Raw genomic sequence first — 139,739 nt, forward strand, 5'->3', positions numbered from 1 at the left:
TCAAGTGTGGAGACCGATTCATTATTAACATACACACTTGAGCTGAAAGTGAAAAGAATCATTACCCTAGTGAACTGTTGACAATTCAAAATATTTTTGCCTTTTTACTATCAATGGAACAGATAGGGTAGGAAATGGATTTCTGTCATGACAACTCTCTCAGTATTTGGCATGGTAATAGTAATGACAGTGTTGATATGTTTGGTCTTGGCGTAATAGATCTGCTACGCTGCTGCTGCTTTTATTGCTACAGCTGCTGCAGAGTAGGTATTGCTAATACACACAACACGTTGCTGTGAGTAAGTAAGAAATGCTGCTGCTGTACAACATAATGTAGGAATTACCCGTAGCAGATCTATACAGGTGGAGCTGGGGAAGGTGGAGGGTTTCGAAAAGCGTGCTGCACTTCTAAGGCAAATGCTAACCAAGTATTTGAAGGTTGAGCACTCAAACTCATTAGCTACTGAAACAGCAGCAAACAATCAGCTGGTTGAGTTAAGGACCTATTAGCCTGCGCCATCTAGAGCTTCATGACAGAACTTTGTATTTAAACCAGTGTCACCCACATGAGCACCACTGGCCAATGTATCTGATGCTGACTCCTTTTATGCTTCCGGAATTCCTCCGTGGGGCTCGAGACCAGTGTGGCTCTCAGGTGACACTCATTAGCACTCATGCCACCGGACTCGCTCCATTCCCATGGCTCTCCGCCCCGCCTTGTTTACCACAATAACTTGTATTGCAATCTTTAAAAAAATCAAAAGAACCAAAAAGCAACATAAAAAACTATTTAAGTTAATTTAGGTGGATAAATGATACCCCTAAAAACTTTGAACAAGTCACAAACCATAAGTACTAGAAGTAAATCATGATCCTGGGATTTACAGGATTTACAGTGGATTAGAAGAGGACACTTCCCTGTTAGCTCCAGTTAGCACTGTTTTCATTGTGACCAGTGTTTGTCTTCCCTCTATTGTGATTATTTAATGCAACCCTAACCTGTATGACCTCTGTTTTGGACAGGCCATAGTAAGGCAGTGGGTGGCCGGAAACAGTTTGTGCCCTTACATGCTTTTGCTTGGTATCGGGCCAGGAGATGTGCAGCAGATGAAAGTGTCCCGGTGCAGCTGTGAATGCTATCATACCAGCCATCTGCAGACAGAATGCTGCATGCTGGAGCTGGAGAGGAGACAGCGGCTCAATGCTATCACCGAGGCCATCAGCCAATGGCAGCAAACAAGAGAGGCAGCCCTGCACGCGCTCAGTGGCGGCTAATTGAGTGTGACCGCGGGGACATGAGGCATTGTGCCGCACAGGTGAGCTAATACAGCCGCCCACACAGGGTAATGCAAAGACAATGCCCACACGCACGATCGCACACACTCATACATGCATGTACGCAAGACTCAAAATAGCGTATCGCACACACTCACACGGCATGTAAGCAAGACTCAAAGTAGCGTACAGTTCAAAATATCTCACATCAAATCTTAGCATGAATATAAATAAATGAATGGACTGTGAGTAAGGTCTGTATCTTGTAGCCCTCTTCTCTAGTTATCATATAAAAAATTTTCCCCTGGAAGATCTCCATGATTCCTCTGGCCGTCTTTATGTAACCTAGACTGAAAGTGGAAAGTTAAAGGGCCCCTATTATGGATTTTTGAAAATGACCTTTAACGTAGTGTGTAACATAGCTCTGAGTGAGTGAACACATCCTGCAAAGTTTTAAATCTGAAAGTGCACCATATATAAAGTTATTGTCTTTCAAAAGTAAGAGTTGACTCTGAGTCAATTAAATGAATTGTTTTTCAAGCGAGTCATAAGCGTTTCGTTGTGACGTCAAGACGAAACATTAGCATATTGCCTGCCCACTTATTGCACACGCAGACACCAGGGAAAACTTGAATCTCAAACCTGCAGCAGATTCCTGTGGATACTGGATGGCATCATTTCGAGAAGATGCTGTGCTCTACAAAGTGAAGGTAAAGCCAGTTTTTTTTCAACTGCCCAAGGACGAGCATGTGAAGAATCAGTGGTTAAAATTAATCTTTACCATATCAGCAGTATAATCCTAAACGTTTGCTGTGTTCCCTTTATTGTACTGAAGACTGCTTCTCAAATCTTGGAGTTCAAAGCAGGATTTGCAAACCGCTTGCGCTTGAGAGATGGTGTTCAAAATAGCTAATCTTAGTTTTGAGTTTTATATTGTGTAGGTCTCCTGCTAACTAGCTAACTCACGTTATCACGGTCTTACTGAAATACTTCTGCTGATCAGTTGTGGGCCACTATTACCTATAACTGTGTCTATTAATGCAAATGTCTGTCATTCTCACTACTTTGAGGAAAGATTAAGCATGGAGCAAGATTTGTTTTACCAACGTTTATGTTACATCATTCATTCACGCTAGAGCTTGCTAATGTATACATTGCATGTACTGTTATTGATACAGTTTCCATGTGTTCACTGCAATATATTAATACTCGGTAATAAATTAGTACAAGTAAAATAATCGGTTTGTTGATGGAGATGCACTTGTTAATTGCTGATGGTGAGGAATTACAGTTGCAACATCTCATAATGTACCTCAAACTGAGTAGTGTATCACTGAGAAACGTCCTGCTCGAGTCGTCCTTGCGATGGAGGTTCGGGAACTAGTTATTCCAGTGTTTCATCATCGGACTCGCGCTCGCATTGATATGGTAAAATAGACATCATCGTTCGTTACTGTCTTTAGTGTACGGTGTAGGAAGCTGCAGGACAGCTGATGTTATAGCAATGGGCGTTTTTGTTTTCGACGCACGCGCTGTACGTAAACTAATCACAACAGACTGAGCTGTCTGGCCAATCGGAGCAGAGCAGCTCGCGGAAAGGCGGGATTTAGAGAGATTGATCATTTGACGAGTCATTTGAGAATCAATAAAAATGCGGTGATGTGCAAATGTATATTATGAGGAAAGTAAACAGTTTTTTGACCTTTGATGCATGTAAACCTGTTGTAGGAGACTCCAAAACAACATTAGGAAACTTTAAAATAGCATAATAGGGGCACTATAATACCAACTGCTCAGACTGTTTAATGACTGACATAGCCCTGTGGGGTCAGAAATCAGCAGTGTTTCTCGTACATACTGGCCTGGAAACTAATTGATCACCACTATAGGGAAGAGAAAGAGATGAGGACAGAGAGCAGTGTGAGAAAATGTTATATTGATTCACATATGTTTCTCAACTTTTGTTGTTGTCTTGGGTGAGGACCTCCTGTGCCCAATCAGTAAGGCTCAAAGACATGCCCCTTTATCAACACCAAAGCTTTATCATTATTATTACTAAAATGTAAATACTGTATACTGAAAATAATGCTTATCTTTCACAAGTTTTGACAGTCATTGAAAACATTTTTAGATGTGCAAAAAGAGTCTTTCGTATGTTCACTTAATTCATACAAATGGCTAGCCTGGGTTTCACCATGCTGCCTTGAGCACAGCGCGATTTAATTCACGCTGCTAGGCAGCCTGGATACCATGGACCAGATTTTCGCCTCAGCGTCTCAATGAGAAAGAGGTCTGACGTTAGCCAGGCTAACAAATGGTAGTAAGGTAAAAAAAAATTCATACAAATCTTTGCTTTCCTCAATTAGGTGCTGAATATGTTAAGGCTGGGGTTTTCAGTCTTTTTCAGGCCAAAGTGCCCTTGGTGGATAGACAGACAGAGCAGGACACCCTTTACATATTTTATTAAACTAAGCATTACATTTACATTTCGAGCCTTGCCTATGATTGGGCCCTTTTTTAACGATCTAAGCGCATGGTCTAAAGCGCACGGCGCAAGTTCACTTAGGGCGTGTCCGAATCCACTTTTGCTAGTTTAATGAAGGGAAAAATGGTCGGCGCGCCCAGCGCATGGTCTAAAAGGATTGTCCCTATTCTCACAATGAGTAATGGGTATGTTTTGGGATTTACGTGTGTTAAACCAATCAGAGTCTCATCTCCCATTCCCTTTAAATGCCAGTTGCGCTCGTACCATGGCAGATTCGCTATTTACATGATGGAATTTTATAGTGGAAACACCGATTTTTATTTATTTTTTTTTTATTTTTTTTTGTGGTTCAGTCCCATTCGCCCTCTTCCCAGCATACAGTGGGACATGGGTAATTTATGTGGTTGCATTGTTTGACTATTTGCCAGTTTTATTTACAAAGTTATTTAGTAGCTGAGTTTACTTACCACTGTTGTGTTTCACATACCAAAAGTTGATGTCTGTGTGTGGCTTTTTTGTGTGTTAATGGGATATTGTCAGCATTTTAATAAAACAGGCAGGCACATTGTTCTTCGTTACACAACACTATTATATCATAATGATTCCTTGAAAATTATATACATAAAGGCTGCAGTTTGCGTACATCTTTTGTAAACTGATACAATTTAATGTTTCAGTTGGTTATTGTTATAATGATGGCAGATTATATGTCATGGCAACTTGCAATTTTAAGACAATCCCTTAAACTAATTAAGTAAATGAATTCAACTCAGTAAAATCCATGCATTTTTCTATGAACACCATTTGAATACTTTGTATCAGGGAGGGCCGCTGTTCTCTCAGCTTACTGGACTCGGGCTATTCTGAGCCCTGTTTACGAGCTCTGTGTCTTTTGCTCGGCATTCAATGCTGACCTTTAATACCATGAAGAGGCACAATGAGCACCAAGCCCATCATTATTTCCTATTTTTTACACAGACTTTCCTGACCAACAATCACTGAAGCCCACAGATTGTAAACGGCACCATCCGCCACAAGTGTCCACAGAATGTGGCCTCACGGGCAATATTTAAGACGGCTATAGATAGAGCCCCTCTAAAAAAACCTCCATTCCACAGTGGCTGGGTTAGCTGGAGGGGGAGATTAGAGACATGGCTGGCTCTTGGGGTTGGTCTGCTCTGTCAGATGTTAACCAGCGTAGGGTGATTGAGTTGGCGGAAGAAGTGTATTATGTGACAGCTTGCTGATGAATATTGAATAATGTGTGTTGCTACATTAGCGTGGGATTGTGTGGTAATGTGACAAGTGTACATATGTGTGGCACACATATACAAAAGAGGGTTCAAATATTTTCTGTGGGTGTGTGGATGTAAGGCAAGTTGACCACATGGCCTGGTGCTTGCCGCTAATCTCAGACTATTCAATATTATGCAATATGCATTAGTAATGGGGATTTTCCACCAAATCTTTCTGCAGGTTACATCGTCACACCAATAGGTAGCAACAAGTGACTCACTTTATGAGTGAGTCAGTGAATCATTCACTCAACTGATTCGTTCAAAACACTGATGCATTCAGGAACGAAACAAGTGACTGTAGTTATGAGTGAATGTTTGAATAATTTATTCAACCGATGAATCCTGATTCATTCAGGATTTAAACAAGTGGCTGCATCCGAAATCGCATACTTCCCTACCATATATTAGGTGAAAAACAGTATGTGACAAGAGTAGTATGTCTGAATTCACAGTACTCATTAAAAAGTACAATGAATTCAATGGACACTTTACTATCCCACGAGGCCACGGGAGAGGATTTGTCAATGGAAGTGAATCGACGTAATGCTGGTAAATGTAGTACGTCCGGATTAAACAACACTCGTTCATACTATAGAACGTACTTTTTTAGCAGTCACAAATAAGTACTTATTCAAAATAAGTAGCTACTTAAGAGAGTATGCGATTCCAGACAGAGCCTGTGACTATATGAGTGAAGCATTCACTGTTAACTTGACAGTTGGATAAAAGCAATTTCATACTTGCACTACGGATTTATTTTACCAGGGTGGCTCAGTGGGTAGCACTGTCGCCTCACAGCAAGAAGGTCCCCGGTTCGAGCCCCAGCTGAGCCAGGAGGCCTTTCTGTGTGGAGTTTGCATGTTCTCCCCGTGTCAGCGTGGGTTTCCTCTGGGTGCTCCAGTTTCCCCCACAGTCTAAAGACATGCAGGTAAGGCTGATTGGCTATGCCAAAATGTCATAGTGTGAGTGTGAATGTGAATGTGTCCCAGCACTCTCAGTAGGGCATCCGACATAAAACCTGTGCCAAATCATGTGTGAGTGAAGCGGACCCTGCAAATGAGCGGGAATAACGCTAAGACAGAGAGAGACTAAGGATTTATTTTACCAACGCTTATTATCTTTTACTCGTATTTGGTGCTTGGTGAGTTCTATTTTGTCCCTGATCATATTCTTCTACCACAAATGTATTCCCAATAAGGTGTTAATAGTAACCATTAACAGATTTCAAGCAACCCAAATGCTGCATGCCCTTATTGTGTGTTTGCACAGGGTGTCACACTTTAGTTCTTGGTATAAAGTTATTTTTGCAGTCAATCTTTACAAGTATCTGCTTACTTGGCTAAAGGAACATATTAAGTTTAATATCAGAGTGTGAAAGACACACTCTGATAGATAAAAGAATGACAGCCATCAGTCTGGCTTTAATAAGGTAAACAATAAAGGGACAATCAGTGACGGGGAGATGGGCTGCTCAGTCACGTCTGGTACTGTGGTTAATGTCTGAAGCGAGTTCAGCACTTGCCAATGTCACGTCTGAATGGGTCAATCATTCATGGATGATGTGTCACTGCATAAGGAGGATATTAGAGGGAGTGTATGGAAATGAGAGAATTACATGTTAATGGACAGCCCATTGTTTTGATACTATGTCCATAGCTTTGCTCGTTTGCAGGTGTGTTCGTTTGCAGATCTTTCATGTTTTCGGGTTATCATTTCTATTAATAATTTAAACTTGTTTTTATCTTTTTTATCTATTTACATTTTCATTTTAGTTCAAGTTTTAGTAATTTTGTTGTGCGTCTTTATTTCAATATTTATTTATTTGTCATTAACTAAGATGTCTCAAGAAATGTCTACAAAGTACTATGTTCTGAACTGTGTTAAATTTTGCAGCTCTGTCCTCATAAGAGTGCCCAACTGTCAGAAAGCATCAGCTATAGAGAAGTGGAGGTGATTCACCCCGGGACCCCCTCGGGCAGGCCTGCTCCGCACACCTGTCATCATGCCCTGGCTGCCTTTGGGGATAAGAGCGGAGGCTGTGATGGCATCTCAGAGGAAATCTGTGAAATGCATTCCTTTATCAGAGCCATTCACATACTCAGTACTCTTATCGATCTTAGCCTGGTTCAGGCTCATAAGCTAATACAGGAGATGTGCTTACATAAAAAGATGTTGAACTAGTCATATGTTTTCTGTGGGTCATGGGAGCTGAAGAATGTAGGCCTTGTGTCTGTGAAGAATGTGTGCCACTTGTGGCACAAAAAAGATTTGGAAAAATAAGTGTTTCCAAACTGTTTTCCCAAACATTCATACCATCTGCAGTCGAGACTATATAGAATTTAGCTAATTTCTAAAAAGGTAATTACAAAGTTAAAGATACTCTCTTCTTTTTTTCCCTACACTCAGATATAGTTTACTTGCAGTAGCTACTATATAGAGGTTATAGTTAGAATAGTTAAAAAAATTATTGATAAAACAAAATAAAACTCCAGAAGTTAGGTCAATTTAACAAAACCTTTTACACATATATAGCTCATCCCCATTTACTTTGTGGACTGTGTCAACTAATCTAATTGAAATATTATATGTTTTACAATGTTTTTTTTACCAATACATTCTGATCATTTCATTCTACATTCTGCAGATTCTGAAAAGTTGAAAAATCCCATCATCTGTGATGGCGTAGACAAGGAGTGGGCAGCGCTGGTTAACTCTCAGAGAGTGTGTGACCGTCTAATGTGTGAGCTGGTGTGTTTGTTCAGGTTTTTGATGGATGAAATCATTACATTTCCTCTCATGTTTTTTTCATGTTACAGAGGAGATTAGTTATTCTGGGATTTAGAGAAATGTGGCGCATTATACATTTTTAATTGCAGCAGCTGTTTGGCCTCTTATATTGAATATTGTGCTTGACGGGGATACTGATTAAATCAGACAAATCAAAGCCACTGCAACCCTTGTTATTTTTTTACCACAAATAGCTTTTTCTTTTTTTTTTTTTGCCACACGTATCTGACCCCTCCCAATGCATCTCCTGCACGGACTCCATAAACCAACCAAATCTAAATATCCCACTTGGTGAACAAGGTATCCCACCAGGTCTTTGCTTTTGAGGCCAGATATATAACTTTGCGAAACGCGGAATAAAAGTATTCCTGTGTTTGTCAGAAGCCATTTCTATTTTTGCTGTCAAGCTAATTAGGGGCACCAATCAAACGGAGACAGTTTTGATTTTCATGCTCGGTTGAGGTAATTGAATGTTTGTTCATGAGAGCTGATTGGGTTGTGCTCATGTGAATGTTGTTGTTTGGTGCATTAGTGTCGTCGTATGACACTCTGATACGGGCCAGTGACAGATGCCCTGCTTTTGCCCGATCTCCCTTGGGACATCATCACGACAGCTCACATTTCCTCCCATCCTCAATCTCTCACTCAAATGATGAGCAGGAACTCCACTGAGCTTCTCTGGCACTTATTCTAGTGTCAGAGATCTTTTCGTCAATCTTGATATGCGTGTTTAAATGGAAAGTTAACCCAAAAATTTAAATTCTGTCATAAATATTTTCCAAACCTGTACATAAAAAAATATATATTATTTTGGGTTCCACAGAACAAAGAAAGCCATATTGGTTTGGAACAACATGGGAGTGAGTAAATCAGTGTTATTTTATTTATTTTATATACTATTATAGTATTTAATATTTTAAATTAGCTTTAATTTTTATATTTTCAAGTTTTAGGTAGTTTTAAACAATAATTCCTTTAAGCATTCATTTTTAGGTTCAGTAATTTTAATACTTTAACTGAAAATTTTCAGTTAGCCGCAAGACACTAAGTGTGCGTTTTTCATTTAATATTTATATTTTATTTTATTTCAGCATTATTTCAGTTAACAACTTTTAGTATTTGTTGTTTTAGTGAACAATAATAAGACTGGGCAGAACTAAATCTTTTTGGTGAACCGTCTATTTAAACATGGAATTGAACAAATGGGTTATTTAATATAGTTTATATTTGATAAAACAATGCAGAATTATGTTGTGTACATTTTTAAATGTGACCAAAAAAAATCTGTTTTAGAGACATACATGGAGCAGAGAAAAGCCAAACAGTTTGAGAGGAAGCACTCTGGGTATTAGCGTGTTTATCAGTGTGTGTATTAATGTGCGGGAGTGAGATTAGGGGGGTGGGTAGCGAGCGTGCCAACGGGAGACCACAGGTGTGTGTTTGCGCTTCACCCCGCTGAATTCTGGGTAATAACAGGCATTGGTGCACCTGCGTCCTATGCCGCCCCCTCTCTCTCACCTCTAATGGCCCCTAATCACGCTGCCATCAGGCCCTAATACCCCAGCAGCAGTGCCCTGGCAGCTGCCCCCTCTCCCCTGGCAGAGAGCTGTCAATCTCAGTTCATCTGTTTTCTGTCCATCACCCTCCATTCTGTGTCTAATCGCTCAGTTCCCATCTAAAAGACACAACATCAAAACTCCATTAATCTCCTAGACTTGATGTGTATTTGATGTCATGCAATCCCGTAGTGTTGCAAACCATTGTTTTCCAGGATGTTTTTGTCACTTAATCAGGAAATACGAGTCCCTGGTACAATTTAAAAAGCATTAACGAGGGCTCATACAACAAACAGAATCAAAGTATTTGTCAAAAAGGCCACACACAGACCTGCTCACAGACACATTGATGTAAACACAAAGCAACACAGTGTAACCGCATACAGCCACGACCTCACAGCTCTCCGTCACATGGAGTGCGACATCTAAACCTTTCCCACAGAAACAATGATGCCTTTTATTGTGTCCGCTTAAATCCCTTGGCCACATGGGCCCCTTGAGTTTCCTCACACGCACTTTTCTGTGGTTTGATAATTACAAACAGACAGCACAGTTTTAGCAAGTTTGGATGGTGCTTTGGTGGGCCAATATTTATTCAGGGGTGCGTGCTTCGCTCATGCCCAAGTGATGCCCAGTTACCCAGAGGGCCTGACCTGATTATCATATCCACATGACAAACTGAAGAAGTTGCTATGATCCCTCCAAACAGTGTCCAAATGAGCATACTGTGAATACAAGTCAGAATGACATGTAAAGCGACCAACCACAGATACAAGCTTTTAGATTATACTTCAATAATAGGCTGCATCCGATAATAATCGCAAACTTCCTTACTATAAAGTAGGCGAAAAACAGTATGTGACTCATACAAGAGTAGGCAAAAAGTGCCTTCCAAAGAGAAGTGTGCATATGATGGACACTTTACTATCCCATGAGGCCACAGGAGAGGATTTATGAATGGCAGTGAAGCGACCATGATAATGATAGCATGGGGAATGGAGTACGTCCAGATTACATTCATACTACACACTCATACTATATAGAACATACATTTTTTAGCTGTCGTGAAGCAATTAATTATTCAAAATAAGACAGTTTGACTACTCGAGACAGTGTGTGATTTGCCCATAATTTAATTCATTTTTTCAAAAATCTTTTTATTATTATATTAATATTATTAATTTGATTGAATTCACCCCTTGAATTCACACCTCCCTGATGGTGTGAGCATGCACATATAGGCTATATTGTTTTAGTGGTTTGAGGGCTTTTTTTCCAGGGCTTGATTTTCATACTTGTCTGCCTTTTTGCTGTTTAAGATGGGCAGCATTCTTTCCACTGGGTGATTGTAGTATTTGTGGACTTTTATGAATGATCTCAAAGAGCAGGCACTGGTATTTGGTTTTTTGGGTCACATTTTATATTAGGTGTCCTTAACTACTTCATACTTACATGTACAATGTACTTATTGTGTTCATATTGTATTGCAAAACTGGTTTGGTATGGGTAGGTTTAAGAGTGGGTTAAGGGGTAAGGGTACTCAACAGTGTAATTATAGATTTAATTACAGAAATTAATTTCAGGTGTAATTACATGTAGCCTATTTTGAAAATATAAATACAATGCAAAAACAACACAATAAGTGCATTGTATCAAATGTTAGTACATAGTTAAAGGAGACTCTTAATATAAAGTGGGACCTTTTGTATGTATTTTCTGAAGACTTAAATGCCACTTACAAGGCTGCCCTTATATTCACTTGGCCAATATCCATACAGTTATGGAATAACTCTGTCTTATTGATATGCGATAAAGAGCATCACACAGATGGCCATTAAAATATTTACATCAGAGAGAAAGAAACAGAATGAAGGAGCAGAGAGAGAGATCCAGGTCGCAAAAGCTATCAGCTGAGACTAAAACTCATCAGCCAGAAAACAAACTGGGCCACACATCCCTCTCTGGGTGGTCTGGCTCCACTGCACTCATAGAATGAGCGCTGACTCTCTTCCAGCGGATGCAACTGCAAATCCTGCCAGGGACCACGGGTTTATTGCTACACCCCTCCAGCTCCTGACGCTCTCGCTGCGACCGAAAAATCCTCTGGCTAATGACATACAGGCCTGAACCTGGAGGGGGAGAAAGGGTTAAAGCAAGCCAATTGAGCGAATAATAAGTTCAATTTAGGAGATTGGAGGGCTGGTGTGGAATGAAAACCAGAGGACACCACTGCAAGCTGTTCTGGAGAGAAGGGAACCATGGGATGGAGGGAAGCCTGGCAGGTGGCCAGAGACAGGACGCTGAGTTTGGGGGTGGCTTTAGTTCTGCGGGGCTGCATGAGGTCAAGGGACTGATGGGGCCTCACGTAATTAAACCAATTCTTACTATTGCACAAAATAATAAATAACAAAAGTGGTCATATATGCTGAGGCAATTCAGTGGGGTTAACGCCAGTGGAAGTTTATCACTTGTATGCAAATGTGCATTTCATAACCCACAATAAGCCCAAGAGAGCACACAATGGAATGAATGCAAAGAAGCCTCCAGTAATCACGTTGTAAAATGCAATAAGGCGTGGAATTATTGATGCAGGAAACTTTTCCTCAGTGTAGTTCTTGTTTATTGTGTTGAAATGAAAGTCAGGTTTGTTTTCAGTTGGGACAAAATGGATATTTTGAATAATGTCTGATTCTAAGGAATTTACTTATGCAAGAATGATTTATAGAGACACTTCAGATAGACATTGAAGCAATATGCTAGAATATTTTTCATTACTCACTAGATTGCAGTATCAAGTGGTTTATTTATTCAAATTCTCCTAAATGGATAAGCACGAAACACTACATTGTCATTTCCAGTAACATTTTTCCTATTATGGTTTGTTTGATTGCTTTAATGTACAAGCGAAACTGTATTTTGTTTCTTTCCACTCATTTGTCTCCACTTCTAATCCCTCTACTAAATACAACATAGCATTGTGCATTAGTCACTACTTTCTTTTAACTTCTGTGACTGTAATGTGGACTAAGGGTAAAGCAATTTGAGCCATAGACTTGTAGACCACCCAGTTCAGTCAAGAGTTTGCAGGTAGAACAAACCCACACGCAATAGTTCTATAATTCCTTGAATGCACTTTATTTAAACAACAGCATTTGAAAAACAAAATCAAAGAACAAAACATTGTCATACAAACAAAGAAGCCAAATGATGCACATAAGTTAATTATCACTTAGTGATAATGACAATGCATTCGATTGACAAGGAAAGTACCAATTCAGGAGTTGCAATCCTGATTCACATTGTAGGCGTTTATGAGTACAAAAACGATGAAAACAATGATGAAAATTATGAGATCGTCTAATTTTGTCATCTCCGAAGCAAAGAACTGGAGCATTGTGCTTAGTTCAGAGGCACTGTGAGATAAACTAAAGCATTAGCAAGACGAGCAAGAGCATCCTTCCTCAGAAATCCATGGGATATTGAAAATTATTGAGATGCATTTTCTTCCTCTTTTGTATGTGATATTCTTGTGTACCTGAACATTTAATATCTAAGTCACACATTATAAATGCAAGGAAAATCAAAGTTAGGAACATTGTCCAAACCTTATTGCCTAAATAATGTGTGTAAATATTAGAAAGTGGCAATGAAGACCTTCAGCTTTTCCACCCAAAACTTTGAAAGTCAACCTAATGTTATAGTGGCATTGTAGATGAACAGATACCAAACAAATGACTAAAGCCTTTGTCTTAACTGCAACACTTCTCAGACATGCCAGGAGTCTGCTGCCTCTCAAGAAACGTCCCTCTCCACAAGACATGATCACCTCCACTTAACCTCGACACCACAGCATGAGAGACAACGATTACTTTCCCGCCTGGTGAACGAGAAAATGAGGGAACCGAGAGATGGTACAGAGAACTGAAAAGACAGAATGAAAATGAAAGACGTGGATAATTGGGCAGTGACCTTGACCTAGTACTCATCAGGGACTCTTGGAATCTTCTTTGTTTTCTCTTTGGCGTCACTCTCACCACTAACTCTGACAAAGATGAAGAGGAGGAGGTGATGGAGTAGAAGAAGTGCGTGGTTGTTCGCTCCCGCTGAGTGGTAAGCCACCCCCATGGTAGGTTAAACACCAGTCTAGGACACACAGACACATGCATGCACACGCTCTCATCATTTATGAGGGTAATTTGGGAGGTGTATATGGACGGACTCATCAGAAGTGCTTGTCTCCAGCTGATCTTGGCTCAGCAGGGTGGCGGGATTTGGAGAAGATGCTCGGAGTGTAACGAAAGAGGCGGTGCAGGCCTCCAAAAGTGACTGATGATTGACGGGCTTAAGTAAGGTGTAGATCAAGCAGGCAATCACTACCGTGTTATTAAAGACCTTTTGCAAAACCTGCAGTGAATATTGTGTATCTTGTCATTCAATGCAACATCCAGTATTCGTTCCATTTAAGGTTCAGAAGACAAAGCATGTTGACCACTTAGAGGGGAAGATAATACTTAAATGTAACAAACTTTAAAAAGTTAAAAAGTTATAGGGTGAAATAACCTACGAGTCGTGAACAAGAATAAAAAGTGGCTGATTTAAGAATTTAAGATTTTTAGGGGGATTACGATGACAGACAGGGAGGTACATACTGTAAGGTTTATAACCACTTATGATTGACCATAAAGATCCGATTTGGGCAAATGCAGACCTGGGAAAACTCAGGCAAACAGCAAGAGTGCAGTCAAAACAAGGAGACAATGCAGATGGGTAAATCGGTTAGGAAATGGCTAGAAGAATTCAATCTCTCTAGAGAGGTGAGTAGCAGAGAACCACAACACACTCTTGGGCTGTCAATGGTTGCCAGGTAAGCACACCAGGCTCTTATGCCACTAACACTTTCATGTGAATTATTGTTACTCCCTGATCTTATCAGCTAGCTCAAGTCTTTAAGGCCTTACTCTGTTCTTCACTTGAATATAAGTGAAAAATGTAGCATGTGAAATCATAAAAAGGTACAAATGATCAATGCACTGGATAACAACTTCTCAAGGTTATATACTTACAATACAACCCAACAGACATAACAGTGTGACGTTTATCCTTGTGATTGGGATGCCATCTTCTATAATTTCTGATAAAAATATGTTTATACCCATTTTTAACTAATGTTCTGCTGGAATGCATTACTCATAGGCATGTGCAGGTGTGGACACTGTGACTGTGTGAAAAGGGGCTTTCGCACCAGGTAGTTCAAGTAACTAGCAACCAGGGTGATTCCCCGAGAGCTATATGTTCCCATAGGGTCGTTGCATTCGCACTGCCAGTAGGAACTCGGAAGTGACGTAAACCACACTTGTTGTTGTGACTTTTTTTTTTTCACGGCGCGACGGACATTCATTTTGTAGGCGCTGAGAACGCCAGAGCCTGAGCACACAACACTCGCGTTCTCCATCTTCATTACTTTACGATCTGTATAACATTCCTGTCTAATACATTATAAGATAGAACTGTTATACAAAGAAAGTAAACGGTGTATGAAAAAGTATTAGTGTTTGCCATGTGGTTGATGTCCAATTCCGCTAGCTGAGTCCCCTCAAAGTCGTGTTGCATTTTCTCAGTGTAAAGATAGAGTTAGTTTGTGGAGTAAATATATAGCATATAATATTTGTGTGTACATAGATTTTTAAAATGGCAGGTGCTAGTGTTTTGCATGCGCTCGGCCAATCAACGTACAATTACGTCACTGGTAGTTCCTATTGTGCTGGGTTAGACCCTTCTCTGAAGTAGGAGCTAATTTAGTTCCCCCCCCAAAAGGCGTTCCTAGAACTAAAATCATTCCCAGTTCCTACGGTGTGAAAACGGCAAAAAGTGGGTACTTCCGCCATTAGTTTTAGAAACTATGAAAAGGTTCCTCCGGTGTGAAAGCCCCTAAAGAGTCAGGATGCTCAAAGTAATTGCAAGAACTACATCATCATTTTGCACATTAAAGATTCTAAATAAAACATTTCCATTTGAAATAGACAAAACATGGACATAGACCACAATTATCACTTGTTTAAAACAAAAACAGTTTAAGGGTTAGCATATGGTTAACAACAATATTTTGTCTATTATCTGTGAAAGAGCAAGTAGCAGCTGATTTTTTAAAAACAAATCAGAACCCTGGATCCAAATGTTTTGCCATGGTGTCATGGACGATTTGCAACAGGTGGCCATGTTGCCTCAAGTTACACAGATCAAATTTTCAATCAGAATGCAGAGTTCATGCTTGCTGAGTTCTGATTGGCTCAAAAGAAGGATTGTCATCTTATGCACAAAAAGATCATAGAAATTCCAACGATTCCTCTTAATTCTATTGTTTTAATATTTAACGCCTCATCTGCCAAGTGCTGTTCTCTTTGGAAAAGTACATAATGCTGATAGAATTGACAGTATATATCACATGATTCACTCAGTAACTGCTTCTAATTCTTTCCTCTGTGTTTTGGCAGTGTTTCTTTCTTTCACAATGTCTATCATCACCAAAACATCTGCTGCAAGCCAAGAGCTGATATTAGACCATGAAAATAGAACTAAAAATAACAGCAAGAACAACCATAATAACAATAATAACAATAACAACAATAATAATTGAGGGTGAAGATAGCAATAAATAGTGCTGTGGAGATGGGTGTGGCTAAGTGTGGTCAAATCAGGACATTGTGGGCAACAGTCAGTAAAAGAGAGAGCCGTGGGAGGTGACGGAAGAGAGAAGGACTACCGCACTTTCTCACAAGCGCATTTGCTTGAAATGGTTCATTTTTCTCCACTAGGTCAGAAGCAGATGCTGTTAGACTACTACCTCAACATTGTCCTTCTGTCAATAGCAGTCAGTCCTTTTCTGCCTATTACGTTTTATTCTCTCTGTCTCTGAGAGAGCAAAACTGTAATGAAACCAATGGTTTAAACATATCTGTATAAAGCAAACCTTACAGATTAGTGATGTTGTGCGCAGTCTGTGTTGGGTGTGCATAGGTGGTGGGGGTAAAGGAGTGATTTCTTGAACTGTGTGGGACTGCTTGGAATGGTCGTTGTGGCTGGTTGTGGGAGGGATGGCGCGGTCTTCAAAAGCGCCATTGCGCTAACTGTAGACCTTTCAGCACACCACATGTTTATAGTAGGGTTCCTGGGCTGGGCTGTTGTGTACACCCAAGAGCTCATCTGTACCTCCAACCCAACTGACTGCTTTAGCAGTCAAGCACGGCCCTCCGTTGGCGACCGACAATGCCCCATCATGGAGGGGAAGATGAGGACAGCCACAGCCGCCCACTAAGACTCCCTGATCGGGAAGGAGTAAAGTTGTTGGTGTCCTATAGGAGATCCATGGCTCATCTAAAGCTCTGTCCCTGCCATTTTAACCCTGTAGAGGTGAAGAGGGGTCATGGATAGTGGTGTCTTATAATAGATCCTCTGCTTTCGGATTAGAAATGAAATACTTGGTGAAAGACTGTCTTAGCATGCAAGTTTGAATGCTTGTGACAACATGGGGTTAAGGCAGCCATCTTGAAACCTGCCTTAATTTGACGATTTACATCTAGGAAATGAAAGCTTTCCAGCACGCCAAATACTTTCCTTGTAGTACACTGAAGAGATACTGTAGCTTCTGTACCATCACATCCCTGTAAGTAACAAGTGAGGTATGAGGCCAGGAGTAGCTCACAACAAATTTTTCTACATCAACACCTACATGCCTCCTTAATCAAAATGCAGATCTTGTTTGATTTGGTCCTAAGAGGACACTCTGTCTTTGTCAGTACATTTCTAATCTATCCGCAGCACTGTCCTCTCCTACAGAATAGTTGTAAATGCTCACTCCTTGCCTCTCCCCACCTACAGTATAGTCTTTGTGGAGGCTGTTTTATCTCTGATATTCTGCCTGATCTCGGGGACTTGAGGATGAACCACATGGGGGCAGGGAGCTGGGTCTGGCTGACCCCAGAGGCAGGCCTTTGTCTTTATTCTCATCTTGGCCAGAAGAAACAGCTGGAGTTGAGACAGAGTTTGCCCCTCCGGCCGGCATACTCTCATGCCCCCCGTAGATCTCCTCGTGTCCATCTTCACTGGACTCTGCATCCTCTGAACTGGAGAGCAGCTCCTCATCGCGGTATTCGGACACGTCTACACCGCCGCCCTCAGATCCAAGCTCCTTCAGTCGGCCATGATGCTTCACATGATAGCGCTGGTTCTGAAAAAACTTAACGATGGTGTGTTTGGGCAGATCCAATTGGGCTGAAAGGGTGTGAATCGCTTCCTGGTCAGGGTAGAGGCCCACATCTTGGATAAAGCTCTGTAAAATGCCTAGAGCCTCTAGAGAGATCTTGGTGCGGGAGCGAGGTTTCTTGGTAACGTTGCTAACCCCTCCACTGTTGCCTGAACCTGCATTAGCCTGAGGGTTCTCTTCGGCTCCAGAACTGGGAACCGGGTCCTCTCGGATTGGAGAGTGGTCCTTTAGCGGCTGCATGGGCTGTCTGTGAAGTGCCTAGTGAGAAAGATGAGAAGTTTTATTAGTAAACTTATAAGCAAGAGTCAGCAGTATGGAATAATTGAAAACTGCTTAAAAGTTCAAAGTGTCCTTTCAATGAATGTCTCTTGGAGTTAATGTCCTCTCTGCACTTAAGTATGTGATCAACTCTGGTAAAAAATCAAACCAGACTGCCCCAGGCTATGATTGTTTAACTTTTTATATTGTACACATAATTCCACAAGATTTTATATTTTGACATTGCATCGTGTTTTGAGGGCATCAAGGCAACTAACAGCATCTGAGCTGACACATCAACCGCATTTAATTCAACAGAGGAAGAAGCTAAACAAATACTCACCAAAACCAAAATAAATTACATCAAAAGAATCTGTTATGAAATGTGCTTTAAAACAACATTACATTTGATGTATAGTGACAAGTTGGTTTTCATGTCATTTTGACAGGGATACATCCCGTCCCTGTTAGCGTAGACAAGTGACTGCTAAATTTAACAGAAAAAGTAATGCAAACACCAAAACACAGACAGCCAGAAATGACACTTTTGACTTTGACATGAGATGTAAAATTGTTAGCATATGCTATATGATATTGTCTTGTACAAACACAGGGTAACTATTAGCATTTTCCAACAAGTTAGCAGGCTAACAGAGCTACACTATTGTTTTTACAGAGGTTCTGAGGCCCTCCATATGTTTCATATGTCAATGAATCTGCCATTTTCTTCTTGTGTGGGTGGCAAAATACGTAGGTATAGGGAGAGGCACGGAAGGGGGATTGGGGGAATAGAGTGCAAAACAGTGGTAAAATAGGATTAGGAGTAAATAGTATATATTTAGTACAGGAAAGAAAGAGGTAGGCTATCTGTGAGCTCTGATACAAGGGAAGGTGCAGTGTGTCACAGCTGAGCTATCAAATACTGTGGCGCTGTCCTGCTGAGTTTATGACCAGGGTGGGGTGCCCAGTGCCTCCACACTGGAATGCTAAGCTATAAATCTGCGGTGCATTAAAATTAAAGGACCTACATAAAGATAATAGTCATGCGCCTCTCTCTCTGTCTCTCTCCTGCTCTCTCTCTATTCCCTAAATAATAACAGGGTATTTTTTAAATAATATTGAGGGCAGGCCAGACCATGAAATTGCTCCGATTTCACTTGTGGGGGCTGTTTTGGGCTGGCGCTTTACAGGAAGTGTGTAGGTTTGTTCTTTTTTCTTCTCTATTTCTCCATAATGTATTACTTTCCATGTCTCAGAGAAACAAACAGAGGCCACAAGAAAGGATGAGAAAAAGAAATTTGAAGAAGTTTAAAGATGGTGAATAATTATATTGACCACAAGGCATAACAGCACAAAATACTCGTTAGCTTAGCTAAAGAGACCACACACACACACACACACACACACGCACATTGACAAACCCATTCATCCTGTATATGTTTGCTTGTTGTGTATATTATTTTATGAAATTCTGGGAACAAGTTAGTTAAGTTTCAAAGACACATGTACAGTACAATCCAAAATGCACAACACACACATTTAATAGCAACTTACATAGCATTGTTTTGGCATCCTAAGGGATATTTTCAAATTCAGAGATGGAGAGCGAGTCCTCTAAAATCCCATTCATAGTAAATCATCTAAGAGGCCTGTTCCTGTGCTCTAATGGTGGACGCTAATGAAGAGTTTTTCTGCCAGGCCAGAGGAGTAATTCCATTTTTAAAATCCTTAGCTATAAAGCCAACCTCCGATTACCTCCACCATCCAATTCATTCACCTACTCAGTTCTTGTAAATCTTCTCAACCACAGGAGTCACATTTGGACACAAGGCCATTTTATTTTCCTGAACTCTTTTTTCTTTCAATGTTCCATTTTTCCCCTGAACTCTTTTTTTTCAGTGTTCATCTCCATCGCTTCCTATCTCTCTAATTCCAAGGACTCTAAATTCATTGCATTAAGAAAAAGTATATTTTTTTCTTTAAACACAAATCAAGGCAAATTATAGTGAAGTATGAAAGAATTATAGAACATAAAAAATTCAGTTGATTCTTAATGAGGACTGGCCCTCATGGGGGCGGAGGCTGGATTAAGTGGGGCTGTGGTGCCACTGGAGATGCCATTAACAGGCAGATAAATATGTAATGATGAGAAAGACACTTTCCTGTTGGTTTGCTTGTGCATGACTTCACCTTCTCCAATTATCATGTGCATCATAATTTTTCTTTGCTACATTGCAATACCTCAGGAATGGGCGAGTGATATATGTGTGTGTCTGTGTGTGTGTCTTGATATATTTTAAGAATAAGTCGAGTTTAGGCAATCCACAAAAATAAAAGTAACAGGCAACAAGTAACTAAGTACAACACGATGATTAAACCTTATTTAGCAACACAGCACTCATTAATCACTCATCCTAGTATGAAAGCATTTTACTGCTTCAGAGTACAAAAAAACGTACATTTTATCAAAAAATTTATATTATTTTCTTTGTAAATGCAACATCTCACAAAGTGACTTTATATCTTGTAATTGTGACTAGTACTTATTTCAAACTTAATCTTGCTATTACCTTTTTTTACTTTTTCACACTGAGGAAGAAACAGGCTTCCATACCCTATTAAATTAAATCAATACTATATTATATTAAATAAAATAATTGATTTAACAAAAGCTGCAAGAATAAACTTGTTCACTGAGCTCTGAATAAGGCCTTAATATCTTTATTAGAGGGTCAGTGTTGTCCGTGAAAATGTTTGCCATGCTAAGTGTGTGTATAAGCAAGCAAGTATGTGCATTGCTCGCTCTTCTCCAACCCCTGCACTCAATTGGGGTCCCAATCCACATGGCAGGGTCTAGGGGGCACTCCAGTGCACATCGCAGCATCCAATTTAGCAAAAACAAAGGAGAAATTATTCATAAGAAATGTCCTGCCAAATGAGCAAAGAGAGGCACTTAAGACCACGCACACACACTGCAGAAACAGCGTGAAGACGATGTGGGACCGGGTCAGCCATCTAGATAGTGTTAGTGTGACTGAGTTTGTCCCTAAGGTGAGATAAGCTGCACCCAGGGGCTCACACGGACCCATCCTGGAATGGTTGAAACCTTTAAGCTACAGAAGAAAAATTCACCATGATTCATTTTTTAAAAATGGGATGCAACCCGGATCCCCTTGGGTGCTAGAGAGTCCGCAAAAAAGGTCAGACTTTTTTTAAAATAAAAATCAAAGACAAAAATTTCAAAGTGAATGACAACATTCTTTATAAAACTGATTTGGAACATTATTTATGTTTATTATTTATGCTCTGTAAAAGGTCTAAATATATTCTAAAAGGGTAGAGAAAAGATGCACTGTTCATTTTATACAAAGCAAATGTTTTTTTGTTTAAAAAAAAATCATATTATAATAATAAGCTTTTGCTTAACGACAATAAAAAATTCTGCAATACTGTTCTTTTCAAGGATATCCATGTACACACCAAGCATTGTCTTATGAGACAACACAAATTACCTGATTTATTTGGTCTGACATGTGAATGTAACAGGATCTCATGGTTTAAACCAGAGGAGGACTTGTGATGGATCTGAGTTATGTTTGATTATCTTATAAGGTTAAAATAAATACATTAGTGTAGTCTTTTGGTCACACTGAGGTGGTTCCTGTTAAATAAACTCTATACATGTATGTGTTGCATGTGTATTCATTCATTAACATGCTCATGCATAAGCAGCTGGGACACATGTGCTGACTGTGGTGGCAGGCAGGCTGGAGCCGAGGGGGCTGCTGGGGATCTAAAGAGGGTCCCTCATTACTACATCAACAAAAAAAACACCAACAACAGCAACATGCTCATGTATGGCATTTACGTGTTGACACAAAACAATATTGTCAAACCTGTCTAATTTTTAATTTCCTTTAGAAATAAAATAGTCTATACACAAAAGTGTCAACATGGCTCAGTGAGGTGTAATTTAGGAATTTATTTAAATGATCAATACATTAATATTACATCACATTAAAAAAATACTTTAAAAAGTGTGTGTATGTATATATATATATATATATATATATATATAAATTAAAGATAACTATGAATATTAATACAACAATGCTTTAGTAAATGCTGATTTTCCTTATTGTTTTTATGAAAAAAAGTTGTGCAATGGGCCAAAGTCATTATGGAGTTTCTAAAGAAACTTGAGTCATTACACGCGCGTGTGTGTATGTGATTTATGTCTGTGCGAGTGTTCCTTCTCTTCCCGTAATTATTAATATCAGGGCTGTGGTGGCACTGTCTGTCAGGGTGTGTCCTAATGGGGCATTTCCTTCTGCGCCCAAAACACATAAATGAGTATATTTACACACATACACATGCTGCCAGCAGACTGTTTATTCCACTAACATAAAAGAGAAAGCATGCGAGAGAGAAAGAGGCGCAATGGCCTAGCACAGTAACCGAGAGTCACTCTGTCTCCATTTGTTAGTACTTAATCTTAATACGGCTGCTTAACTTAAGTTAATAAATGTTAATAAACAGCAACCATTGTGAGAATTAAACCGCAATGCTTTACTGGCAGGGTGAGAAAGAAGTGTAGGTTAAAAGAAGGTGGAAAGCATTGATCCAAGTGTTTGTAGATTTATGTGTATGCGGTTTGTGTGTGCATGTATTTACATACAAGTATTAGTGTGTAGATGTGTGTGCATACTGTGAATGAATGTGTGTCTATGTTAATACTGGAAAAGTGTGTGTCCACAGTCTATATTATAATGACCCTGGCTGGCATAGGGGAAAGTCCATTTAATCAGTAGCGCGTTATTTGGAATTCTGTGTATGTGTATGTGTGTGATTAAAGAGGTTGGGGTGTGCTGGGTTATTAGATGTTGGCAGGAATGCTGCATGAATGATGCTGATATTAAAAATGAAGTGTCAAAGAAGTGTGCCTTCACACAATGAACACACATTCATATTATCTTAAAAGAATTACGCTTAAGATATTTATGTGGAATTCGCTTTCCCTCCACTTTTAACACTAAAGTCTTATACACTTAAGGGTCAAATAATACTTTTTTTTACTTTTAATATTAATCAAGGTTTCTTGCAGGGAAAAAACCCCCACCTTTTCTCTTAGAATTAAACAGGCCTTTTCAAGCCTTTTTTGGGGCAAAAAAATAACAGGCAATAGAGAGAACTTTAAAATAAAATAAAATGAAACAAAATTCTGAAAAGTTAGATAGTTAAAAAAAAATTTGTGAATAATAGACTGAATATCTGGTTTTGACATAAATGCAGGTGGTTTTGTTCATTTGATCTGCCTGTCATCAGAAATTTATAGAAGATCAAAATGAACATTTAATAAATGGTCTATCTGTACTGAGAGGAATCAAGGAACATTTCATTTCTCATAATATGGCATTTGCACTAAATGCCACATTCAACTGCTTTCTTTTGCCATACGTATTTGAAGTATGCAATCCGATGTTTCAAAAAACTCACCTGAGGGTCAGTGGGCAAGTGTAGTACAGTGTGCAGCCGTTCGCTGTGGTGATGGCGGGACTCTTCCTCGTACACTAGATCCCTGTCTGTCTGCGGAAGGCTCAGAAACCTCCGGATGGTACACAGGTTCTCCCACAGAGTCCTGTTCTCTGGGCTGGGACTCTCTTTCCAGCGAAGCAGCTCACATAGCCATCCCTAGAGAAAGGAAAAGGGTTCATTGCATATCTTGTTTAGCTGAGGGTATTTTTCCAACAATATCACTAAATAGTATCAATATATGCCTTGTCTACTTAGTGGGATAGGCTACCCACTAAAGCTCCGCTATAGGGACTTTCTTCTCTTTTTGGGCATTTATGTCACTTTAATACATAGGAATGATGGGCAGAATGTGAAACAACTCACCCATCATTCATGTTTTTTTTTTTTTTAATGACTGTAAAGTTTACTTAACAGTAAACAAGTACCACCACAAAGCATCACAAGTGCACTGAGAGAGCTGAGAGTGTGTGAAAGAGAGAGTGAAATGGTGAGAGATTAGGAAGATTTAATTATCTCTGCTAGACTGGTCCAGTCTTTGACACCAGCTGTTGTGTGCAGCCAACCTCTTCCAGCACACATTGTTAATGACCTGAGCATCTCTCTCTCTCTCTCCTTCTCCCTCAGCTCCTCCTGGCCAGCTGCAGCAGATGGGCGCGTTCAGCCGTGACCCCCCACCCGACCCCAGACCTGTGAGACCTAACCACATCTGTCACACACATTCATATATATACACACCACCAGAGCAGCACTTTGCTGACACATCTCATACACGCAAACATGCAAAGATGCCCCTGAAACATGCCTTTAGATGAGGTGGTCACACCTGCAAAGCCATGCCGCAATGACACAGAGTTCCTCAGTAAAGTGAGCAGCAGAGACCAAAGCTCTCTCAGGCTATTACATGGTAAGAATTAGGCGCAGCTGGGAGTGGGATCATATTTGACTAAATCAATTATCTCTCTTTGATCTAAATGAGACAGAGACAAACAAATGGTCCAATAGCTTTTGAAAAAAAGAATCTTTATCAACACTCTGAAATGAATGCCTTTTCCAGCTATATAATTAGCTGAAAGAATGATCATTGTTGTCCTTTGCACTCAGACAATGTGGCCATTCACTTTTTTTTTTCCTGTCAATGAAAAGTGAATTTAAAACAAATAAATTGGATATATGGATGGATAGACAGATACATATATATCCACTACTGTTCAAAAGAAATGTCCCCAAGGCTGCATTTATTTGATCAACAATTCAGTAAAATCAGTAATATTGTAAAATATTATTAAAATAAATTAAAAAAATTCTATTTTATTATTTGTTTAAATTAAATGTATTACTGTCTTCAAAAATCATTCTAATATGCTGATTTACTGCTCAAGAAACATTTCTTATTATTAGCAATGTTGAAAACAGTTGCACTGCTTAATATTTTCACAGAAACTGTAAATTTATTTTTATGTTTGACAGAGGAAAATAGAAATTTAAATTGCTCTTTTTATTTGCTCACCAAAGCAAATAAGAAGTGGGGTTTGCCAGGTGTTAATTTTGGACTCTGGTCAACTTTATGAATAAGCTTAATGCTTATAAAACATTAAAAAATAAATAAATAAAAACAAAAGTAGATTCCCATGATGTGCTTTTTATAACTGATACAATGACAGTTTACAACTAGAAAATATTTAAGATTTTAAAGGCTTCAAAAGCACTGACTATTGCACTTGTATGACATACAGTATACACATACTTCTAGTCACAATATTATGCATTCTTTATATAGCTATCTGGAAAAATGTGTCAATGTAAAAGGTATGAGAACAGTAATCAGATCAATCTATGGAACACTGCATGCACGTCTGTATGACAACATAAGTCACGATGACTCATTGGACAGAAGAGAAAAGCACTGAAAGAAAGAATGAGATCCTTTGGCAGGATCTGGAATGGTAAGCCAGAGATGAATAAATAGAAGGCATTTATCAGACTATCTGTTGATGTTGATGTTTTTGTTTATCAACTACAGAGACGCGCCAGAATCAGATATAAATTCCTGCACAGACGGACACCGTTACTTCCCCAACACTGACTGGGAAAAGACCATGTAAGCTAAGTGTAAGCTTAGTCTTTTCAAAATAAAACAAATCACATTGAAATCACTGGCTCAAATATCCTATCCCTCAATATTTTAAGCACATAAAAAGATATATTTTTAAATTATATGTATTTATTAATTATTTAATTATTTCCATAATAAAAGGGTCCCTCAAGAAGCTATATAAGTTAATATATCCATTTAAGCAGAAGCACCTGAAAGCACCTCATGTAACCAACCTCACTTTTACAGAGTACACTTAGATGAATTAAATTCATTAAATGTATTATTAACAGTTATCATATGAAGATACCAAGTTGATTCAATTCTCCAATACAATAAAATACAATGGAAACTTATGTATAAGATGTCCTTGAAAAGTAGAAGACAAAAGTTTTTTTTTTTTCTCTGTGTATTAGTTATTTGAAAATAGTTAACCGAAATTAGAACTACCGGTAGTTATTTAAAAAAAAATGTAAGTTCAGTTGAAGGTTTAGTTTTGCCATTATGTTATATGAAAGGATGGAAACGTGTCAGGATTATGAACAATAATGAGAAAATCTGGGTAAATAATTACTTAATAAGTTCTTACTTGGCTCTTATTGGCTGCCACCTTGGCAAAAAGTGCCTGAGACACTTTTGCCCGTTTCATCTCCTGCTGGATTTCATCGTAGACGGCTGAGGTGATGTTAACCAGCGGCTCCAGTTTCAGGGGAAGGTCAGGGTTAGGACCACAAGTCTTGGACTGTGAGGGTCCAGCGGTCAAAGTTAAAAGTAACAAAGAAGACAGATTGGTTAGATATACATTCATACTGTAATTGCTACAGAGGGTACAATATAAGAACATTCATGGATGATATTTCATACCCTTGTTTATACCTACAATATACTGAGATTTCAGCAGATAAATCATTAAAGCATCCATAAGTAAACTCTTTGTAGTACATGTTTGAAGTATGGTGTATTGATTTTAGAGTGGTGTGTTTTCTCATTCAATGTTTGAAGTTGCTCTGCAGGCACAGGCAAGTAATCTCACATTCCCCAGTAAAAACGATTGCAAGATAAACACATACAGACATAATAGTAATGATAATACACAAGCACATTCCCTAAGACCAAAGAATGAGAACTTTGTTCTCGTATCAGAAGGATTTTTATTATCAGCAGGGGTTCATTCACAATGGTCCTGAGGTTGAAAGCAGACACATTCATATGCTTCATACAAGCATTCTAGAAAGTCCACGCACCAGGTTCCAGGTCATTTAATATAAACATGCCATGACAGGAGCAAAGCCATGCTTTCCTGCATTTGTAATTTTAGAGGATCAAGGACAAGAGCTTGTGAGCCTGAAGTTTTAATGGGTGTGTGCACCCTGTAATCTCTAACAAACATTAAGTATAAACAGTATTCCATATAAACAGTATAAATTTGACCTTCTGTAGTAGCTTGACTTATTGAGCATTTATTTTCAAAATGGGAAAAGTGTCATGCCTATAACTGATCACTACAAATACAGATCATGGAGGTCTTGGATGAGGTACACTCTATGAGGAAATGAAGTGAGTGATGATGTAATCCTCACCGAGTTTGTGATTTTGGTCTTATTCTTCCAAATAGATGCCCACGCGTCAGGAGTTAACTGTTCATCGATGCTGCGCTCCCACACTTTCTGCATTGGGAGGTATGGTGTGACATTAGCAATAAGAAGGTAGCAATCAGATATTAGTTAGTTTGACCCTTAGAGGGCACTTTCTTGAGAGTCAGAGTGGTTGTTTTAGTGAATTATCCAAATTGTTATTCTCAGTATGTCAATATGTATTAATATTCAAAGACAAAATATAGTTTACATCATACTAAAATAATAGCTGCGGTAATAACACTGACTTAAGGAATACACTACAAGACTTTTGCCCAGATTTTTGCCAGACTAGTCGATGCTAGTTGCCAAAAATCAGAGCCACTCAGCATGACTTATGACTGATTTTGTGGCATCACACATGATAAGCACAGACTACATTTTTTAGCTCCAGACTATAATTCCATCCAGTTGAAGGATATAAAACTTGTTTGATATTTTGGGCTAATTTTAAAACATATTGTTTTCATTTGTCATGCATCTTCTAGCAAAAAAGTTTTTTGCGTGAGTTTGTTGTGTTCTGAACGACTGGAAGGTCTGGTAGTCCGTGAATGTTTAGTATATGAAGCCCAGTTTTTTTTATAACTATTTACAAAGTCGGCACGTGTGTGATGCCTAGTATTTTAAAATCTCTTCAGATTTTAAAAGTCGTGTAGTATATTCCAGCCTTTACTAAACTCAGTTCTTGCATAAAAAAAAATAAAAAAAACGTAGCTGTATAACAACCTGATACGGATTACAAAGAAAACAACAAAGTGTAAGCCAAACAAAACAAGTAAATAGACCACATGAATTCAGACAAGAAACAAAAGCAATCTCATAGGCCTACAGATAAACAATTCAGAATCAGACACAACAAAAGCTTTCAGGTATTTTTACACCCAGTCAATAATACACACACAAATGCAACAGGGGAGAGGGATTTGTAGGGGGCTGAACCTAGTCAAGTGTGAGAAAGCGGGGTACCTGAGAGAGGCGGACGCCCCCAGGGCTGGGGTTTGTGCTTGGGGGCAGACTCACAGGGGGGTTCATGCTGCGTTCTCGCTCTTCCTGGTAAATACGGTCTCTCTCGCTCTCATGTAAGTTCAGAAAGTTCTGCATCGCTTTGAGGTTCACCAGCAAGGACTGAGAGGCTGAGCGTGGGTCTTCCTCTTTTCGCAAGATCTCTGACAACAGGCCCTGGTGTACACACATAAACACATACGTAAACACAGAGGAAGCAATTTTTTTTCGCAACACATTTATGCAGTTACTTCACCTGCACCATGTAGGTCTCTACCCACACTTTGACTGACTGTGCACGATGTTGGATGTAATTGAACATAATTTAGACCTGCAGTGACTCTGTGAATTCACCAGGTGTGTTTTCCGCTGAGAGGGTGTATGAGAGGATCCAACCTCTGGATACCAGAGCAATCACGCAGAGCGACTCATAGATCTGAAACCTCCAACAGGACAACTTTGACACCTTGATTATCCTCTTGTATTTAGTTCAGTGCCAAATTAAACTTGATTAGTCCTGATTTGTACATCATTTAGTCTGTGTATGACCATTAAGATTAAAAGAGTGCATTTAAATCACTGCAATATTCATATGTTACACAAGCCAAATCATTATGAAAACATCATGAATATTCAATACATTGCCCGCCTAAGTGAATGGTATGTTCTGAAGAAGTTCTTTGCTATTATACTTGGTGTACCTTCTTTCTTGTACCTTGTTTCCTCAAGGTTTCTCTTTGAACTGTCTCTATTCTGTGAACAAAATGTGTACTATTTCAGCACCATGCTGTCTTTACTGTACCTGTGTACGGTTGAAGGCAACTCGAGCGAACACTGCCTGCGAGACACTGGCCCTTTTCAGCTCATCTCGCACCAGTTGGTAGATATCAGATGAGACTTCTGCAGCCGAGGGGTTGGACCCGGGCTCTCCAGGGCCACCAGACTTGCTAGGCCGCGGGATGGGTGGGTGATTGAGAAACTGCTGGTTAAGAGCCTGCGGGTGCTGATGCAGGAGGCGGCTGACGGCCAGCTGCTGGTTGATAAGATGGGCCATGGCTAACTGCTGTCTCACCAGCTGTGGACTGAGCTGGGGTGAGAGAAGCCCTCCGGGTGCCAAAAGAGGTTGCAAGGCGGCAGGCGGAGGTGGAGGAGGCACCTGTGCCCGTAGTGGAGGACTGTGATGGAGCTGCCCATGAGATGATGAAACTTGTGGCTGCCCTTGGGATGGAGGCTGAGACTGGGCTGAATTCGGAGGTTCTCCAGAGCCACCTTTCACAAGAGAGCTGGTGCTGTTCAACGGACCGAGCTGTGCTAGACCAGCCAGGTGAGGGGGCGGACGCTGGGCTAATACACAGAAGTCAGCAAGACCGTCCCTTTCAACTGTAGAGGGATGGATGTGTGTATCAGACACAAGATAAACTCTGTAGTGTTTTAATTGACAAATCAAATACAGGTCTTTTCCCGAACAAACATCAAAATGTAGATGCTTACCCTTGATTTCCGAGCTTCCTTGCCACAAATAATCCCCTAAAACAGACACAAGGAACGCATGGTAAATGACAAAAGCTTTCACTTACTTACTCAATCACGCTTACAATGAAACAACAACATACTTTCATGAGTAGAAAGTTTTACAACTTCGGCTTACAATCGTATGACTGACACGTGAGTCATCCAATAGGGTCTCGCCGCACTGGCACACACATCTGGCAATGCGGACTGAGTGTTTAGCTCTGGGAGGCAAAGAGCAGAACTAATGGAGGGGGCTCGGTGTAACTCAACACCACTTACTCTGTCAGCGTGCCGAGGATCGCTTTATTCTTTGTTGGCGCTTGCTCTCTCACTGCACTTGGGGTTTAGCCCCCACTTTGATCTGTCCTGCTGTGTAATTATTTCACTTTTTGAAGAGGCAACGAGAGGAGGAAAATTGTCACAGGCATTTGGATGCTAAGAGGCTTAAACAGCGGAGCTGTGGGGCGACTCCCAGTAGGACTTGCCGCTGGGAGACCCCCTGCAGCATTTTGGGGGAAGAAACAGTGGTTTCTATTAGGAAGTGAGGAGGCTTAGGTTACCCCATCCTGTGTAAGGAGTCATTAAGAGATAATGTATAAAACGTAGCACAAAGCTCAAGACTTGCTCATGACCCTGAACACCTTACCACGCTAGAAATGGGACATCTCATTAAAGAACAAAAACACATTCACTGTGTCTGAATACTTCCCGACTATAGTAGGCGAAGAACAATATGTTAAAAAGAGTAGTATGTCCGAATTCATAGTATTCATAAAACAAGAGTCGAAAAGTACGTGGATGACCTAATGCTTGACAAAGTACCTAGATGATAGGTGAGATTCTGAAGTGAACATCTAAGGGCCAGTTTACTACTCCATAAGGTCACAGGAGAGGAGTCGGGAGTTGCAGTGAAATGACGCAACTGATGCCGTAAGTCAATTGACAGTGACAACATGATGTATATAGTACGTCCGACTTCAAATACACATTCATACTATATAGAACATAGTTTTTTAATGGTTACAAAGTAAGTTCTTCATCAAATGTAATACCTACTCAGACATTCTGCGATTTTGGATGCGGCTATGCTTTCCTGATCAGTCTACTGTGCTGATATCAGGTTAGCATCTTAGCCTTTTTCCCCCCACTTGTTTTAAAATGGCACCATATAACAAAAAATATAACCAAAAATGTAATTAGCACAAGCCTTACCTTTAATTTTTTTGTACTTCTTGTACCAGCGGCCAAACTCTTGGCATTTTGCAGTTGAGACGTTAGCATAGTAGGAACTATTCACTATCGAGGAGATCATACTCTGGAAAAAGTCCAAGAAATGAGAGAGGTCAGTAAAAAGGAAGAAATAGGAGTAACGACAGAGGATAACGGAAATAAACACATATGGTCAAGATCTTAAAATTGCAATGATAAATGGCCTATGAAACACATTACTGCGGAAAGCCACCCAGGCAAGGCTGATCGCGAACGCCGCGACAAGCTTCAAGCCGCAGTGACACAAGTAGAGATGAAGAGCCACACACATATGCAAACAATTGATATGAGGATCAACACCCACACAGAGCTCCACTTAAACACATCATGCACAGATATCACATAAATCTCAAAGATTGCTTGCTTACTTGGAAATGAGCACAGCAAGAATCTCGGATGCACACCCACATAGACACACGCATACTCTCTCTCTCATGGTGAAGTAATTTCTGGGTTTTAGAAATGGCCCATGAATGCGGGGAATTTGAGTAAATTTTGAATTGATGAATGAAACACTCTAAGACAATTTAGGCAACATTAAGCATGTACTGATGATATAGATTGGAACAACTGCAATCACAGTGCAATATTGAGCCCAACATTTCCTTTTATGTTAAACTGCTAAGTTATTAGTTTTGGCATAGATGTACTGTACCAACAGTATATGTTTTACATATCATCTTAAATGACATGCTTTACATATCCTCTTAAAGCCAAATCTTTATCTGTTGGATTTGAAAAAAAAATGGGTAGCAACTGTACCTGTGAGAGTGGACATTCTTTGGCCAGGGTGCTCTGGTTCATCTCTTTGAGCAGTTCTTTGAGGGCGTTGCGTACCGTAGCGTGGTTCCACTGTTCTGATGGGAGGTCCTCCAGTTTTGCAAAGCTGTATACATAAAAAAATTATTACTCATCCCTCCATTACAGTAATCATCTTCAATTCCAAATCAATAAACCATGCAGCAGGCCAGGTCAACAATAATATTACCATGAAAATACAGGGAAACAAACCTGGATAGGACACAACTACACAATGCCTACAATCCTCTCTTTTGGAGTCTATGTTTATTTCCTCAGCATCCAGAAGTAAACTGCAATCAGGAGGCATGAAAGAGCTCAAAAGTGCAGATAAAAATTGACCCTGGCCTACAGTATCTCCTGTTCTAATATATGCACAGAGCTTTAGATGCTTGCTCAACTGTCTATTATTGACAAAAGAAAAATAATCCCCTAATTATCTGGACACTTAAAATGTTATAATATATATTGAAAAGGGAAACTTTTGTACGTGTTTCCTCAATGCACAGAATAAAATAACAAAATTATTAATAATACAATATATAGTATAACACCAATTAATATTAATATTTTGTAATCATTGGTAATTAATTAATTATATAATAAAATAAATTATTATATATAACAAACCAATATTTATCAGTTACATTATATAAAAATTATGATTTCACTTAACAGCACAAACACTGTGAGACTTTCCAGTCATCACAAGACCTTCAGGAGAAAACTACAAAAAATGTAAAAGTGCTTACACTTCACTTTTAAAATAAAATCAATTAAGGGTTTCAATTAGAAGGGTCTTATAACCTGATACCACAAGATATCCTGTTTAAATTCCACAAATATTTTTGTTTTTGTGCTGGCGATTTAAACCTAAATTTGGACCTGTAATTATTTATATATTTATATAATAATAATTTGTATTAAATATAATATATTTTAGAATACATTCAATATTAATTAAAAAAATATGTTTTAAATAATCTATATTATTTTTTTATTTGAAATAAATAAATAATATATATTATTTTTTTATTTAAAAAACATACAACCATTAAGGTTATTGATATGCAGAGGGTTCTCTGCTGAAGCAAGGGACTTTTGAAGTACCTTTATTTTTAACTCTTTCCCCGCCAGCGTTTTTGAAAAAAGTTGCTTTTCTAGCTTCATGCATTCTTTTGTTATCTACACTTGAATGTGGTTAAGTTTCACAAAAATGCAACGTTTTGAGCAAAAAGCTGAGAAAATCGTGGTTTTGTCAAAGACTACATCTGGATGGGATTCAGAAAGATGATCAAAACACAGATGGAGTAGATCGAGTCCATCAACACCCACAAAGCATTTCATGTTGATGATGGCGTTATTTTACATATGATATCACTAGTTGTTTCTGCTTCTTCTTTTCCTGTGTTTTGATCAGGAGATTCTGTAGTCTTTCAGAAGATGCCTTATAGCGCCCTCTACCTTATAACAGTGAAAACACGGAAAGCTGGTAATTTCCGTCTATGGCAGGGAAGCGTTGTCTTACAAATGACGGAAATTTCCGTCAATGGTGGGGAAAGGATTAAGAGTGCTCTGTGGTCTCGTACCTCTGTAGCTGGATGCGTAGCGTGACCATGTGGTAAACGTCCAGCAACATATCAGCAACCGTTGCCTCTGGAGCATCTGTCAGGTAATGGATGGGCAGGGGGTTCCAGCGGCCCACCTTAATGATGCCTGTAAGAAGGAAGCAGAGAGAGGGCAGGAGTCGATTAACCCCACTTGATCTCATTGTGCCACAAATTTGTGTAGCATATTTCCATGACATCATCAGAGATGGCCTCATGTCAATGATGGCTGTAATGAAATCTCAATAAGAGAATAAGTTAGGAGGGGCTCCACTCCACGGAGCAGGCAGCTCCAAAAAACCAGAACCAAAGCTGGCACATTACATCATCACACCAGCACCTACTTACAGCAAAAATCAACATTAGAGGGTCTACAAAACATGATGATTGAAAGACAGGGAACAAGGAGTGATTGAAAAGAGGGGATTAAGGTAGGTGGGAAACCTACATGATTTACTGCATATGGTGAAATATATGATTATACATAAGATTTTTAAGTGACAAGGAAGCATAGTGGGAAATTAGTCATATATTTATCATTTGCAAAATAATTTAGACTATCTGTGGGTTATTGCATCAAACATTTTTGGAAATCACACATTTCGGAGGACTTTGTTTCCTTATTTCTCGTTTTCTGCTGTGCTTCCTTTTGTGCTATAAAAGCAGACAGCAAGGAACAATAACACCAATGATAAGGCTTTATCTATTAAATACTTATCAGGTCAGGAAGAAGCATCTATCATGCATACTGAGGGCCACACAAATAACTACGGGCCCAAGGGGCGCCTGTGGATCTTTTATAACCGAGGAGTATATATAGGAAGCAGGAGCTCGTCTAGCGCATCGCAGCCTCTGACAATTACGTCCACCCCCAATCCCCCCCACCCCCCACCCTCCATTAATGGGCCGTCATAAACATAGGTCAATGATTGTATGATTAACCCAAATTGACTGTTATAAATGCCTCTTGTCGTGCAAAGGAAGAGACGAGCATTTATGGCTGAGGAGTAATCTGTAATCGGGGTGTCATTGTGAGACAAAGCCATATTTATGAACGATGCCATCTGATTGTTTTGTAAATACTCCAGGTAACTAAGGCCATCCCACAATGACCTGGGTGAAGGGACGTCAATTGCTTCCCATTTTAAAGGGATAGTTCGTGCAAGTATGAAAATTCTGTCAGCATTTACTCATGTTATTGGCAACCTATATGACTCTTTTTCTTCTGCAGAACACAAAAGCAGATATTTTGAAGTATGTTTCAACTACAGCTCATGCAGTGGAAGTGTAGTTCCAAACAACATTGGACCTCACTGACTGTTATTGTGTGGACAAAAAAAGAAGAAGACATTTTTAAAAATATCTTATTTTGTGTTCCAATTAAGAAAGAAAGCCATGGTTTGGAATAACATGAGGGTAAATGAGTAGATGATGATAGAATTTTTGGGTTAACTATCCCTTTAATGGTTAATGAGAAATGTTTTGATGTGTTTAAATATTATTAAACATAATACAAATGACAGTAAACTACCAGAAGTCAAGCAGTGATCATCTTTTTAGACTTTTTCACTTTTTTAATGTATTTTTAGGGCAATTTCAGTGCATTTACCTTCAAATTTTCTTCATTGACATAAATTATTGAAATTATACTGAAGCTGAGGTTAAAAGATCAGGGTGAGGATAAAACCTAAGCAGCAGTGGCATCTACTGAGGGTGCCATAATTTTTTTCCAAGAACCACACTGTGCTATTAAAAATGAATTAGCTGAATCTATTATGCCCTCCGCTCTATTTATTTCCAGATGTCGCAATCATTGTCAAGATGCGCTGTACATGTAAACTGGACCCTGTGCTCACTGCATTATTAACCGTTTTCCAAACACTGCACACGTCCGTAAACACTTTTCAACACGCACTGCTCGTGTGCATGTGCGGTCAATGTACATCCCTTGTGCGAATGTATATATTCAACACATCCGACAACAGGACGTGAACCTGACAAAAAACCAAGGGTGTGCAATGAATAGATATACAAAACACATCCACAAACACTCGCACAAAAGTATTTCCCATGGTCTTAAGAGGGACTGACTAAAGCTGTGAAAACTAAACAATGCTAATCACATTACTATCCACTAAATGAGACCCAGACGCTACCCAGCTTCCCTCTCTCGCTCTCTTACTCTTTCTTCTGTATTTTTTTTTTTTTGTGCTTTAGGCTGTTTGTGTCATCTGAAGAGCTCCAGCTGCTCAATCACACACAGACATGCCGATGGATCACTTACCTCCATCCAGACACTATATTGCCATGCCAGTGCTGCCACTAAAGCCTGATTGAATGAGTTCATTTTGGACAGAAACTGTTTTTGTAAATTAGCAAGGGCTCCATTGTTTCTCTCAGTTCAGTGTTTGTGTTTTGACTAGAGATAACAAGACATTCTGTGTGACCCATTCCACCGCTTTCTTCCCCTATTGGCTGATTGCTTCTTATGTGGGAGCTTATCAGTGTCAGAATCTAAACAGGGCCAATGACCTCTGTATAATATCAGTCTTTAAATGCAAGATAATTAAAGTGTACCTAAAGTATACTTGCAATAGTTCCACTTTAGCACAATCAGATATAGTTCAGCACTATTTCCGGATAACTAAAGTGCATTAAGTACAGAATTAGTTACAATTTAGCAGACTTTAAGTATATAAATTTAGTATAGCAAAAGTACAATTTCAGGGTATTTATATTAAGTACATAAATATGTAAATGTGTTTGAAGCATACTTAGCATAAAATAATGTGTTTCAAATACATTTTAGTATATTTATTTGTGACTAGGGTACATACAAATAAAAGTTTTTTGCAAAAAAAGAAAAGTGTGCAGTCAGTAAAATATTTGGGCAAGAAATATGGTACAAAATAAAAATTAATTGTGCATAAATAAAGTTAAATAAATTAAATTATATATCAATAAAAAATATTGGCAAAACTATTAATACATATTTAATCAATATAATTACTCACAGGCTCACAATAATAACTCATAATAATTCACAGACATTATAAAACAGATTTATCCAGATTTATCTTGCTTCTCATACAGTATTTCTCATCAGCAGTGCTTAAATTCCTTCCCCATATTATTCTTGAGAAAGTGTGACAAGCCTTATGCTTTAACAGATGCTGTTTCTGTCATCCAAAAGTGTTTTTTTTTACATGAAACGGTAAGCATACTGTAATTGCTGTAAGCGTATGCATTTGTTTCATAATATTTAATATATAATTAAATCCATTATTTCATGCATTCATCTATTAGAGGTAGCCTACAATGTAAAAATGTGTATTTGATGTAATGTTATGTAAATTTGTTTATGTCTTTTTAAATGTAAGGCGCGAGAATGCGTCACTTTAGCGGAAATGACAAAATATTGCGTCGCCCCTGATGGACTGATGATGAGCGGACGTCTAACGAGGCTCTGAAAGTTGATCTTAAGTTTAAAATAAGTGTTGTCTCAAATCAAAGGGGACAGTAAAGAGGATTTTGTAAAACTAAGGACTCAAGGACCTCTTTTCATGACAAGCTATTTTCAATGCTATTTGAAGAGTTCAATGATTATAGAGGGAAGGGTCTAGTTTCGTCAATTGCTTCCAGTTATGATTGGGGGCAAAGCTTTCTTGTGTCAGAATTTATAATGGATTTGTTAATTATAGATTATTTTGTACGTCTCCAAGTGTGTTGGGCCCTAGACACATGATGGGCCGTCCCTGCTGGTGACCCTTGTAACAGCAGTGAACTTCTATCCTCTGAGACACAATCTTCTCGTCTTTGTTCTAAAGGTATTTGTGGAGATGTATTCCCCAGACAGTGAATTAAAGAAGAGAGGCAAGTCAGACAGATGAAGACAATTTGTGTGATTGTGCCCCGCCCACCTTTAGATCTGTCCTCCTTCTTCAAGTCTGTGTTTATATTACTGGTTTTGCTATGATTTTTGAGGAACGCTGCTGTTTTGTCTTATTGTGCAATGCTGAATGAATGCCCACCGCAGACGTTTTGAGTATTCAAGACATATAAGACAGATGATTCAAACTTTGAAGCATCAAATAAGACTGAACTGAGGTGCTCTAAATGTACTTTAAAGGGATAGTTCACCTGAAGATTAAAATTAGCCATCCTAGGTGCATATGACATTCTTCTTTCAGACGAATACAATCGGAGTTACAAATGTCATATACACCTAGGATGACTTGAGGGTGAGTAAATCATGGGCTAATTTTCATTTTTGGGTGAACTATCCCTTTAAGTTATGCTCTAAATGTACTTTAAGTGATCCATTTCAATTGCTGTCGAACACTTCAAAAGCCCCGAACGTCAGTGACTTTACCCCATTCACATGTTCAATGTTGAACAGACAGCTCATTGCAACCAATCTGAAAAAAAAAAGAGCCCTGTTCCAATAAAAAGCAGTAAAATGTATGCCTATTTACAGTATGAGCTAGCATCATACAGAGACTGTGGTAATGTCATTAATGAATCATTTTTAACTTGGAAAGACTCTGTTCCTTGTCATTTTCCTCCTCCAGTACAAACCATTGTTCCCATTGCCACATTAAAATTCCTCCTCCCAGTGCTGGGCTTTCATGTGGTTGGCTGGTGGCTTGGCTAAAGCTTATGTGTATCCATCCATACACACTCACACACACAAACGCTACCTCACACACAGTCTGAAAATGTTCCCTAGCACACATACTCTTTTCGGCAGAGCTAGTTTGGATAGATGCAATGAACTCCTAATGCTTGCTGCTCTGAATGACTTGGCTCCATTGAAGGGACGCCCCACTCGTGAAAACCATCTCTATAGTGTCATTATCAATCATTAGTAATATACACAGGAAAAAATAAAACAGGAACGACAGGCCTAAGAAATACTTTCAGAATGTATTATGGTTTTGGTTTTACTATAATATCATAATATAAGCATCTTACATCTGTTATGATATCAGATTTTTGAAAAATGTCTTGGTGCTTTTTGTACATACAGTGAAAGTCAATGGGGTCCAATGTTGTTTGAAAGAAGAAAGAAAAATGCATACAGGTTTGGAAGGACATGAGGGTTTGAAAGTCTGTCTGGGAAAGACATGGTTGTCAAAAATTAGATAGAGAGGTAAAGACCCCTGGCAACAACAATGATGGAACTGACTTGTTTCTGATTGGCTGCCAGGTGTGTCAGATGGCAGATGGAAAGCTTACTCACTTTGGTCATAAATCTAAGTAAATCAAAGGATTCGTTGAAGACTGAGATAGATCATCACCCAAAAAATTCTCCTGTAATTTTCCATGGTAAAAAAGCATACAGGTTTCGGACAAAATGACACAAATTATGTCAGAACCTTCATTTTTGGGTGGCCTATCCCTATAAGTAAAGCATTTCTGCAAATGTCCACATTAAAAGTGGGAATAAGTTCATTATCATTACTCAAAGAAGTGACGGTTTGGCCTCTATCAGGCAACAGAGCGTATTTTCATCAAAATGCCCCAGTTCGACCTGTTGTGGCTGGATGTCAAACGTGGCAGCACAACAATGCGCTAGTGCTGTAATCCATCACCACTGTTAATTGTCTGAAGCCTTAAAGTACAGGTCTGTCCATACAATTCTATAAAAGTACTCAGACCCTTATAATTGAAATAAACAATATCTCCCAGTTAATTACTGGTCAGGCTAATTAAAGAAAGGCAGCGGTGCTGGGAGAGGAGCTTAAATATACCACTACGAGAGAGCTATGCAGGACACAATTCAAACAGGGAGAAAATAGATGGGACTCTGTGTAATTTTGGTTGTGAACCGCAGAGGAAAAAATGTATAATTTAAGCCAGAAATTATTCATTTAACATAAACGCTTGCTTTAAAAACAAAAAGTATTCATTTGAGAGGAGAGCTCTCCCTCTTTCCTTCTATCGCTCATTCTCTGCTCATTTTAGGTATAAACTGAAGTCAGTGCATCTTGCTAGTGCGCGAGCGAGCGTTCTTTTAGCCGTATCCCTCACCTTTTCTTTTATCTGGCCGCATCTGAACTGATGACTGTGAGGGTGTGTGGATTATATTGAGTCTAAATTGTTTGTTTTCCACTGCTGTCCTCTCCTCCTCCGTGTCCTTTTGATATTGTTTTGCGACCGTGCAGAGGTGACCTCTTGTGTTTCTGCGTTCAGAGGAGCAGAGCGTCTGGGACTTCCTTACAGATGTGGCGCCATTGTGTGGGCCAGACAGGACTATTCTGCCTTTCCAATCATAATGCCGCTTCCATCAATTTGCATACTTGTTTATTTTTATAGCACATTACGGTATTTTTGGAGGTTACACAAATGGCTTTAGGAGTCGCTGTGTGGGTAACATATTGATCCTGTTTTTGGCTCTTCAAAGGAATCTCTAAAGGGAGTGCTTTGAGTGAATTTAAAGACACGCTGTTGACCTGCGAGTGACTAATGTTTTTTTTTTCTTTCTGTTTTCGTTACTGTTTATATTTAGTTGTCACAAAAAGAGAAAGGATGCTTATTTAACATTATTTTGAATAACAAGCTGCAGTCGCACACAAACACAACCACGCAGCATTTAATTTTAAAAACTACAATCACTACAAAAACGTAGCAGACATTTCATCAGCCTGACTTAAACGATCATTTAATTAAAGGTTGAAACGTGGCCTTCAATTTTCGCTCTCTCTTTTCTGACAAAACTTTTAAAAATCCTTTCAATAAAATGCAGCACCATCAAATCACACAACAAACTTATTTCTAGTCAGACGTACAGAACGTGAACTGTGACTACAAAAAAACAAGTTCAAATAAATGCCAAATGCTCAACCTATGAAGTAAATCGTGATGTCTTTTGTTACCGTGGATCAACATGAAGTAATGACTGTTTTAAATTTTCTTCATACTTCACAGAATACAAGTAAACTCTCAATCTTCTGGGAGATGACAATCATGTGCACAACAATAAAGTAAAGCATTATATTGCTTCTTTGGCCCACATACTCATAAACATTCTCCATATACACACACAAACACACACAGAAAATAGACACTAAGCGAGTACAAAGACCTCGAGCAGACACAAACATGCATTCCCACAAAGTTACCACATACACACAAATACAGTTCACACGCATCTTTTTGTGACGTGAAAGTACCACATTCTTTGCCTCTACATTTCCTTTGTTCTTGTTTAATGAGATTTTCAGACTGTCTGTTATTCAGTTATGTTGAGCAAAAGCCCTTCCTCCTCATTGTTCTCAGACACATAAGCCCAAAACAGTATATTCTCCTGTCAACATCTCCACAGCCAGAGCTCCTCCCAGCACTACTTGCCACTCTAATAGCTCTGAACTGTAATGTAATGGCATACTAGAGTTTTACTCCCTGCATACTGTGCAGTGCATACTGTTCCATACGGTATACTGCCTAACATACTGCCTAAAATAGAATGTGAAAGAGTATGTATTATGGAATGATTACACATACAGGTAAAATGCATGTTTAATTCAGGCATCTAGTGATCATAAATAAATATAATTATTTAGCATTTTGGTATCACTTTTCTGTAAGTTCCATTTCATTCACATTAGTTAATGCATTAGGTATATAAAAAAAATTTTTTTTTTTTAAATGAACAAAACTTTTTACAGCATTTACTAATCTAGGTTCATTTAAATTTCTAAATAAACATAACATTATCATTTTATTTTTAATAAATTAACATGAGTTACTCTAATGTATTATGAATGAATGCCAGTTAACAACAAACTGTATATTTGTGAATTAATATTAAACTAGATTAATAAATATTGTAAAACAATATATAATTAAGATATAAATATATAATATATATATAATTAAGATATATTTTTGTTATGCCTATCTCATACATTATCTAGTGATGATGAATGAATTGTATTGTAAAGTGCTTCCTGAATGAAAAAGATAAAAGAATACTTTTAAAAAGTGCACGTATTACTGAAAGAATATAATTTAAATGTATCTAATTAAGTGCAAACTGAATGTAATGCTTTCGGACACATAACTACATGATAATTGCAATTAAATGAAAATGTGTTATAGTTTAAATTAATTAAATTCAAATTCAATTGTCGAATGTACTGACAAGCATTTATAGTAAACTAAAGTATACCTTAATGTCATTTCTATTGAATGAAATTTAGTACATTTAAAATATATTCATTTTCAAATAACACGCTACAGTTAAAATGATAATTAAGTACTTTACATTTGAAATGATTACAAAATGTACTGTTTTAAAAGTATACTTAAGTCACAGAAACAGCCATGAAAGCCAAGTTACAAACTTAAATGGCCTTTTATTTAATTAATATTACATTAACTTTTATATATATATATATATATATATATATATATATATCGATTAAATAGTAAATCAAGATAAAATGTTAAAATATCTGATATTGCTTCTGGTTTGTCACACTGAAAATGGAAGTACAATATCTTTTTCCTTCTTTTTTTTTTAATGAAATTGTAGATGTAAATTCAACAACTGTGTTGAACTGGGCACTTTTGAACTCACCATGTGCCTGGGCTGCAGAACTATGGGAGTAGCCAAGGGCGAGAAGTGCAGTCTCAACAAGCTGAGTGAAAAGGATGTCCTTCCTGACCAGCACAAACTCGGCATGTTCCTCCCGGCTCTCTCCATCTGATATCATCCCTCCATCCATCTGCTCCACCACGCAGAAGACTGGAATCATCAGACCTGCAAAACAGTTTTTAAATATTAAATATTTAAATATTCAAGTTTTTTTAAAATATATTCCATCCACTTCTCTATTTCTCGATCAAGTGTATATAGCATAATTTTGAATAGATGCCACGTGCTGTTCACGAGAAAAGTCTTTTCATTTGAAATCATTAATGATTAATAGGTTCATCATTGCATTTGAATAAGGTGGACAGGGTCAATCAGTTGTCCACCGGCCCATGCAAATACTCAACATGGACAAACCGTCCAGATTGTGTATCAAACCAACCATCAAACCAGCCACATTATACTCATTTAAAGCTATCATTTTTTATGATGCCTCCCTCCACTTTGTCAGGGCAGCTGAGCTGATATCTCCTCAAGTCAACGAACTGCGTGCTAACGGCAGGGTCACTTAATAAAATTAGTTGCATGAGCCTCCAACGGATATGCAAACGTTTCTGCCTTGTTCGAGGTTACGGCTCATTGCGCTGTAACTTAACACATTATTTTAGTAGTGTTGACTTTGTTAACATTTAAGTAAAAAACGTTTATGATTAACCTGTAAAATATGTTGGCAAGTGATTTGGTGGGTACAGAGTCCCGTCTTTTAATGGGATGTGGGGATGCATAGTCATTCACGGCTTGTTGAGAAATAGTACGCAGTACCTAATGATGCCTGAAAAACACACATCCAACCCAAGTTACCTGGTTAATCTAGGCCTAACCAATCTCCGTTGGTTTGTTCAATTTCCCTGAAGTGCTCAAAAGCCTTCAGACTATTAATTAATACCCCTCAGAAATTATAGGCTGAAAGCATTAGGCAAAATCCCAGTTGTACTAATAAGAGCAGAGCAGTACTAAACTCTCTCTCCTAATTTATACACACACACACACACACACACACACACACACACACACACACACACACACACACACACACACACACACACACACACACTTCCATACAAATACATATACATTTACGCATGGCTCCCAGAGCCCCTTGGTTTAATCAGTCAATTCCTATATTTCTATTTCCTTTCCATTAATCACCCTGGCTTCCAGTTCAGAATGCTCTTGTGGAGTGAATTACAGACCAGGGGCCGGTGCCAATTCAAGTAAGTGAATTTCCCCCAATAGGGAAATATAACTGTCAACACACAGCAGCTCCCAGCAGTCTCTCTCTCTCTCTCTCTCACTCTCTCTCTCTCTCTCTTTTTCTGCTAGCTCCCATGGGCTCATCTCTGTATACCCTGTATGAGTACAGTTTCATCACAAGATAACAGCATGTGTGCGAAGCCCGTGTCTGACTCATTTTTATGTGTGTGTGTGTGTGTATGTATGTATGTATGGGTATATGTTTAATTGTGCTGCAACACTCACTCTTAGTAAGTCTCAGTGTTTGATTGTCTGTTTTAATGAGCTTTAATACCAGAACATATTTTTTTTACTTCTGTAGGAATGTTAAAGTATGTCATTTGTTAGAGTTATAGACTTATAAGCATATCTGTGGACTATACCGTTACTATAATTACTGCGTAATTGCTTTAAACTGTATATAAAAATGTGACACTGCCATTGACTAAAGTAACAATATTAAATATTTTGAAATATAGCATTCTGCAAATGAACATTTTTAAATCAGCATTTTTGTTGGGTTCCCTGAAAGAATAGATAAACAGCCTATACAATTTTTATATTTTTATCAGCCAGATAAAAGCAAAATTGCATTAGATAATAATAATAATGCTAATCATAAAATATATATTGAATTAACCTCATTTTTAAGTTTATTGTTATAGTTTGTTTTTAAGTTCATTCCATTGGCAAATTGTTTTTTAATAATTTGCTAAAGAGGCAATACATAAGATTTATATTTTCTCTGAAAAACAGACAGAGATGTCTTGTGCAAATTTGCAAGTAAATTAACTTTGTTTGACATGCTTTAGCTGGACAACAAGACAAAAAAAAATAACAGATTAGGGATTTTTAGCAATCCAGGCATGTGTCTGAGTGATTTTGATTCCATGTCTGACTTGTGTGTGGCCCACTCTTTATTGTTCCATTGTGGTTTGGAGAAGACTGCTTCAAGACAACCTCTTATTAAAACTAACCATTCGGCCCATCTGCCAGGGCACAGGAAGAGAGAGCCCCACTACTTTCCTGCTCCACCTATTCCAAAAAATTCTTAAGAAAAGAATCTATTGCCATAGATATTTTGTCAAATCAAATCTGCTTCAGAGGTGTACTGCAAATGATACTCATACATACACAGAGTCGTGAACAAACACACAGTATGTGTTGCTTGGCCCCTGAGAAATATCTAATCTATATCTGATATGTGGCTTTATGATTGGCTGCACACATTGCTCGCTGTCAAGGTGAATTACAGCTTGACCTTGATGACATTTTGGCCCAATGCATAACATCAGGGATTACAAAGTGTGAGTGATGATAGAATATAACACTTGTGCTGTGGCTGTGTGTTGTTGGACACAGACGGCATGTTTCCTGAGAGGACAATATGTAACAGCTTTATTGTCAGAACCACTTTACCTTCATGTGTAACTGTATGTGGGTTTGTGGACATGATAATGAAGCAGTCACAACAGTATATATTGGTAGTGTATATATTTGTATATATATTTAAATTAATTTGTCAGACCAAAGGACTATTTAATTGACCTTTGTTTCATGAGTTTCTCTGAGCATTTTAGGAGAAAATAAAAGTAGAAACAAATGAGATAATTGTTAATAATTTGGCATTGATAATTTTTTCATTTTCTCTGAGAATCATGAAGCTTGATAATGCAAGTCCAATAATAAATATATCTAGAAAAAGAATTGCGATATCTGACTTGTCATTTATTTTTGGGAGAAAATCTAGATGAAAACCAAAATTAAAACAGTTCATGTCCATGTTATGTGTCAACTACCCGTGTGTAAAAACATATTTAAAGCCATTCAATAATCACAGCTATGACCAACTATGTGGCAATTCGTTAGGATCACTGTAATCAATATGACCCTCCTTCTGATACACACGCTACTGTTGCAATCAATAACTGGCCATGGGGAATAAATCAGCACTATATAGTGCTACTTAATTCACTGAGCTTATAGAGGCCACAACACTCCTGTGAGCTGAACGACAGTGGTGTATGGGATTAAATTGATCTGCATCGTGCACTATGGGCGGCTATTTTAATAATGTCCGATAAAATTGAAAACCAAGCTGAATGTGTAGCTAGATGTGCTGTTTGATGTTTATTCACCTAAAAAAAATTCTATAACAATTATATCACTAATAAAAAATATATATATTTGTTGAAGCGGTGGTGTAGTGGTTGGTTAGAATCTGTGTTCCAGGGCAGCACATTGTGCCATGGTGCAAGTGTGCGTGAAGCTGGTTTGAATTTGGCCTGAAACATGTCCTGTTCCCCTCTCTCTCACCATTATTTTCTCTCTTTCTCCACTTTACTACTATTTAAAGAGGAAAGACTAAAAAAAGGTAATATGATATAATAGAAATGGAGGGATAGAAAAGGTTGTGAATGTCTTACCGCTGAGAGGTCTCTGTGAGGCCCCATTGTGGCGACTGCGGTGACCTGTAGGACTGCCATTGAGTTCCAGACGGCCCATCTTTGGTGGGGGGCCACCGATATCAGGACTGCTGCTCCCACGTCGCTCGGGGCTCTCCCGCAAACGAGGGCTCTCTCCGCCGCAACGCTCCATCCCCCTCCACACTACAGAGGGAACACCAGCCAGAGGATAAGGACCTGAGACAGAGAGGGAAAGAGTGAGAGAACTAATGAAAACAGTATCAATGCATATGCTTTTTTTCTGAACATCATAAATTGTATATCCAATAACAAAAATGAGTAGGTGTTAGCTTAATGGTAAATGCATGGGTGATATACGTTTTTCTACAATACAGTCGCTTTGGTACATTTCTCAGATCACAACTGAAATTCTCATAACTACATGTTTAACCTCCACATCATCTAGTCACTTGTGCACATCATTCTTTTGAACAAATAGCAAATGCTTTGGTTCATTCATGTAATTGATTATGCACAATTGTCTGCTGTTTCCTACATTATCAATTGCTTTTGTCATGTTGATCAAAATATATTATTACTGTTTCCCTGTTGAAGTCTTACCCCTCAAAACATCTAGGCATTAGTTCCTTGCATAAGTCATTAAATGCAAAATACATTTCAAAGACTAGACTAAGATTACATTTCTTAGACTTCTGTTTTGTAATTGTGTCCTAAATTAACGAACTGTGGAGGTGAATTTTGAATTGACAAATGAAGGGAAATGTAAAGGGCTAGATCAACCAATGATCAACTAGTTCTCTAAAATAGCTCAGAGGTGCATCTCATGAAGCTTCATTTGGCAAGCATACACGTTTAGACAGAGCACAACACAAGTGTTACAAATTCTGACAATGGAAGAACTACAAGGAAACAAAAACGGGTCAACAGCCGGGAAGAAGAAGAGGAGTAAGGATGTGTAGTGGAAGGGTACGGAGGCAAAACAGTGGAAGAGCTAGAAGAGGCCAAGATGTTTCTGATGAAATAAGCACCATTATTTTGGACCAAGTTCTCAAATCATGACCTCACAATGGTTGAGGCGGGTCAAAAAGTACAGCTGAATGTTGGGAGAACAACTGTGTCCTCAATCATTCAAATGTTTGTAGACAGAACCGGAATGTAATCAGACAGTGTTAACTATACTGTAATACTGTATACTTACTGTAATGCTGTTGTATATTCAGTAAGTCTACTTGCATTTTACATTATAGAGTAAATATACTTTATTGAGACAAAATTTGTGTGTGTGTGTGTGATATATATATATAGTCCTCTTTTCCTTTGAATCGCAATGACATGACACTGTAATTTTTTGACAGACCAACAGTAAAAGTGTTATACTGTTATACTGTACACTGTTATACTGACAACACGACTAAGCATTTTGACTATCTTGTTTGTGAACAATGACACATGGACTTATTCTGATGGCACTGATATGTTCATTGACATAAAAACTTACTTTTGAGAGATTAACTAAGGATTTTGAGAAAGTCACAGGCTTTTGCAGGTAATCCATTGTGTGGTGCTGTTTGTACGAATTGTTTTGAGAAATGCACTTAAACTGGTTTGCAAATCTTAAGGATGATGCCAAATGTACCAAAGCGACGGAGAGATTTTTTTTATATAAAGACATACTAATAAATTACAGTATGTTCTGTGTTTTATTTCCCATTCATGGTCAAATAAAAAATATCACATATAAAAAATAAATAAATGGGTGTATTCTCTCAAATCTGGGCAGACTAAATCGTAAAACGTAAATATAAAATGTACTGTAAGAAATTAGGATTCACCCCCCCAAAAAATGTTTTGGTCCTCAGCATGACCATGATAATGATTCATCATTTTGATTCAATAAATCATTAATTGAGTCCAACCCTAAAAGGAATCAAATCAGAACTTGCTAAATAAATAAATTGAGATTCTGAAAAAGATCTTATTTGATTCTTAAAAGACTGCATACAAATGATGACTGAAATTCGATTAGCATTTTACTTTAAACAATTTTAACAAGAAAACTCACACATCGCTAACCTTTACACACAAACTGAACAGCTGCTTCTAACAGACAACAACACAAGGACATCCAACTCAGTGTCCCAAAATACAGGGAATAGTTTAAGAGGACGCTGGCATCTTATCAAGACTATCAGCAAACAGAGAAGCTGAGACCCAGTGTCTAGTTCTGCTTCAGCGTCTACGGGGAACGTAAACTGATGTGTGTGTATATTTTTATGTGTAGCCAAAATGTCAGACCTCTAGACAAATATACTATATGAAAGCAAAGATGCTCAAAACCTTTTTAGGAATTATTAAGTTACTTTAAGATGTTCAAATGATATCTGTATGTGTGTGTGTACGCAAACGTAGTATTTTTGAATGCACGTGGATGTCTGTCCACATTTGTCTGAGCCAGGGATTTCCGTGGGGACAATTTCCAGAGGTCTTTGTTTTACAGCCAAAGCTTTAATATTGGTAATGTCCATCAGAGTCAGTGCCAGGCTGTACTGAGTCCGTGCCAAATGTTAAAGACTAGAAACATACAGTACTCTCCACTTGAGCGCTTTCATTTGCATATCACTTATACAGAGGGACGATAGATAGATAGATAGATAGATAGATAGATAGATAGATAGATAGATAGATAGATAGATAGATAGATAGATAGATAGATAGATAGATAGATAGATAGATAGATAGATAGATAGATAGATAGATAGATAGATAGATAGACTGATAGATAGTCCACCTTCTCTGCTATTCTCCTCACAGTGGTTATGCAGAAAACATCAGTCTCTTCTCTGGACTTGACGAGAAAAACATCATTATGGAACATAAAAAAGTCCAATGAGAATTACAAGCTGGAGCTAAATTTTCAAAATGAATAATAAATTAAAAACATTAGCCTCTGCGTGATTAGAAACCTAACTCTGGTCCAGAAATCAAGTGTCTGAATTCTTTACAGTTTAATAAGCGGGTGGGAGGGAAAAACACTTTAAAAGCATTTGAATGGAAAGAAATGTGTTCGTGTGCTGCTGAGGGAAGAACTGATGGTCCACACTGTACTTTCACACTTACGCGCGCACACAACAAAGAGATTTACAGAGCCTTTGAGACAGTTTAATAAAGCTCAAGTGTGAACATACTCTACAACAATGGACATGCATGCTTATGAAAACACTTGCATATTATATACAAAATTAATAGCATCCATTAAACACAGCTTTCCAATTAAAACTGACATTCCCCCAGTGCATATGTAGTCATTACCTCTCATTTCTGTTGTACTCATCATGCCAAAGTTTTTTAAAATGGCAAATCTGAACTGCGCTGCATCTCAATAACAATATAACAGATACAACGCGCTGCTGTGTAAGATCACTGTGATCCACTTCAACTCTATGAGGCGAACAGATCTGCTTTTAATTAACAGCTCGTCTGTGGGCTTGCCCATTAGACTTGCAGTCCCAGGGGTAAAATAAAATCTCTTCACAAAGTGTCTCTAGATGTTTCAGAAACTTGCACAGAACCAAGCAAGAAATCTAAAGAATGAAACCGCAAACGGACACAATGTCCATTGTGCTTGATGTGTTCACTGCCTTAAATGACTGAGAGCTTTTCATCTGTTTGCCTACAAGCTGCTCTGTATTATCAACCCTCAAAGTCTTTTATCGGTCTTAGTTCATCTGGCACTGATGGGCTGTCTTTGTTCTTTTCCTCACTGGGCTTCACAGGTTCAAACCTGTCTGATTTTAATGAGTCTTCCGATCCCAATCAAGAGGTTGTCTGAATCTCTTCTCCAATCTCTATGCCAATCGCTCTCTCTCTCTCTCTCTCTCTCGCTATCTCTCTGATCCTCCTTCACCCCAGCACCAAATATTTGATGGGTAGATAAAACCAGCTCTAGTGTGTCTGCCGTCAATCACGTACGAAGATGACAATGGCTATGCAAAGATGGTGCTGTAAAAGTTTCTTCTGGTCAATACACACCAGCTGTGACAGATCAATACAAGCTTATTGAAGAGGCACACTAGTTATAATATACTATTTTGGATACTTATGCAAAAAAACTACTGTGATTCAAAGTTTTGGAATTCATTAACTCAAGCGCAAGGTGAAATAAATTGTGTGATTAAGATTGTAAAAGCCCTATAATTCAGCACTAAAAGATCTCATTCAGATTTTGCTGACCTAATGGTGAAATGGCTTCTTCAATGCTTTATCAGCAGAGAGTGTATTCCTCTATTTCATCAACAGACTAGAGATAAATTAGTTGTTTGTGTCTAAATTAAAATGAACTAAATTAAAATGAAATATTAGAAAACATACATTGGAGAGCTGTTAATAAATTAAATTTAAGTTTCGTATTCAGAGAAATTATGTTCTTAAGTTCTTAAAGTGATTGTTCACCCAAAGAATTTAAATTCGGTCACCACATGCTGATATTGAAAATATTTCGAATTCCCCCCTCCCCAAAATATATTTTTTCTGTTCCACAAATGAAAGTCATATAGGTTTGGAATAACATCAAGGTAAGTAAATGATGACTTTTTACATTTTAGAAGGGCTATTCCTTTAGTTTACAGTCATCATAAAAGTGTGATTGGTCTTAAGTGCTGTCCTTCCGATTGGTTGACATCAGTTAAAAAGAGTAATAAATGTCTAATCAGTACAAGGTATCAGGAATATTCAACAAAATTTATCAAGATAAAAAAAATGAAAGCAAGATCTTGATTCAACATTAAGAAATTGCTTACAGTAAGGTGATTAATAGCAAGACGCCTGTAAAATAAAGAAGTTATAGTATTTAAAATAGCATTACAAATATGCATTTTTTGTGTGCTAATAAAGAGTACATACTAACCAGCCCTCCTGACAAATGACACACAACATGCAGCACAACTGCACCTTACATTTCAATGTTGTACCAATAGGTATTCACAACCAGATACACGGTTCCATTTTTATTTGTAATGCTTGCAGCCACACATTACAAACATAACTAATGACTGTTATGTTTAGGGGTAGATGAGAGAAGCCAGACAAGGGAGTGGAACAGAACTCCGATCCCATGAGACTCAAATTTCCAAACTACGACGACCACACTGCAGAGACTCTCTCTTAAGCATGCGATACATACATTTTCTGCTCTTTCCCTCGCTAACCTTCCTCTGCCTTCCACATTGCACTTTTTTCTTTGGCAATAAGAGTGGCCTCTGCCAGTTGTACCACACGCAGGAAACTGAGGGCAGTAAACGACACACTACTGATCTGACTAAGCTCACACTGTCAGTCAAGTATACACAGAAGAGAAAGAGTGATATCGAGAAATCCTGAGAAAAAAGGCAGATGTTTGGGAAAAGAGAGAGAGAGAGAAATGCTGCCTACCAAGATTACAAAAAAAAAAAAGCAGTTTCACAATTAGGTATGGAAAAGGTTGTTTGACAAGAGTGTCCAATTTCTTGCTGCTTTCCAACTCAAAATAATAAAAGCCCTTTCCCCGACAGCAGTTAATAACAACTAATAGAGACAAGCATGCAAATGAGTAATGAGATAAAGCCGTTTGTTGTTACAGAACATGGTGGTATCGTGGTATCTCTGTGTTGACGACATGCTAAGGCGTTAACCTTATTTACCAGGGAATAGGGCTGTGATACTCATTTATTGCAGGGTTATTAAAGTATCGGCTCAGTCAGGGTACAGATAAAGCAGGTGAAGATGGTTGAGGGATTCGTATTGAAGGCCCCTCGGTGTCTCACAGGTGTGTGCGTTGGGAAGGGAAGAATAGATAGATAGCAGCTTATCACCCATGAATTTGATGGCAGATCAAACTGTAACCAAGACAGATGATTACACTGGAAACATACATAGTAAGACAAGCTTGATACTGGGACTTCCTTGGATATACACAAACACACACATACATATTTTATTCAGCAATAAGACCATGTCATGTTAGATAGAAGGGAATAAGTGTTATAATAATGAATTGATTAGTGTGAGAGTAAAGAAACAAATATAGCTGCCATAATGTGGATGAGTGTGCAAATAAACTGGACGTGTGCAGAAAATATGTCGATTTAGATACAATGAGAGGGCGCGACAGACCTTCCGGGGAGCACGTTTAGTTCGCTAATAAACATCTTATACAGTAAAATATAAAGAGTAAGCAGCAGTTTATTATGTTCTCCCTAAATCTCTTGCTCTGACTCGCACATAGACAAAAGCAGACAAACACAAGTGTACACAAACACTCAACACACACAAACCACAGAGCAGGCTCACTGCTCTGACACTTCCAGGGACCACACATTGACTCACAAAAATCGCACATGGTAGACTACAATGAGCAGGGCTATAAAACACACATGAACACACACATATTGAGTTGGTGACTGCGGTCTAGGTTTAGGTGTGTAGTGTTAAATGGTTTGATAATATATAAACATATATATAGGGGCTAGTTGTTACACAGTAAGTTGTTACAAGGATTATTTCTAGCTGTAAGGTTTTGAGTCAAAAAGTTATTTCTCTATAAGTGGTTTTGCAAGGTTTCAAAACCCCTACTTCAAAACCCTCCTAAATTGGAATATTTTTTTGTGAATTCTGTCCTTTCAAAAAGTTTTTAATAAACACAATAATGCCATAGGCCTACTTGCATATTCAAGTAAGAGTCAACATAACGAAGACAGATTTAAATTTTTCAACTTTTACAAGGCTATTTATAATAAATTTCAAGTTGTCACGTTTAAAAAAAAAATGTTTAAAAAGAAAGAAAGAAAAAAGTCCTTTACGAGTAATATTTGCTGACCAAAACAATCTTTTTCCCCCCATAATGTACATTTGACACTTTTGCTGTTTCAATAGGCTAATTGTTTTGTGTTTGTATTATTGTTTTATTATTTATTTTTAATTTCGAAAAAAAAAGTAGCCTATAGGCCTATATAATTCTAATAAAAGGGCGCTTAATAACAGTTTCAATTGTGACAACTTACCCGCATATAGTGTGAAATGAACAGCGTAAACTGTTTTCCCTGGGCAACAACGATCGAAATAATAGCTAGGCTATTGTCTTAGCCAAGACTTGATAGGCCATTCAAAAATTGTCTTTCAAAAATAAATCTACTCTGAGAAAAATTTTGCCTAATTTAGAAATATATATATATATATATATATATATATATATATAATTTATTTATTTTAAATAATAATAAAGTTAAAAACAATGAAATGACCAAATTCGATTGTCGTCAAAGTGCCATGTGGTTGCGGAGAGGCGAATGAATGGCATACAAATGGCAATAAGTTAGGCCTTGCCGAGCTATTGGCTGAGAAGAATTAATAGCTATTCTACTAAACTAGTAATAGTTCTGGTCCTGCGTGATGGTCTGCCAGTGTTCCAATCTTGCTATAATACAAAATATAAAAACAGATATATGACAAAACACCTGTTAACCTGTCTAACGCACATCTGTATATCACTGCGCAGCACCAATAGGCCAGTTTAACCTGTCAGGGACTAGATGTTGTAGCGGAAGAATATGGTTTTATGAATTTGCATATTGCATAGATATTAGATAATGCTTTATTGAAAATGCATGAAATACTAGTATGAAGTAACCTTTCGTAAAAGCAATAAGGCAATGCTATAGGTCATTATAGTATAGTAGGTCGCTGCGTGCCATTTTTTTAAATATTTTATTATTATGACATTCAGAGGCACTAAAAAAAACTATTCTCCTTTCATACACATGATCCAGCGTCAGGTGTCGAATGTATTAAACAAAAGAATGAACAGGTATTGTAAGTACAAGCTAAAAAGGTTATGGCGCCAAACTTTCCCTGAAGTAGGAGCTGGAGAAAACATGCCGTGAATAAATGTTGGATTTGTTCCATTCTGATGGGCTCCCCAAAGCGCGAGATTAAAGGATCCTCAGCGGCTTCCATCTATTGTACAATTACTGAGACCTATAGACCTCTCTGTTACGGAGACTAATTAACTTTTTTCCCAGCCTTTTGGACTTGGTTAAGAAAACGTCTCCGCTGGCTATGGGGGCCAAGTTTGTGCAAATGAAAAATGGATACATCAATGTAACTTTAAAAAGAAACAGAAAGATCTCTAACGCTGATGGCAGCTATATAGCAACCATATACCTCTCTCTTCCACAGGCATGATTTTGTGAGTGACTCTTCAAATACACTGCTCTAAAGTTTTAAAGTGATGTATACATAACTCAGAGTTTGAACTGACAGGGGAAAAAATATCGAATGTAACATAATAACAAATCATGTGCACTCGGCATGCGTTTTTGTTTTTGATTTAGCCATTTACTTCAAGGTTCAGAGTCTAATAAGAGTACAACTGTGAACTGTGGTTCCATTTACATGTAACGTGTATTGTATTCGACAACAGATTTTATTACTTAATTTTGAAATGCTTTTTGTTTTCTTCAAGCAAAGACGGCTCGGTTCACTAACATCCCCAATGTTAAAGAAAAATTCACGAGCTCTGTATGGAAAAAAATATCTAAATTACATTAAAGACTTGTATCATTAAAAAAAAACATTGTGCTAAAAAAATAAAAAAACAGTGACGAGATCTTTTACTCGAGATGTTCTCTAATTTAGCTACATTGAGTAGACAGGTTTTTGGTTTATTTCGTCGCATTATTATCGATCTGACAGATTTAAATAGCCTATCTCGGAACTATCAGGTGATAAAAGAAATATTGTATGGTTGTCTTGATTTATTCTGTGCTGTATATGTGTTAAATTGTACTCCTAAATGACCGATTTTCTAGATTGGTTCTGGACATTTTAATCAAATAAATGTAATTTAATTTATTCAGATTGAAAACCATTTTAAATTTATCGAAAAAGAAAAGTGTAATTATCTTACAAATATCTTTGAATAATAGGCCTATTCTATAATATGCTCTCTCTATTGCTTCAGGTTCTCCTAACAACGGCTCTTTCTCCTCATAAAATAAAAATAAAAACTTAAATAACAGTTAACAACGTGAGGTAGGCCTACCTAAAACACAAAATGTTCTCCAAAACATGAACCATCAGCGAAATGTCTCGTTACCTTTAATGAACGCTATCATAGTTGCTAACCTTCAGGAAAAACAGCAATAGAACAATACGCTAATGTTGTTAAATGAAAGAAAGTTTGCTGTTAAACAAATCATAAACGCTAAGGGATACATTTTACTTGACACACTGAACATAATTAATAGCTTTGTTTTTATTTTGTTTTGGTCTTGTTCATTAATTTTACTAAATAATATAAGCATGACATTTTCGATATCAAGTCTCAGATTCCTTCTCTTAGAAAATTAGGATATCACATAAAATAGGTCTGAAAATGTCCATTACCAAATAGGCTACACACACACACACACACACACACACACACACACACACACACACACACACACACGCACACGCACACACATGGGGGCGATGAGACCACGTCAAACACGTGTGAAGCTAGACTTGAGGCCTATAGTCGTGTTGGGGCTGTAATAAAACAGAATTTCCCCTTAAAAATCTTTCTGTATGTCTCATAATTATGCATTATTTCGCTAGTCCTTTGAAATGTTTAAATAATAAAAAAGCTTGAAATTATTTTTAAACCAGCTCCACCTCGAGGCCTTAAAACTCTGTTATCAAAGACACACTCGTAGAGCGTAATCATTTATTAGAGAATATCGACAATCTGCTTTATTAAATAAATGGTTTAACTTAAACCGAATATAATATTCTTTAAAGAAAACGACAGTGCACAGGTTGCATGACTTTGGTCCTCTTGTCCTAAACATTCCTGACTTTGTAATTGAGTTTTCAACTTTACTGAACGATGCCATAATTCGTGTATCACTTTTTTTTATTATTATAAAATTTAGGCTACAGGAAAAAATCTTAAATTATTATTATTAGGCTGTTTTATAAATTAAATTTAGGTGAATATCAAAAGTGTAAATGTTTCATTGGCAAAAGTCTCCCTCTCGTCTATTGCATTCTGCATTTGACTATTTCAACGTCAATCACTATCTAAGCTAAGTTCTATAACTTTCAGCAAATTACTTGTTAAATAAAGAAAATAACATGACAAAGGTGTTGCACGTGTCTTAATGACAAGTAGGCTGTTATTAGGAATATGTAAAACATCCTTGGCCTTCTTAACTGCTATTTGGGCCTATATTTATTTTCTTTATAAAGGCCTCAAAGAATTCACTTTCATATTCAAACACAATATTTATGTTATGTCTATATTTGTAACAGTTATAGTTAGATTCGAGATTACTTGGTTGCAGTAGGGTATGAACTCGTTGTTACTGTAGCAGTTACATTGAATGCGCAAAGCATCGGATGAAAGAAGACGAAAGTTATTTTCTGTTGCACTTACTGCTTATGGCGTGTCGGTACCTCGGTTGGCCGTTGAGAGGGCTCTGTCCATTGATTAAAAGTATTGAATCCAGGGCTGGGCTTCTCGCTGCCTCGCGGAGGGCTGAATACGGCAGGGTTCGGTGTTGGACACTTGGGCTCCGTGCGCTGTGCGCTGAGACTGAGCCACTGGAACTGAGAGACTCCGAGCTGAGGGGTACAGGTAGCAGGAGACAGACAGCATGAAGAGAGAGAGAGAGAGAGTGCGCGCGAGAGAAAAGAGAGAGAGAGAGGACAGTGCACGAGATTGAACACAGCACAGAGATTCCGAGAAGTTCCGAGAAGCGACCGACGACAATCTCTCCTGTAGTGCGGAATCTTGTTCACTGTTTACCGCGAGTTTGAGTCACGAGTGTCCGTGGCAGAACTGAAAACCTCAGCAGCGGACGCAAAGAGAGCATCAAAATCTGAAAACGTCCGGCTACGTTGCTGCATGCACATAGAGAGAGAAACAAAGCAAAAACAGACGTCAAGTATCTGCTTTGGGCGATACGGACATTACCTATTACAACGGCGTAAAAATCTCAAGAGCAACAATGTGAGTGTGTCACTTTCAATCTCTCCCTTGAGCGGCACGCGGACTGACGGAGAGCCGAGAGAGGAGTGGGAGTGGGAGGAGGACTGGAGAGCAAACGTGGAAGTGTGACAGGGAGGGAGGGAGAGAGAGAGGGAGGGAAGGAGGGACGGGGCTGTACAAGGTAGGCTAAGTAATTAATGCATTTTATGTATAAGGTATCAATAAAGCGACATATATAGTTGAACTTGTTTTGAACAATATTTATACTGCCTGTGTTAACGTTCGTTTAGAAGCTTTAATTGTAGTTCAGTAATTTATTTCTGTCAAGAACTTGTTTGAGATCAATTGCACCCGGCATCCCTTTTCATTGTATTTGATTTTACGCGATCTGAAAGCATCGCTGTCGTGTCAGTTCACTTATTATTAAACTGACTGAAATGATACAGAAACGACGACTGATCTGCTCGATAGACATACAACAGTGATAATGACATGCAGAAGAAAGTATCGTGCATTCTTAGGGAAAAAATACATGGAAGGTTTTGTGGGTTAATGGGTTTAATATAAAAACGGATAATGGAAAAATCTTGTTTGGAAATGATTCAAGAGGCACTTTCACGTGAACACGGACTGCTTAAAATGCAGCTAATTCAGTTTCTGTGTCTAGGCTATAGCGGAGTTGTTGTTGTTGTTTTAACGGAATCACCTTCAATTTTTTTCTATCATAGGCTATCACATTGAAAGTGACAGAGTCATTTCGTGAGATAGCGTTGGTAGAGATGACAAATCAAAGCACAAATGACACCAACTCAAGAAGCTGTAAACTATACAGGCTGGAGATCTTCTAGATTTTGACTTTATGATGTGCACTGGCAGCGCTTTGGTGTCCAAGAGGAACGAGCAGGAACACGGGGGAAAAGAGCATGGTGCATGTAGCTCAAGGTTTAGGGTATCACCATACAAGCTGTCAAAGTTCAACCTGAAAACTTAGTACTCGACAATATAGTTCCTAAACAGAACATTTACAACAGTTTGTTCATTTCTACAACTATGGCCTCAGTTTGGCTGTCTTTATCTCAGATAGCTATACTGTATAAGCTGCATCACGTGAGGGTTTAAAAGCATGCATACATTCCGATTTACAGGTATCATTCATATGCTTGTACAAAAGTATCTTACCTTTTTTCCAGAGTGGTTTAATGGGAACTCATTAGCAATGGCGTGTGCAGCTGGCTGGTCTGCTGCTTTGAGACACTCTGGGGTGTGTGAGCGAACGCTGGCTGATTCTCCAACCTCATTCGTCACTATAATAATATAAGATAATGATCACTACGATGATGGTGATGCAGCGTTGCGTGACAGATAAATTGCAAACTGGAATTGTGTTGATAATAAGGACTAAATAATACTATCGATAATGAACTTGTTAATACACAACTTCTGTTACCTGCAGATCAGAATGAAGCCACAGAAAACACTTTAAATATTAGCTGGACGTCACTTCTCAACTGTGTTCCTATGTGAATTTGACGTTCTTGACGTACATTTACGTAAACTAAACAGGAAATACCCTACATCCTGTGTACCCTAATCTTGAATAGGTGAGTGCAAGTGTTCTCATTTTGATGTATTGTGGCATACAAGATCACTAACAAAATGAAAACATCTACAAGAATGTGTTTCCCATCAGCTAAAGTTATGCTTGCTTCATCATGCCCTTTCACTCTCACAACTCCACTATAACATTATGGCTAAGAATACACTCTACAAAAATGCTGTGTTATTTCAACCCATGGTTGGGTCAAATATGGACAAACCCAACCGTTGGTAAATATCTTTTTAAACGCAAACGTTGGGTTTGTCCATATTCGACCCAAACATTTTTAGAGTGTACAGACAATTCGTTAAATAACAGGTCTATATTACACACACACACAAACACACACACACACACACACACACACACACACACACACACACACACACACACACACACACACACACACACACACACACACACACACACACACACACACACACACACACACACACACACACACACACACACACACACACACACACACACACAAAGAAAACCGCAGTAAAACATAAATGATTATTATTGTTGTTGTTGTATAGGCTGTTATTATTAGCCAATTATTATTTTTATTATATATATGTGAATGCCAATGTCTTGTTCGCTTTGTATGAAAAACGGCACATTTTTAAGCCTTTGGAATTTTCATGGAAGCAAACAAAGATCCAATCAAAATTATTAACAAAATTATAATCTAAATATTTGGGTTAGTATTTTAACCCACAATTATTAGATCGTTGCATTTTTCATCTTGCATGTTCAATAAAAAAAAAAACAAAAAAAAAAAACATCAACGTCTATTGTAACTTGAAATCACAGAGCGCGCGCTCTCTCTCTTCTCTCTCGATGAATATAGTTTCTGTCTGTATTTGAATGCTGTATTTGAACTGCATACCATAAATACGACTTCCTTGTGAAAATTAATATTTTATCGCCTGGGCCACAACAGCAGATTTACAGATGAGTAAATATGCCAAACTAGCATTAACTGAATGAATGAAATAGATAGATAGATAGATAGATAGATAGATAGATAGATAGATAGATAGATAGATAGATAGATAGATAGATAGATAGATAGATAGATAGATAGATAGATAGATAGATATTATGAACACGTACTGTACAAAACTGTCACTATACCGACGATTATTTTTTGTCATTTAATAAACTTTTCTGTAAACGTATTAATTGTAGGCTATTATAAGAAGGACACCTTTTTGGTTAAAATATCAAAGTAATTTTACAAGCTCATTAAGGTCTGTAAATATGATTATTAATTTTATTTTGTATGCATTTCACATAAAAAAAATGTAACAAATTGCTATGACACTGCTCCCCATATTGAAGAAAATGGAACTTTAACCAAATGCGAATGAACATTAGGCTATGTGGTATATTTGTCGCAGAGAATGCTTCTCTAATTGATGTGAACTTCTTGCACGCAATTGCTTGGTGTATCGAGCACATTTAAATTATTGAGCTCTGGTTTTGTAAACCTTTTTTGAGCATCTTTCTTACGGTCCTCATGAGCTCTCCCTTTTCCATTTCTTGGGTAACTGGGGATCTAAAATTAGCTGACTACTTGGAGTCAAAACTACATTCAAGCAGAAAAGTTCAAACCGTGAAACAATTAAATATATATATATGCCCGAGACTTCGAAACCAGAAAACAATTCAGGTTGAGAAAGTAAATAATAGAAAAGATGTAATTTCCCCGATGAATCTGTAAAACATGACAATAATTACGTGGAGGTTTGGAACGCGCGGTGCTGTGAGACAAAGTAAATCATAGTGCACGTCTAAAAAAATGATTGGATTGATCAAAGAATGAACAATACATTTTCAAAATTTTCAAAAGAAATGTAATTAATAAATTAACTACTTTGTTGCATAATTATGCAAAGGTTTATGATTAGTTTATGCAGAGCGAAAACCTAATTTAAATTCAAGGAAGAAAATAGCTTGGCCAATTATTTCTTTGTAAGTAGGCTAGCTATGTGGAGCAGTTTTCGCAAATCACCATGTATTCTAATTTGAAGGTAACTAGGAATTTACACTAACTTTACCTGACAAAAGGTAACACCATAATATTGAATCACACATGTTCGTCGTCTTGAGTGAGTAACGTGTGCTGAAAAGGGGATATAGTGCCTTCAGATCATTACTGATAGGCTGACTGGTCTAGTATGTGGAAATAGCATCGTCTAGTGGCCAGAATCAAAACTACACCTCCAATTACTGTGATTCCAGAAGTAGCCTATGTGAAGTTGTATTATATTTGTTTTATTGTATGTGATTATTTTAGGGTTATACACGGGGCTGAGGTGGTGTGGAGGTGGTGGGCGATTCAAAGAATAAATTAATATTGTTTTCATTCTGTAACAAAATGCACAAACGGATAACCTACGTGTAAATTGAAACTCACGTGAATCACTTCAAATTTCAAAGGTGACTATGATCAAACCGTGGAAGAAAGAACACAAGTTTCGTTATCAGAATGTCTAAACACAATTTCCGAAATTAGATTAGTAAAATAATTTTATCAAGAACATTTAAGACAATATAGGCTATAGACTACTAACGTAACGAGTAGCCTGCTACGAGTCAATATGGTCAATATATAGAAACAATTAGTAAAATCATTACGCTCAATCTATTCGTTTCGCTACACCGTGCCTTTGATAAATATTAATACTGTATGTAAATCAATTGTAAATCAGGCCTATGTTTACAGTAAACATTCTAACTAGCCTACATCAAAGGCGACTATTTAGTCCGTTGTTATTCCACAATTATTCCTTAATATTAATAATAGCTACATAATACAAGTATGCATAACGTCGTCTCAAACCATTTATGACGTAAATGGTCTTTGCTTTAGGTAAAACAGTCAAAATCACTTAAAATTAAATTGATGTATTTTGATTATTGCAAAGCCAATATGCATATTTAGCCTATGAGAATATTTTTCTATGTTACAATAATATTCTGCATTCTATGCATGCCACGTGACAGGCCTGAATTAAGGTAGGCTATAACTCAGTCGGTTTCATTGCATGTTGCAATGGCAGTCACAAGTTGTACACTGTCATTAAAGATCTTTCATTAATATGTAGCTAGTTGAGCACTAACATTTCTGATACAATCTCTGTCTTGCTAAACGCATAATTGTTTTATATTCAATAATAGTCTTAGTCTTAATTTCAGAAATGTTCATGTTCGGCATTAGTTCAGCACTTTTAGACCTGGCAGCTCCTGTAACGATAAACTTTAGTTCCTCAGTAAAATGTTCGACAGTTAAGATGATTTTAAAAGTGTGATTTACGTTATCGACAATTATGTGCCTTTACGCAGCAATTAAAAACAATGAAATACAAAGGAAGTCGTCCCTAGAAAATGTAAAAAAACAAATTTTATTTCCGTTACATTAGGACGAAAATAAAGGTTGTGAATGGTCTCATGTTTTATTATTAATATTGCTACAATTATTGGCTATATACATATTAGCTAACATTATAATTAGGCAGAAACAAAACAACACCAAAAATAAATGTTAAACACATGTTTTGTAAACGAAACTCTAATTGCCAGGACACTAATTGCTTCCACTCAGAGGTCACGATTCCCCCTGTATTTTCCCAATAGTTTAAATTCCACTTAAGACCTTCATGTCTAAATCTTCCACAACAAGATTTTAAGAAAACATAATAATAATAATTTATTATTATTATTATTAGCCTATTATTAAAAGTGGAGAAAGAAAGTTTCAGGAGAGGTTCATAAAAACAAAACCATTGAGAAAAAAAAAACTATGACAATTAACATAAATAACTGCCATCGATATTCATGTGGCGAAAAATATAGGCCTATTCATTTTTCAATGGACACATGGTTCTCCAAAATATATATATAAAAAACAATATATGTTCTGCTTGTTTTACAAATTTACGAGAACGTTTCAATTCGCACGGACTGAAGTAGACATGCGCACTGCACGAGACCCCGTAAAACACCCTTCACTAAATCTAAAAACTACAGATTCTGCAGGTCCTTGCATTAGTAGCCTATTTACCTGAAACGAAACCCGCCTGACCTGAGACATTCATGCAGGGGTTTGGAAAGCAAACGCGAGTTGTTAAGCGTGAGCACTCTGCACTATGTCATTGAGCAAAAGTATTTGACAGTTGGAATGATCTGTAAATACTTCATTAGACTGTGTATGAGTCCCCCTTGTGCCTCATGGTCCAGCTCTGGTAAGATTTACAAATGATAACATAAACAGAGTAAAAAGAAATTGATCCAGCGTTTGAAAGCGGAGGAGGGGCCCTTAAGAATGTGATCTGCCCACTTGACATGAAAACCAGGACGTCTGTTGGGCAAGATGAGTTTTTGATCCACCATAACTCGCGCTGTTGCTGTTCCTAATGAATTTATTCAAGTTCAGCTGATAAGGAACCTCGTCAACGGACGTCGCAAGTCTGTGCTGAAGGTAAGAAATTACAGCACAGTTACTGGACAAGGGGAACCTGCTAAAATGTCGAGGGCTGTGGGTGTGCTTTTGCTGATCTAACAACCCATCTTCAACAATGGGGAAAAATGCTTTATGAAGTAGGTTAAATATTGTTGCTTTTTAGAGTATTATATATATATTTTTTAAATATTAAAAAGTAGTCTCTATATTTTTTTCTTTTGAATGAAATACTAATGTCTTTTAGGAGTGTCAAAACCATGTGCAATTTATTTAGTATCCTAAATTTACATTTCAATCGGATAATTCACTAAATTATTATTTTAACCAAGTATGATCATTAGAACTTGCAAATTTACTGACAAAATTAGATTTCAATGTATTGTTGCAAAAACTTAATGCAACAATATTTTCTATTGCGTATTTTTTATTTAATTAGGGATATATCTGTGTGGTTATGTATAAATAAATATTGTAAAAAATACCGTATTATTGAACAGCAACTCTTCCTATGTCTATTTCTTAAAAAATCACTGTACTCAGCTGTTTCAAACTGAACCCACCAAATTCAAGCCTTAGAAAGGATCTTGTTTCAGCTATCCACTGGCCCACCCTGACAGCATTTTTCTAAACCCCAACAACTCAATCTTAGAGTCTTAAGACAAGTGGAGGTTTTCTCTGCATCTCTAGGAAAACCACAGGGAGCACGAGAACAGGCAAGCCACTAGATGTCTAGACAAAGAACCAACATTTACACAGACACATGATGCACCAAACACAAGGAGAGATGGCTCTTATCAAAGGTTTGTCTCAGGTGATGGAAAGGGCGGATGGGAGTTGTTTACAGCTACTGATGCTGATGCCATTTATGTCGTCACTAACTTAATAGGGACCAAAGTCCGCTAGTGCTAGTGACCGGGACAATAAACAAATTCCTAAGAATGAGGTCCACAAACACAGTCACAGTCACACATCTCAAACACAGCCCTGACAATACATTGCCGCAGCAATCAGTAAAACCCACTTGTAAATTTGGGCTTTACACTTAATCTTCAGCCAAACATTTGGACAGATGGGTATCGAATGAAAAGGTCTTACCCATTTTACTCACCACTTGTTACACCAGAACGCGGATGCGGATGACTCCGGGCACTCTTCATCAGGCCATCTGGCTTTTCTGACTCTCACAGCCTTCACTGACAGCAGTTTGGCAGAAGAACGGCCTAGTCAATCAATGAAAGCAAGCGGCCTGCACAAGTTTGGTTTCAAGACTGGGTGGAACTATGACACTTAGTGTGAATCATTTACTGCCACTCACCAATGAAGAACCGAGTCATTGCCAGCTAATGTCTGTGATTGGCTTGTCGTCTGTCAAACAGTCTGATTTACGGTTTGCTTTCGGTAGCTGATGATGGCCATGGGTTTGTTCTTGACGAAGTTCAATAAAATGAAGGGTAAACCCAAAAGGGGGTCTCGTTCAGACGAGGTGAATTTTCTGTTCGGATGGGAACGTCGCATGAGCTGGTGAGTTTGTTAAAGAAAGGAGGGTTAAAGCAGTGAGTATTACACATTACTGATCCACCTTCTCAGTTTTAAAATCGTCCTTGGCTCTGTGAAGTTTCCCAAAGCTGGAATAGATTTATGTGTTTCTGATGCTCTAAAACACTGAGTGAAAGGACAGAGAAAATACAAAGAGAGAGAGAGAGAGAGAAATGGGGACTGGAGCCAGGTCATATTACTCTTACTTATTAAAATCTCAATCAGGTCTGAGAGCTCTGGACTAGAGCAGCCTGTCAGACTCAGCTCAGAGCAGTACCACAGAATTTGATCCTTCTCTTTCTCCGTGACATGTTTGTAGTCTACATTTCAGTTCATTTACAATTATGACTCAGTGGCATGCACAAGAGACATGTTTTAATGCAAAGTATCACAGATTTGAAGAAAACGGCTACAGAATTTGGCTGCAAACCTCACAGACATTTAGAAAATGGATATTTAGTATTAGTCAATGTTTAGCGTTACTAAAGAAACTAATGTTTTTGTCCTAAAACAGTATTTTAATTTTAAAAGTTAAAAGGATGGTTGCATTTGCATCAAATCCCCCAAAAAATGTAGCAAATTATATTTCATAAAAAAAAATGTTTATGCTTTTTATAGGCGTATTGTAATGAAAATTAAACAATATATAAAAATACTTTACTATCTCTTTCCTCCTGCCTTTTTTGGGTCTTTGAAGTTGTTCCGTTTGATAATAATCTATGTGGTGTTGGGCAAGGGCTCTGAGGTCAGGGGTCGCACTGGTTCTGTGATCCTGTGTTTGTTATTGCTATGCTGCCCTTGGCCAGGTTAACACAGCGCCGTCATCTCAGACGTCTCACTGTGCGCTGCGGAGGGGGAAGGTGGAGGTCGCCCTCTTAAATGTGTTGATGGGACCTGGGGTGGCTAATCTAAAGTGGTGAAATGTTATCCCACTAAAGAGGGGGAAATGAAATTTCAAAGCACACTTACCACCATTGCGCCTGCTTCCCTTGTCAGAAAGACTGCTTGCCAAATCGTTGCACTGTTGAACAGGATAAGTGACAGCTGGAGGGAGCTCTCACACTTCAGAGGCCAACTAGTACTGGAACGCTGTGCTGTAAAATCATTAGAGTAAATCTAATAATTTAGAGTTGAATAAAAAATTTATGTAAATTGAATGGTTGAAAGTTCATGACTATTTCAACAATTATTATGCCTTGCTTTAAAGAAACTTAATTTGTTGTCAGGAGCTCCTTTTCTTTTATTATTATTATTATTATATATTTCTGCACCCAATAAACAAATTCCTAGATTTTTATTGGTTAAAAATAACAAATAGATACTAACTTAAAGAAATATACAAAGTCTATGACCTATTAGGGATGCAATGATATTAAAATTCTGTCAAAACCGATTATGTTATGGCAGATAACCATTAGATGGCACATCATTAAATTCTATACTATTTTGTATAAATAAATAAAAAATAAATCACTATCCTAAAATCAATCTTTTAAAAATCATCTCTTAAATTCTAGAAGTGTATTTAGGCATCACCACATTATATTGTGCAGTAAGAAAAATCATAACCATCATAGTGTTTTTAAAGATTATTTTATGTGAGTGCTACATGACGGCAAAGGTAACCTAAATGTAAAAATCAATACATTGAAAAAAAAAATCGTCCAAATATTGTACTGATATATCTTGCATCACTATGACGTAAATATTCCTCCAACAACAATGGTTACTACTGTACGTCAGTAATGGCATCTGAGTTGTTGATGCAGTGTAAAAAGTGACTAACATAAACAGAGCACTTAGAGTGAATGTACATGCATTTGCATCTATAAAGACTTCAATAAATGTGTTTACTTAGAGTGACATATTTACGACTGCTCACAACATAATATCTCTGCCTCATTTCCTTTGAATCCAGGCAGTTTAAGTCTGTTCAAATGCTTATCAAAAGAAAGTTTAAATCTATTAAATCCTCTTTTATTGAGGGGTTCCTCCGGCTCATGGGACCAGTCGCCTTGCTTTCTCAGTCCTCTTCAGTAATACTAATGCAGAACACATTTAGGGCCATAGACCTCAGACCCAAGCAGTGGTAAATTGGGCTAAGAGAGCTGGCGCAGCCACTTAATCAGCCATTATTTATGGGGCTCAGTGGTTTAAATCAACAAGAGCAGGAACTGGGGCCAGACCTTATGGGTTTATAACTGCTGTCAAAATAATCACATACAGATATATTCATCAGAGTGCAAACCAGATCAGTTTAGCTCCCTCCCCTCGATGTTAGAACCCCCCAAACCTTTCACATTCTTGACACTTTCCTCCTCTCCGATACTCCATCTCATGGAGCACGTCAGATAACCTTCTTTCCCAGCAGTGCCCTCTTGCTATATGTATTGGCTCGTCCCCATGTTCTTTTCACTCCCAACACTTTTTTTTAGGTAACACTCAGCTCTTGGACAATGACAGCATACCAACAGTTCATTAAAGAAAAGGATTTTGGCAGGATTGAGCAGCAAGAAGAGGGAAGGAGGAGCCATATTTAAAAGGAATGGAATCTCTGAATGAGTAATACATGACCATTGGATCTGCCTGGTTTGGGAACAGACGTATTTGGGGCACTGGCCTGGTCTGACACTAAAGAACTGAGGAAAGGAGGAATAGCAAAGAAATAAGACAATGGGATAAAAACTGCATGAGACTGAGATTCTGGGTGATCCTCATTCTCCATGTGCCATTAATTAACTTAATAGCCTTCAAGCTATTTAGAGGATAAAGACTCTCAGATGAAGGGTGGGGTCCAGCAGCAAGTACATTAATGGTTATGCAAAAAGCTTGATTTCGGTTCAGCATGATAAATCTAATAAAATGCACTAAATGAGTGATGGCACTGAATAATAGCTTTTAGACTGTACACTCTGTAACACAAGTAAGACATTGTAAAAAGAAAATGAAAAGGTTTCTTGTGCAAGACAAGCAGACTTAAGAACTTTGTTGTATTCCAGCAAATTACAAATATAATCTTGGAGTGGCAATTAGGAATAGTAATGAACCTGACTCTAGTTTTTGGCCTGTGTCATGCAACTATAATTCTGTCAGGACCACTATCGTCAAATACGATTGGCAATTGCATACAGTTAGGATTGGCGGTATGGTTCTGTTCTGGGCAAGAACTCCAGCCTAGCATGGATAAGAGCAGGGAGAGCAGCAATAATTCCCCTTAGGGTAAACAGAACAGAACCAACATGAATGTATTGCAGATATCATTAATTCAAGATTTTAAAGTACAACATAATTCAAGAATTTATTCTGATTCAAGGCGAATCAGAATGTCATACTGATGGACGAGAGGAGGAGCTGGGGATGGAGGAGGGTGATTAGCTCCTGAGAAACGCGATAGTTGCTGATAAGGAGCTTATATATGTATACAGAGATAGTCGTTGTATTCCTATAGGTAGACAGAACTGACGCTATGCTTAATGCTTTTCGCAAACCATATCTGACAATTCACCTTCTTCATTTGATAACTCACACATCTGGTGATCTATTTGTCCTTTCTAACTGAAACGTTATCAATTAACAATATGGCATAGAGTTTGAAAAAATCTGGTTAGTGGTTACGCAAATCTTTGGTTCGACTAACTGCCAAATTTGTAATTAACTGCACTGTATTTATTGTTCAGCATGTGCCTGTGAAACCTGTCAGAATGATTAATGGTGACAGTGTTTGTTAGTTACAATCAATGTGGCCACATACAGTTCATAAATAACTTACACAACAACTCAAGTGACAAAGATGCAGTTGTAGGAGAGTCATTATGTTCTGAATAAAGTTTGCATTTAAATGTTCAATTATTAGGGGTAACCCAAAGTTAGCAGAAAACAATCCAGAGCTAGTTTGGACAAATATAAAATGTATTAACTGTGCATATGATTTGTAGTTGCAAAACATATCCATTTGCCATTTTTAAGCTGGCTACACAACAGACAAAACATCATGTCCTCATAACCTGGAGTTGTCGTAAAAAATGTGCCAGTTCGATAAACCGAGCTGGACATTTTCCACGTTATAATTTGCACGGTGCAATTTTGACGTCTCTGATGTGACTTGAACTGGAAAGCAAGAAATTGAAAAAGCAAGTGGAAAGGTGATAGTGCAAATGATCCAAGTAGTGGGAAATGGCGTACCAGTTCCAGGGGTGAAAGGAGAAGAACAGCCAACACTATTTCAGCCTCTGTAGCACCTGGTTTCTCTCAGGAAGACTGTGTGGGGAGAGGAGAAGGGAATGGTGGTGAGCTCAGGGGTCTAGTCAGGGACAAGGCCAAAGCTGTCTCTGCTTTGTGCAGCTCTAGGTGGAATCAGAGCTGCAAGGTGGCTTGTGTTTGCAGGCTTGGGGGTCTGGCTAGAAGCAGCGTTTGGAGTTTCCAAACTGATTGGGATCTAATTTGTTGGCCTGACTGCAGGGAACTTTTTTCCAGCCTCCACCCAAGGGAGTCTGATACAGGAGCCCTGGAGCACACTGACTGACAGCCTGTGCAGCAGTAACCAATGCCGCGATCTGGGAAAAGGGGCTGCGGAAAGGTGTGGAAGGGATCAATGAGCTATGATCGATGAAACAATAATACAACACTTTTCTTAGACCCATGAAATTCCGGTCCAAATAGCTATTTGGAGAGCTCTACACACGTGCGCAGTCACACATTAAAACGGCATTTTCACTCTGGTGATTTACAAGTAATCTATATTTAAAATTCTGTCAAAAAGCAATATACTGTGTTATTGGTGACTGACAATGTGCTTCCCAAACCTCAGCAATTGTACAGGTAATGTCCAGCTTTTTTCTATTCAAAAGCAGTCACCTTGTTATCTGTACCAGGATCAGATGGTATTAGGAATGGGACCAAGCAAACAGCTGAAGGCCGGGTATCCCTGTCTACATGCGCCTTTATCTAATCTACACGCTTGAGGATGAGCTGGACTTTGAATCCCAAACAGACAGTGTATAGCTTGCTTTGTTTGACTACAAAATAAAAGCCATTCAACTCAGGTTTTCCTCATCGGGAGGTCGTTGTAAATGTCGGCCAAAGTATCAATTCACACTGAAGAGAGAAGCAACAGAAAAGCATTTAGCATTTTCTGCAGCAGTCTACTTTTTCTGATTACAAAAGTTAAAACTAAAATATACTGTAGGCCTACCTGCACTGCACAAAATACTCGGTTAATTGGATGGCTAAAAAAAGTGGCAGCTAATTGCCAGAAATTTACAATTTAAAAAAATATATAGGCTACACTTCCCAGCCAAAAAGAAATTGCTATTTGGATTTAAATAGGCAAATGCTTAAAAGTCTATGACTGGATCATTATTGCTGTGATTATTATGTTTCTAGCATGTTATATGTTTGGCAACAGTTCTTCTAACCCTAGTTGATGGAGTGTGTAGCTTTTCATTTCTTAAACAACCATGTAGGAAGACACATCATGGCCATATTGCAGGATGACAATGTCAAGATAAAAGAATGGTTGGGAGGGAGCATAATTATAAATAAAGAATAATTCAAAATTATAAAGAACAAGTTTCACACATGAATTGGCAACTCTGAGTCCAGACCTTAAATTCATTGAAAGTCTTTGAGATGTGATGGAGTAGACTTACCAGAGTGCTTGACTTTTGCATTATCAATACAAGATCTTGATGGAAATAATATCACAACATTTATTTCCATCAAGAGGTGCATACATTTTTTGGTCATGATCTTATGTATTTTTATTAATAACCTTAACTTATAACCTTATACACTAAATAATTTAAACATAGCCTAAATAAAATAAAATGTAACATGAAACACCCTAATTTACATAACCGATAACACAATATAAGAAACACAATCATTTTAAATTAGATTATATGTAAGGCATCTTGCAAGGTTTTTTATTTTATTTTATTTTTTACATATTTCTTTCTTTTTTTTTCATTAAAATTGACAGTAAAAGTAATTGTTTCAAATTTTTCTTGTTTTCTTGTATTACATCGATTTAAAATTTAAATGATTTGGTAATTCATACTTTTAGCGCATTTATTTTATAGTATATTATAGTAAAATGCTGAGTTAAACCATTTATAATTTTTCACTGTATGGTAAGGTAACTGACAGTATCGGTTTCAATACAAATTACAAACTTTTTTTTACAGTGTGGGACATTGATTTCAATCATGTATTCAGTGTATACACTGAGCCAAATTATTGATCCAGACACCTTGGTTTCATAGTGTTGCCTGGCAATGTAGCCTGCTGCAGAAAATGCTAAATGGTGACATACAAATTAGTAAGGCTCATCAAAAAAGCCAATTAAAGCATCCTAATCTCAAAAAGATATTGTAAGAGTCAAATAAAGGTGAACCATCTCAACCCTTGTTTAAGGTCATGATCCTGGTGTACATGGGCACGTATTCACACACGCACACACACACACACACACACACGCGCGCGCGCACACTCTCAGTCTCAGTCGGCCAGAGGAAGCTCTGTTCATAGGTCCTGCCTGCCCAGCATCAGGCTAAGTGCTCTTGACAGCAGACCGCACAGTTATTAACTGTGATCCGCCACCACAGGGCCTGGGCACCGCGGCTGCGGGGAGGGTGTAGGATGGGCTCCACACCCACACAAAGACTGCTTTCAGCGGTCCAGTCCTCAAACATCTCTAATGCACACTTGCTGTACTTTCACATACATACATTTGGTCTCATTTTTAAAAATCCTGCTGAACTTGTGGGTGTTTCTGAAATTAGATAGCAGGTAATTCCACTAACAACTCAGGCAATGGCAACCTAACAACGAAACAAAAAAATACTGTGGTGTACCAGGGTACACTGATGGTATCAAATAGTGTTACCAATGGTCATTTTGTACATATTATGGTACTAAATGATTACCAAGTACAATGTTACTTCAAAACAATGTCACTGGAAGCTGAGGGGGGTAAAATGGGACAGAGTGCCTCTCTCAGTTCCAGTTGAACGCAAACCATTATGGGATATTAGTACAACGTCACCCTGTACATTTCTGTACAGTAGCCCATACTTGCCTGTAAGGAATAAATGCTCTACTTAGGCTAACCTTGAGTCAAATGCAGCCCTTCTAATCAAGACCGGTGGTCTGAGCGCTGTTTGTGCCTCTGGTTCACATGACTCTACCACCTCTTCCTGAGGATGTGCATGCCGAAGTCCAGTTTCAGCCCCCGCAACGACGCATTAGCCTGTGAAATAGGGATGCAGTATATTTGAGACATTCTTAGGAGACTGTCCATAATGACAGTCATCTATGTTTAGCCCTGAAAATATTTCAAAAAACAGCATCTTGTCCTCACAAACAGATGGACTGAAAAACCCCAAGCCACTTTTTCCTGCCTGCGTTTCCCATAATTAGAGCCCACAACTCGCTGTTAAATAGTTGAGGCTTTTTGCCTTTGAATCGACAGTCTTTTATATAGTAGCACAGCGTACACAGGCTCTCTGCGCCGTGGGACGGTGCTGGCCATCCACAGCCGCCTTCAAAGCACCAGTGGGCTGAAGACGACTGACATGTATTATTCTACACAAGCGCTGCCTTTTGTTCACCTCAGGCTTCTAGCCACAAAATAGCTGGATTTGTCCATCAAGTACTGCTATTTTGGATACCCTGTTTTTCCCATCTATGTGCCTTCTATATGTTGTTGGAGCACTGATAACCACATGCAATTAATCATGACACAGATTGTTATTTTCATAGCTGAACCCTTGCAAAATATTATTATTATCATTATTAGCAATTTATCCTGCTACGTTATGGGTTTTATTCAACTAAAATCGTAGATTAATTAAAACTTATTTTTATTTAGTAAAGACATCTAAACTGCATATTAAAGGTTAGCCCATTTAAACTAAACACATTATTATGATCCTGGTTCAGACTCAAGATGAGCATAATTAGAGAAAATTAACCAATTAAAACCATTAAATCATTAACAAAACATACTGCAAAAGTGAAGCAAAGTGGAAGTGCTAGGTGGCTTTGACCCAGCACTGCCAGGAAGCCTCTGCAATTGTGCCATTAAAATCTACAGCCTGACAGGATTGTTTTGAAAAAGAAAGAAGAAGAAAACTCGGTGGCATACATCCCAACTATGTGTGACAGACGGTTCCTGCAATACCATTGTAAAGAGAACACTGCCCTCATGAGGAAACTATTGTGCTTATGTGCCTATTGTGAAAATATTAGTATAGATTCAACATATCATGAAGCCTCTCCAAATCTGTGTGCAACACAACAGGAGAATCTCTAGACTCTGATGATCGCTGTAATGCAAGTGCAATGAACGAGGACTGAGACTTACTAACTTCAAAAAGTTCAGCTTTTGTGATCTTTTTAAAGCTTGAATGCCCCATTTATTGAGCAACCAAATTTTTACTTTTTTTATTTGTGTGGAAGCAAGTAGCCCAATTATACATGTTTGGAGAGACATGAAGGTAAGTAAATTATGACAGAATTTTTTTTTTTTTTATGAACTCATCTTTTATAGAACTGCCAAGTAAACTATAATTTGTTTGTAGGTACAGGGCACAATAAAGAGGAGGAACAAGATTATATTACAACCTATTACTGCACTTATGCATAAAGATATATTTGCAGAATACCACATTTAAATGACAAGAAAGTGAACGGCACTTATCAACTCAGTAGGTCTGAGCGATATTCTAGTGACTGCTATGTCAACCCAAATTCAAAATCTCTTAGGACATGTGGTGGACCACCAGCAGACCCTCCCCCACCTAGTACTAATATCATTGTGGGAGTGCAAAACATACATAATGTACATCCAGCGAGAGTTGTCAACCAAAAGGGGCGTTAAAAATCTATTCTGGAGGCCATTTGGGAGGGGAAACAGAGGAAAGGGGGCATAAGTCTTGGTTGAGTATGATTTGAAGGAAACCCAAAGCAGGGTAAATAGCAGGGTAAATGGAGAAGTCTGTGGCTAAGTGTTGTGGGATGAGGGAATGACTCTTCAGAGCAGATGCAAAGGAGATGTTTGAGAAAGACCCCCCATATACTCCAAGCATACACTTTTTATTCTGCTAACAAGACCCTCAAGGAAACGCCTTATTTCATCCCTTTAATTACAAACGCTCGTAACACTCATATACACATTTGGTTTGACTGTCCTTTACATTCAAACGGATTCTCTTCATCCTTGTCACTCCATCTAACAAACATGTGTACAGTGTTCTCACACAGGCTCAGAGATACACAGAGGGAAATTCACAACATGTAAAACCACACTGTAAAACAGTCATACAAACAGATGCCTCTAATAGTTCCAGGCCACACCCAGACAGACGACCTCCCCAAGATAGGCGACCACCCGTCCTCTCACCCTGGACACGCATGAGGCTCAGGCCTGACTCAGCTCAGTGGCCTCCAGCATAGCGTAAGTAAAACCACCTGCAGCGCAGTCAGAGGTCATGACCACTACGGTAATGGGTGAACCCGATGTCAGACACATTCAGCTCTGAATGACACCACGCACACTGTATTATCAGCAAACATGACAGTGATTAATAAACACACACACATCAATCTATCTCCATATGGAGTGTTCAGTACGGGAGCTTATTCCTTACCAAAAGGTCACGTGCACACACTAAATTCACAAGCACAGTAGGTCTTATAAAGCTGGGTGGGATTCCATCGCATGATTAAAGACAGCAAAGGCCTTTGATCTGTAATGAGCTGTAATTAATGCATCCTATAATGTGGGCATTAATAACTGTTCTAAAAATGTTGGAATTCTGATAAACAAATGCAGGTTTGCCTTCCTTCTTGCACTTGATTTGGTTTAACATTTGCATTCTTACTTTTTTAGGTGATTAAAAGGTTAGATATTTAATTAAATGATCATATATTTTATATATATTAAAAGAAATTCTTCACACATCCATGATGGAGAACAAATGAAAACAGACACACACACATGTAACATGCATAACACCATGTTTAGGTTTGACTGTAATGTTGACATAATTGCAAAGAAAATGATACTTCGGTACATGAAGTAAATTATAAAAATGCTAAATTGTTGTTGTAATTAAGATTTTATAATGTCTAAACAAATCTAAATGAAAAACTTGCAGTTGAGTAATCCTCTGCTTCCATCTAGTGGCAGTAATGGAAAAATCATGTAAGTTAATATTTAAGTGTTTGTTTTGCATATAGCTGGCCGCAATCTTCACCTTAAACATTGCACTTTTTCAAAAAAACTGTTGCTATATCATATAAATGTATATTTTTTAAATGATTACACATTGAGACAAATAAAAAATACACAAAATTCGCCAAAACTGCACAACTGTAGGCCTACAGTAAAAACATTTATAAAGTGGGTGATATTACGTTTGTTAAAAAAACAAACAAAAAACATTATTATGTTACAAAATCACAGTTTTTGTCTGGTTACATAAGCTAATTGGACAGAAAAGGGAATGTTGTTGCCCTATGTGTAATAGCATAGCAAGCAACATAGCATAACATAAGTGTTATATAAGCCTATTTTATTATGCAGAATATTAGGCTACTCATCATATCGCCATGAGTGATAACTGAAGGCCTATAGGCCTTCATACCTTCATTTTTTGCACGTTCCCCTATTTGTTTTGGAGGCTCGTGGTGGCAACACCTTTTGTCTTTTCCCATAATTTCAATGTAGAACGTCTCCTGCTGGAATCCCTGAGAGGCGAGGTAGCCTAAACCAACCCCCGCTCCTCCTCACTCCTGTCCAGAGTGAGTGTGTAGCCTACTTTTTTTTAGGGCGAATCCTGAACAGGTCGAATGACCCACACGGTGACATGATATTGACGTGATGTGTAAATGAGCGGTAAAACCAATTGGGCAAATCCTTTTTTTCCCCTCAAGAGGCTTATGTCGCCCATGTCAAAATTCGCCACTGTATATAAATATACAATTATAATTGAATGTGAATTTATGAAAAATGCCTAGAGCATTTATTTGAAGAAAATGTCAACTGGTCAAAATAACAAATAGGATGCCATGTTTTCAGACGTCGAATAATGCAAAGGAAACACGCTTATATTCATCTTTAAACAACACGACACTAACTTCGGAAGAGTTCAGAAATCAATTGAATATTTGGTGGAATAACCATGATTTCCAATCACAGCTTTCATGCATCTTGGCATGCTTCTTTACCTTCACATTGCTGTTGGGTGAAAAAAAATCAAGCAGCTCGTCTTTTGTTTGGTGGCTTATGACCTTCCATCTTCCTCTTGATCACAAACAAACCAGAGGTTTTCAATGGGGTTCAGATCAGATTGGACTGGCCATGGTCTTTTTTTTGTAATTTATATCAAAATAAATGTTCTAAAAGACCATATTTGAAATTGGGAAGAAATTTTGTCAGTAGTTTACAGAATAAAACAAAAATGTTAATTTTACTCACATACATACAAATAGAAAATTCAGAGAATTCCCTTATTTTTCTAGAGCCTTCATTAATTTATAATGCATATTTAACTTAATATGTAAAATAGTTTATATAAAAGTACCAATCCTAAAACTAATCCTGGAGATTATTATTTGCTTCCATCTACTGGTCAAGTCAGTTGCTGCCTATCTAACAGACGATGAAATACTGTACATTTTCACTGTAATTCCTTAATCTTAAGAAAATACAGCTAAGCAAGGTAAAAATGTGAAGCCATAGAAATCTTCCATAATAAACAAATACTCTGTTTTCATATAAAGTTATTAATTTTTTTAATAACTTAAATTGTTTTTAACAATAATTAGAAACTTTTAATTTTCAACTTGAAAATGACAAATTAGATTTCCCCGACTTGTGCACAAGTTATCCTAAGATGTTGTTCTGTTTTGTCTGGTGCGGTTCACAAAACTGCAAAGGAAAGTGACAAACTAGAAAGAGACCCAGTGGGCTGAACATCAGGAGGGGTTGTGAAAGAAACAAGAAAGTGAGTCTGTCACATAAAAAATTCACAGGAAAGAGCTGAACTATACAGTTGAAGAGGTCTTCTGTTTGAACTTCAAAACCCAAGTAAATGCCCCAGAGAAAACAGAACCACACACACACACATACAAATAAGATTTGTAACTTGATGAACACAAAAACTACACCAACTGCAAGAACCGTGATAAATCTGTTTCTTTAAAACAAGCAGACCAAAGACTGAAGAGTCTAAGCTGAGAAAGTTCAATGAACTTACATTCATATAATTGTTTCTTTTTTAAAACACCTGAAGAAAAAGGTCTTGAAGACATACAGTGCTGAGGCAGGTGTTTAAATTGTCCTCTGGTTTGAAGTTTCAGTCCTCTTTCTGTTTTTGTTGTAGGTCTCAGGTCAACTGGCACTAATGCTGATCCATGAGTGGATGGTGGTTGACAGGTCATAGCAGAAAGTTAGTGTCCAACACTTAAACTGATGGAAAATGTCTTGAACTACTTATCCAAATAGGAAACAGGGGACCATGTAAGGAAAAACTAATCATTTTATATTAGTTTTAAAATTAAAACTAATCTTGGGGGTAGGGGTGACATGTTTAACCAATTAAAAAAAATACATTCCATGAGAAATCAAGGCTTTTAAAAAACTTAAATGAAGGAGAAAATAATAATAAAAAGAAAATAAAAAAACATTAACATCAACCCTTCCTGAGAACAATAAAAAAAAAAAAAAAAAAAAAAACATTGCTTGTTCCTCAGTGTGCATGTATGTGTGTGTGTCTGTGTGTGTAGGGCAGACAAGGACAGGGCAATCAGTCCTGATTTACTTGGCTGGTTTGTCAGTATCCCTGCAGTCCATTATAAATCTTTTGAGATGGTGCCTGTTTCAGAAGTTGTCTTATACCTAAGAAAAAAATATTTGTTCAATTTATTAACTCACAAATGCATAAAAACATCCAGAAACACCCCAGTAGTCACACAGAAGAGGGACACTTTTTTTTTTAAATCCCATTTTTTATTTTCTCTAGATGTTCTCTTACCATCTTTCTGTTGGTCATCAAGCTGCTCCTTTGGAAAATCAACATCAAAGGTGACTATGAGCGATCCGCGGATATTGTTGTTGTCAAAATTTGGTAGGCCCTCACCCTTCTTCCAAATACGCGCTCCTGGCTTAGTGATTTTATCTCTCACAATGTGCACCTACAAGACCACAAGATGAGTCTCTGTGAGTTTGTGAACAGCCTTATTTTATACAGCAAACACAACGACACATGACAACAGGAGGATATTAGGGATGCACATTATTTTGTGTTCACATTGGTTATATCAACCAATCATTTTTAAGTAATCTGTACCTGTCAATACTAATATTTATTAGCAAATGTTGGAGATCCACCTTAATGGTGCATGTCATCAGAATGAGTTGTACATGACGTGAAAAAAACTAATGTAACTTTAAATTTGAGACACACACACACACACATACATACATATATATATATATATATAAATAAATCATGTAGAAGCCAAATTTTACATTCTAACATAACCATAAAGTAAAAAAATATATATTTTTTAAAAATCTGTTGAAAGTAAAATCTGGGAAATTAAACGTGCCTTGTGGCCATCTAAATGAGTGATGTCCATCTCAAAACCGACCAGAGCCTCTACCAGAGAGATGGTGACGTTTGTGTAAAGGTCGTCACCTCTGCGCTCAAACAGAGGATGCCTGGACAAGAACAAATTTACATGTGATAAACTGAAACTCAATTTTAAATCTCACTCTTTCAAACAGCTACATTAATTGAAAGTATATTAAACAAACATTAAGAGTCCAATTAATTGTTCTTATCAAAATAATATAATATTACTTTACTCTTACTTCAAAACTTTGATGCGGAATCGCAGATCTCCAGGCTCACCATCAATGTGAGGTTCACCTGTGGTCAGTCAAACAACAGATACACACTTGCTAAATCATGTTGCAGTATCTAGCCAATTCATAAAATTAAGTGTTACTGTACTGAGTTATCTGTAGAATTATTTCCTATACCTTCCCCAATGAAAGGGTATTCCATCTCATCTCTCACACCCTGCTCGATCTCCACCTCTAGCGTTCGCTCTTCATTCACAAGCCTGGAAACAATGATACAGCGTTTAATAGAAAATCATGAACCGTCTTGGTGAGTCAAAGGGAGAGTGATTATCGGGCAAACTTGCTTGATATTGGGGCATTCATCACAGACTACTTCCTGTGTCATCTGGAAGCGACCTGGTCCTAGCTGTGTGGTTCTCATTTCCTGCCGGCAGTTGCATTTTCTTTTGCCTGGCGCTTCTTTTGCTACAGGTTTGTTTCGTACCACCTACGTGTTGAAGAAGAGAGGAAACACAGGAAAAGGGAAAGGAGATTACTGTACATCACCATGTGACTATGTACACTGCCAAACAAAAGCCTATAAAAGAACACAGAAGGTCTGAATACTACAGTACATCAGAAAGGAAATGGAGAGGGATCAAGAACAAAAAGAAACTCACCTCCACAAAATTCCCTGAATACACCTCTTCTAGGGTTACTTCAAGATCCAGGACGATGTCATTACCCCTGGGAATATCCCGGCCGGCCGGCTGCCTATTTCCACCGAACATAAACCCAAAGTCGCCGAAGAAACTTGAAAAACAACAACAAAAAAACATGAATATCAGTGCAGTCACATAGTGTAGACTGAATGTGCCATTACAGTCACAACATTTTTGTTTCAAACAGACATGCTTCTGAAACTAACTGTTAAAGAACAGTTAACTGTTAAAGAAAATGTTAATTAGGTGGGTGCCATCTTAATATTGTAGGCTTGTTTACCTGGAGAATATATCACCATGTGAACTTTGATGGCCTTCCTTTAACCCCTCCTCTCCATATGCATCATACTGTTTCCTTTTCTCCTCATCTGAGAGCACCTTTGTTTAAAAAGCACCATAAGAAAATTTTATTTTTACCCTGGAAAAACATCATTAACTCACTTATAGCCAATGTCAGAAATTAACTTTGCCCCCTGGCCCCTGAAGTAGTTGTTCTACCTTTATGAGATTATTTTTGTTTAACAGAAGAACATAAAGGACACTTTAGTGTATAAAGCCATGATTAGATATTATGAAATATACAAAATGTTACATAGCAGATAAATAACAGGCATTTTCGCCACCACATTCTAAATAGCTGGGGTGTTTTTGTAGCTTTCTGTGTTGTTTTTGGCCCAGACAAGCAACCCTGGATTTATTTCTAATTTCTTTCTTTTAAGCATCCTGCTGAAAAAACACCTCAGATGTACAATCATTATCATATTATATACTCATCCTTAATTTAATCATCCATAATTTAATATATAAATATATTTATTTAAGTCTAATTATTACTGTTGCATGTTATACTTAAAATATTTATTTATAAATGAAAAAGTATACTTTTAAAATCCTTTACAATATTATTTATGTTACAATGAAGTCGACCAATGACAAATTTCCTTTAAACAATAAATCAGTTACTGTGTAAAAATTAAACTTTTTTAATATTGTAGCCTACAATGTGTACAAGCTACACTAGCGATCCACGTCACAAATCAAATGAATGACAATAAGCAGATGTTTCAACCAATCAGAGGCGGCCACACATTTCTTCAAACCAATCAAATCGCTCCATAGGTTCGGTTCTAACAACAACGATCATGCTTGTCATATTCACTGGCATTACACTGACGTTTTGTTCAGAAATAATAAATATGTCTAGCGATGCTTTAGTGACACAAAGCATAGCCAGTTCAAATATTTGTATTATAGTTACGCATAATATTTGCATGAAAACTAAGTCACATCAATTTGAATATCTATAACGGAGTAAAATTGTCTGTGTTCAACATGAAGCGTAGTCAAAACGAATAAAAAGCCCCACGTGAAATGACATAAACTGCCATACCTCGTAAGCAGCTCCAAGGTCTGCAAATTTGTCCTGGGCATTTGGGTCATCTTGGTTTCTGTCTGGATGAAGCTGCAATGCCAGCTTTCTGTAGGCTTTCTTAATATCTTTAATTGATGCTGATCTACTAACCCCCAAAATTTTGTAGAAATCCCTCCTGAAAATACACATTATTTTAGAACTTTTGAATCATACATCAATTCATACATTCAAATTATTGATGAACAGATACAGCTACATAGATACGAATGTCTATTAATTTAACATTCACATCTTGACGAGGAAATTAGCCAAGGCACAATAAAAGCTTCAGATATTTCTAAAATGTATATAAACATGTGGCATCGATGATAAGCTGCAGCCTTGTTAAAGCAATTATCGGCAGGTACTTAAAAATAAAAAAACAAAAACAATGTCCTATTTTTTTAATAAAACTCCGGGCTTTAAATAAACACATTAAATTACAATAAATAACGAGGTTATATAAAGTAGTTTATGGCGAGATTCATCAGCATGATGCATGAACAGTGGCGTAGACCAATCACAGTGAAACATGTGTACCAGCCAGAGTAACGTTAGTGAGTTTATAATGCACTGAACCTAAACAATGAAAATAACACGATATTCACTTACCCAGCCAGCACTGTCACTATCAAATATAAAAGCAGAAAACACACACTCGACAGTTTCATTCCTCTAACCGCCATGGGTACTTGTGTTTCTTTCAGAAGTCCAATAAAACACACCGGCTTTCTGTGATGTCTATCAAAAAGCCTCTTCCTGCTCTGCCACAAGTCCCGCCTCTTTTTAAAAAGGAAGTTTTATAAAAGTTCTATCGAAAGAAGACTCAATGAGTCAAGAAAACGTCATTATATTAATTATATTATATTATATTATATTATATTATATTATATTATATTATATTATATTATATTATATTATATTATATTATATTATATTATATTATATTATAGTGTATTGTATTGTAATATATTACATTATATTATATTATATTATATTATATTATATTATATTATATTATATTATATTATTATATTATATTATATTATATTATATTATATTACATTATTATATTATATTATATTATATTATATTATATATTATATTACATTATATTATTATATTATATTATATTATATTATATTATATTATATTGTAGTGTATTGTATTGTAATATATTACATTATATTATGTTATGTTATATTATATTATATTATTATATTATATTATATTATAATATAATATTATATTATAGTGTATTGTATTGTAATATATTACATTATATTATGTTATGTTATATTATATTATATTATAATATTATATTATATTATAGTGTATTGTATTGTAATATATTACATTATATTATATTATATTATATTATATTATATTATATTAAATTGTATTGTATTATAATATATTATATTATATATTAGAATATATTATATTGTTTATATTGTATTGTATTATATTATATTATATTATAAATTCGGAATATATATACAGAATATCCCACAAGACCTACTACTAAATATCAGATGGAACTTTATTTATTTGAATTTATACTTTACTCAAATACTTATGAGTATTTGAGTAATACTTATCACTATTTCGTTCTGCACGCAACTTTTATTTTGTTTTCATAGACGTGCAGAGAGTTTACACACTACTTCCGGAAAGAAATGGCATCTTTGGATAGGGTGAAAGTGTTGGTCTTGGGAGATTCTGGTAATAAATATTATCTAAATAATCTATCGACCTTCTTTTCTGTAACCTATAATGTGAATGTAAATTTAAAATGTCAGCGTGTTGTATTATATTCGACTCAAGCTGGAGGTATTAGCCTGCCACATTAGCTTGGATTTCTGCAATACTAGTATAATGTTTATTATTATTAGAGAATATCTATCACGAGGAACTTCATCCACTTAGATGTTGTACAGAAATACTCTGTAAGCATCGATATGTCTCCTCTGATCATTTTATGTCTGTTGACAGGAGTAGGGAAGTCCTCTCTTGTACATTTACTTTGCCAGAATCAAGTTTTGGGGAATCCTTCATGGACTGTAGGCTGCTCAGTGGACGTCAGGGTAACTGTTACAGTGAAAATGATCAGTAATTATTATTAATTAACTGTGTTATTATCATTGCAAAACCTGTCTTGATTCTTTGCACAGGTACATGACTACAGAGAAGGCACTCCAGATGAGAAGACGTACTACACTGAACTCTGGGACGTTGGAGGATCTGTTGGCAGTGCCAGCAGTGTTAAAAGCTCTAGAGCTGTGTTTTACAATTCTGTAAATGGTTAAGTATCAGACGCAAAAATTTAAAGTTGTATTTTCATGTGCACAAAAAGAAAAAACAATGTTGGAACATTTGCAATGACTCTTCTTTAATGCTAAATCACTATGTTTGTCTTTTTCCTGCAGGCATTATTTTAGTTCATGATCTGACCAACAAGAAATCCTCCCAGAATCTGTACCGCTGGTCACTGGAGGCCCTGAGCAAAGACTCCTCTCCAACTGGCATCATTGTATCAAATGGGTGAGTCAAGGTTAACTTCTGATTCTGATAGAATGATTGCATCAAGCATTTCTTCAGCTGAAATACAATGCTTATATTTTGTGGCAAATAAATCAGAATACAGTGAGCGAATATTTGATTATGTCTATAATTGCCTAGATATGCTGAAATAAGTTAATTCTGATGTTTTGCACCTGCAGAGATTATGATAGAGAACAGTTTGCAGAGAACTCAGTTCCTCTCCTGCTAATTGGCACCAAATTTGATCAGATCCCGGAAAACAAGAGGAATGATGTCCTGACCCGCACTGCCTTTCTGTCTGAAGACTTTAATGCAGAAGAGATTAACCTTGTGTGTGCCTTTTAGTGCTGTTATAATGTTTTTACCTAAACTAACATAATATTAAGCCAAAAAAAAACAACTTTATGCATTCTGAGCTTTTTCCTGCTTTTCTTCTTAGGATTGTACAAATCCACGCTATCTTGCAGCCGGATCATCAAATGCTGTTAAATTGAGCCGTTTTTTTGACAAGGTAGCAACTTTAATTAAACTAAAGTCTGTATTTCCTTTTTGACCCTAATGATTCTCTGTCATTTTGTGAGTAAATGTCTGATATATCTCTTTGCAGTGTATTAACATGTATATACGTTGTGTCTCTTTTAGGTAATAGAGAAGAGATACTTCACAAGAGACCCTAGCCAGGTGAGTGTGTGCTTTTCTTTGTTTACATGTGACTTCAATTGTGTAGCCTCAAATGAGCATATTTGAAATAATCTTGTTTTGCAGTAGTTTGAGAGAATTACTTGTAAGATTATAAATCAAATTGTAGATGTAATTAATTTATAATTAATTACATTGTAGAATAATTATTTTGTTAATTGGCAACCTATTGTTTTCTTTTTTTCTCCTTAGATGCAGAGTTTCACAGACAGGAGGCGCTTTAATTTCAAGAGTCTGCACAGTGATTGAGTGTACACATATACTTTAGATTGGTGGGTTTAGTCCTGTTCATAATCTGAATAAGTATATTTATGTTCTTCTGCAAAGACCAATTAGTTTGAGGGAATGTTTTTTTTTACAAAAAATAAATAAATAACATTAACATCCAGTTTACTCACATGTATCTCATATTCTGAGATTTTCTGTATTTTCATATTTTCTGTTCAATAGCAATTTGAAATCAATAATTTGGGAATTTGAGGATAGGAGGACTGAGATAACCTCACATTAATCCTAAATTGGAAATATCCCATTTTCCCCCCTTCTCATGTTTACTGTTTGTACTAATGAGGTGACATGGACCCTTGTTTTCTTTGGTAAAAGGCCATCTATGTTTATAGTATCATCTAAAGTGAGATGGCAGAGTTATTTTTTTTATTAAATGAACCATTTCTACTTAATCTTTAGGATCATCTGAAAGGAAAAAAAGAATTAATAGATTTACAGTTTTTATTGTTGATCTTTGTAATTTAAAAATAATAAGCCTTTGCTATATTAGCAAGCTGTTAATACTGTGCATGTACAGAACTCTTTACTCGAGACAACATTAAATAAAGATGCATTTCAATAAACTCTGTTAGTGTCCTCTTTTCCACTTCTTTATAGGCTATATAGCAACCTAGTATTTATAGCAACACTGCATGCCCTATATTCTGAGATCAAGTATCGATGCCTCATGATTCTACATTCTGAAGTGAACAGCAGTTTGAGAGTGACTTCCTGCAGCACGCTTGATGAACTTTGTGGTTAGTTAGTACCCCAGCAAAGCCAGCAACATATGCACATTAGCTGGCATTTTTCCATGAAAATGGAACAGACAATAATGTAGTTTGAAAAGACAATAATGTAGTTCATGTAATTTTCTTAAATCTTAAACATTTATATTTTTTTATTAACAAATGTAGAAATATTTCATTTCATGTTATTACCAACCTCAAAATGCTTTGGTGTAATTCAGTCAACTATCAGATAAGAAAGCATGAATCACATTTTTCATGTGATAACCTACGGTATAAACTTGTATCATCTCGGATATTCATCTGTAATATAAATAAATAGATGTTAGACCCCCATTCATTGCCCAAGTGGGATTTGAACGTGTTTTTAAAATAGTTGAATCAGCTTTATCTAAAGTATTTAAGAGTAGTTGGTTGTGAGTGACAGGATACACTTTCAAATAAGACAGGACATGTAAAAAATAAATTTCTTGAGAGACAGTAGTAGACATAATAACACCTAACTTAAACACACCTCCTAACCTCACCACACACTTCAAAGGGGCTTCATAGGGGGACTTTTCACGAGAGCAACAACTGGTTTTAGCAGGAACAGACTAATTCAAAAAGTATGAAACAATCACACATTTGCACACAAAACCACACAGTTAAAGTAATTATAAATGAAATAATAATACATTTATTTTATATAGCGCCTTTAAAAGTAACTTTCTCATGGCACTTTAAATGAAAGCTTTACAAAAAGTCAAACACAACAATAACATTACCCTGTAAATATAATAAAAGGCAGATAACCAAAAACAACACAATAGAAAAACAAGTCAAGTAAAAGCACTTTCTAAAATAATTTTTTAAGACAAGTTTTAAAAATATGTAATGATTTTGCTTCCCTGATGTCAGCTGGGAGAGAAATCCACAGTTTTGGAGCATATGATAATAAGTCATTGACATCTTTAACCAAGGCTGTACCAGTGCTATGCATTTTCCTAAACCCAGATAGAAGGGGCTCGAACAAATTATTAACCATTTAATGATTGTGCAATTGAGATGTAACAACACCCTCTGGACGAAAGTTGCAAAAATTGTTTAAATCAGTTTTGCTTTTTTAATACATGAGTGACAGCAGTTTTAAGTGCTGCTGGCACAACCAGTAGACAAGGAGTCATATTATAGTTAGAACAGCAGGACACAAATAACCGAGACAAGATTTAAATAAATTAAAAGACAAATACATCATTTTTTTTACTTTTTATTATTATTAAGTGAAAGCAATGCATTTTATTCTGCTCTGCCCATTTTAAAGCACTTTTAGCAAAAGCTGTACAAGTGTGAAGTACACAATACTGCAATCAGGCTATACTCTTCATTGTTAATCTGACTGTCTTATAACAATATATTTAAATTATAACTAACTATTATTGATGAATGAATGTTTGTTCTGTTTATCCCACTAAAATAAGCTTCTTCTTTTCATCTCCATACATCTGGTGATCTAAACGGATGACTTAATGAATATTGCAGTTTATTTTAAAGGGTTTTATATGGTCAATGAATAAATACTTCACATCAGAAATCAAGTGTTATCACCTTATTAATAATCTCAAATTGGCTGAACATATGGGGTTTTGACAGTTGCAGCAGAAACAGGTAATTAGCAGAGATATGCAGACTTTTTAACCAATCTTCTTTTTAATCCAGGGGAGGAATTGGGAGATTTTTACATAAGCTTGAGGATATGATTTGTTTACACAGTTACCATTATAGGTATATGAAGCAATTCCTTGTGGTTTGGTATTGCAGATAAGAGGACTTCCTGAATCACCCTAATGAAGAAGAAGGACAGAGGAAAAACATTAATATAATATAATATAATATAATATAATATAATATCATATCATATCATATAATATCATATCATATCATATCATATCATATAATATAATATAATATAATATAATATAATATAATATAATATAATATAATATAATATAATATAATATAATATTATATAATATAATACCTGACAAAAACCATGTTTCCCATCTGAAACACTACAGATCATTCTCTCAGAGTTGAAGTAGTGCTGCCAGATTTCTTCACATTTTGAGTTCTCCTTCAGTATAAGAGGGACTTCCCGCAACACATTTGATCCCTTTGCTTCTTCTGGGTTTGTAGACCCCCAACCAGCAATTGAGCATTTAACATTAGCTGGTGTTTTTCCATTTTTCTTAGGAAGAGGCATAACTTTCACAAATTTATTCACCTTGGCTTTGTTCTTCAGCTACAAATAACAGAAAATAATTTAAAGAGAGCAAGCAAAGCGCATAATATAGAGTCACAGAGTGAAGGTGAAAATACCTTTAGTAACATGATATCATAGCTGTAGTCGTTCTTATCGGAATTATCAGGTTGAAACTTAGGATGTCGGATGTATTTTAACACTTTGATTCTCTGCTGGCTTTTCTCGTCCTGCTTGATGTTGTGAGCTCCCAGAACAACCTCAAAGTGGTCCCGACTAGAGAAGGCACTGCGACTGCAGGAAAAATGTAAAGACAGTGTACACCTTGAAGCATTTAAATAACTAAAACACAAAATTACAGATAGATAAACTAAAAAGTCTTTAGGCTATAACTTTTTTGAAAAGCATCATAAATAATCCTTCACACGCATCCTAGCACATACTTCAAACAGTGCGCCGCTGTCAGTACATAATCCTCTTTGATCAGCATCCCTCCACATGTGTGATGTTTATTTTCAAGCTGAATAGATGCCATGTATGGTCTGGAATGAGGTTTAGCCTCTTTTCCACCAATAATACCACTCTCCATCCCACCTGTGACAAAAACATACCATTACCAGACTATTTAAGGAGGTATTGAATGTACATACTTTTTACAATTTGCATTCTAAGTATATTATTTTATTTTCATTTATATTTGAAATTTATTTGAATATATTTTTATTTTCATTTATATTTTTCAAAATTGAGTTTTCAGATGTTATGCTCTTGTAAAAGGATGCACAATGTGAATTCAGGAAGAAAAGAATGAATAATTTCTTACCAGCCACAGAGATACCAAGGAGAAGAAGAAAAGCGTATAGAACCATGGTGCAACTGCAACAGCCTGTGTTAAAGCATTAGTGTGCATATGCTATCAATAATATACTCAGACCCACTCACTAGCCTCACTAGTTGTATCTCCTCCCCCTCTTACCTCAAACCACAAAATGTGTGTACAAAATAGCAACTCAGGAATCATTACCAAATTTGAGTTACAGAGTAATAAAATACTCTACTCAATTAAGTGTACTGTTATTAGAAATGAAATACAATAAAAAGTAACTTAATTCCAAATCTCATGTTTGTTCAAATTATTTGTTGGTTTATTATAGTGTTGGTGTCATATAGTGATCCCACACTGACTGACTGTGTATGTCAATGACAAGTCAATGACATTGGTTATGGCAAGCGTAAAATATCAATGTGTGACATCAAAAAGTTACTGGCTGAAAAACAAACAAACAAACAAACAAAACAGGTCAAAAAGAACCCTCTTTTTAATAGAGAACATGTTTGAAACAAGTGGGTTATTTCTAATTATAAATCCTATTTTGAAGGTTGTTGCTGGCCTTCTAATGACATTTGTACTTCACATCACTTTCATGTACATTTAAATTTCATAACATCTTATAAAATATATAATGGTGCCTATAGTATAGTCTCTAGGCTCTAGCACTATGAGAAGGACCAATCAATGAATGTATAGTATAACAATCTATATCTTTCAACATCAACAATGAACAATGTTCTGTAGCTTCATTTGAACCAAATTTCTACAGCTGATTTGATCTGCTTGATAAGATTATTTTTACTTTATTCATACAGTATGCAAGCAGAGGTGGACAGTAACAAAGTACATTTACTTGGGTACTCTACTTAAAGGGATAGTTCACTTTGAAATTAAATTTTGGTATGTTTTAGCTTACCTCAAGGGCATCCAAGATGTAGGTGTCTTTTTTTCCGCAGTAGTTTCAATTTTGATATTTTTAGGTCAAACCGTTCTTGTCTGTCAGTCATATAATGCAGGTCGATGGTCACTGTCTCAAAGAGCATGCACAGAGTCCAAATTAAACAATTCCCCATCGTAAGTACACATTGATGGCCCAAGACACGAAACGAGCGGTTTGTGTGAGAAAACGGAGAAAAAGTGATCTGAGAGCGCGGGCGGGTATAGATAGGCTATATACACTAGATGTCGCCTTGGCTACTGCGAAACCGTAGCCAAGGCGACATCTAGTGTATATATCCGCCCGCGCTCTCAGATCATTTGGACGCAGCTGTGTTCAAGAGGTAAAAACGATATAAATACTGTTCGTTTTCTCACACAAACCGCTCGTTTCGTGTCTTGGGCCATCAATGTGTACTTACGATGGGGAATTGTTTAATTTGGACTCTGTGCATGCTCTTTGAGACAGTGACAAAAATATCAAAATTGAAACTACTGCGGAAAAAAAGACACCTACATCTTGGATGCCCTTGAGGTAAGCTAAAACATACCAAAATTAAATTTCAAAGTGAACTATCCCTTTAAGTAAAAATCGGTCTTTACAACTTTTACTTGTAACAGAGTAATTTTTGACTAGTAGTATCTGTACTTTCACTCAAGTAAGAAAGTTGTGTACTTTGTCCACCTCTGTATGCAAGCTACTGTATATCACAGAGTATCTTAGTGGACCCATATCCTCTCTGAAAACAACCAAGGAGGCAATACATACAAATACATTTTTTTTTTTTTTTTTTTTTTTATGAAGTTCAAAAATAAAACAAAACTGGAAATGGCAGTAGTCAAAAATTCGATGCTGTTTCAATCACTTAAGGTTCTTCCTAATCCACGGAAGGAAGGCAGATATTTTCATGTAGACCTCAGGATACTCCTTGGATGTACAGTTACCACGATATGTGTATGCAGCCATCCCTTGAAGTTTAGAGTCACAAAAAAGAGGACTGCCAGAATCACCCTAGAAAGAAACAGATGAAAGGCTTAAATGTATTCTGCCACTATGTGAATTTTTTGTTAATCATCTAAGTGACATTTCAGTACCTGACAGAAAGCCCTTTTCCCATCGGAGACACTACAGATCATTTTCTCAGAGTTGAAATTGTCCTTCCACTTGTTTTTACATTCAAAGCTGAACTGCAATTTGAGGCTGACTTCCCGCAGAACACTTGATGCTTCTCCTCCGGGTTTTTTCATACCCCAGCCTGCAATGGAGCATTCCACACGGGCGGGAACATTTTCATTCTTCTTAGGTAGATCGATAACATCCACAAACTTATTCCGCACAGCTTTGGTCACCAACTGTAACATATCAATCAGTGAATACCAGAACACAAAAATAGCACAATCTGAGCACAAGCACAATCTGAGCAGCATGAATACCTTTAGTAACATAATATCATAGGTGAAGTTATTTTTTATATAATTGTGATGTGGGATGTGCTTCTCTATTTGGAATATCTGCTGGCTCTTCTCGTTCTGGCTGATATTGTGAGCTCCCAGAACAACTTCTAAGTAGTAGGGGTTTTCAACACTGTGAAAATATTTAATGTTGAGGTTATTTTTTCAAAGCATCATGTCAGTACATCGTTACAAACAAAATAAAGGCTAAAATACCTAGCTTTTTAAAATCAGTTTAATAATCAACTGTTTTTGAATACTACATATTAACCAGTTTATTAAGGATATATGGATGCATACTTACTCCAAACAGTGGGCTGATGTCAGCACATAATTATCCTTAATCAGCATCCCTCCACAATGATGTTGTCTTTTATACTGGAGAGATGCCATGTATGGTCTGGAATGAGGTTTAACCTCTCTGCCTCCTACGATACCACTCTCTAACCCTCCTGTGATAGAGGATATCATGGGAACTAGAGTTTACTAAAACTTAGTTTAACTTGAAAATATGACAAAAAAAAAAAAAAAAAAATGAAGAAAAATGGTTATGAGCTTATTATTATTGATGTATTTCTCCTAATATATCACAATGATTTAAACTGTTTGAAAGCCATTGGTACAAAAATGTGGATGTACATAAGTCTAAAAAACCAAATGGGATCTCATTAAAATATTCCAACCCAAAACAATCTACTTGAAGAGGTGAATGTCTTACCGGACAGAGAGAGGACAGAAAGCAGGAGACAGATGCTGAGCAGCATGATGTATAAATGTGCTGATACAGGAAATGAAAATGAAAGGCATTTGACTCTCAGTGTTGCCTTTATACTGTCTGACCTATATTCTCTGTTGCATATGAAAGTATACAACGGAAAAGTGTAGGGGAAAGTTCTGACACAAATATATTAATAGCATATTAATATATATTAGCATATATTAATAAAAAAACGAACTCTTTAACAAATAATAATAATAATAATTTGTTACATTTATATAGTTACATTTATATAGCGCTTTTTCTGAGACCTCAAAGCGCTTTACATAGAAGGGGGGAATCTTCTCAACCACCACCAATGTGCAGCATCCACTTGGATGATGCGACGGCAGCCATATTGCGCCAGAACGCCCACCACACACCAGCTTACTGGTAGAGAGGAGCCAGTGATGAAGCCAATCAGTATATGAGGATGATTAGGAGGCCATGATAGCCAGGGGCCAAATTTGGCAAGGGTGCCGGGGTTACACCCCTACTCTTTTTCGAAGGACATCCTGGGATTTTTAATGACCACAGAGAGTCAGGACCTCGGTTTAACGTCTCATCTGAAATAAGCCGTTCCAGAGACTCTTCAGAGACCAGAAATAATATAATTGAATTTATATTCTTAAATATAATATAATTGTATTATAACTCGAAATATAATATACATTATATTATAATCGCCAAGCAGGGCATTAATTAGAGAAGTTTGCTACCCAGTGCAAAAAGGGGAGGGGTGTGCTTTTATTTTTTGCCTTTAAAAAACATGGCTAGAAGTGTGGCATAAGTAATAGCACACCAAATCATCCTTAACTGGTGTGGACCAAATAAAACTGAATCTGATCAGAGAAGTAAATTTACAAGGAGGGTGTGAATAGTAAACATCAGACAGAAGTACCACAGCCTTTTGCAGGTCACAAAAGATCTGCACTAACTAAAATGTGTGAACGACATCATAGCAAATGCAAAGCAGGCAACCCGCAGAATTGACTGTAATGAGAGCAACTTGAAGTAAAGCCATGAGTATACTGACTCATTGGAACTCATGATACTACGAGTGATAAAAACTCTGATTAATCTCTAATGCTCAAAAGACACAGCAGACTGTGAAGGCTGAACTGCAAGAGCAGCTTCAGGTGTCACACAATGCACTGAAACAACAGCAATAATTCAGACTTGGTCAATGAAACGCGGTTTCATGTGACAACTGGAATTAAAATTGCAATGGACATGATAATGGAGCAAGTAAAATAATTCCACATGTCTGAATTTGAAGTTGTTGAAAATATCAGAATTAACTGTGGTTCTCTCTGCATTTGTTTCTGTCTCAGGTTTACTTCTGCAAATTCCTCGGAGGACGGATGCCAGGACAGCGGGATTGTTAGAACATAACCTGAGACTCGAGTCGGGAGATGGGTGAAAAGACACTTCAAGAGGCCATTCACATCTCACAATAGTACATCACTGCGTAAATATGGCCTCCCAGTATAGAACTGGAACTAAATTTGCAACACAATTGTTATAGATTATATTCCACCCATCTCCTAGACATGAACACTGAACACACACCTCCATCACTACAGCCTCATAGCATCATCACCTGGAATAGATCAAGTCTATCCAGGCTGAACACTGCACATCATAAAAAGATAAAGATGACGTAGAGTCCAAAGTGTCACTTCACTAAAGATCTATTGTCCATCGTCACACTAACAGATCCAGATAGCTTCACACACATAGGATGGTAAAGCCGATCCCATATGACAGTCTAACAGAGACACACATAGCATACGCTATTCACAACACACTGCCAACTCATGGGACAACACTGTAATACACATATGAATGGCTACAGTCACAAGTCAATGATGCAAATTATAAAGCAGAGACAGACCCGCTATTAAATTTCAAAATGTTCAAACTTTCTGATTGTTATTGGGGTGGTTGGAAGATCAGAGGGCCTCTGATTTCTCAACATACCACTCATAACAGAAACATCATAAAAAACGGATAGATCTGAAGTGTGAGCGCTTCAATCAATTACAAAATGTTCAATTTAACCCTGTCATCAACTGTGACTTAGCCAGCACAAAACACACACACACACACACACACACACAAAATTAGTTGCAATGAATGAACAATCTCCATTCTTGTATGACTAAACATGTTCCAAGTCACTTCTTAGATCTGCATAGGTGGCTTGCATTGGAAGATTCATGAACAAACAAAGTGATTATTATATATATACGTGCATTTCTTCCTAATTGTGATTGAATATTATTATTACTGTTATTACAAGATTTATTGATGCGTACTATTGATTTTATTATTTAGGCTACACCGACCTCTTGCTGCATTTCCTTTGAATAATTCAGACCAAGAATATTTAAATTCCACTACCATTTAACATCACAGTGGTAGTGAAGAATTGGACATTTAAAATGGGACCACCCTACCATACATGACCTTGAGAAACACTTGATGTACCATTCGCACTTGCTGACATGAACATGATACTTTATATTGAACATGACATGATTTTGTTTTTGTTGCATTGTGTGTTCCCATGCATTTCCCTACGACTTTAAGTTCATAAGTGCTCAATCGTGACATTTAAGATGCTTTTCAGGTGTCTCACACAAAGCAGTGTGGAACCAAGGAGAACCCCTTCATCCACTGAGGTCTGCCCAGACAACCGCACCGCTGGAGGTGACAGGATTGGTCAAGAAGGGTCAGATTATCATCATGGGGAAGGTGCCACAGAAGCAGATGATTCTCCATGAAGGAATGACACGTCAACTGAACAAGTCACAAAGGTCCAGATTGACTCTACGAACTTTGCTCACATCACAGGATCACAGGAAGAAAACCTGAATGCATTCATCCACCTGTTGGACTAAAGCAACATACACCTGGTGAGACCAGGTGTTCTGCAGGTGAACACAGCCTTCTGAAAGCTTCTACAGATGCTAACATTGAAATGACAATTTTTGGGTTACATCTCAAGGATTACAACATTTATCAGTGACTCCATATGGACTCATTTGCATTTGACCCACGGAGTCAAGGAGGGAAACTGTAAGAATTGAGAAATTAGGAAATGCCGGACAGTCTGGTTGGGGAGCACCCAGACCCTGAGAGGACAAAGGATCTCTCTGGAAATTACCATTTGAACTCACCATTTGAGAGGCAAAGTCTCACCTCCTCTCACATCTCTCCCCCTCTTCCTCACTCCTCCTCTCACATGCTGAGACCACATGTAAATCCCCCAAGAAAATGTATAGTTTAATGTGAATGATTATCACAGAGTATTTTTCATGTTTGGTATCATTTAAAATGTCTCAGTGCGACTGGTACAAATGTCTCTTTTCCAAATAAGTAAAACAAAAGGTAATAAGGTTTTTAAGAGTTTATGGATAACTGGCACACAGGGAGGGGTTGGCCTCTAGACAAATGGTCTTCCTACACCCAAAGGTGTTACCTCTGAATGCAGATTTCTTTTGTTAGTACATGTTTCCAAGTGAAAAGGGTCTTGACTATATAATGAAATGTAGCAGAGGGTTCGAGGCCTTTTCTGTATTTCAGATTAGCCCGTGAGGCTGAGAGGGAGATATCTCAGCCTCACGTATATATAATGTTGGGTTGCATCTTTTCTTTTATCTAGAGCATTTGATGTTTTGTATCGATTATCTTTGAATTGATTATGAAATTGGCATGATACATTTACCTGACATAATAAATTGTTACATTTGATTATTCTAACTGACTTTGACATTATTTTCATTAAAGAGTTAAAAGGAATAGTCAAACATTCGCTCACAATTAATGATCCACAGATATCATTAAAACATTTTCATTTATGGAGTCAGATGAAATAACGAGAGAACACATATTCAAATGTATTGCATTTAATCAAAAAATACTTTGCCTCGAGAAAAGGACAGTAAAACGTTAAAGGGATAGTTCACTTTGAAATTTAATTTTGGTATGTTTTAGCTTACCTCAAGGGCATCCAAGATGTAGGTGTCTTTGTTTCCGCAGTAGTTTCAATTTTGATATTTTTAGGTCAAACCGTTCTTGTCTGTCAGTCATATAATGCAGGTCGATGGTCACTGTCTCAAAGAGCATGCACAGAGTCCAAATTAAAACAATTCCCCATCGTCCAAATTAAACAATTCCCCATCGTAAGTACACATTGATGGCCTAAGACACGAAACGAGCGGTTTGTGTGAGAAAACGAACAGTATTTATATCGTTGTTACCTCTTATACACAGCCACGTCCAAGTGATCTGAGGGCGCGGGCGGGTATAGATATATACAATAGAAGTCGCCTTGGCTACTGCAGTTCATTGGAACCAAACCATAGCCAAGGCGACATCTGAGGGGTGGTGGTAGCGCAATGGATAAGACACATGCCTTTGGTGTGAGAGACCCGGGTTCGAATCCACTGTGAGACACCAATGTGTCCCTGAGCAAGACACTTAACCCCTAGTTGCTCCAGAGGCGTGCGACCTCTGACATATATAGCAATTGTAAGTCGCTTTGTATAAAAGCGTCAGCTAAATGAATAAATGTAAATGTAAATGTAAATCTAGTGTCGCCTTGGCTATGGTTCGACGTCTAGTTCTCACACAAACCGCTCGTTTCGTGTCTTGGGCCATCAATGTGTACTTACGATGGGGAATTGTTTAATTTGGACGATGGGGAATTGTTTTAATTTGGATTCTGTGCATGCTCTTTGAGACAGTGACCATCGACCTGCATTATATGACTGACAGACAAGAACGGTTTGACCTAAAAATATCAAAATTGAAACTACTGCGGAAAAAAAGACACCTACATCTTGGATGCCCTTGAGGTAAGCTAAAACATACCAAAATTTAATTTCAAAGTGAACTATCCCTTTAAGACCTTCCGCGCTGGTCGGAGGCCGGTCTTGGGCCGATCGAGTGCGAGCTTACACAGCACAGTCAGTTCTCAGGTAAAAAAGTATTTATTCACCCTCATGTTGTTCCTAACCTGTATTACTTTACTTTCTTCTGTAGAACACAAAAGAAGACATTTTGAAGAATGTTGATAACCAAGCAGTTTTGGTGAACATTGACTTCCATTACATGGACAAAAAACATGGTTTTTGTTGTTGTTGTTTTTTCAAAGTAGGCTATGTTCTTTCATGTTCCACAGAAGAAAGTCATACAGGTTTGGAACAGAATGAGGGTGAGTAAATGATGACAGAATTTTCATTTTTGGGTGGACTTCCCTTTAAGGATTATGCGAAAAAAATATAACATTCACATTAAATTAATGCAAAAGAGCTTTAAGAAGATTCCTATTCATCACTGTGAGGTAAAACCTCCCACTTGCTTAGTTGTGTTTGACAGGAAAGGCTGGTATGATGACATTTTCTGTGGCATATGTGACGGCCATCAACTTTTCACCCACAAACTACCACAAACACAGACCGTTTGCCCTAATTCCTATTTCTATTCTTATTTGAGTGTGACCACAAGTTTCCATCCATTTTTTCTTATATGACTGGTTTCTACAGGTTTTGCTCCAGTTGCAATACGAATCATGGGGTTATAATAGAACCTCACCTCCGACTCTAAAATATCAACATAATGCACAATTACTCTTAAATATTATTGATATTTATTGAACTTTTCATAAACACCAATGATACAAATTTAAGAGGCTGTTTATGCCCCACTTGAAGAACACATATCATCATAGACCAAAGACTCTAAGACACAGTGATTTTGTAAATTGCAGCTCTGATTCATCCGCTTTCCTTCTTCTTGGTCTTTACGAAGGGTTGGTGTAGTACATCATAAAGCCTTCTTGCCTAAATGAACCACAATCAGGAAAAGTGATTAAGACACATACCCTTGTATTGGTTAAAAGAGTCAAATGCACTTATTGTAAAAAAAAAAAGAAAAAATCCATTAAAGTACGATACTACGTATAAAGCCTTTTATGACGATGCTACGTTACATTTTACGATGTAACGTATAAAGCCAACAGTTCAAAAAAATGATATCAAAGTGTCTCTACACACCTTCTGTGGACCGAGTCCTGGGCACAAAACTAGTTCCTCCTTAGAAGCCTTAATGATGCCCTCCAAAGACTGAAGAGATAAAACACCATCAATATAAAAACATAAAAGTATTTCATGATCACTAATTTCAAATAGGCAAAGTTTTTTATGTACACTACCATCCAAAAGAGGTCTGTAAGGTTTTGTAATGTTCTTGAAAGAAATCTCTTTAGTGTCACATGATCCTTCAGAAATCATTCTAATATGCTGATTTGCTGCTCAAGAAACATTTCTTATTATTATCAATGCTAAAAATAGTTGTGCTGCTTAATATTTGTATTTAATAATTCTATATAGTATTTATTTGAAATCAATTTTATGCATCCTTGCTAAATAAAACTAATAATTTATTTGAGAAAAATAATCTTTTGAATGGTAGTGTAAGTAATAATAATATAATAATAATAATAGATGTGCAACATCTAAAGGAAAAGTATTCCTTACAGAAAAAGTAGACAGCAGAGTCATGGCATCTGTCTTATTGACAGACTTTACAGTGGTTAAACAATCTGTAACCTGTCAAATAAAAAGAAAGTGCGTTTTATAGAAATGATGCCATCAGTGTTTGATTAAATGAAACCATACATAATAATTTCAGATGTATAAATAGATTTTTGGGCTCTAACCTGGGACAGGTAATTTTTCTCCACTTGTTCTTTCAGAAGATCCGCAGGTTTCTTCTCGTAGGATTTAAATGTCTCAAGGTACCGACCTGCTTCTTCAGGACTTACACATACAAACAGGTGTGTTTAGTTAAAGGAACTAAATTAAAGCACTAAAAATTAGCAGGAACTTTAACAGCTCATATTTACACAAGCCACTCAGGAAATTCCCCTCCAGCTTGATTATTTAGAACTATCCCCTTACCTCCAGGCCAATATGAGGGTACAGTCAGCCATGATGCATATTCGAGCAAGCTCTTTCAGTGCATGATGAGGGTCTTTCTGATAAATGAGGAACACAGAAATGGGACATGAACATCAGCAGTCTCTAACTGAATTAAAGCTGCTTAAAACTTCAAAAACAGGCACTATGCCGACATTTATTACAGACCATCGATATATTTAGCATTTTATTCAAAAAGAGATTTATATAACACAACATACATGAGGAATGACAAAGAAATGCGAGTGTGAGTGAAACAGACAGACTCACCACATCGACCTGGACGAGCAACACTCTGAGTGTGAAACTCTGTCCCAGCTGTTTCAGACGCTCATGGATGTAGTTTGGGTTCAGATTATGGTAACGCACACTGTGGTCATGAGAGAGAGAGAGAATGAGAAACTAAAAAAATCCCATATAGTACTGATATATGTTTCGTTAATATAAACACTATTAAAAAAGTGAATTTCTATTTGGCATTTATAATTCAGTCAAATGAAACCACTGGTTAAGGGACTGGAAACTTCTGCAATGATTCATATATTAAACACAAAAAGCATAATCTTGCCATATACATAAAATTCTAAATCCAATTACAAATTGCATTTGTTAATTAACATTTCTCAGCTGATTCTACATTGTCTAAAATGTATTGTCATACCAATCATCACAGTCAGCCACAACATGTTTACTTCCTTGAATTCTCACTAATTTTCTTTGCAAAGAGAGGTAGAGGATGATGTGGTTTCACACCTGACTAAGTGAGATGATTCCATTTAACACTTACAAAAGAGTTTAAAGTGCACGTACACTTGCTGGAAAGTTAACCATGTTTCTATCATTTAACACTTGATTTGCCATTATAAATGTATTATGAAATATTATTTAAGATTTCTTGGCAAGAAAAGATCTGCACAGATGTTCAGTAATTGGTTTGATAACAAAAGCCACACATCTCACACACATTAAACCTTAACATTAACATTAAACTAAGCAAATAAAGGATAGAGCAGAGCTGGCAACATTTATGAAAGTGGAATTTTCATAAACATAAAGAGGACCTATTATACTTTTTTACATTTTCAACTTTCTTTAGTCTGTAATATTAAAAATATGCAAAGTTACAAAGCACAAAGTCCACTCAAAAAGGAGTTATTTTCTATATCAGTAAGCACTGTTTCTGAACTCCCTGAAACGCCTCCATTGTAGTCTTGAGTATATATAATCCTCACTATTCACTAGATTCCTCATTTAAATAATTGTAATTAATTTAATTAAATAATAATCGAAACACTCGAAACGGTTGTCAATCACAAAACACGAGTCCAGCTGACCAATCAGAGCTCATTGTGTTTTTTTTGGTAAGAGGGGCTTCATAGAGACAAGAACTAAACAGTGTTACTGACAGATTGGGAAGAGAGGTGCTGCAACAACGTAAAATATGTTAAAAAAACCAACAAAAAAAACCAACAACATGAAAACCTATTCTGTTAGACCCCAAAAACAAAATCAAGGGCATAATATTGCCTCTTTAAATATGCAAATCTGGTGCAGGTTTTGAGATCAAACAAATATAAACGTATTGCTTTCTTTCCTCCATGATTGAGTGCATTAAAATCCGACAAGACGTGTGCACTTGGGCTCAAGTGTGTACAATGAAAACAGTGACAGCACTGCTTCCATATTTATCTCCATCGGTGTCCTGCTGAAGCTTCTAGCTTTTCAATGTGTACATTTGGATTCCTATTTTGAAGAAGAAACATTGGCAACTGTAATATTAGAAATAATCTCACTGGTACTATACATATACCCACAAACCAACCTGAGAAAAAGAGCACACGTTGTCCGTCCCAAAACGTAGTCTGGCACCACTTCTCCAAACTCCCAAGGAACATTTCTCACAAACTTTAGGATGGGATTGCCTCTCTGTATATAAATTAAAAACATATCTTAATAAAGTTTTATATTTAATTGTTATATTTTAATATTTTTTATATAAAAAAATCAAGTAAAAGGTGCATTCAGTAAGTTTTCGATTTACACTGCCGTTTAAAAGTCAGTAAGATTTTTCATGTTTTTGAAAGAAGTCTCTTAAGCTCAGCAAGGCTGCATTTATTTGATAAAAAACAACAACAACAAAAAAACAAACAGTAATATTGTGAAATATTATTACAATTTAAAATAACTCTTTTCTATTTGAATATATTTAAAAATGTAATTTATTCCATTGATGGCAAAGCTGAATTTTCAGCATCATTACTCCAGTTTTCAGTGTCACATGATCCTTCAGAAATCATTCTAATATTCTGATTTGCTGCTCAAGAACATTTCTTATTATTATCAATGTTAAAAAAACAGCCGTGCTGCTTAAATTTTTTTTGTATTTCACAATATTAATATTTTTACTGTATGTTTGATTAAATAAATATAGCCTCGATGAGCATAAGATATTTTTTTTCCAAAAACATAAAAAAAATCTTACCGATCCCAAACTTTTGAACGATATGTTTTGATGGCTTTTCTTCTTCCAAATGGTCTTGGACTAATACTGACACCTATCGACATGGAAGCATGAAGTCGTATTATTATATGCTGCTACTTCACACAAATATTACTATACAATTCTTTATATGTGAGAATAAAGGGAAACAATTTAAATATTAGGGGGGAAAATACTGAGCGTACCTTTTAAAGATAGGAAAATTATAGATAATGAACATACGTTATACAGACCTGTCGAGGACTGACAATAATACTGTTCCCAGATCCTAAGAGATGAGGAGGAATGATACGACTCTCCAAACTCTGACCTTCCTCTTTCGTCTGATCTTCTGTTGGTACCTCTGCTGGTCCCTGCTGTTCAGTCTCGGGTTTTCCTGAGTCTGTGAATGACGTATTAACTGAGCCGCTTCCAGCTGTGTTTACACTGCTTTGTCCTGCAGCATCGTTCCTACATTGGGCAGCAGATATTTGTTTCTCTGATCCATGAGCTGCTCCCTGAAGCCCCCTGTTTTTGCTCTGAACAACAAACTCTGCATAGGACAGTGGTTGGCCAGGAGCTGGAACAGTTGAGGCCTCTACTTGACCATCTTTGGCCTTAAACAACGATGCCACCTGTGAGAATAAAAGGAACCAGGATACTTGCATCATTTCAGAGACATTGCCATCTGAATAACTTAATGTAATCTTAAAGGTGCCATATATTCTTCTGCAGCATTTTTTATTTTATTCATCTCTTGCAAATTATTATTTTTGTCATTTGAAGGTTACATTAGAACTGTCATTAAAAAACAAGGTGTTGGGCAAGGCTAAAACAATACAAATCTACACATGAAAAGCATTTGAAAAAATTTTTTCACTACTTTTCAAATGCCTTTTATGTATAGATTTTCTTAAACCTTGTCAAAAAACAGTTTAGTGAGATTATGAAAATTCATTATAAAACATTCATTTTAAACGTTTTTTTTTTAAATGTTGAAGAAATGTAGAACTTTGATGATCTGTAGAACATGTTGTACTATGATGATCCAAACAATGTTTGAAATAAAGCTATTACTGTGAACATTTATTTTTAAACATATTTGAAAAATTAAGATGACCCCACAGTTATGGCATCATTTCCATCACACACACACACACACACACACACACACACACACACACACACACACACACACACACACACACACACAAACATTTCATCAGTGTCAGTCAAGAACATGCTTGATATAAAATAAGATATATGGGGAAAACACCACAAAACCTAAAATTTGATTTAAATATAAAAAAGTGTGTTTAGGAGATTTTATATTGAAAACATGCACAGTCATAACTGTGCTTAAATAATGATGTTTGATGTGTTCTCTCTCGCTCGCTATTCTAGAGAGAAAATTAAGTCAAAATAACGAGGGGCGTTTTAAAAAAAAAAAAAAATGCATGGGCCTCCGTAATGCGAGGATCTTCCAACGTTTATGATCCATTGAGGAAAAATGTCATATGGGTTTGGAAAGGATAAACATGGGGGTAAGTAAATTATGATAAAACTGTCATTTTAAGTGTACTGTCATATGGATCAAATGTATGAATCCAGCTTGTTGTGATTTATTTTAAGTTCCGTCTTTGTTGCACTTACTGATCGAGAGTGGTAACGGTTAGTTAGACTGTTGCAGTGTGCAACATGATGCAATGCATCAGTATGATTTGAGTCATCAACATCTTGTTATGGGCAAACTTGCAGAGAGAGTGTGAAAGTAGCTCATCAAGTTGGTAACTTTAGATCGTGCTTGTTTAGTAACGTACAGTAACTTACATGCATTAATGGTTAAGTCCCCTGGCTTAATATCAGTGTTGATAGTTCATGTATGAATGGACTTTGGTGAGGTTTGAACCTCCATACTCACAGTTATTAAGACCTCTGCTACTACAACACACCATACCAACACAATCATAGTAAGGAAACAAAACCCACCGGACTTCTTTCCTTTGTGAACGCCGAGTCGTCCAAATTGATATTGAATTTCTTTTTTTCCATTTATAAATTATCAGTGAATGCACAAATCATAGAAACCAAACATACTAGCACATCTGCCGCCATCGCAGAAAAACAAAACAGCGTCAGACAAATGTGTCAAACACAGAAACATCGATCGATACGGAGACGCTACTGGTACTATCCGACAGATGGCGCCCAAACCCCGAATTTATTACATTTGCTCACATTATCCGAAAGATGTCGACATAGCAAAATATTATAATACTTTTCACGATGCTTTTCACACACGGGGTCCCAAATGTAGCCTACCGATTTTTAATGTTATTAAAAATATATATTTTAAACAATATTGTACTTCCGTAAGTTTTTAAACATTTACCATAGTTGATATGGTATAGCCCAACGTTATATAGCCTATTAATACGGTCATTTAGGCTACATTTCAGACTGAAGGTTGTTGCTAGTTGTTAATATTTTAAATAATACATTTGTACCATTTTATTTGACATTTTATTTTTATATACTATATATAACTCATTTTATACTATTTAAAACACTTGATTAAACCTTTACAGATATAGTCCTTGTGACAACTTCCACATGTGACAGCTAGCCCCAGTGCCTCCTATGATCAGTTGGCACTTGGCAGTAGCATTATACTTTATTTTCCTTTAATATAAAAAATGATCATTAATGGACATTGACTAAAGTCTCATTCATGACTTTTTCATCTCATCTCAGTCCTCAGAGCATCATGTTCAATGTTTTTATAATGTTAGAGGTTATCCAATTAAGAAACCCAAAGTCTGACAGACATCTGTGTATTGCCCATTTAACCCTGTTTGTGTGTGTATGTGGATGGCGTTTCGGGACGTCCTGCCACCGTGCCATAGCATCATGGGTCCCACAGACAGATGGTGCCAGCTTCTTTCTGAAGTCATGTTCATGCCCTCCAAGAGATGTGATGCATTTACACAACACGCACAAACCTTTGGCATCACACCAATGTATGTCATTCACCTTTCAGGACAAATCAGACAAGATCATAAGTTGAAAGACAGTATGGATGTGCATAGACACACACACAAACACATTCACATACATGTATGAGCAACCATGAAAGATTTGTCTGGTTAAGTAAGGGTGTGACAAGGACACAGTTAGAGTTTTAAGGTGAGCGGGGCTGTATTTCCAGCCTGTGGAGCAAAGGACTGTGGGTAAAGACATCAAGCCAATTAGCTGCTCCATGGGTATAACCTTAAATACGTGTCCTCATATTGAAATTATAATAATTATAAATTCCAGAAAAAGCTTTCATTTTATACACTATACCCACAAAGATGGAATAGTATTTTATTTTACTTGATTTCATATATATATATATATATGAAGAGGTCAGATGCAAAAGCCTCGAAGTGCCATCTGAATTTTTCTTCTAGAATGATCATTTTTATCAAGCTTGTATATTTAAATTCAGTAATTTCACTTAAATGGCAATGAAAAGTAATTGTCATTTAAGTGAAATTACTGAACTTAAATATACGAGCTTGATAAAAATGATCATTCTAGAAGAAAATTTCAGATGGCACTTAGAGGCTTTTGCATCTGAACTCTTCATATATAAAACCTATAATAAATGATCACAGGTTATTATATATAAGTATATAAATTATTATAACCTGCAATAAATTCTTTGTCATAACAATTATGACTATACAATCAAATAGAAAATACAAAAATCTTTGTAATCAGATTTGTAATCAGATGTATTTTATTAATAATGCAATTTAGACACAATCCCATGTAAGATTAGATGACATCTTTTTTTTTCTGCATCAGTAAATTTTGATGTAAGTTGGGAGTGTTTTATTCATGTTCAATGTTTTCAGAGTAAAAAATTGTTTTTGACTCTTTTTTATTTTATTTTTTATTTAAAAAAAACCCCCACTTTAAATCAGTTCCACATTAAACAAGACAGTAATTACAGATATACATTACTGTAATTACCTACTTAACCTATAACTAAATATTTCTATAATAGAATATTCTTAATCTTATGTTAGATACCACCCCCCCCCCCCCCCCCCCCCCCCCAAAAAAAGGTGGATATTTCGCCGCCATATTTTAAATTTACAAGGCATTTTTATCATATTCAATTACATTTATCCCTAAAGCCCTGGTTAGTTTTTGACACTTTCAGCATATAAGAAGAAAACTTACTGCTGTCCTGTAAATGTTGTTTGGGGAAGAAGAACACAACCAATCACACCCCACACCTCTGTAGACCTGAACTAGCTCAGTTTGTGATGGCAGGAGACATGTAGGATCTATCCAGGCTAGTGCTGAATATCATGTGAACTTTTATTTCTTTCATCAACACTCATTTTCACATTCTTATTCTTGTTCTTGTCCAATAAAGGAGAGGACGGATGCAACAGCAAAGTTACAGATGCACTAGTGCTTTTAATAGCTGGTATATCTAGACACTGTGTTTTCTGTTTCGCTCTTCTTCTGTCGCTCTTTCTTGCTTTCTCTCTCTGCCCATGTTGGCAGTGAGCCTGGCTTTGGCTGCAATAACGGCCACCTCCAGACCTCCAGCCCCTCCCTCAGGTCTCTCCTTCCCTCCCCTCGCAGACCCCATGCTGAGCCGGCTGTGTCGAGCTGTCAGCCCCCGGCTGCGGGCTGCTCCTGGGCTCCCAGTGTGTGTGTGTGTGCGTGTTGGGGCAGAGGGGTAACGGTCGGGTCCGTAGTGGCCGCTTATCTGCCCTGCCATCGCTGGGCAGGCGAGAGGACAGATTGGCCCTCCAGCTGTCTGACTGAAGGACTCGCAAGACCCCTTACTGAGGAAACCACATGCCCTGATACACAACACGCACATACACACACATATCTTATTGAGATCACCACATTCCCTGATACGTACACACACCAAGTCACCCTCAGCTGTAACATATGCGTTTCAGCAGCACACTGACTGTACCATCCTGTGCCAAATGAGCCAAACTATAGGTTCAATGCTTTTTTCAGTATGACTGCACATGGCATTCACACATTATATCAGCACTGCTCTGGCGTCATTTAACCACACAGGGCCGAGTGCAATAGCCAATGCCATTACTAAAGTTCATACATTTTCATACAGAGGAAAAAAAGCAACTTAAACTATAGCCTAAGCTGGTTTTTAGTTGGTCAGACTGGGAGACCAGCAAGTTCAGCTTTGCCCTTGAGACCATCTTAAAGTACACCATCTTAGGCTGGTTTAAGATTTAGTTTTTTAATCTTAAAGAAAGCCTAATTTTTAATAACAAAGTACTGAAAAGTCCCATAACAGTGTAATTTCAACCTCATCTCAAATTATGTATTATTTGAAAACAAAATGTAAACATAATTTGATGAAAATTATATTTTTAACATTTTTGAAAAATGGCCTTTTATATTTTTATTTCATATTTTTATTTTTTCCCAAAAAAACTATATATATATAATTCATACTTTTTGACAGAATTACAGCGTAACTGTATATAAAAAAAAAGTTATTTACTTTAATTCTTTTTTTCTTTCTTTTTTCTAGATTAGAAACAAATATTAGGGGCAAAAATGTTAATGTTAATTTGTTGAAAAAACTTGGTGAATTACTTTTACACAAGACATATTTAAATGGTTTGTTATTTTACTCTTTGATTAAGTTATCACAGTTTGCAGATTTTTATGCTGGTTTTTCTTATAGTTGAACTTCTGAATTTGTGACAAAAGTAAAACTATAGAATCTAAAAGGCATTTGAGAAAAAAAGACATTTTAATTTGATCTTAATATTACAATTTAAAAAAATAATAATTATCAATTATTTTAATTTAAAAAATCAACTCCTGGGACACAAAATTTCCCAAATTTAAAGAAATATCCTAATATGTATTTAAATAAAATGAAGAAATCTACCATGATAAGGAAGTGTGTGTAGGCTACCGTGATACGCAATTGTTGTTTATGTATTAATATATGCATTAAAGTTGATTTTCAAAACCCCTAAGCTAGAGCATGATAAGTAATTCAAGTGTTGGTTTATTAGCTTTAAAAAACCTCACAACAGATTTGCATCATACGCTCTAAAAAATGCAGGGTTGTTTTAACCAAAGTTTGGGTCAAATACAGACAAACCCAACCATTGGGTTTTAAAATTACATTTTAAAATTTAAACCAATGGTTGGGTTTGTCCATATTTTCATTTTTTAGAGTGTACCTTGGCTTTATGCAAGTAGAAACATATTTTCTTTTTCTACAGTTTCTGTCACCATAAATCATGGCATTTGTCTCCTTTGCAGCAGGCATATAGGTTAGGAGCCCTGTTGTTGTCTACAACATTAATAAACTCTTCTCTTAGCACATAGACACATAATGAAGTGTGTTTTCTCAGTCAGGTTACAATACATTGGTCCCTACGTCCCAATGCCACATATTATGAGAATTCCCAGTCAGGCTTCGTTACACTATCTTACCTCCCCCACCCTCTAATCCTGGGACCAGCAATTCCCAAAACTGCCTGTTAGCTACAATATCAATGCACAGTTTTTCATTGGCCCCTGGTGGCTCCGTCTTATGTATGTACATCTGCACACACACATAGAGAGAGAGAGTGAGCAAGAGAGAAATTAAGGCTATTATGTGTATGTGCTATACGAATATAACTTAGAAAGTAAAGATATACAGAAAGTAGGGTTAAACGAGGTAAAACAATTCTTTCGTATCTACGTATGTACTTGTGTTTGTTGGTGTTGCCTTCGGGACAGCCAGACCGTCTTGAGGGCCTCCAGGGGCTGATGGTAGCAGACTGCATGCTGTCTGTGTACGGTCTGTTCTCCAGTTGTGACAGGGAGCAATTCCTTATGAGCGCAATTAACCAGAGAAAGGGTGCTGCCAACACAACGAAGTCAAATATGTACCTTTAGAAAGGACAAGACATACCAAGAGTTTATAAAAGAAGATAAAACCTTAGGTTGGTGGGAATTAAGTTAGATGAAGAAAAGACTGGATGAGCTTGGACGAGAAGGATAGGTGGAGCCAGGTGTGGAGAGAACCAGGACGCAATTAACAAAGACACTTAAAATGCCCACTAATGAGAATACAACCAAATCTCAAGAGGGAAAGAGCGAGGGCGAACACTGCCCACTGGATTTGAGAGGTCGTCAAGGTGAACATCTTGGGAATACTTCCTCGCCAGCCACTAAGCCTCAAATATATATGATATTCCATAACCTTCACAAATCACGTGCACTAAATGACCTCGTCTACCCACAATGCATCTCCGTCCAGATCCAGGGCTTCTTCCCATGACCTACTTCCCCCCCTCGTGTGGTGCATTGTTGTGTGTTTGCGGCTGCTGAATGCACCCTTCTTTTGTGGCTATTTGTGAAACCAGGGGGTTAAGACCCTTGTGTTCTCCCCAGTCTCCAAAACAGGCCTCTAAACAACCGCAGCAACAATAACAACAAAAAAAGCAAATGTTGATGGCAGCCGAACTAGGAAGCGGGCCGTGACGGCATTGCGCCAACACAGTGCCGCCTTTGTCAGTGCTCACATGCCGTATTGTGTGGCACGACATCATCGCCTCCCAGCAGCTGTTGCCGATGGAAACGAGCATGACTGTCAGCCGTGCTGGATTGTGTAATGCTTGGGCATCGGGCAAGATGACTCAATGCGTGTGTGAGTTTAGATTGGGTTACCGTTTTTGCCAGGGTTACATCTGGTTTTCATGGTTTACGACATATGCTGACATTCATTCACATTTTTCAGTCTTAGTCCAGAAACATACTTTGTGCAAGTACCCAAATAGCACACATATATGTCTCCAAGATGTCTGTTAAAGACGGCTTCATCTGAAAAACATCTGTTGTGTATAAATATCTGATAATCATTTTGTTCCCCCAAAAAAGTTTCTCATACATTCTAAAATAATAATCTTAAAGGCAAATGTCTACTGAACATCTGACGGGAGACATCTTAGAGACTCATTGCAGATGAACAAATGCTCTAAGAAAAAATCTTGCTGTTGAAATAACTTACAGTACATGTAATAACTGTGTTATTATTCAACTTTAACTTTAGCTAATTTAGCAAGATTTTCTTCAAACTGTTACTCAACCATGGCAGCAATCGAAAACTTTTTGATACTTGAAAGAGAAAACTGACCAAAAAAAGAAGACATTTAAGCCAATAACAGCTATTTTGCTCCTTTTGGCTAAATCAATCTTGCATATTAAGCGTCTGTATTCATGTGCCTGCGTTGAGTATGTTTCAGGCCCTAGACTACTATGTACGTGAGAAGAGTTGTATGTGTATTTATAAAACAGTAGGCAAATGTACCCGGATGACCTTCTACTTCAGGCGAGATTCTGAAGGGCGTATCCAATGGACACTTTACTATCCAGGCCGGGAGAGGATTTGTGAATGGCAGTGAAGCGATGAAACTGATGCTGGCAGGTCAAATAGCAATGACATCATGATAAATGCTGCACGTCTAGAGTACATTCATACTACACACATTTATATTATATAGAATATACTTTTTAATGGTTTTAAAGTAATTACTTTCTCAAAAAAAATTGCCTACTCAGAGATTATGTAATTTTGGATGCAGCCATACAGAAGTATGTAAATGCAATCTTTACTAGTTACACAAGCTCTACAAGTATATGTTGCATTCTCAGCATTTCCACAATGGGTGCTAAAAAGTGCATTAGCATAAACCATGACACACCTAGCTGACATCAAAGAACTAGCGGCAACAAAAACAGACTTTGTCGCCTTGCGTCGGCCAAAAAGCTAGACACACCAAAAGGACTACAAATGACTGCCAACTAGCATGTGCTTCCTGCGCCTATATCTGGTACAAACTGCTCCGAGACTCAAAAGGTAGGAGATCCAAAAGCAGCTTTTAATAATGGGACAATCCAGACACGTAGTCCAACATAGAGGCAACAGGTCAAAACATTGGCAAAGGATTATGGGGAATGGAGTCTGTGAAGGTCTGGTAATATGGCGCTTTTCCACTGCATGGTACAGTACGGCTCGGTTCGGTACGGCACGCTTTGGCGCTTTTCCACTGCATGGTACGGTACGGCTCGGTTCGGTACGGCTCACTTATGGCGCATTTCCACTGCATGGTACGGTACGGTACGGCTCGCTTCGGCCCGCTTTAAATGGTACCACCTCTGTTGAGGTTCCAAGCGTACCGTACCGATACTAAAATGTGACGTGAAAACACTGCAGATCACTGATTGGTCAGACAGAATCATCACTACCAGCGTCATTGTATTTTCGACACGAGACACTAAACCCGCTAGATTTAAATAGCCAGTAGACAACATCCAACGCTGTAGCGCCTGTTTTAAAAGTATTTGCTTAAAAAAAAAAAGAGTATAAACTTAAAAAAAGAAATGGCTGAATCGTGGTCAGTGGACGAGGTGCAGACGTTCCTCTCGTTGGTTGCCGAGGAGCGGATGGGGAAACACGGAATGAAAAATTCGCATTTCATATGATGATGTCATGGCAGTAGAGACGGCAACTATAACGATCAGTCCCACCCACTTTGAAGCGGTACTAACTGCGGTGGAAAAGCAACCGAGCTAAAGCGAACCGAACCGTGCCGTACCGAGCCGAGTCGTACCACGCAGTGGAAAAGCGAAGCGAGCCGAACCGTTCCGCGCCGAGTCGAACCGTACCGAGCCGAACCGAGCCGTACCATGCAGTGGAAAAGCGCCAATAGTCCGGGTTGGAGTCCCCTCTGATTGTAATCCCGGGCACTCTCACTAGTGAATGTTACAATATCAGCAGGTATCAATAGTCTATATTCATCATTCAAAAATGAAAACCGAAACTAGGACTGCAGATATAGGCTACAGATTGTAAACAAAGCAGTGCTTGCATACCATTTTTGAATAGCAATCATGATGATCAATTTATGATGTTTTAATAACAAATTTCGTCAGGAGCACTTCAGATAATAAACCTAATTAGCACAAAAGGAGCTTTTAACTATTTCCTATCCCAAACAGGGAAGGGGGAGTAGTGTTCGGGCCAAATTCTCGAGAGCCCTCCCCTCGGACGGCACACCAAATATGCTTTTACTATATTCGATTATATGTAAGGGTGATCTTGTGACCTTCATTCCAGGCGGCTCATTTTGTTATGAAAATATTTGCGTATTGGTATGCTCAGGTAAGATAATGTAAAATTAGAAAAGCCTTCTGTCTGTGCCATCTTGCTTGATTTCTTGCTTGCTTTCATCACTTTTGCTTTTATTCTTGTGCACTGATTCATTGGCTAAACTGAACAGTAAATCAGAGCGATCTCTCTCAACGACGGCTCTGACACCAGTTAAACATGCTGAACCGGGTGAACTGCCGCCAAAATGAACCCCCTCTGGAGCCGATGTGTGGAACACACCACAAACACTAGCCTGATAAACCCTAACCTTGAAGATAATCTTGATGAGCAAGTGAGTTGAAATGAATGTAATCTGAAAAACAACATTTTAAGTAACTCTTCCAATTCATCCCAAAGGTGTTCAATGGGTTCCCAAAACATTGCCACATAGTTAAATTCCTTAGAATGTCATTGTAGGCAATATCATTAACATGTGTCCTCTCTGGAATAGGCAAACTTAGTAATTAGAAGGGGTGACCACAAACTTTTGGCCATGATGAAACGAGTGCATCAGTGGTTTCAAGGTATTGCACATAACAGTTTTTTCAATGGGTGCCTATACTTTGGATACCAGCATGTCATGATATTGCACAAACCCCAACACACACCTTACTTTCTCCTCTCTTTTTCCTTACTCCATGTTTTTGTCCTCCTTCCTCCACCCTTAATTGCCCATAAATGTCAGAGTCACAGAGTCTCCAATGTTCTTCCACTAAATTAACCCATGTTCCCCCTACACACATATTAACACACACACACACACACACACACACACACACACACACACACACACACACACACACACACACACAATTAGCTCTCCTGCGCTGACTCAGAGTTGTTCATTAGTGCAGATAAACACCCAGAATTGGAGTTAAATCACAAAACACACCTGAGAACATTTATTTGAGCAGATCATCCTCCCCCTGCCTCTCGCTGTGTGTCTATGTGTGTGTGTGTTTTAGAGAGAGGAAGAGAGACTCACTTGGGAAATTAACCCCTGTCTCACCTTGTTATTGTTGCTGTAGCTTGCATGCATGGTGCCAGCCCTGACTGCCTTTCTGAACTTAGGTTTCAAAATGTTGCCCTATTCACAAGCAGTTAATGCATGTTGCAGAGTGCAACAGTTTGATTATAGAAGTAAAAATCCATAGGGATTCTCCATAGGGAAACTGATTTGAAATGGTAACATAAACCTTAAAGACAGACCTCCATGGTATATGCTTTTGTTGAAGCCACCAGCCAGCATTATTTAAACGTAAATAATTTCCCTACGTTCTCACTTATACAGTATTTGTATATACTGGATATTTTTAATGTGGCCATTTTAGTAAAGGAGCATTGGATCCAAATGCAGTATAACATTTATTTAAACAAAACCACAAAAGTAAATCCAGGCAGAGAACAAAATAAATCCAGGCAAAGTACAAGATATTCCAGACAAAGGAGAAAACAGAAACTAAAGGCCCGTTCACACCAAGCACGATAACTATAAAGATAACGATAAAGATAACTATATATGCGTCCACACCAACGACCGATAACGGTCTTTTTATTCTAAGCACGCGCGCGCCCGCGCTGTCAATGATGGGATAAAAACATTGCCTAGTCAACACCTTTGTATACAACGCCTTTTTCACTGCAACTTCAGCAATGTTGTCAAAACTAGCACTGGAGCCTACCTGAGGTAATTTTGTTACACTATGCTAAACTGCATAATATCTCGTCGTTAATACTTCTCACCATTTATTCCCAGGATACGACCGATTGCTTTCCATATATCCATATTTTTTAACGTATCCTTGAAAAGGGGGTTTGACTTGTCAAACAGTGGAGGATTTTTTTGTACCTCGACGATTAACTTCTCTGCAATGTCATCTGCCATTTTAAATGCGTGAGACCTTTAAATTAGAATGGATTCTGATTGGCTGTCAGTGTTTTATCGTTGGACAGCTGGAAAAAAAATCGTTCTGAAAGTGATCCCAACGATATCGTTCCTCATATCTTTATCGTTATAGTTGTGGTGTGAACTCTGTTATTCTTTAATATGGAGAACGATTTTTAGAATTATATCTTTATCGTTATCTTTATAGTTATCGTGCTTGGTGTGAACGGGCCTTAAGGGGCTGTTTACGCGACACCGTTTTTAACTAAAAACATAAAACTTTGTATGCGTTTTGGCCGTTTATTTACATGACAATGGCATTTTGGGTGCCTGAAAATGCAAACGTCTCCGTGTAAACAATAAAAACGCGAATCTGTGAAAACGATGACGTCATGCACATGCGTATTACGTGTTCAATCTATAGTGTTCCATCGCCATCTAATGGTCTGGCAGGCAGAAGAATAAAGCGTTTTCATTCCTGTTTGTGAATCCGTGTGAATGGGGATCATTTTGTCAATGGTGTCATCTGTATGCGGAAAACTTAAAGAAGAAACACTGGGGAATACACAAGAGAACAAGGGCAGGAACAAGGAACAGGTGTGAGTGATTAGTTACAATGGTAACAAATTAGGTTAACTAGGCCTATAGAAACAAACCAGGAGAAAGAAAACAAGGTAAACACAGTAGATGCTTCTCAGTACTCAAATTGATGCTTCCTCGTTTTCTTGTTCCTTCGTCCTCTAGCCCTTGACTCGAAAACCGATCAAACTCAGCCGTCTTGAAGTCATAAGCAAGGATACACAGGTGTATCCTTCCCTTGCATCCTAAGGGGGTAGAGCTAAGACGTGAGGTAAGGAAAAAGAGGATGAACAAATACAAAATGAGAAGCACCCAGGAACTAATCACAGGAAGTCAACAACAGAAACAATAGGAACCAGAATACACTTCAAACTAAGAGTCAATTAAACACAAGGCAGGGGAACAAGAGACAAGAATCATAATTATATTATATTTATTATATTATATTATATTATAGTTGTATATATATATATATTTCAAAGCATGAAATGCATATGTCTACGAAAACAATTTAGACTAGTGATCTGCTTTTCATTGGCAGGACTTTAGATACATTTTAGTTACATTTTTAGTTGCATCACAGCCAATTTGATACTTTCTAGTTGTTTGCAGGGGGAGATACATTCTTATTATAGAAAAATTTGACTGGACAAAAATTATTTTGGTCAGTTTTCCTCGAAGAGAGAGACTGTAGATTTTAAATGTGAATATATGCTAAAAGTTTATTGCAGATATTTTAAATTAAATTAGTTTAACTTAATAATTTTTAGGTGCACTATATAGATAGTCTCTCAAAGTTAACACAAATGATGGAGTTTGGCTTGCTTGCACTGTTTTTACTGCACTGACAGTATTGGATGAGAACAAAACTTGAACTGAATTGAGCTGGATGATGAAACCACTGTTTTCTGCAGTGCTGCTTTATAGCTGATTCATTTCATGACTTAATTTCATAACTGACATCTACTGACTCAAAGTGAACAATCTACCTAGCTGAATTGAACTCTTTTCATGATAGATTAAATTTACACACAGTTATTGAACTGAACTGAATCAATACTGCACTGACTTGTAATAACTGCTTTACAGCAGAATTTCATTATTTTTGCATCATTAATCATTATTTTCCTGTTAACGATCTGTATTGTATAAAGTGCTATAGAAATAATGGTAACTTGACTTGACAAATGGACTTAAAGCCACAAAACTCTACTTTTAATTTACTGACATTTCTCCTCAACAGGAACTTTAGTGGAGATAAAGTGTGAAAGAAAGAAAGATGCAGGTGGTATCTTGTTGCCTAGGTGATGGTTGGTGCAGTCTGGGGGTTTCTATCCCTTTACACCCTGTTCACAGCTGTGTGTGAGAGAGAACCTGCTGGAAAAGACACACACACACACACACACAAACACAGCAATAATGAGCATCTTAGTGAAAGATGGCTCCATAAGCTCTGAGGACTGACAAACACGCTCTCTCTTCTTCTCACTCATGCTGTCTCTTCTCTGTCTTCTGTCACACAGTGGCGTCTCTCTTCTCCAATAGCGTTTCAATACTCTACTGTCACGCCTGCTGTATGGGGACCAGATCTTATTGTGCCGGCTTAAGACGCACACATTGAAAAAGAGGGCTTGTGTCAAAGGGAGAAACAGAGAGACAGAGAGAGAGTGAGTTAGAAAGGAGAAAAGAGCCCAGCGGGTTCTCTATGATATCATTGCACAGGGAAGAGATGCGTTCCATTGTGATAAACTCTTGGCAGGAATACAATCTGCGATGTAATGCTTTGGGCCGGTCAGGTGTGCGTGTGTCGGCGCGTGCACGCGTGTGTGTGCGCGAGTCAATCACAATGTTTGTACTGTGGGGGTTTGTTGACAGATGGTCAGGCTACTCGTAGCTGCTGTGGAACAGACACGTCTTTGTATCAAAAGAAAGAGAGCGATTGTCATTCTGTAACACTTTCGTATCCATCCATCCATCTATCTCTCCATCCATCAACACTCAAGTTCTCTTTACAAAGTTTTATGGTGATATATTTCACCTTTTTTAAGTTTCACACTTTCACCTTTCGATGTGAATTAGAAATATTGGTTTTGAACAATCAGGTTTGCAGACCCAAATGACGGTTAAGATCTCTTTAACATCTTGGTTGTATCTGTGATGGAATTTTAGTTTTAGTTTTTGTTTTTGATACATGTGAAAAGGTAATTTGACAATGTGACATGACAACTGGGCTGCCAAGAGCCCATTTTGAAAATGTCTATCACATTTCTCATAGACAGCAATGAGACTGACTGGAGACTACTGCTTAAGTCTCTTGAGAAAAAGACCACAGTAATTTCACATTTGTCTTGTCTAAAGTTTCTAGGCTTTCTAGGGTACAGTCATTAAAAAGTTTGGGGTTGGTAATATTTTTTGAAATATTTTTTGAAATATTTTTGAAAAAGTTTCTTATGCTCACCAAGACTGTATTTATTTTACCAATACAGTACAGTAACAAAAATTTTGTTTTTACAGTACAGTAATATTTTGAAATATTATAACAAATAATAATATTATTATTTAACATTTTTTAATTTAATATATTTTCAAATGTAATTTATTCCTGTAATGGCAAAGCTGAATTTTCAGCATCATTACTCAAGTCTTCAATGTCACATGAAAAATCATTCTAATATGTTAATTTGGTGCTCAAGAAACATTTCTTACTATTATCAATGTTGAAAACAGGTGTGATGCTTAATATTTTTGTGGAAACCGTGAAGCATTCTGGACACTGGTCACTGGGGGGATCAGTTTTTGGACCCCTCCTCTTTTCCATATACACTAAATCACTGGGACCCATTATACAGGCACATGGTTTCTCCTACCATTATGCTGATGACACTCAGCTCAACTTTTCATTTCAACCAGATTATCCCACTGTAGCTGCACAGATCTCAGACTCAGTTCTCAGCATGAATGAATTTGAATCATGCAGGTTTGCACTTCACAATATTAGGAAGATCAGGCCCTTAACAGAGCATGCAACACAATTTCTCGTCCAGGCCCTTGACAATCTTCTAGCTGGTCTTCCAACAACGTTTCAAAATGCTGCAACAAATCTTGTCTTGATTTGAGCCCAAGTTAATTCAAGACATTCATGCTTGAATACAGAATGGCCACAGGCTCTGCACCCTTCTACCTCCACTCTCTCTTATGAGTCTACATCCCCTCCAGAAGCCTGCATTCGGTAAGTGAGCGGCGCTTTGTGGTTCCATCACAGAGAGGCTCAAAATTACTCTCAAGGATGCTCACTGTTCCTGGCCGGTGGAATGATCTTCCCAACCCCATCCGGACATTCAAATCCCTCACAATTTACCTAACCCTTACCCTCTGGTGTTCTTCGGACCAAATGGTCCCAAAATGTTTAAATAAAAAAATGTATAAAATCATAGCTTCATCGGAATGGTCCGAAATTTGGTGACTTTGTTGGTACTTGGTATATGAACACCCAAAAAAATTGGCGACAGGATTTGAATAGTCTAAGTGGTTGTAAAAAAAATAGTCACACTCAAGGTCTTCGGGACGAAATGGTCCGCCATAGGAAATGAATGGGAAATTGGCAAAAATGTGAAAATACAGAGTTTTTTTGTGCGTACAATCTACAAATCAGCCACGATCCAGAAAAAAAGCACACAACAGTGAAGGGGTGAATCTATAAAACATCAAGAGTGCAAAACAGACACACACACACACACACACACACACACACACACAAACACACTTTTATACACATACACACTAATAAATTCAGATTACAAAAATCTGTTTTGAATTTTTAAAAATCACAGCTTCATCGGAATGTTACGAAATTTGGTGACTTTTATGGTATTAGGTATGTGAACACACAAAAAATACAGCTTAAAAAAAAAAATGTATAAATATAAAAAAATTATATTATATTCAATGGGAAAAAATGGGTCATAATTATTGCATAAATATTAATTATAAATCATAAAATTATCTCAAAACACCAAAAAAGAAAAGAAAAAATATTATAAAAAACAAGTAAAAAAAAAAAATGATTTTTTTTAATAAATATTATTCCCACCCTCCCGGACCATTTGGTTCCGAAGGTCTTGAGTGTGACTCTGAAATGAAGGACACCAGAGGGTTAAAAAAAACCTCCTCTCTTCCATGAGCACTTAGCTTTAAAAAATACTTCTATGCTTTCAATGTTCCTTTGTCTATGTTCTCATTATTCCTTAATCCCTCCCTGTTCTAGCTTATACTATCTTGAACGATGACTGAAACTTTGTATCACTGGCACTTCTCATGTTTATTGCCTTCTTGAGATGAATCGCTTGTTGTATTCCTCAACTGAAAGTCGCTTTGGATAAAAGCATCTGCTAAATAAATGTAAATGTAAATACATATATATATATTTCCTTTTTTATCAATTTAAAGCATCCTTGCTGAATAAAACTATTAAAATCTTATACTTACCCTAAGTTTTTGAACAGTAGTGTATCTCAACATTATAAACTTTTATTGCTCAGATTTGCCAAGACACGAAAATCTATTCTTAAATATAATTCTTAATGTTGAGATACACTTCTGTTCAAAAGCTTAAAGGTAAGTAAGAGTTTAAAGGGCTCATTGGATGCCCATTTTCCACAAGCTGGTATGATTCTTTAGGGTCTTCATGTAAAGTTTGTAACATACTTTGGCTAAAATGTTGGTTGTGTAAAACAACACCCTTTTTACCTCCTCAAAAACAGCTCTGTTCACAGCGACCTATTTCGGTGCATGTCTCTTTAAATGATAATGAGCAACTGCTCACCCCACCCCTCTCTTCTGTGGGGCATAAAGTGCTGCCTTGGCAATCTGCCTTGGCAGACAGTATAGACCTTATGTAGCCCCGCCCCTTTTCAGCGCTGCGCTGTCGTTGTCTTTTGTCTTCCGGTCTGTATTTTCACAGCAATCTTATGTATTTATGAATGTAGGGCTCGTTTTAAAATCTTCTCGGTCTACTGAGATTTGTTAAGACATCTGCTTTAAACATTACAATCCTCATGATAACTTTCGTTAACTTTACATTAAGTAAATCCACTTCAAAAGCGAATTACTCCTGGACAGCAATGCCTTAGTACGGTGACTGGGAGGGGACATGTTCGGTTCACTTAGTTTTGTCGTGGCCACAACATATAAACTCATGGGAACGTGATAATATGTTTTTGCCACGAGATATTAATTCATGGAAAGGTCATGTTAAGTCGTGGGAACGTGATAATAAATCGTGGCCTCGAGATCATTTTGTTGAGGTAACGCCATCATTATGTCGTGGCCACGCGATGTAAAGTCGTGGCCTCGAGATCATATGTTGAGGTAACTATATATTTTTCTCGTGGCCACGACTTCATATTTTGAGAGAACGACATCTATTTCTCGTGGCCACGAGTTATGTTGAGGGTACTACACTGGTCAATACTGTAACCATACAGCAGTCGGAGATGGAGATGACTGATGAAATAACATTTTACTTTGAATTAGGAATGTCATATAAAGATATAGTGCGGTCTCTGGCATCAAGACATTCACGTGAAAGACTCAACATATTAAGTCGTGGCCATGAGAAACGGATGCCGTTCCCTCAACATATTAAGTCGTGGCCATGAGAAACGGATGTCGTTCGTTCAACATATTAAGTCGTGGCCACGAGAAACGGATGTCGTTCCCTCAACATATTAAGTCGTGGCCACGAGAAACGGATGTCGTTCCCTCAACATATTAAGTCGTGGCCACGAGAAACGGATGTCGTTCCCTCAACATATTAAGTCGTGGCCACGAGAAACGGATGTCGTCGCTCAACATACGATCTCGTGCCCACGACCTAATATCACGTTCCCACAAGTTTATATGTTGTGGTCACAACAAAACTAAGTGAACCAAACATGTCCCTCACCGTACCATAGAGATTTACAGAGCGACCGCAAAAACGGAAGTTCAAAGATAAAATTTCTAAAGATGCTGCACGCTTGTTTCTTTGGCGCATAAGGTCTATACAAATGACTGAAGGCAGAAATATTATACGGGACAGTCTGTCTGTGGTCATGGGCGGAGCATGAGCAATATGACATTATATTGCTCAGAAAATCCAAATGGCTTGATTATTGAGTGTTTAGACTTTTTGAGGAAAATCCAAATGGCTTGATTATTGAGTGTTTAGACTATTTTTTCATTTCCCAAACAAGAAATAATTTCTTTATACTTTTTATTTCTATATTTTATGAATTTCAAATTTATATAAATATTAAATTTGATCTGAATACATTTTTAATAATGTGTTCCCAAGAATCTTCATCTAAATCAACCCCCGCATTGTGCAGAAATGTTTCCTCCCTCACTTTGTAATATTTAGTGTTTGCGTGTGTTTCACACCTGTGTGAGACTCATGCTGTGCTACAAGCCTCCCTGTCCAGAGACACCACGGCAGTAAACAAGCATCAATGTCCCTCAGCAGGAGAGGACAAACTCCGAGAGAAGGTGAGAAAGGGAGGGCAGAGATTCATTTTAGACAGCCATATGTTAAACTAGTACATCCTGGAATTAAGAAATAAATAGATAGATAGATGCTTGGCTACTTATCTTGTTTTTAAGTCTCTCTTACTCCTTTACGTTATGTTACGTTCATGCATTTACAGTAGCCTAATATGCTTACACTAAAAGCCTTGCAGGCAAGCATTCCTGACAGTTTCCCTTTGAGGTGGGATTACTTTTCTGGTTGCACTTTTTTTTTACAGTATGTGCACTTTCAATGTACTTACAGTGTACTTACCCATGAAAATACTGAGTAATTTAAGGTAATAACATGGGTTAAGGTTAGGTTTAGGGGTAGGTTCAGGGTTAGTACCTATTATCCAGTTAGTGTCATTACAATAAGTACATAGTATGTACATGCAAAACAGGACTGTAAAATAAAGTGCTACCACTTTTCTACATGGATGACAATCAATGTAATTCCTGTGGGTGGTGAAATATGCATTTCCAATTCCAATTCACAACAGTATCTTGCATAGATATCAAGGTTAGCATTAATAGGGCCCAAATCAAAGTACATTTAAAATTGAATACCAAAGGTGTCGAAATGACATATGTATGGTAGATTTTCAAAGTGTGCATGTTACACTAACATTGTCCATAAAGAGTTTGTAAACTTTCTCAACTTTTTCAGAAATAGAAAACTGTTCGTGAACACAGCTTTGAAATGCCATATCAAATAATAAATCTTTATAGTAATTTTATAGTAATTCATTCAATGTTTTTAATGTTCATTAAATGGATTCAATTCATGGTGGTGACATGGTGGTATATGTGGTTTTAAGGAACAATTTTATAATGTGTGTGTCCCAAAAATGTATGTACTTTTCCATCACCAGTGAAGGACAGTAAAAATTATTTTACTAAAGTTTTTTAATTTTTTTATGTAATAGTTTAATTTATCACTTTTTTTATTTTTATTTTTACAAAATGAATAGAAAAGACAATAAGTTGGAATATTGTAAATAACTTGAAATACTATAATAACTAATATTTCTTTAAATAGTTAAAACGATACATGTTTTCTCTTTTTCTCTTTATCACCCTGACTCTTCTCTGCATTTAGAACTAAACTGTCAGCATCTCTCTGTCTCCCTCTCTCTCTCTCTCTCTCTCTCTCTCACTCTCTCTCTCTCTCTCTGGTTTTGGGTTAACTCCAACTCTCTGACGCTGTCTGACAGTATGCAAATATATGCAAACGAGGCTCTAGTCAAGCCAAGCAGCACCTGCGGACCTGACCAGTCGAGACCAGTAGTGACCTGTGCGTGTGTGTGTGTGTGTGTGTGTGTGTTTATGTTGTGTGTGTGTATGTGACCGTGCCCTTCCAACAGAGGGCTTTTTTTTTACACCACCCACTTTTCTCACTGCCCTCCGTATAAGCATAAGGACATTTGTACACAGGCTGAATGAAATGACTTTATAATCAGCACACGATATGTACAAAATAATAAAATCATCTGGAATTGAACTCTATTGAGCAGAGACAAACTAAAGTTGACTTCATCATCAATAGCTGGGTCCTCATTTTTTATATATTCTTTGGGATATTGCATACAATGTTTTGAATGAAAACAAGATGTGAATGGAACATACAGTACTTGTTTGCAGTACTTTTTATTTTATTTTTTAGTAAGTACACGTAAATAAATAAATTCCTATATTCCTTAGAATATTTTCCTTAAAGTGGATAGCCTTTTTTTCCCCCTTTGTGATGTATATATTTTTTTTGGTCATTGTTGTTTGCTATTATTGCAATGTCATCTGGGTGATAGGTTGCTGAAAGGGATATAGTATATTTATAAACTCAATTAAAATGTCAACTTTACAGGAATGCAATATTTTTTTTACTTTGTTAACATTTTTATTTCAGCTTACAAAGTTTTTAAATCAATTTTTTTTTTCTTTTTATTCAAAACATGGCATGTGAACACTGATTAATGTTATTCCCATGTATATTAGAAATGTTGGTGAACCGCAAAAATGTGTTAAGTAGCAAGTCATTTTATACACCTGCAGATTTTAGTCCATTTATGAATTCTGCAGAGCGGTGCGCTTTGATCCTGCCTGCTGGTTTTGGCATTCCAGCAAGCTGGAGAGGAGAGAATCTGACCCCTCTCCTCCCTCTCTCCCTCTTTCTCCTCATCTTTCTTTCCTTCCCTCCGCTGCCCTTGTGCCGATGTGTCTTTAGGTTTGTGCTGGTCAGCACAACGTCTGTCCACCGTCTGGCTGAGTTCTGCTGTCAGTACAGTTCCAGAGGGTGTGTGTGTGTGTGTGTGTGTGTGTGTGTGTGTGTGTGTGTGCGCTGACGCTTGGCATGGATGTCAGTGTTTCCCAAATGAGGAGAGGTGTGCATGTTTGGTTGGGGTGGTAGGGTGGGGAAAAGCTGAGGTAAGGTGGCTCAAGTCCAGACCTTGTCTATAAATGACACAAACCCTCATGTCTCTTTTTCACACACACAGACACACACACACACACACACACACACACACACACACACACACACACACACACACACACACACACACACACACACACACACACACACACACACACACACACACACACACACACACACACACACACACACACACACACACACACACACACAAAGCGTTTGCCCTTCTCTGTCTCTGATCAGTGGCAGAGTGCACAGGGGAGAAGGAAGAGGGCATGACAGCATCACTCACACTGTGCGAAAAGCACATGCTTTGCACACACACACATATGAAAGACTACTGTGGGGCTGGGTTTCTCTCATACTGAATTCAATGAGAAATGTACTCTCAAAAGCATGTCATTGTGGATCAGTTACTTGTAATTACAAACAGACAAGTATGACAAATATGGACCATGCTATAATCCTGAAAGCACTCATTTCAAGTTTAACATCACAATACATTCGATTCAGTTATGAAACAAAAGATACGGACACTTTCTGGTTGTCAGGTGTTCGTATACTGGACAGTGGGTTAAGACACCTGTGTGAACATCCACTATAATTCCCATGACACATGTTGGTTAAAAGTAATTGCAAAAACAGCAAATAATTCAGAGAAAAGGTCTAGCATCATTTGTTTGCAGATGCCAGTTGGATTGATATTTTGTAACTATTTCTATGGCATTCAAGTGTGACTTAATTATGTAAACTTTGCATTGTTAATATGTGCATATATATATATATATATATATATATATATATATATATATATATATATATATATATATATACCTATATGCAGATTTTCTTTTAATAATTGCCTCATAGTTTCCATAAATTACTTAATAATAAGATTAACACTTTAAGGTTACACTTTACAATAAGGTTCTACATTTTAACATTAGTTAGTTAGCAGAAAAGGAACATAAACCAACTATGAACAATACTTTTATGGCATTTATTAATCCTTTAATGTTAATTTCTGCTTATACTAATAATTTTTTTACATTAACAGCTGTATGGTGTTAAATGATAAAGTTAATTAATTATGAACTGACAATGGCTTCAGTACAATGAACAAAAGTATATTTTTAAATGAACATTAACTAAGATTTCAATAAATTCTGAAAAATATCATTTTCATTGTTACTGCATAATACATGTTAACGTTGTAAAGTGTAACTAAATGTTCAATGGCATATAAGATGACCAACTCAATTTAAAACTGAAATCATGCTTTCAGAAAATATTCAGTTATTTGTTGTGAAATTAAAAAGAATGAATGTATATTTCATACTTGTATAGGAGGCATCACGCATGTGATTAATAGGCTACACACACACACACACACACACACACACACACACACACACACACACACACACACACACACACTTTTTTTGTTTACCGAGCACTTTTATTTAGTCTTTTGTCTGAACAGATATGCCTGCGAGCCTCTTGTGGTGAAGTATAACTGCACTTAGAATCATCTGGAAAGAACTTTGACTCAAATGAGGTAGATATTTATAGTGTTTGCTTAGCTGTTAAGAGCTAAGGGCTCTTTTTCTCAGCCCATTTGAAAGAAAAGAAACAATACATTTGATGAAACTTTAATACATTTTACATAACCTTTCCACTCATTTATATAATGAGCACATTTTTGCTATTTTAAATCATCAAATGTCTGCAGTTTAGTTTAGTTTAGTTTAGTTTAGTTTAGTTTAGTTTAGTTTAGTTTAGTTTAGTTTAGTTTAGTTTCCATGGCCTGTCAGAGAATTTAAAAACATTGTTGCTGTAATATTTCACCACACTTTAAAATCATTAATACATTTTTATATCAATAGCACAATTTCTCCAGAAATTACCATGTTAATAGTAGTTATGGGCAACATACCAGAGTTCATACAGTTTTTCCACCATACTTTACAACAGAGATTCATTTTAAAATAATATGTCTAAAATGTTTATATTTTTGGAATTTGATGTAGCTGTTTGTTTATTGGGTATTCATTCCTAAAAAGCATTATATTATTTTCCTTACTGCTCTCTGTCTCTATCGCTCTGTGGAATATCTAGTCAAGCAGCACTAACAGTGAAAAACTAACCCGTCTAGTGGAGCACAAAGAGCATCTCACACACTCTGTGTGTGTCTATACACACACACAGACTCCCCACGCTGTGGCGGCGGGTTGACAAGCCCGTCTGCCAAACAACTCAATTAAGCAGAAAAGAGGAGGAAAAAGAAAGAGAAGGAACAGAGGAGAGAGGGAAAGGGAGAGAAAGAGAAAAGCCTGTTCCCTGTCAGCTGCGCGGCCGCCTCTGCGGGGCAAGAAGGGCAGGAACACGTTGGAGAGAAAGAAGAGAAGAGAAGAATAAAGGGAGGGTGTGAAAAGAGAAAGCTCTGTGATGTGTTAACTGGCATTCTGGACCCCAGGGCAGTGATGGGGCACAGGTCAAACTAAGAGCCACTGGGTCATTGCCACGCCGACAGGGACACTCGGCCCAAACAGTGTCTGTGTGAGAGAGAGAATGATTGTGAGTATGTGTATGTTTGCTCTTCTCTTCAGTCTGGAGAGAACTCTCTCTGTCCCAAGAGTGCGAGTGAGTGTGTATTTATATTGCACTTCACAGACTCTTATGAGAACTGAAACATGACTACATTCTAGCTCCGAATGCAAAAATGCACTGTAGAACTTAATTCTTAGCACTAAGGAATTTATAAATGCTTTTTCCATGACATATTAGGTCATTCGTTGTTGGGTTTTTTTGGGGGGGTTTTTTCTATATGTTTTGTGGCATTATAGTGGCTGTATAGAAAATATTTTGACACTTTAGTCAGACATTAAATATGTGACTGTCATTGTATTACATAAAATATCAAGTGGGATATTATATTATATTATATTATATTATATTATATTATATTATATTATATTATATTATATTATATTATATTATATTAGGCTATATTATATTATATTATATTATTTTTAAAAGATGAAATGAAAAGATGTTTCAAAATGAAGACACCAAGTATTCAGACACTTTCTGTTTGTTAAATGCTAGTGAAACATGTTCGTATGTAAATATGAAAAAAAAAAATGGACAAAAACGAATTTACCTCGAAAATGAACTTGAGATTAGCTAGCTAGTTAGTTAGTTAGTTAGTTAAAAGTAATTACAAAAACAGCAAGAAAGTCAGTTCTCAGAAAATGACTAGATGCCACTTGGTTTTATATTTTGTTAGGTAATGCGATGAAATGTATAGATTTTTGGTTTAAAGGTATAGCGGAGGATCTTTCCGAATTTTAGATAAGACCCGCCCTCTCCACTTTTTGAAAAGTTTGATTGATTCACCAGAATGATTGACAATTAGGAGGACCAATAGTATAGGCATTCCACCCGGAAGTAAAAAAATCCTCCGCTATACCTTTAAGTGTCAAAATACCTTTCTTGTGGCAACTTTATTTAATGCCACAATAATTTTGTAGTATGCAGGAGAATCCAGAATTAATAGGCCTTAAAAATAACATGTCTGGAAGGTAATGTTTCAGATTTCTTTGGCAAGACATTGAACTCTCTTTTCTAATGTCTGTGTGAGTGTGTTGGACTGTTCCCATGCTACACCACCCTGAAGCACTCACAGTCTTCAGGGGCATAAGGGTAATGAGACGCTGTTATGGAAGCCAATAAAACTGTGTGTGTGTGACAGAGAGAGGGTGTGAGAGGATCGGCGGGTTAATGGCACAGGTCATTACTGGGCCCAGTAAAGTGTGTGTACTGGGCTGATCTGGCCTGGAGAACAGTAGGCAGGAATTTTGGGGTGGAGGGATGAGGGAATACAGGAGGTTTAATGCTCGAGGAGATAAATAAGAGGGGTGGGAAGAGTAGAGGGGGTCCCCTGTTACACCCGTCCCTCCCACTCTCTCTTTCATTCACATGTTCCAATTTATGGCTCAGCATTTCCTATCTCCAAGACTCCCCACGTTGAGAAGAGAGAGAGGGAGAGAAAGCAGAATAGATAAAACCTTGATTTTGTGAATATGATCTTGAAAAGATAATACTCTGAAAAGCACAAAAAAAGGTTTAAAAATGTTTTTTTTATTTAAGTAATTTTTATTTAAAATGACTTTTGTGGGTGTAAGTTAACCAAAGTTAGCTTAGAAATAATTTTTATTTTAAATAAATTATTTAATTTGAAATAGTAATTAAATGACTGAATTGGATCAAATCATTATTAACTTACTTGATACAAATTTTTACAGTGCAGGATTGAAAAAGATTTTGTACATTTTCTGGGGTATAAAAGGTGAGTGAGTTAAGATGTTCTGTATGGTTACTAGGGTGTTGCTATGAGGATGCTAGAGTGTTCAAGATCCTAGTGTTACATAGGGTGTTTCTATGTGGGTAATACTAGTTGCTAGGGTTTTGGGTGGTTGCTTACTGACCCCATGGTACATGAACCCTGTCCAAGTTTCTTTTCAATAAGTCAGCTGCAACTTTAAGGCATCATTCAAGTTCTTAACAGCTAATAATGTAATTGCATTTTGAATATGAAAATAAAAACATGAATCAGAAATGTAATGTGTGTGTGTGTGTGTGTGTGTGTGTGTGTGTGTGTGTGTGTGTGTGTGTGTGTGTGTGTGTGTGTGTGTGTGTGTGTGTGTGTGTGTGTGTGTGTGTGTGTGTGTGTGTGTGTGTGTGTGTGTGTGTGTGTGTGTGTGTGTGTGTGTGTGATATATCGATGACTCTCTAACCCTTCATAAGTCACAAAGAGATTGGTGTTTTTTGGCCGGGTTGCTGGAATAAAGAACCCGAAGAGTAGAGAAATAAATCCTGAGACATGTGCAGAGGCTCTGAAAGGAGGAGTGGAGATCTTCTCACACTCATCTTTTCACCCATAGCTAAGGATGGATGGCCCTCAATCAGTCTTAAACTTGGCCTGTCTCGGACACTAACACATTTGCATGTTTACCTAGACTTCTATTGTTATTCAATAAAGCGAATAAATTTAGGCTACATTTTTTAAATATAAAAAGAAAAAGTATTGAGTTTTTTAGCATTAATTATTTTAGTATTTTTAAAACCATGTCCTTTGAGGATGTCCCCAAAAAATTGATTTTTTTTATTTTCTTTTTTTTTATGTATCTAACATTAGATACAAACCTGCTGATTTAAAGCAAAACACGAAAATAGTGAAGACCACTTCATTTTCACCATACATTCAGATTTGAACATGTTCGCTTTATTTGTGAGGACATTTTTGCCAATTTGGTCTTCATAAGAATCAAAATTTGTACATACATTCCTAACACACTTAATTAACTGGTTTACAAACATTTCCTCTAATTAAATAGTTCATGAAAATTGATTTGCCTGAAATTTGGTGAATTCACAGTACAGATGTCAGATATTCTCTCTTCAACACACAGTGGTTGGTCGGGCCATATATCAGTGAAGTATACCAGGACACATTGGCATTTAGTGGTGAACAATAGGACACCCCGTTCTACTTTCTCTTCTTTTGTCTCACTTTGTTTTGGCTGGATTTAGCTGCACTGATGAGCTGAAGAACGAACACAAAGAGAGAGCAGACCCCTACATTCTTCTCACAATACGCCTACCATCATCAGAGAGAAAGTTATCACCTCAGGAGAGTACGACAGGGGAAGATGGCTTTAAGAAAAGCACTGAAGTGAGGTGAAATTAGTGAGGTAATCTCTTCAAGTTGTCAGCGGACATAAGGCAGCTATATGTAAATGTAAGAGGTGGCAAGTTAAAGTGAGTGTGTGCGTCCTCGCAAAGAGAAGGGTTTTAAGTCGGAGGGTCTTACTTTGATCTTTCCCACTTCTCTGTCCCACCTCTCCCCCCTCTGTACTTCTTTTTCCTTTTTTTACCTCCTTGTAAGAAAATCAAGGCCTATTAACCCTAATCTCACTTAATGGCATATACCTCTCCTTTTGTCCTGGGCGATGGGCAACAGACTCTTTCCATTCAGCCTCTCGCCCTCTTTCACGCGCCTGGCCGGACTAATCCCCTTTTGCTGCAGGGCCGATTATTCCTTGTATTTTATCATTATTCTTATGATTATAATCTGCATTCTCATTCATGCACCCCTATCCACAAGATGGAATTGCTTTTCCCTCTCTTTCATGGCTTTCACCGTGCCCCGACATTGAAAGAATTGCTTCTTCTTTTTTTCAACTGCCCGACCTTCGGAGGGGTGGATGTCAGAGTTTGGGTGCAGGAGAGGGTGTTGTTTGTAATTTAGGTAAGTGAACTCCTTCGGTAGAAACACATTTTCTGGCCGTTTGAATGTGTTGTTCACAGAGAGTAATGAATGGCGCCACACTGGCCCGTGTAAATGCATTTACCTCGACAAGCAGCAAACGAGGGAGTGGATTATAGACGGTGAGGTTGGAGAAAGAGTGTGGGCTAATTATTATGGGGCTGATGTTGGGTTTGTTTGGGGAGTTGAATGGGGTGGGTTCAGGCAAGGCTGCGGTGAAAGAAAGGCTGCGTCCTTGTGCTGCAAAAGGGGTGCACAATTAATTATTTCAATCCGTTTGGATGCACACACGCATGCACAAGCTTACTCTGACAGAGAACAAGTGGGAAAAAACAGGATATGTGTTTAAAGATTAACTTTTGCACTGGTTTTAAACAACAGGCACACACACTGTTTCAGTATTACTAGTTTAATTCTAAGCAAACACAATATGGGAGACAGTTAAGGCTAGAAGATTTAGCAGAAATAAAAACTGATAACACTTTACCAAAAGTTTCAATTTGTTTACATTAGCTAATGCATTTTTGCACATTCAAGTTTAAACCACTTGAAATGTTAAATATGTAGTAGTATATGTAGAAATTAACATTAATCAAGATTAATAAGTGCTGTAAAAGAATTGCTCAAAGTTTGTTTATGAAATTTTTTCATCATGTTGTTCCAAACCTGTGACTTTTTTTCTTCCATGGAAAAAAAATTATATTTTAATATTCCACACATTCCACAAAAGAAAGTTAAACAGGTTTAAAAAAAATCATGACATCATTAGGTATACTATCCCTAAGGTTAACAAATTGGACCTTATTGTATAGTGTTACAAAAAAATTAAATAACCAGACACCTCATCCTGCTCAGAGATTAAAAAAACTGTATGTTGTTGTATTGTTCTTTTTTAGTCTTTCTCCAAGGCATGTTGGAATCACTTTGGGAAACGTGTGGCAGGATTAACATGCACCACCCGTGGGGTCCGGCACACCCCACACTGGCACACCAGGCTCTCCGTCATGCTGCTTGACCCCCAAGCCAAGGGCTCCTCCTGGGCACCCTGAGGCAGGAGAGGGCACTTTGCCACAGCCAGTTGCTGCTCAGGGGAGGAAAGCAGAAGCTGTCCCGGCCCGGTGAGAAATGGCCACCCTCCTGTCAGCAGTAGACGTGGTACAGTTCCACTGACACCCATCCCAATGCTGACCTCGCCCAGCAGACGCCTCATCTCCTGCAAGGAAGAGCCTAGGAGTAGGATGTAGTTACGGGCCAGCACCAGCGTGGAGATTTTGGACAGGCGCCTACCAGTCGGAGGGGCTCCAGTCGGGAGGTAAGGGTGCTGCAGTGCTCCCCCTACACCGGTGGGAGAAGAAGAGTAAGGCACCATTACTTCCCTTAAAGCATCCATGGCCACGTTGAGGTCCTGCATTCTCTTCCTCTCACGGCTGTTGATCTTTCTCCGCAGCTCCTGTTGCTCCTCCGCACTAAGCTCACGAGGGGGTTTCGAAGATCTGAGATGTCCCTGGAGACCCACAGCATTGGAGGTCGGTCCTCCTGCTCCTGTTACCCGTACCATTCTTGGCATGAGTTGCTGTAAAGAGTCTTCGCCCTGCTCTCGACACCTAAAACCAGGCACAGCCTGCATTCTGAAGAAGATATTGAGAAAACATGAGTAAGATAAGTAATTGAAAATCAAATTGAGGGATTTGCAAATATCTTTGGGATTTATGTATTAAAGTTACAGTTCACTAAAAAAAAATGTAAAATTCCATCATTATTAACTCACCCTCATGTCGTTCCAATCATGTATGACTATTTCTTTTGTGAAGAATGTGAATAACTGTTTTTTTTAAACAAATAATTAAAATCAATGGGGCCCAAAACAACCTTTGTCAAAAAACACAACAAAACAATGGGACATTTTTCAAAGTATATTCTCTTGTGTTCCACAGAGGAAAGAAAGTCATACAGGTTTGGAAAGGCTTACAGGTGAATAAATGATTACAACATTTTTTATCTTTGGGTGAATAATCTCTTTAAAGTTCAGTTGTCATATTGCTCAGTCTTTCTAGTAGGCAAAGACTTTACCTTCAAGCTCTTGATCCACACACTCCAGATCTTCTTCCGGGATTCCTCAAATAATATTAAAGCAGTTCACTTCTTCAAGTCCATATTCTAGTCATGAGTTAATCTTCCTTAAAAACAATAATTGTTAAATGCTCAATTAGATGGTTTGCTCTCTTGTCCACGTACTGTAGTTGTCCTTTATAGAGATCTTTAAACTGCGGCTAACTGACACGCTCCTAACTATTGGAAGAATATGAGAGAAGTACTGCTATAATGAGCTAATGAGTTACTCTGTCACTCTCTCTCTCTCTCTTTCTGTTCCTGACGCCCCCTCATCTGCCCTCCATGCTAATGATTTGATCATCATTTCCAACTGTTAAAAACCCTGATCGTGAGCACATGCCTCATGTTTGTTGAATTGGATATGATGATGTCTTCATCTCAATGCAATACTGTGACATTTTCTTGCATGCATAGGATACATTGTGACATTGATTTTCAGCTACTGAATAGGGAAGCAAATGAACAAGGGAGCCAACAAACAGAAGGCCTAATGATTCTTGTCACAGGTGGCACACCGGACATACCCAGGGCAAGACTGATTGTAAAACATATAAGCGGTGCAATTGTCTCTTTTACCAAACTATTGACACACTTTCATTTAGCCTCCCTCTAAATGTGAGAGGAAGGAAGAGACGTAAACAGAAAGCATGTTGTTCACGTTGAGAGCGGGAGGTGAGAACATAGAATCTCCTGTTTGTCTCGCAGGGGTGAGAGGAGGGTAAGAAGGTTGCGGCACCCGGTCCCGGTGAATGGTATCATGGCATCCATGCGCACATACTCGTAGGCTCAGACAGGAAAGAGAATTTAAAAGAGCAATCGCAACGCCAGGCACCTGCAGGGCAACAGAACACAACCTGCCAGTGTGTTGGTGTGTGTGGAATTGTGTGTGCTTCTAGCTGACCTATAAAAGACAGCCTGTGATGGATTAGAGCTGGGATGTTCGTCAGCTGTATGTCTGTGAACGTGTGTGTGAAAAGAAACGGCAACCGAAAGGAGGGAGGGCGAGAAGAGAGGGCCGAAAGGGACACCTGCTCTGACACAGAGACAGAGAGAAGAGATGAAAAAGAGAGGGAAAGAAAGAACCTGGTGTCCACCCGCAACACCGCCCCCCTCCCGCTCACTCCGTCCTTCCTTCCAGCTTGTGGGGTGTTGAATGGGGTGGCGCGGTGCCGGGGGGCTCACATCCGTATCCCCTGCCCCCAGCGCCCATTGCCTCCGTGGGTTTCATAGAGAGGCTGGAGCAGGTCAGGGACCGGTGGAGCCAGGCAGCAGGGGAGATGAGGGCTATCTTTGTGGGGGCCAGAGTGTTTTCCGTCTGGGCCAAGCCGGCGAGCTTGGGCTAGGTCTCTGGAGCTGCACCTGGGGGTTCAATCAGCTCATTCACACCAAGCCTGTTTCCTGTAGTTACCAGTAAAACGCCTGGCTGAGGTGGTGTCCACTTGGCAACGCTGGGGTTCCCATCTCTGAGACACACACACACACGCGTACGATAGCTTAATTATGCTTGTAATAAAAAGCTTGAGTTGTGTCCCTGGAGCTGCATATATAAAAAAATATACACACACATTCACCAGCCACTTTATTAGGTACACCTTGCTAGTATCTTGTTGGACTAACAAGTGTCTCCCCCACAATACTCAGTTAGGCTGTGGTGTTTAAATACTGCTTGGTTCTAAGGGGCCTGAAATGTGCCTAGAAAATATCTCTCACCATTACACCACCAGCGGCTTGAACTGTTGATTCAAGGCAGGATGGATCCATGCTTTCATGTTGTTTACACCAAATTCTGAGCCTACCACCCGTATGTTGCAGCAGAAATTGAGACTCATTAGACCAGGCAACTCTTTTCCGATCTTCTATTGACCAAATTTGGTGAGCCTGTACTAATTGTAGCATCAGTTTCCTGTTCTTAATTGACAGGAGTGACACCCGGTGTGTTCTTCTGCTGCTGTAGCCCACCTGTGTCAAGGTTTGACGTGTTGTGTGTTCAGACAGAGATACTCTTCTGCACACCTGGGTTGTAATGAGTGCTTATTTAAGTTACTGTTGCCTTTCTATCAGCTCGAACCAGTCTGGCCATTCTCCTCTGACCTCTTGCATCAATAAGGCATATTTGCCCACAGAACTGCCGCTCACTGGATATTTTCTCTTTTTCGGACCATTCTCTGTAAACCCTAGAGATAGTTGTGCCTGAAAATCCCAGTAGATCAACATTTTCTGACATACTCCGACTAGCCCATCTGGCACCAACAAACATTTAAAGTCACTAAAATCACCTTTCTGCAGATCGTCTTGACCATGTCTACAAACCTAAATGCATTGAATTGCTTCCACGTGATTGGTTGAATAGATATTGCATTAATTGAACAGGTGTGTATACTGTATATACCTTTATTACTAATTTGTATAAAAAATGTATGTAGTGTTGAAACCTTTACTACTTATGAATCGTTACAAATATGGTCTTAAATTCTTTAATTTGGTCTTTAATTAAAAACTTTTTAATTATTTTATTATTTACATTAAAAAGTCCAAGTTTGTACATTTCTTTCCCTTAAACATACAGATACCCTCTGAAGTTTTGGGACAAATTTCCCGATCCATTTCCTTATTTCTTGTGTTGAGGTGAAGGATCGTGCAGCACAAAGGCAAGACGGAAGACCAAAAATAAATCTGTGCACCAGCAGAAACATCACAATACCTCTGTGACAGACACCTGCGCTTAATTGCCCAGAAACAAAAACACAAACAACAAGGAAACATTGGGCATAAAGAAGTTGGACTACCTGTGCTAACTTTGACAGCTTGCACTGCTAACTGTTTTTCATGATGTGGAAGGTCACAACACAAGCTGATGCAAAAAATCCGCAACATTGAAATGGAGAAGGTCTGCTTCCATATTCATTACCAGACCATGGACGCCGAGAAACGTCTGCTAAATGCCGAGCGTGATATTTCAACCGCCGGCTGGCCAGCCCTTCGCCAGCTTGTGTCCGTACTGCACGTACTGCGGAGCTGTCTCGCACACCAACAAACCTGCATAAAGAAAAGTTCTAATGAGAAATTAACAGATGTCACAACTTTATTCTCTCTTTCTCTCCCCTGGAGGGAAGCAGGTGTGGAGGGTGAGGCAGGAGGGCCTAAACCTCCATCAAACGTTTCACGTTCTCCACAAAGTAGCTTCTAAAAATGAGTGTGTATCTCGTGGAGATGCTGTACAACAGTTGACATGGGGGAGGTGAGCTGTCTAGAGCTTCAGAGCACTGCGAACCCTGCTTGACGTGTTGCTCTGGGCCGGCGGCCATGGATATGAGAAGATTACAAGCTGTTAATAGGGCGGAACCAATGAGCTGAAGGCTGGGTATTGTGACTCCCAGCATGCTCTGGGAAAGGTTGGCCTGGACAGAACGGTTGGCTTCTCAGATGGATGAAGCCAGGCGAAGAGTCACCCCATGGGCCTTTTGTCAAGTTGCCCGAAGAACAGTTGACACTGTTTCAAAATCATACACAGTCAGTGACGTCCAGAGAGTGTTGGGAATCATTCTTTAAACACACGCTCTGAAGCGGTCCTGCTGAGGACACACTGATTATAGCTGTCACGGGCTACTCAGTGCCAGCTGCCATGTGTGTCACATTTCACTAATAAGAGCACTCACTCTGACACGTCACATTGAACATATGCATTGCAGAACGCCGTGCCAAAAGGCTTCATGCAACAACAACAAAAAGTAAACCTTTTGTGAGGCAGATTTCCATTTCATGGTTTTTAAAGTTTTTTTCTCACCTTTTTGTTGATCTCTTTACAGGAATAAATGCAAAGACCGTTGAGTTTTGTCAGTTCGCTTCATCATTCACTTCTTTATCGATATTGACATGTAAATTGAATGGTGAGGTAACAATTTCTAGATCAATTCCCACCCAAAGTCCTTTTTGAGCTTTCTACGAACACTTCTGTATCTCCAATCCACCATTATAGCTGTATGTTGCAAAGCTTCTGTATAGACTGATATTCTCATTCAGGCTGTTTTAGTTTATATGTGTTACTGTTGTACAAAATTTGTGAGTGTTAATTTGAATATGAACACAGTGCCAGGGCTATAACCACCATAGACAATCACATTTGGCCTTGTTGTCTCCCCAATATTTGATCTTTTTGAAGCTGCTCTGCTACACTTCAGTATGCATGCTCTTATTCTTAAGTCAATTTTTTAGGATGGTCCGCTTCAGAGGTCTAACAGCACTTATCAAAATGATTGACATCAAATTAAAGAAGGTGGGCTTTACTATTCACGAAGCTGAAGATGAATTCCATCGCGATGCTTCAGTTTTAACAGTGAAAGAGGGCAAGATGTAAGTAGATAAACATTTAATATTTGTCCTAATGTCTTGGGACAGAAATGTTAAACAACCCCAAGTAATATCCAGTGATGCAAACTACTTCGAAGTTTTGCCATTTTTTTATTGAAAATCCTTTTAACTAATTCATCATTTAATGTGACAATACAAGAAACAACAACTGAGCCATCTTCATATTTTAAAATAAAAATATTATTTGCAAATAATTCAAATGAATTACTTTACAATGAATTCTACTTCTTTTATTCTTTATTCCCCTTAATCCCTTTAAATCTTCCCCAAAAAATGGTTTGGTTGCCAATGTTGGTGATTTGATGTTATTGAAACTTAAGGATTATAAACACTTCTGTCCAGTTTCATTCTTTTTCTAAGTCAATGTCTAGCCAGGGCCATTACCAAAACGGCTGACAAGATGGGCTCATTTGCTTTGAAAAAGACTTTGGATTGAACTTCCCTTCCATAAGGGAATGTGAAGGCTCATGGGATGTGATAGATGAGTTGACATCACATTAGGTTTGAAGAGAAGACAAGGAATAACTCAGTGACTTGCTGAACAAACGAGACAACATGAAAAGCAATAAGCCAGAGGGACAAAAAAAAAAAAAAAAAAAAAAAAAAAACGGAAGCACACACACCCACTGTCAAGATCATAGGCTAAAGGGCAGAAAGTCACTGGAGTAAAAGTTGACAGTAAAAAAATAATTAACCAAACAAAATTCACGATATAGGCAACAAAGCTTTGTGATGTTCCATTGTTTGATAATGAACATAGCATGCGTACAGAGTAAATTTCAGAGCTAATTTAGCTTTTCGGTGTTGAAACTTAACTATAGTGCCGGTCTGCCGTCCATTCAGGCCTGATGAAGGATGGATTCTCAGATGCTTGTCAAGGCGGCTGAAAACGAGTGAAGATAAATGAGAGAAAAGAAGAGTCAGGCGACCCATGCAAACTGAGAGCGGAACACCTCTATCACCCAACCATCCATCAACCGCCCTGACACATGCACACACAACACACACCATCTAAATGCAGCAATACAAGACAGAGCTTGCACGTGAAAGTGTGTGTGTGGCGACAGAAGTGGGCAGAGAAAGTTTCTCACTCCATAAAGTTACTAATATGATTTTGCAGAAGGAGAGAGAACCAGAGTGTGTTCCCCTGTGGATTGAAACGGAGAGACATATGCCAGAACAGGATCAGATTGCAGGACAAAGTCATTTAGAGTTTATCGGGTACACACACAGTTTTTTTTTTTTTCTGAAAGGAGGAACACTGCTCATAAGATCATGTCTCTGAAAGGGTTCAGCTGGACAGCAACAAAGCCACAAACAAAAGGTCCAGCAGCCACAAACCCTCATTGGCCTGCAGAGCTCCCATGGTGCTCTTTGATGCTAAGTTGTCCTGGCCCTGTCCTCTTTTCACAGCGCATCCACACTCGGCCAGTCATGAATATCCAAGAGTTCAGCCCCTTACAGGATTATCCCCTCTTTCTTTAACCGCTCAAACATTCCTAATGCACATCTTTCTATCTATCTTACACTCCTTTGAGTCTCTTTTCTTTCTCTCTATTTCTCTGTTCCATCTGTCTTAGTCTCTTTCAGTAAACACATTGATCCAGGCTGTGTGAGAGTGCATTGGCTTTAAATCATAGACTTGTAGGTGCACACAGCACCCCAGCTCATGACCTGCAAACAAACACACAGTTGCGCTGCATAAATGCTGGCTGTCTCTCTCGCTCCCGCTCCCAAAAGCCCAATAGCAGTTGCAACAGAGACAACTTGAAAAACTTTTCTTTTTTTTTACCCAAATGTTTGGTTTAGTCTGTTTTTTCTGGGTTATTTTTTATTATGTTTACCCAGGTGCTGGGTATAATGTTAAAAATATAATGTACATCACATAGTTGTGATATTGATGTTTTAACATCAAAAGACTGCTTAACACATTTATTTTCATTCTAAACTGAAAAAGTGCTTCAAGCATTATCTAAATTAAATCAAATTAACATCTAAATTAATTCATTAATGTTAAAACACACACACACACAAAAATGAAAAAGTTAGACAGTTTATAAAGGAAACAATTGCAAGTTGCCGTTTTGGCTACAGTTCTGATAAAGGATTTGCATTTCTATTTCCTGTCTTGTTGGCCAGTTTTGACCACAAAAAAAAAAGGGGGGGGAGGTAAATCACAAGTTTATGCAGCAGAATTTATTGCCCATTTATGCCTGTATAGTTCCAATCAAATTTTTTTTACTAATCAGACTGATTAATTATGCAATCATCACATGACACTTTCCTAATGAATCTCAATGAACTAAAATAAAAATGTCTTTTACATGAGGATGTCCTCGGCTCCATGGGGTGTGTTACATAAGGAAGAACAGATGATGGAGGGTGAGATAAACACTTGTCTCAGGGGACGTGTGGTCTCATATGGCCACTGTACAGGTTCCTCAAATCATCCGTCTGCTTCTCCTCTAAAATGCACTTCTAGGAATGATTATGTGATGAATGACTGACACTTGCAATAACGATGATGGATCAATGCAACTGAGAGGCAGAGAAACACATTTTAGAATTGAAGGAGACCCAGAGGATAACTTTACTTCTCTCCCCGTCTCTCTTTCTTGTTACTTTCTTTTGTCCCACAATGCAACAGATGCACTTCGTTTATTTGCTTATTTTGGCTGTTTTTTTTATTTACATTATTTGTGTTTTTCCACCACATTTGATGCATCTCTTCAATCCTCTCCGTCTAATCCTTTGGACTAACAAGGCCCAGTGTTTGCCTCTGAATGGCCCAACATCTGTGCTGAATCAGAGGATTTAAGAATGGTTTTAAGATCTGAGTTTAAAACCAACACACACAAACACATAAATATTAAACACTAAACACAATCTGTGGAAATGCTATGCATGAGGCTGCTCTAGTTTGGCATGGATAAATGTTAGCTATCTATTCAAAAAGTTTCATTTAGCCTATATAATAACTTTTTCTAATAGTAGAAGATTATTTACATTCAGTTTATTATCTTTGTCATTTTGTTTAAGTGAACTGATCTGTGAATCATAATTCAGTGACATAATTAAGTACCCTTATACTTTATTCCTGATCACTGAATGATGACACGTTAGGTAGATTTACTTTGCAATATTTGTCTGTGCGTTATTAGTGATTCCTATTAGTATCTGTAAATACAGTAGCCTATGTGTCAGTAATCAGTGAGTGAGAGGAGACCTTCGTTAAGGTGTTCTCTGTTCAGTGGCTCCGCGGGGGAGGTGCTGCTCTGATTAATTTGGAAACGTGATAGCGTGTAATTCTCATTACCTTTCGAAGTAATTGCATTTTACGCGGAGCAAATGGGCGAGGCGGCTGAAGATTACTAACAAGCAGATGTTAGTGAAGGAAGACAAGACATCAGCAGCCTGTTTGCTTTCATGGAGCTCAATCTGGAGTCGAAATTACTATTACACTGACTGCTACTGGTTGGACGTAATGAAACTTTCTTTTCATTGAAGCTTGGAAACTTACGTAAAAAGATTTGTTGTTGTTTATGAGCCCTTTTTTGTTGAATTTAGACTATTTAGTTGTGAAATGAAGATGTTAGTGAAATGCCCCAAATGCATCTAGGATAAATCTGCAAATAAAATCTGCAAATGAAACAGTATACATCAATAAAATATCTCTTAAAATAATCAGTTAACGTTTGTCCATATAAACTAAAAATAAATGCCTTTTTTGCTGTGCAAAATTAATATGGTGAATTATTATAATAATATAATATAATGAATTTTAAACCAAATAAACACGTAGCAAATATGAATATTCAAAAGCCAGCTTCACTCCGTATCGTTCCAGCTCAAAAATCCCTTGGAAAACATTGCAACAGAAAGAGCAATCTGCCATCCAGCTGCTGGCGTTTAGTTATGTATTCCACCTAATACTCCTTTATTTATTCCCTCCATCTCGCATCTTCTTTTTCTGTATATTTTGTGTAGAGCAAGACAGCAACTGCGTTTTTTGCATTCTAAATAAATGATCGTCTCCTTGAGGCTTAAAAACATGAGGGTAATCTTAATTTTTCCCAGAATGATGGCCTTCATAAAAGTTAATAAGAAAATCTACTTTGGGTCTCATTTGGAAAGCTGCCCAAAGCAGAAGAATTGTTTGCTTGGACAGGTGACATCGAATTCCACAGCTTGATGTCATATGCCAAATTACGGAAAAGTCATTGTGACACATTCCTTCTATCTCAATCAACTTGTTTTCTATATGACTGTATTTATATTTATATTTATATTATATTTATATTTTGACTCAGTCTGTCTGCCTGTTTTATCAATGATTAGTGTTCCACGTTACCGAGTTAAGATAAACATAATTTTCATTTGAACGCAAATGGACAGTGGCGAAAGCTTTTTAAGTGCGCAAAAGTTGAGCATACATTTGTTTAATTTCGTTAATTAGAATGAACAATACATTTAATTCATATTCTTTCTCTGTTTTGTATTATTACTGATATTTGGTTAAAAGAAACTCATTCAGTTTATTTTAATTTGCCTGTATACATTCTGATAGGATAATGCGTAAATAGGTACAATAACTTTTTATATAATAACAATTATTATAGAATTTATCAAGCATTAGTCGTCAATAATGCATTACTATATAAATATAAACTACATAAAACAAAAAATAAATTATTAATCTGTAACCTGTGGTATTTAAAATAAATTCTGCCACACAGAGACTGTGGTTTACCGTCTGTCAATAATCTCGGCTCAAGTTATTAAACATTCTCAATCTTTTTAGAACATCTTTGTTCCAGTTAACAATAAATAAATGGTGTCGGCCTGAGCACTCTCTGTTTGTTATCACGAGCGAATAAGTGGTTATTGTTTCCGGGGGGAAAAAGCATAGCCTACCGTTATCTAAAAATGTTAAAGAAAAGTTTTGAACTTTTCCGTCAAATTAACTGCGCTGAACTTTATCTTTTAAATTTTATTTTTTTACGTTTTAAGTGATAGATAGATAGATAGATAGATAGATAGATAGATAG

At 37.5% G+C, this 139,739-nt stretch overlaps 6 protein-coding genes across 6 annotated transcripts; 1 reads left to right on the forward strand and 5 right to left on the reverse strand.

Annotated features, from left to right (window-relative positions):
• Positions 1 to 12,519: 12,519 nt before the first annotated feature.
• satb2 (SATB homeobox 2) lies at positions 12,520 to 56,269 on the reverse strand. Its single transcript, XM_082175147.1, has 13 exons — positions 56,137 to 56,269; positions 45,687 to 45,902; positions 41,953 to 42,135; positions 33,351 to 33,477; positions 31,726 to 31,849; positions 30,907 to 31,009; positions 29,674 to 29,709; positions 28,985 to 29,562; positions 28,147 to 28,359; positions 27,127 to 27,213; positions 26,136 to 26,288; positions 23,416 to 23,610; positions 12,520 to 17,919 (listed from the first exon to the last, which is right to left on the reverse strand). The coding sequence occupies exons 2-13, from the start codon at positions 45,856 to 45,858 to the stop codon at positions 17,299 to 17,301; spliced, it is 2,592 nt and encodes an 863-aa protein (XP_082031273.1). The 5' UTR covers positions 45,859 to 45,902; positions 56,137 to 56,269; the 3' UTR covers positions 12,520 to 17,298.
• Positions 56,270 to 76,485: 20,216 nt separating this feature from the next.
• Positions 76,486 to 81,063, reverse strand: dnajb11 (DnaJ heat shock protein family (Hsp40) member B11). Its single transcript, XM_082175637.1, has 10 exons — positions 80,899 to 81,063; positions 80,266 to 80,422; positions 79,156 to 79,253; positions 78,834 to 78,966; positions 78,519 to 78,661; positions 78,352 to 78,434; positions 78,181 to 78,238; positions 77,916 to 78,027; positions 77,339 to 77,498; positions 76,486 to 77,202 (listed from the first exon to the last, which is right to left on the reverse strand). Exons 1-10 carry the CDS (start codon positions 80,970 to 80,972, stop codon positions 77,138 to 77,140), a joined length of 1,083 nt encoding a protein of 360 aa, XP_082031763.1. The 5' UTR covers positions 80,973 to 81,063; the 3' UTR covers positions 76,486 to 77,137.
• An 878-nt stretch (positions 81,064 to 81,941) lies between these two features.
• Positions 81,942 to 84,380, forward strand: rabl3 (RAB, member of RAS oncogene family-like 3). The gene is made up of 8 exons (XM_082176574.1): positions 81,942 to 82,011; positions 82,282 to 82,373; positions 82,461 to 82,590; positions 82,716 to 82,830; positions 83,010 to 83,160; positions 83,270 to 83,341; positions 83,473 to 83,511; positions 83,722 to 84,380. Exons 1-8 carry the CDS (start codon positions 81,966 to 81,968, stop codon positions 83,776 to 83,778), a joined length of 702 nt encoding a protein of 233 aa, XP_082032700.1. The 5' UTR covers positions 81,942 to 81,965; the 3' UTR covers positions 83,779 to 84,380.
• A 1,838-nt stretch (positions 84,381 to 86,218) lies between these two features.
• Positions 86,219 to 90,922, reverse strand: LOC309503088 (transmembrane protease serine 9-like; the record flags this gene model as incomplete). Its single annotated transcript, XM_082175777.1, has 11 exons — positions 90,723 to 90,922; positions 90,309 to 90,456; positions 89,987 to 90,137; positions 89,648 to 89,905; positions 89,419 to 89,564; positions 89,255 to 89,292; positions 87,608 to 87,670; positions 87,228 to 87,378; positions 86,904 to 87,078; positions 86,566 to 86,826; positions 86,219 to 86,368 (listed from the first exon to the last, which is right to left on the reverse strand). The coding sequence occupies exons 1-11, from the start codon at positions 90,766 to 90,768 to the stop codon at positions 86,219 to 86,221; spliced, it is 1,587 nt and encodes a 528-aa protein (XP_082031903.1). The 5' UTR covers positions 90,769 to 90,922.
• Positions 90,923 to 96,405: 5,483 nt separating this feature from the next.
• ercc1 (excision repair cross-complementation group 1) lies at positions 96,406 to 102,374 on the reverse strand. The gene is made up of 9 exons (XM_082176568.1): positions 102,219 to 102,374; positions 100,484 to 100,864; positions 99,573 to 99,676; positions 98,021 to 98,120; positions 97,733 to 97,809; positions 97,492 to 97,591; positions 97,310 to 97,381; positions 96,827 to 96,895; positions 96,406 to 96,613 (listed from the first exon to the last, which is right to left on the reverse strand). Exons 1-9 carry the CDS (start codon positions 102,279 to 102,281, stop codon positions 96,548 to 96,550), a joined length of 1,032 nt encoding a protein of 343 aa, XP_082032694.1. The 5' UTR covers positions 102,282 to 102,374; the 3' UTR covers positions 96,406 to 96,547.
• A 26,534-nt stretch (positions 102,375 to 128,908) lies between these two features.
• On the reverse strand, positions 128,909 to 131,933 carry olig1 (oligodendrocyte transcription factor 1). Its single transcript, XM_082176513.1, has 2 exons — positions 130,282 to 131,933; positions 128,909 to 129,839 (listed from the first exon to the last, which is right to left on the reverse strand). Exon 2 carries the CDS (start codon positions 129,836 to 129,838, stop codon positions 129,131 to 129,133), a length of 708 nt encoding a protein of 235 aa, XP_082032639.1. The 5' UTR covers position 129,839; positions 130,282 to 131,933; the 3' UTR covers positions 128,909 to 129,130.
• Positions 131,934 to 139,739: the final 7,806 nt, after the last annotated feature.

This window comes from Leuciscus leuciscus (assembly GCF_965113295.1).
Source record: "Leuciscus leuciscus genome assembly, chromosome: 7".
Lineage (NCBI taxonomy): Eukaryota > Metazoa > Chordata > Actinopteri > Cypriniformes > Leuciscidae > Leuciscus > Leuciscus leuciscus.

Coding starts and splice junctions, on each gene's coding strand:
- ercc1 (XM_082176568.1), bottom strand. CDS start 102,281: ATGGAAAAAAAGAAATTCAATATCAATTTGGACGACTCGGCGTTCACA. Junction 98,121..99,572: donor ACGTGTGCTCTTTTTCTCAG/GTTGGTTTGTGG, acceptor TCATGACCACAG/TGTGCGTTACCATAATCTGA. Junction 96,896..97,309: donor CTCTGCTGTCTACTTTTTCT/GTAAGGAATACT, acceptor TTATCTCTTCAG/TCTTTGGAGGGCATCATTAA.
- rabl3 (XM_082176574.1), top strand. CDS start 81,966: ATGGCATCTTTGGATAGGGTGAAAGTGTTGGTCTTGGGAGATTCTG. Junction 82,374..82,460: donor GCTGCTCAGTGGACGTCAGG/GTAACTGTTACA, acceptor TTCTTTGCACAG/GTACATGACTACAGAGAAGG. Junction 83,161..83,269: donor ATGCAGAAGAGATTAACCTT/GTGTGTGCCTTT, acceptor TTTTCTTCTTAG/GATTGTACAAATCCACGCTA.
- satb2 (XM_082175147.1), bottom strand. CDS start 45,858: ATGGAGCGTTGCGGCGGAGAGAGCCCTCGTTTGCGGGAGAGCCCCGAG. Junction 31,010..31,725: donor AAGAATGTCCACTCTCACAG/GTACAGTTGCTA, acceptor GACTTTTTCCAG/AGTATGATCTCCTCGATAGT. Junction 29,710..30,906: donor GAAGTACAAAAAAATTAAAG/GTAAGGCTTGTG, acceptor TGTCTGTTTTAG/GGGATTATTTGTGGCAAGGA.
- olig1 (XM_082176513.1), bottom strand. CDS start 129,838: ATGCAGGCTGTGCCTGGTTTTAGGTGTCGAGAGCAGGGCGAAGACTCT.
- dnajb11 (XM_082175637.1), bottom strand. CDS start 80,972: ATGGCGGTTAGAGGAATGAAACTGTCGAGTGTGTGTTTTCTGCTTTTA. Junction 79,254..80,265: donor ACCTTGGAGCTGCTTACGAG/GTATGGCAGTTT, acceptor TTTTAAACAAAG/GTGCTCTCAGATGAGGAGAA. Junction 78,435..78,518: donor GATGAATGCCCCAATATCAA/GCAAGTTTGCCC, acceptor CATTGTTTCCAG/GCTTGTGAATGAAGAGCGAA.